The 144,179-nt window shown below is 40.3% G+C and overlaps 1 protein-coding gene across 2 annotated transcripts; it reads right to left on the bottom strand.

The window, feature by feature from the left end:
- Positions 1 to 23,210: 23,210 nt before the first annotated feature.
- Positions 23,211 to 101,676, bottom strand: LOC133424899 (E3 ubiquitin-protein ligase Midline-1-like). Of its 2 annotated transcripts, none has more exons than XM_061715476.1 (10): positions 101,499 to 101,676; positions 56,005 to 56,792; positions 43,417 to 43,512; positions 36,633 to 36,740; positions 34,713 to 34,861; positions 33,595 to 33,722; positions 31,889 to 32,032; positions 26,009 to 26,170; positions 25,714 to 25,921; positions 23,211 to 25,628 (listed from the first exon to the last, which is right to left on the bottom strand). In XM_061715476.1, the coding sequence occupies exons 2-10, from the start codon at positions 56,722 to 56,724 to the stop codon at positions 25,280 to 25,282; spliced, it is 2,064 nt and encodes a 687-aa protein (XP_061571460.1). In that variant the 5' UTR covers positions 56,725 to 56,792; positions 101,499 to 101,676; the 3' UTR covers positions 23,211 to 25,279. The 2 variants fall into 2 exon arrangements, with proteins under 2 accessions (XP_061571460.1, XP_061571459.1); XM_061715475.1 differs by lacking the exon at positions 101,499 to 101,676 and adding an exon at positions 74,242 to 74,501.
- Positions 101,677 to 144,179: the final 42,503 nt, after the last annotated feature.

Below are 144,179 nucleotides of genomic sequence, written 5' to 3'. Positions count from 1 at the left end.
GTGCTGCAGAGAGAGTAGATTTACCCAGAGCTGCAGTCTGGAGAAGCTCCATTACAGGGTGTATATCGCCCTCTGCTGGTAAACTCCGTAAACTGCAGCCATGCAGCTTCATCAATTCAGATTAACTCTATTTTATATTCATGCAGATTTTTTTAAATATATTTTTATTGCCTAACTTTTTTAACTGTTCTTTTTTAACTATTAATAAAAAAAAGAAGCACATTTTTCAGTTCAAACTGTTACAATTAACTTGTTGGTAAGATTAAGAAAAATTTGTGATAAAATAATACATTTTATGTAATCAGCTTTCACAATATAGTCGAAATTTGTGAAATCTTGTCCGTCCATCCACTACTGTTGATAAATGTTCAGGTTGTGAGAGCAGCAGCCCAAACAAAGAGGCCCTGACTACCCACCTCTAGTTTTTTTTCCAGGAGAATACCGAGGTGTCGCCAAACCGGCCCAGGGACATAATCTCTCCAGGATGTCCTGGGTCTTCGCTGGAGGCTCTGCTCAGTTGAAAAATGCCTCACTAGCGACACCTCCAAGGGGCAGCTTATCCTCATCTGGCTCCTCTCATTGTGGATGAGCAATGACCATTCCCCGAGTTCCTCACAAATAGAGGAGCTTCTAACCCAAGGAGAGTCCTTCCACCCTGCAGGGGAAACTCATTTTCAGCCTCTTGTATCAGCAATCTCACTCTTTCAGTCATTACCGGCAGATTGTGACCATAGTTGACAATAGGAGCCAAGAGTCATGCCTTTTAAGCTCAGCTCTCCCTTCTCCAGAACAGACCAGTACGGAGTCCACATTACTAAAGCTCCATGGTTCCTTCACTTGTGAACAAGAACCTCTAAATACGTGACCAACACCACATCCCTCATTTGTTTTGGCAAAAACTTGTGGAAAAATAGGTACATGCATATCTCCGACCCTCAGAGGTGTCAAGTAACGAAGTACAACGAAGTAATTTTTTTTCAGACGACTTTTTACTTTTACTCCTTACATTTTCACGCAATTATCTGTACTTTTTACTCCTTACATTTTAAAAACAGCCCCGTTACTCTATTTCATTTCGGCCTTTAAAAAAAAACAACTATCCAGTTAAATTGTGAATTTGGTTGTGGTTGTGGCACAATGAAGGATGTTCTTGTCCAGTTTTGTTCTTACATCCGTTCCCTCAGATTCCTGCAACTAAACTTGGATGTACATTCCAATAAAGGTTAGGATAAATGATAACATGCCTCTGAAGTTTGACTTTTTGCACCATTACAATACTTATAGGCAACTAGTCATCATATCTCCTGCTCTCTGAAACACATGTTAATGCTCAATAGTACACATATATGCTTCTTTAATATATTTGCATTCATTTTCAATGGCTTTTGTCCTTAATGGCATTTTTCCCCCTTACATTACTTTTACTTTTATACTTTAAGTAGTTTTGAAACCAGTACTTTTATACTTTTAGTTGAGTAAAAAACTTGAGTTGATACTTCAACTTCTACAGGAGTATTTTTAAACTCTAGTATCTATACTTCTACCTGAGTAATGAATGTGAATACTTTTGACACCTCTGCCGATCCTTTATCACACCCTTAGAAAAGCTATTCACTCTGTTGAAGCTCTGAAGTTACCATAGTAGATTACTTTAGGCATTTTAAGTCTTAAACTTGTTGTGAATCAACACAGTGAGGACCAATCAACATATTTTAGAAGTACTGGTTTATCAAGAATGTATATTCAAAGAAAACCTCTCTATATTTATATTGGTGCACCAATGAATTAGAACATTTAACGGATGCAACACCACAGCACAGCTGTCAGGGAAAGTCAGACCCCCAAAACTCACTGACCAGCCTACAACGGCATTTATCAGAGAGGTGCAGAAAGAACTGTAAAACCCCACAGCAGAAATTGGAGTGTCAGTCTATACAACCACTTTGAGTTAGAAAGAAAAAAGTAAGAAGAAAAAGAACCGAAGACTCACAGAAACACTCATGGCATACAGGAGAAGATAGGCTCTTGTCAAATCAGAGTTTGTCTTTTTTAACTGCAATTTTTGAGATGTTTAATCTAGATTTTATGAAAAGGCTTCGTCCATGATCAGACTTCAGATTGAAAAATGTGTAATATGACTTAGAAGACTACAGTTCACCAGCTGAACTCATGCAGCTCATAAACCTCTTGAGATATAACCCTAAAGACTTGCAGCTGAACTTCATGGGGTAAATACGGATTTCTTTGTTCTGTTAAAGTTTGAGTGGTATTTCAGGTCGGACCCAGGAACTAGCAGAAGGCAAGTGGTGTATTTACCAAGTATTTTTTTTTTTACAAAAAAGAAAGGAATTGATGTCCTCAGCATGACTCGGAGTGGACTTCTCTGAAGAATTAGCTTAAGTCTTCTGAGAACTGGACAAAACATAAAGCATTTAATGAAACTGGTAACCTGGCTGGAGTTGCACTGCAATAAACAGCAATTTGGTGAGAGTAGAATCAGCAATCAGCACCCTGGACAGCGCAAACACACAAAACCTCCGACCCTGACAGTATATTTCTTTTTTCAAAGATTGAAAATATTTATACCATCAAAGTCATAGGCATGTTGCATTACTAAAATCATAAACTCCCAAAATCAGTTGTATTCCAAGTTTAACTTCTTCAGAGTAGGAAAAACCCTGAAGGTGGTGAATACATTTGGCAAGTGCTTTACACTGGAGGAGCAGCTGCTTTTCTTTAGGAGGTGAAAACAGTAATCAATCAGTCAGTCAGGTGTTAGGTGGTTCCATGTCCTATTGTCCTCAGGGGAAAAATAAACTGTACACTTTCAGTCTTTCTATAAGAGGTTTCAGGAACTTCAGTAACTGAAAATGATGCTCTGTTGGGTTCCATATCAAATGTCTGACTTTTTCAATGAGGAATATTTTATTAATTTGCCTTCAAATGTCCTTAGTTGCTTCGCAGGACATTTGGTCATTTTCCATCCTCCCTGTTTTGTAGCATTTGTCTGATTTGAGAGCAGCGTTGAGCCTTTTACACCTCTGAATTCATGTTACTTCTGTCAGCAGTCACATCATCGATAAACACTAGTTAGCCCATTGTATTGGCAGCCATAGCTGCCCATCCCATAATACTGCCTCCACCATGTTCATCATATCATGTGCTATGCTTTCGGATGATGAGCTGCTTAATTCTTTCCTCATGCTTTTCTTTCCCCATCAGTCTGGAACAACTTCAGTTTAACGATGGCCTCCTTCTGCAGAGCACTTGACACCATGATAACTTTTTCCATCGTTTTATGTAGTTTATGACCTTAACAGATAGTTGTAGAGAGCCATTTCTCCTCAGGGAGAACAATGAGTTCTGGAACAGATGATTCACAATTTTGCGACTACATTCTTTAAACCTGATGTCAAACCTGAGAGAAACGATGTATTCATATAACCTTGACGTTAGAAAAGACTTCCAGTTTGAAGAACAGCAAAGTCAGTTGATAGTTGTTATTTTATAACACTCCAAAATGGCCATCTGGAAGTAAAAAGAAAATTTAAAATCAGTGAACATGAAACTCTTGCTTTTAAATCACTCATTCAGGTATGTTTGTAGAGCTTTAATCTCACATCAATTTACTCGTTGCCCTCGATAAATCATGGATTTTTCAATGGGTCTGTCAAGCCGTTCCTGCGGTTCTTGTAAAATACGTCTGTGTGTAGCATTCATAAACCTGAGCTTCACATTAGTATTCTCAGAATTAAAAAACACTTTTCAGATATTCAAGGCTTTATTTAACACTCCATTAGGCAGTGGGAAAGAAAAAAGGTTTATAGAGACGGCAGAGACCTTTGCATCAACAAATATAAAAACAAGGGCCACTGAGTCTTCGGCTTATCCATGTCACCCCTCATTTACTCCAGACCTATCAATACATGCTGTGTCTGTAGAGGCATGTAACTAAATGTTCCCCTTGACCTTCATCCATTCTCAGATTGTCAGGTAAAGTGCACCTCTATCAAATCCATTTCTGTTTACTTAATAATGAGGTGTTAATAAGATGCGTGCAACACAACAACACACCAAGCAGTTTGGTCAAACACAGTTGTACAATCAAGAAGGAGCATTTGGTTTTCTTGTTTCCATTACGCTTTTTGGCAAAATAAAAACGAAAGTCTGAATTTGCAATAAAGGTATTATTACTGCAGGAGGTCGGTGTTTCCATTGAACGGTGTTTTTGGAATAAGCGTAATTCTCGTAACTGTCCTGCGTAGGGGTGGGTATTGGGAAGGACGATACGCATCACGATACTTGAGCCACGATACGATACACATTGCGATATCCCGATTATTATATTCTACATAGTTCACCGAAAAATTTAAAAATGCATTACACATCTTAAAATCCAAGTTGTATATATGTACATCAGATGATAGTGATGGATCTTAAAATCCGAGTTGCACATTCATCAGATTATAGTGACAATTCATGGGACAAACTGAGTCAAAACAATGTTTTATTATAACTATACAAGCTAAAGTTACAACTTATTTGTATATGTTTTTCATATTATTTACATCATATGAAATTAACATTAAATTTAGTATGAGGTTGCTTTAATTATGTGGCAAATGATAATAAACACAAGAAAGATGGGTACTAAAACCAAGGACAGGCACAGTGATCAGTCAGTATAGATATAAATCCATAAATAAATAAACCTCTGTCCATTATTTTTCATTTTTTAAGGACAGGCAATTGTGTTATATAAAAAATTAATTATAAAATGAAATAAAACGTGAAATAAAACCTGAGCTCAGTGCAGGGCCCTCCCAGGGTTGGTAGAGAGTGGCAATGCCCAGGACTGTCACTTAGGTAGGAGCACTGGGTGATAGAATGGGGAAAAAAATCGGGGATAAAAAAAAAATTTAAATAAAAAAAAAAAAATCGATATTCAAATTTTGAATATCGATATTGAATCGGCTGGAAAAGTATCGCAATATATTGCCATATCGATATTTTTGCCCACCCTGACTCCTGCGAGACTTCTCTTAAAAAAAAAAAAAAAAATGAAAAAGACGATCCCAACTTTTGAAGAAGATAGACAAAGAATATTTTGTCTTCCTTAACCGCAGTTGGGGAAATAGTCAGATGATGAAGGCAGCGGAAGATCACTCAAATGATTATTCAGAGGAAAGCCCTTATGTAATGAATAATGATTAAGCAGTGTTACAGCACAACTGCATCGTTTTAATGAGGCCAAAAACAGCTGGGAACTACATTTTGATGACTTTAGGTCTGCTATGACACACCCAGGGATGCTGGTGACGTGCAAATGTACAAAAAGTATTTCCATTACACTTTTGCGATAAACTAGATTATCGACACACTGAAATACCACCCTGTGAAAGTGTAAAAAAGTTCTTGTGATATTTGGGAGTTTGCATGAATCAAAGGCGTTTCCGTTACAGGTTTTCTTTTTTCGACATTCGGGTTTTGCGGAACTCTGGTAATGGAAACGCAACTTTTGAGGTGAACCAAGAAGTGCAGTTGCTTGAACGGCCACTAGAGGGCGTCTCAAAAAGTCTTTTGGACTGTATTGACCCCCATTTTAACACAGAATAAACATATTTACAGCCTGGTATAATTATTGGAATGGTATTTTAAGTGACAGTCTATAGTGTTCAATGTCTAGTTGTCACTACTCAGCACCTTTGGTGAACTTGACTTCTGTGCTATCATTAAAGATTCTAAAGAAGACTTGCCTGATCCTGCCTGACCGCCGTAGAGTGACGCAGCGCTGATTTGACACTCACTTTCCGAATTGCAACCACAAAAAGAGAAAGTACAACTGAGCAAAAGATGACTGCAGGCTTGGTTGGAGATTATGATTTCTTGGTTACAGATTCAAGGATTTGGTTCTCAGATTTTAGGTTTTGATTTACTATACATTTGGCATTGATTTGATGCCGTATGCCTTCGTTGACTTTTTCCTGGCACTTCTGAGGCAGGCACTTGAAAGATGACATATTCCAGTATCAAATTAATAAATGTTACCACAAAAGGGCCTCCAGTCTCCATTTTTATTTTTCATTAGTGCAAAAAATGTTTTATTTGAATCAATAGAATGACTTTTAATCTTAGTACTCCATGCATTTTAACATTGAAAAACCCTCACAGGGAGCAATTGTTGATAGCGGTAACTGTCGCCGTTTGATATAGTAATTTACTATAAATAAGAAAACAAGCTTATCGTGGAGAGAGAAAATTGCTATAACCTTTATTTTCACCCTGTTTTACTTATCTTCCTCTGGAATGAAATGACAGCTGTGCCAAGAGAGAAAGTACAACATTGTGGTATGTTAATACCTTTACCTAGAGTGAAGTGTTCTCCCTTAGGACATGATTAGTGGTTGTTCTTATTATTGTACATTTTTGGAGTCTGCTTGAAGGGCTGTGTACATATTTCTGCAGATCTGCATGCACCTACACAATGTGCACCCGACACATAAACATGGAGAATTTTGGGGCTTTTCATTCTCTGCACATATCTATTCCGGTTCCCAGGGGTTCTCCCAAAGCCTGATTAACACCCCGATGCTGATAACGCTTAGTTTGCATGAATCCATGAACGTTGCTGCGTTGTGTCGTGCGGCTGCATTAGTAAATGTATTTTGTCCATCTCGAATTTAATACAGGGGGCAACACACGTCTGGGGATAAAAGATTACTTTGGAGAACATCGATGAAAGAAAGCCCAGAACTATGCTCTGGTGAAAGATTGTTAAAAGAAAATGCAGTATAGAAAAGAAAGCAGCCATTTATCCACAACCCAGTCAAAACCACCGTTGAGCACCTTGAACAATAAAAACAGATCTGCTAAGTAGTGTTGTTTTTGGCCTGTTTCAATTTTAGTTTTAGTTTAGTCTTTGGGTCAAGCTATCAGTTTTTAGTAGTTTTAGTCACGGTCATACTCCTTTTAGTCGTGTCAAGTTTCAGTCGACTAAAAGTCTGAGCATTTTAGTCTTATTTTAGTCAGAATTGTCCCGGACCATTTTAGTCTAGTTTTAGTCAAAGATTGTATTTAGCCAAACCCATTTTAGAATTCAAACAAGGTTATCTTATTATTATATTATTGTTACCTTATAGACTCAAAAATACGTTCATTCCAGATACGAATATGTCATCTTTTTCGATTACGCATTCGGTTTTCTTTTCCACGTCTATGTAGCGAAAGTGTATTCAGAGATCGTCTAACCCTAACCCAGAGCAGATCCCCGCGTGGCCGGCCATCGGTCCCTTCCTCTATGTAACTTTGTTTTTAATGTACGTGAACCTAGAGCTCTGCGTTAACGGCATCAGCCTCTAACCTGCAGCTGCATCTTCTGGATCTGATTCCTGCTGCAGCGACTGGGATTGAGGACTAACGTCACCCAGCAGCAGAACGAAACCAGAGGAAACTACTGAACACATGGACATTAACGATCTTTGGTAGAACATTTCGTCTTGTCTCATTTTGGTCAACGAAAATGAAGACACATTTTAGCAGAGTTTTCATTTTGTAATCTACATTTTAGTCTCGTTTTTATTCCTCTAAGATATTGCATTATATGTAATTATCGTTATCGTCTAGGGGTGTAACGATACACTAATCTCACGATACGGTACGATACACGATATTGAGGTCACGATAACGATACGATACGATATTATAGCAGTATTTTTTTAACAACCTTGCATGAGGAACATACACTGTATGACTGGAAAAAAATGTCTTATTTGAAAGACACAAAATACAAAACAATGCTGTGCATTTGCCCTATTGTTACAGTTTGTAATGCTTTATAACTGTTTAAGTTTTAAAGAGAAAGCCAGGCCAACCATTTTCCACAAACTGAACTAAAAGTAAATGTCAGGTTTGCATTATGCATCTTCAGTTTCATACAAGTAAAAATATTTTGCCACAAACTGAATAGTTTTCTCATGTATGATCTGACTTTTTTCTTTTCCAGAAATTTAACAACTAAAATTAAATAAATAAATAAAAGTAAATAAATACATTTTTACATCATAAAACAGATTGATTCATGCTCACCTTATAAGGGTAAGAGGAGATTTATTTTTGTTAAGGTTATTTTGGTAATTCAGGGTTTATTATTTTATAAATATATTCTTTATATTCTGATGTAAATCAGGGACTATAATGACACTAGTCAGTTTATCTGTAGTGATTAGTCTGTTTCAGATTGGGCGGAGTGATACGCCACAGTACGGCACTAGGTGCTGTGTTGATGTTCTAAAATCCTACACTGTTGAGCGGACAGTAAAGTACACTGGAACTCAGCAGAAGTTGTCCCCGTGTTTGTCCTACTCACGACCTGAAAAAGGTTTAATTTAATAAGGTAAGGTTTAACTCTACACCAGACTTAAAAGTTCAGAGCTCAAAACCCCCCCAAGAGTCCTGTGATCGGGACCGCAAAACAGTACTACTTTCTCTTAGCGGAGTAAGATTTTGGTCCGCGGGTCGAGGCGCGGTCGGCACGCGCGGTCGGATGCGCGTTACTAGTCAACACAATAGATTAATATTAATAATCCAATATCGTGATACAGTTTGTCACCTCCACGACACATTTCGTGACGTTTTTGTATCACGAAATTTCGTGGCACGATATATTGTTACACCCCTATTATCGTCACATGACCAGCATTTTCGTTGCGTCTCCTTTTCCTCAGGTGATAAATGTTCGTGGACGACGATATTTAGTCACAATTTTCGTCGACGAAAGCAACTTTACTAACGATGGAAGGCTGCAGTCGCTTTGGCGGAACTCGGCCAGCGGTTCTATCAGTATAATTTCATACGTCATTTCAGGAGCAACACCTGGAACAAGGACAGATTCAACCAGAATGAATGTAAGCTAATATTAGATTGTCTTGCAGGTTGATATGATCAAAGTTGAGCTAAGATAGTTGAGCATTTCCTATTTGACTACCAGGCTTGAAGGGTTCTGCCCATCTCTGGGTTAACCAAGTCTGAGTGGAGTCAGTTCCTGTCAACATGAGATCCTCCAAAGGCAATAACAAACCAACTCTTTATATAGTATAGTCTCTTTTTTTTTCCCTAGATCATAAAAGTGTTATTGATTGCAGTTGTCAAGTGGCAAATCGCCCTATCTGCCTTTCAAAATCATTTAAGGTTCCCCTTTCTGACACTCGGCGCCTTGATGTTTATTAGTCTTGAATCTAAATAAAGGTTGGCTTTGTGTGAAAGGCTTCCAGAGCACGGCAGAGTCTGTCAATGCAGTGACACTAAAAGGATTTTAGGTTTGTCTCGAGAGCACAAACAGTCAGGATAAACTGGATGTCATTGAAACCTGCACCAAAATGTTCCAGTTATTAGCTTGTCAGCTGTTACCAGATGGAACTAAGCTGAGTCAGAGATGATGGATTCAAAGGGTGTATGTGTTTGCTGGCGTGTGTGTGAGTGTTTGTGTAATAAACAGCTCTGACGTGGTGCAGTTACTTCTGTGTGAGTCGGTAAGATGAGAGAGACAACATATCCCCTTGGATCTGCTAACACTCACACACAAAGATACAGAGTCGCACACATCAGGCGACGCAAAATCAAACTCTCGCTCAGACCGGATATGAACAAGATTCAAGGAGTCACCTGGGAGTGTCATTTCTAAGTGTCTCCAGTGGGACTCGCCTCAGGTAATCCATAAGCAATTACTCTGGGGAGACAACAGGCAGGCCTGTCATATCCGCTTTTCTATCTGCGAATGCACTCAGGCAAGAACAAGCCGCGAGCGCGCACGCACCCACCCACACACTCGCGAGCTCGCGCCTCCGTATACGAGGGTGCATCATCCTCTCACCTTTTCTCCTTCCACCTCTCTCCTTCATAGCAAACACATCTAATGCCACATATTCTCTCCCTGCACACACACAAACCTTTTCACTCGTCTTTCATTATCTCTGCTTCTTTTCGCCGAGACTTTGTCTCCCGGGCGCATCCGTACAAAGGCCTTTCAGTCCTAATGAGATCTTCACTCGGGTTTAGTCATTCCTTCTTCTAAAACATGAACTTGACCCTCAGAAGAGCATTTGTAGCTCTTAAACTATACCATTTCACTTAATCAATAAATAGTTGAAATACACCGAGAGAAACAAAAATAGCTCTGTAAGAGAGCAGAACTGATTTTGCTTAATGCATAAAAGTGTCTGCGTCTCTTTTATGTGAAATCCTGTATTTCCATGTGATTTGAAGTTTCATGCATCGACTCATATCGACCTGGTTCTACTTCTGTTATATTAAGACAATAATAGTCACGTTTTTCAAATTAATTTGACCATAAATTTAGTGAGAATATTAAACTAGAGAAATCTAAACTGTTACAATTTTGTTCTTCTTACAAAATATTCCAAAATACAATGGCTGAATATTCAATAGAATACAATTATTAAGTAATTCTGTTGAGTAAATGTTCCTGCGTAGTGCTGATAACCTCCATCAGTCACTTTTTTTTTAAACTGAATGCTGAGAAATTTCTGTTCAGCATTGATAGCTTTACAAAAAGAAAAATGTTTTGAGCTCTTCAACCACTGTCAATGCCAGGACTCTGCAATGAAGAGGCTGAAAATAAAGCAGCCGGGCTGAATTCCTCGCACTGCCAAGGCAACAGTACCAACTACTAAGAGAGGACATGTTCCAGTCTTACAATGGGTGGCAGATGTTCCTTACTCACTTGAAGCAAAACGCATATTAAGATGGAGATGAATAACATTCAAGTACACCAACACTGCATACAAAGTTGTTGGGGTTTTTTTATTAAAAAAAAAGTGAATACAATTTTGCAACACCAGGGACCACATCTCTTCTTAAAAGTCTGATATTATGCAATAATTATTATGCACCAAATCATGAAAAATACAATTCAACTTGTCCCAAATTAGTCCAGTTAATACAAAGCCAATGAAATAACTAACAGTTATTGCAACCGATTAGTTCAAAACTTTCTTCGATACAATCCCCCGTCTTGAGCAAGCACCAGGCGACTGTGGAAAGGAAAAACTCCCCTTTTTAATGGGAAGAAGCCTCTGGCGGACCCAGACTCAGGAAGGGCACCCATCTGCCATGCAAGAGGGGAGAACAGCAACAACAACCAATCTGACCAAGACCACTTTTGATCCAGATCAAACGCCACAATACGAATTTTACTATAACCGCCACTCAGAATTGATCAGACCTTGCAGCCTAAAGCTTGTATTGTCTGTGTGCTGTGGTGAGGAGTTTTGGCCACCCCCTCTCCTGCACAACCTTCCTGGACCAATCGGACACATTATTACTTGTCACATGCCATGGCAACTGAGACGATTGGAGGATGTGTAGTTATGAACCGAATCCCATCTGAGTAGTTAATACTCATACTCTTGTATGAGCAGAAAGGTGTTTTTTGAAAGAAACACAAAACATTGAAGCTCCACTACTTTCTCTTTCACACTTTTTTTATTCATTGCTTCATCAGTTTTTCAGCTCTTCATATGACAGCTGGACAGCATGACATCTGGGCACATTACAGTCTGAGTACAGTTAAAGCATAACATGGGACTTTTAACATTTCATATGACTGCTATGTTCAGGAGGGATGATCTTTACTTGTATTTCAATAAAATGGAGCAGCTGTGATGCCATGATTATGTGAAAAGATTTGAGATTCATTGTCATTTCACGAGTAACCTTGGGTTTTCCCAACCTTTTTACGCAACTTTTGCCATGGCTTTTAGTAACATAATACTTCCCTCTGTATGTCCTGCTTCTACATCTAATTTTTAAGCTGGGTAGAAAGATGGATTGCTGCAAAATCAGTCAAAAACTGACATAAGATATGCTTCATTTTCTCCCTGAGCTACACAAAGGAAATCAACAAAAAAAAAGAGGTTGTCATCGCCAGCTACCTTGCTGCAGAAAAGGTCCCACACTGCCACCTGGCATTTGATGGTGTAAACACAACACTACACGAACAGTTAAGGACTATAAAGTAAAATGTATGCATCTCAGTCAAATCCGCGGCGTTGTAAAGCAGAGCCTCTCCATCCAAACAACCACCACCCTGCAGACGTCTGCATCACCTGACCAAAATGTTCCATCTAGATCCGGAGGTTTGTTGTTTTTCATTTTTTTCGTACTTTCCACTCGTGTGTCTTCTTGTCGAGTCGAACTATAGTTTGCTGCAATGTCCTTTTAAAACGACTGATGGTCAACATTTATCACCTCCAACTCGAGTAAAATATACCACATTGGTTCTGTTGCTAAGTCTGAGCTACATAAAGAGAATAAACAAATGAAACTTGGCACCACAAGCTACAATGCTGCAGAAAACAAACAGCTCCACCTGGTGGTTGGTGGTGGAATTACAGAGCAACGCAAACAATAACGCCAAATGATAAACCCCAGCAGCGAGGGAGGGGCTCTGTGTACGCTACGTGCTTCTCTGCTATGCAGAAGCATAAATCAGGCTTAAATTAATCTATATTTCATTAACTACATAGGTCTTATATGTAAGACAAATGCATAGTTGATATATAGAACCATAAATTACACTTAAGACACTTAATATTCATAAGTGCTTCACATAACCGTCTCTAAAAAGAAATTTAAGATGCACAAATTGTAACTCACGTTTTCCACTTTAAATGTTGACGCAACTTCTGAAAGTAGTCTACTAGGTTTCACCCCGGACATCCGCTAACGGAAACAGAGGTCTACATTTTACACGGGCCTCACACATATACTTGATAGTAATCCTTTCCATGAGATATTTGTGAGTACTCTCAGGACCTTTTATGAATCTGTGCTAGCTTTTGCTAGCTTCTACACTGTGCTCTGCAGGGGAGGAGGCAGCGCGGACAAGGATTGTTTTATTGCTAAAATGTTTTTTATAGTAATTTTTTTTTACCTTTACACTGCTGTAGTAAATTTCCACATAGCGGGATTAATAAGGTATACCGGACTACAAGGCGCTACGTTTTTCACACGCTTTAGAATCCTGCCGCTTTAACAATGACACGGCTAATTTTTACGGGCTAACGAGTAGGGGTGTAACGATTCACTAATCTCACGATATGGTATGATACACGATATTGAGGTCAGGATACCGATACGATATTATAGCAGTATTGTTTTAACAACCTTGAATGAGGAACATACTGTATGACTGGAAAAAAATGTATTTTTTTGAAAGACACAAAATACAAAACAAGGCTGTGTGTTTGCCCTATTGTTACAGTTTGTAATGCTTTATAACTGTTTAAGTTTTAAAGAGAAAGCCAGGCCAACCATTTTCCACAAACTGAACTAAAAGTAAATGTCAGGTATGCATTATGCATCATACAAGTAAAAATATTTTGCCACAAACTGAATAGTTTTTCTCACGTACAGTATGACTTAACTTTTTTCTTTTCCAGAAATGTTATAAAATTAAATAAATAAAGAAAAGTAAATAAATAAACTGAAAAGTCCCAAACTCAAAATGCAACGTGACTGTTATTTATCTTGTGCCAGAGCTCAGAGCTTCAGCCACAAGCTCCCAGCCTGAGGCCGTAAGGTGAACCCCGTTATCGTTTCATCCCACTACACAATCTTTACATCATAAAAAAGATTGATTCATGCTCACCTTATAAGTAAAATTTCGGAGCTCAAAACCCTGCAAGAGTCCCGTAATCGGGACCGCAAAACGGTACCAGTTTCTTCTGAGCGTAGTAAGATTTTGTCCGCGGGTCGAGGTGCGGTCGTCATATGATCCCGCTGCACCAATAGGACGTTACTAGTAAACACAATATATTAATATTAATAACTCAATATCGCGCTACAGTTTTCACCTCCACGACACGTATCGTGACGTTTTTGTATCGCAAAATTTCGTGGCACGATATATTGTTACACCCCTACTAACGACCTCCATGCTCAAACATTTAGCCTTGTCACATCCGACCAATGAAATTAATACGGCTTATATCTGTACAAAATGTGTTTTCTTTTCAAATTTAGTTGGTGCGACTTATATTCAGGTGTGCTCAATAGTCTGGAAATGACAGTAATCATTATAGTTATAGTAATTAATAATCATCATCACTGAGGTCCAACAAACTCTTACTGTGGTATTGAGGTACCACAGGTATTGGTGGTATAGTCGTAGTATGAGGTATTGTCGGTGTAAAGGTTTAAAATTCTTATTTTTGATAGTACAGAGTAGTTTGTTATTCTTCCTTACTAGTTTAGATAACCCTGACCAGAGTACATTCTTTGTAAAAATAAAAGGTCTGCTTTTCTGATAAAAGTAAAGCTCAACTGACTTTTAAAAACAGATTAATCACAGTCACCTCCCCAATAAACCTGCATTGCATTCTGTACCAGAAAAAAAGGTCTGACTTGTTTAGTCAAAATGAGAGGAAATGGTTCACTCAGCTGACACTCCCCCAGTATCCTTCATATTTCATGCTTTCGTCCTTTTTTGTTGCTTGGTTGCTCTGCTCTTTTGTCTCCCTTTTCACATATACATATATAATATAATTTTCCAATTACTTGAGATCACAAAAGCCCTTCCTCATTTGGAGTGCAATTAATTATCATCTCTTAATTAACCAGTAAGGCAGTAAAAACAAGTCTGTTTAAATTTATTTCAGCTTGACAGACGATTTTATGATTGAGAAGTGCAAATTAATTGGATTCTTGACTGGCTGTCTCGATGAAATTGCCACTCTATCGAAGGGAGAGAATTTTAAAGAAGGTAATCTGAAAATGGGAGAAGAGCTCAGAACGTCTGTTTGTTTGTTGCAGTAGAGGAGAACTTGGAGCAAGAAAGAATAGGATGAAAGCATAAGCATTTCTACTGCAACTGAAGGTTTGACTTTTAGCTGACGTTTACAATGAATGCTTTCACCTGTAAATCGATCATTCCTTCAGACTAAATTGTTGTCACAGACCCATTGGCACAGCGACCGGTATAGATTAGAATGCAAAGCTGGAGTTTGCATAGCAAGTTTCTTATTAAGATCAAATGCATTCAAATAGAAATTGGGGAACCGGCTCTAAAACTCGGAAGAGTCAACACAGGCCTTGGCAAGCAGATTTGAAATTCATTTGGAAGGTAACAGCTGTCAAGAGGAGACCAGATAAGCTGCCGCGCTGGACCAGAATCTCATTAATGACCAGGTGTTTGCAAGATTTTGAGAGGAGACCAAAGCTTATGGGAAAAAAGGCTATAGAGCTGTTTTCACAAGCCTCCTGTTGCCAAAGTCAGGAACATCATGCTGTACCAAAAAATGGAAAGAAACATAACTGAAAAATATATTAATCATTAGCAGCAATAAGTGGTGGAATAAGGAGGTGACGCAACTTCTTTCAAAGGTCAAAAAATCAACGCTCGACAACAAAGTCAAGGGACAAAGCGATGTCGAAATTTTTCCTGAGGTTATTCTCAGAAATGCTTTGCCAAGCAAGATCTTGCCAAGTGTGACCTTAACAACTCCACCCCCCCAAGGGTGAAGCAGCCAAAGCCTTGCAGCATTTTCCTAAGAAAGAAATGACCGTTTGAGACCAAGACCAAGCCATGTCACCGCAGCCAAGAATCTGGGACTCTCGGATGTCGCCCAAGTTCCTGGATGCTTGCTGGCAACTGCACACCTCTGCAAGGCATGAAAGGGACTACAAACTCATAAAAACTTCAGTACAATACAACCCTGCCACCTTGTTTAGAATCGTTCAGTAAAATATATCATTCAGTAATTGTTCAGATTTTCAGGGTACTGTGACATCACAGAAACCAGGGGCGCATCCAGAAATGTTTCCTAGGGGGGGCCAGATTCAATTAAATTCTTGGGGTGGACACCAAAACTAAAAGCCATCATTACAGGACTTTATTATACTGTTGTAGTATACAGGCTCAGAAATACTTTTTTTTTTTTTTTTACTTTCCACCTTGTCTGCATAATGGTTAATACCATGTTGGTAAAAACCTATGGTATATATATATATATATATATATATATATATATATATATATATATATATATATATATATATATATATATATATATATATATATATATATATATATCATATATTTATTATATATATATATATATATATATATATATATATATATATATATATATATATATATATATATATATATAAATTATATAAAAAACATGTTTTTGTGTATGTATGTATATATATATATATATATATATATATATATATATATATATATATATATATATATATATATATATATATATTTTTTTTATTATTAGGCTCAGAAATACTTAAAGAAACGCCATATGATATGCATTTTGCCCAAATCATTTGGGATGAAATGCATAACTGACGATAGAATCTATGTGACCGGCAAGTGTTTTTTTTATTGAGGCCAGTGGGGTGGCCAGCAAATTTGTAGGGGGGGCCATGGCCACCCCTGGCCACCCCCTGGTGGCGCCACTGACAGAAACTGATTAGATGGAACTATACAGCGTTCATATCTTTCCTACCCCATAAAACCACATACTTTAAACTGAGTGGCAATGTTGAAAAGGGGGCATTTGTACAGTTTTGATGTGGCTTTGCCAGCCATCCCACTTTATTTCCTCCTCAATACAAAGAATTAGTCTGGTTCCTTCGGACTACCCCTTTGAATTCTGGGGACAGAACTAAGGGACACAGAAAAATATGACCTGGACAGGTCTACAGTCAATCAGAGAACCAAACTAGTGTCAACAAAAGACATCCAAAATAGCTTACAGTGAAGTTGGAATGCCATTATGATCCAAGGTGCGATTGGTGCAGTATCCCCTGTACTGGTGGAAACGGCTGTGAAAGGGTTGGGTACCAGACCCATTTCACGAGAGAGAATTTTGATGAAGTGAATGGATATGGATAGCCAGGCTGGTTTTTCTCATTCAAAATCTTGATCCGAGGGTAAAACAGACAGGCACAAGCATATCTAAAGAAAACTGCCCTAAGGGGTTGATGTCAGCTGTCCAGGTGAAGCAGAATCCTTTGGCCCTCATTTTAACTGTCAGAGCCTATAAGAACCGACCTGGAGAACAACTCCACAAATGATGGATCTGAAATATAACATAAATTGGTTTTAATGCTCTTATTTTATTCTGAAATGTCATCTTAATCTTGGTTAATCTTAATCTTGACATCAAATTCTGCTTCATTAACGGGCTTGGCTAGAAAAATGAGGAATAGCAGTAGCATACGTTTCTGAATATCGATGTAATTCTTTCCATTTTTTATTTATTTGCCTCAAACAGTTAGTCATCTCCCATATTAATCATTTGTGATACTTTTTATTACTTTATTAGTTTCTCAGCAAGGAATTCTGGGCTTTTGGTGTTTAATAGATTTGTTATAATGAAGTAGTCGCCTTCATGAATGCATCAGACACGATTTTTCTGATTGAAGGACATCTTTGGTGTCAAAACATTGCTGCTTTACTGCAAAAACCTGCTTTCATACGTTTATTGTCGAATCCAAAGTGCTCTGTGACGGTATGGGGTTCTATCAGTGTCCCTGACAAAGGTAATTTACACTTCTGCAATGGAAGCATTGATGTGGACAAGTACAAGGACATTTTTACATTAACTGCATTTCAATTATCGTTTCCACAGATGGTCATTCGTGTATTTTTCATCATGTCAATGTAAAACCACAAAGGCATGCCTGTGGAGGAACGGGGCTCAGGTCAAGACTGGCCTAGACTGGCCTTCCTGCTGTCATGACCTGTCCCCTAAAAGAGAATGTTTGCAGAATTTTGGAACAAAAAATTGGATAACAATACCTAAGAAAGAATTGCACTAAATGAGTGAAACATTTTATCTGATGGCATCCTCAATGCCAGAATTTGTATTTCAGCAAACGAAAAATGAAAGACAAAAAGACAAAGCAGCAAAAGCTTTATTATGACAACATTTTTGGAATGTGTTGCAAATTTAAAATGCAGGATGGATACTGAGAACTGAGAGGATGTAGACAGGAAATAACATGAAATATCTTGGTCTGCAAAGAAACAAATGATTGAATACAATATTTTTTTTAAATATGCATTTTCCATATTGTCCCAACTCTTTCTGTTATGGAACGGTATACTTTTGTCCCAAGAGCCAGTTTTGGCAGCTAAGGACAACAACACCAGGATCAATATTCCCACGAAGACCCTACCAAATGCAGTTTTTCCTGACAATATAGTTCTAGAGACCATTTGGCTACACAAAGTCCTCCACATAAAAAGGTGGATATAGGAGTTTCTTCCTTGGAGTTTAGGTGAGACGTTGCTTCTTTGTGCAATGAGAGGAGCCAGGTTGAGCATCAATTTAGCGTGTACCTGGTCGGCTCCCTGGGGAGGTGTTTTGGGCACCTTTAACCAGGAGAAGGCTGCAGGACTGACCATGACATTGAGAGATTTTGTTTCTCTTGGCTGGTTTGAGAACATTTCTCCGGAAAGGCCTGAAGAGGTGGCAGGGGAGAGGGAGGTCTGGCCTTCCTGCTTAGGCTGCTGGTGCCATGACTCAAACTTGGACAAACAGTAGTTAACGGATCGATAGGATGATGTATTGTTTGCCATTTCAAAATTCAACACAGATGGTGAATGCAGTCAAACCTTATATCTTACAATGCAGAGACCAGGCTGGGTTAGAATAATCCCAGAACGACTGATGTTGATCAGTACAAGATGAGTTTCTCATTGAACTGCAATAGAGTTAAAATCAGTAGGTATGAGATGTTAAAAAAGTCTCAAAAAAAGAAAAATTTTGCTCTGCAGAGCTCAACCGCAGTAGAAACATATGCTTTATTTGACATGTGCATTGCAGTAACATGAGAGGACCTTGGGTTTATGTGTATTTGTTTGTGGAGTCTTCCTCAAACAGTAACCACTGCCTGATGGTGTGAAGCTAAGTTGTCATTCCGATGCCATTTAAGATCAATAATTCAGCAACATTTCTGTGTGTGCTGGTGTGCACAATTTCCTGAATCTTAACAGTGACATCTGCTGGACATTTAGAGGACTGATTTCCCTGCATTTAAAAATTGCCTACATGGAGAAATGCAAAGCCACAAAGAGCAGTAAAGTCTTCTGAAAGCAAAATTGATACAGTCAGTAATGGAATAATTAGACCCATGTTCATTACATTTTTTTGTTATTGCTGGATGTTTTACAAAATACGCACCCATTTTCTAGCTCTGTTTTGGAAAGGTTTCCTCATGCCCTTCATCTGTTCCTTGAAAATGAAGCGGTAGCCTGTTTGCTTTAAATGTAAAACTGCCAGCAGGAAGGATCCACTCTTAGACGCCCACTTAATCACCACAAACACACAAATCCATATATTTGGCAAGTACCTATAGAAAATATACACAGCTTTGCCAGGGGCTTCGGGCCTGTGTCTTTGGAGCCCGTCTCTGTGATGTGGTTGTAAGCAGGGGGAGGACGAAAAAAAAAAGATCTCTGCAAACCCTCAAGACTGCCCATACAAGCTCAGTTGCAGCGGTGGAAGAGCAGACGACAACAACACACTGAACCAGCTTGTCTGGCCAGACGCCATGTACAAAACTGGGACAGTGTTTGCCTAAAGGAGAGTGAAGTGGTCTTGTGAAGGACAGTCATTGGTTCAAATTCCCATGAGGAAAAATTGACTCACAGTCTCTCCATCTTTTTAAACTGTTTTGAAGGTGGCCTTCAGGCTGATAAAAAAGAGAGAGGAAAATAAAAGGCCTTGGCTGTTTAGGTTGCTGGACATTGACATTAGTTGCCGTGTGTGAATATAGCAGTACCTCACAGCACACAAGCCAAGGTTGTGTACAAGAATAACACAAGCTCAGCAAAGCCTTCCCTTGATAAAGGTTAATAAAATGTTTGGTGCTCAACCTTTTGCGGGAGACTTTAGCCGAGCAGCAAAATGCGAAGACACATTAAGTTACTCTATTGATTGTTTGAGATGTCAAACAGCTGGGTCTTGTATGAGGCCACAATAGGATCAGCAAACAGTTAATTGTATTAAACCCAAAGGAAAGTGAATATATACAGTATGTATGTAATATATATGAAAGGTGAACTAGTTCTAAACACTGCAGCAGCAGCCTTGAAAGCTAGCATGACTAGCACTAATGTTTCATCAATCCTCTGTATTACAGCTTAAATTAATAAATGTAGTGAAGAAAAGATGTATAGGCCTATGGATGTTTAAAACAGTATTAGCCCATGATTGTTATGTTTCATGAAGCAGGAGCCATGAAAAGTAGCAATGGCTAGCATTAATGAGGTGTTCACGCTAACTTTAACACACCTTTCCCCTGCTTAAAGGGGCTTTCACATAGAACGCGGTTTGCGCCGCGCACACCGCCGGGGTGGGCACAGACTCGGCGCAGAGCAGCGCGCATCGCGTACATATTTGCTGCAAGTTAAAGAAAAAACGTTTTTCCGGTCTGGCGCCGTTTTCCCACTCGTTTGGACGTATAGTACAGCTTGGTTTGCAAAATGTGAAAAATTGTCAAAATTGCAAATCTGTCCCTGCTTCAAAGAAAATACCTGACTTTAGTTCTTCTGAGGAGGAGGTGGAGGAGACGAGCACAGCAGCAAGGAGGGGACGGCTCTATGAAATCCTCATGAGAAGACAGGATTTGGGGGAATACAGGCTTGTTGGGGAGCTACAGCTCCATGATGAGCTTCTACTTCAGGCTGAACAGGGAGCAGTTACAGCCTGTTGGGGAGAGTTGGAGCCTCAGCAGGATCACAACCAACTTCAGGCTTCATCACTGCAACTGAACGCCTGGCCTCCCTTCCTCTCCTATATTTATCTGTCCCTCAAGTCATCCACTGTAAATAGTTAAAAACATATTTTATTAAAAAACCTTTCTGAACTATGTTGTTGTTTTTTTAGCTCATGTCAGTCATCTAGATTTTTAGATATACTGAGTGTACATGTAGAAGTATGTGGTTCAGTTTACAAAAGTATTGACACGTGGTCTTTTCATAACCATATATTGATAAATGATTCAATTGATCCTGATATGAGGCATGGAAATGTTATATTTTATTTTAAACTAACATTTTATTGTTAAAAGAACAAAAGAATATCACATTTCTACCACTTTTAAACACACCTGGTATGTCCAAATTCTGGGAGATTTCTCTCCACTTTTGTCCCTTTTTAATGATGTCCCGATAGGTCTGCAGTCTCATCCCACAGCTCCTCACACAGACTCACAGCCAAGATCATTCTTTCCTCCATGTTGATCGTCTCTGATCTACAACCTGCAAGTTTTTTTTCACCCTCCACCACCTTGTCTCCTATTGGACGCGCCGAGATGTCGTCACAGGGCGCACGGTGAAATTAAAAAAAATTTCAATTCGCAGTGGCAGCCTGCGCCCTTGTCGCCGCGGTAACCCGTCGGCATGCACCCTCTTGCGTCGTTTACCGCCGCGCAAACTCGGCGGAATGCGCCCTCTTGCACGCCGCCGGCGGCAGACCCCTGCGCCCTTGCGCGGCGGCAGCACATACACAATGAATGGGAAAGCCGTCGGCGACCGCCGCTGTGCGCCCTCTATCAGAGCCGACTGGGAGATTTGCGAGGCCCTGTGCGAAATGGCCGGGGGGGGGGCCCTCACGCGCTCGCTACGCTCACGCGCGCAAAATTTTTGGGTTTTTCGGGTCAGATTGGGTGTTTATATGCGCAATTTTAACTCTCCAATTAGCAAAATACTGGATACCTTCCCCTGCCTCATCATCATCTCGACTGCCTCGACGCAGGGCCCCACGGCTGCTTGAGACCTGGTCGGATCGGTGATTCTTGTAACAAATTTATCTAACGAGGCTTTCAGAGAGGCATTAAACTCTTCCATTTTCTTTAGTTTTTTTCTTTTTTCATCCCCTGATGGAAATTTCCTGAATTTATGTCGTTCTCTCGACATTGTGTGACAGTTCCAACTCCACCCGTCTTGATCAGTGCAGCTTGTGTCTGCGCTTGGTCTGACGCAGTTGTATTGAACAACAGACACGCGCATCATTGCACATATATTTATTGATATGCACAGACTAGTAGACATTTAGGTCTGTAATGGAACGGGACTGTTGATATTCATAAGGGAAAAAACGAAGAAAAAAAAATGAAAAAAAGAAAACATTTGAAAAAAAAAAAAAAAAAAAAGAAACGGCCCATAGCGCGAGGCCCCTTGGGGCCCGAGGCCCCGTGCGGTCGCACGGTTCGCACACCCCTTGCGGCGGCCCTGCCCTCTATGTGAAAGCCCCTTAACAAATGCTATGTAATATAAGCTTAAATGAATAAGTGTGGTAAAGGAGAATTATTTTTTTGTATAAAACTAAATTTATAGGTTGTATACTTTATGAAAGTGTAGCTGTGAAAGGCAGTGCTAATGACTAGCATTATTGTTTCTTAGTGAATGCTAATGCTAACGAATCCTATGTGTTGAAGCTTAAATTAATCAATGTTTATGAAATAGTTATTTATAAAGGTAGTAACTTATTTAAATAATGTTTACTTTCATGAAGAAACAGCCAGAAATAGCAGGAATGACTAGCATTGTTTCTAATAGCAAATTGCTAACTTCAATGACCTCAGTTATTTAAGGATGGTGACTGTAAATTAGCTGTCACACTTCCTTTTTTTTCTCACACCGTTCTGTGTTGAGTGAACTTACTTGGCTCGCTCACACCACTCCACCGTGTGAACAACACACACACCGTCAGCTAATCAAGTTAGCAGTCTAGCGATGAACCTCTGGCTTCTCAGAACAATTGCTCCTAAACAAATCAGGAAAAGCCCCTCATGTCCGGAGGAAGTTCACCTCATAAACTCGACAACTTCCTTTTCCACAGGAAATTCATAAACTCGGATGAACCTGTTGTGATGAACTCTTACTGAAAAGTTTTGACAGTGCCTGGATGATTCATCACGTGGAGGGGGTATAAACAGTGCTTTGAACAGCAGCCACTCTGCTATGAAATTGTAGTGAATTCTTTATTAAAACTTCTTTTAATTACTTATATGGTACATGTCAAAGTCTTGATTTAAATTAAGTCTGCTTGTAAAACTTTAAAGTGGCATCTTCATTCACCCACAAGAAGATAGACATCTGTCGTTTTGCTTCATCCTTTTTTGTGAGATTGACATTCCCATATACACATCAAGAGACAAACTTTAACGTGAAAAGGAACTCTTTATTTTCCACTTTTTCATAGACTTATATTAGACAACAGTGAGGCGAGCTCTCATATCTTGTTTTCCATAAAAATGTCCACAGAGACATAACAAATAACACCATGGTCATTAAAGTTCAAATGGAAACATTAAATTAAGCACTACAAACTTGCATCAGATACAATGAAATGATTCAATGTACTGCCTAGACAATAAAGAATTAAAGATCATCTCATTTGTCCTTCTTTACCAATAAATGTATTGAGTAACAAACCTGATCTTGTGAAATACAACCAAATGTTTTTATTTACACAGAGGAGTGCCATTTTTGTCATTGTTGAACAGTATTATGACTAGAACTGCTATAATCAATGACTTAACTGTCCCTTCGGGAGGTTTTTGTTATGTCAATGGTTGAATCTCAAGCTGTTCCATCCCTTTATGCAAAAATCCAAATCAAGACTCAGCCATTGATTAAAGTGAAGAATGAAGTGCTCATCAGTGTGCAACAAGTCTGAGGATGGCACCATGTGCATGGATTTCTTAATGAAGTGAAGCCTGTTTTTATAAAGAAACTGAAATTGTCATATTCTCAGATTGTACTCTGAAGGCAGATTTAAATAAACAGGACTGAAATATAAAGATCGGTCAATTGAAATGACTGTTTTGCAGAAATATATCCCACCCTAATGTGCATTTTGCCCCTTTTTAGTAATAATATGGGGCTAAAACTGTCACCCACATGTCGTATATTACATAAACCTAAAATGAGAAAACAAAATAAACACAAAAAGTCAAACAGAACACAGGACTGTGCCAGTATGTATGAATGTAAATTGCACAAAAATTAGAGTTTTACACTACAAAGCTTCAATAAAGTGTAAACAATGTGCAAAAACAAGGTCTACATTTAAGGGAATCTTGCTTTTAATATTAGCATAATGCTATTTCTCTGTCACTTTTTAAAAAATAATTCAATATTTATTATTAACAGACTAAAGTTTATCTGAACAGACAGCCATGGCTACTTTGGTTCCTTTTTAAAGACCAGGGTAAAGGTAAAGGCGAACAGGATTTGATGCAACAAATTTACAAAATATATAGTCTGCAGTTCTGCTCTTTCCAGCAACCATGATTGTTTTTATGTGTATGCACTGTGAATGGTTTGAGGGGTTTTCAAAGTGCCATATCTGATGAGGTGGTGTAAAAAGAAAGAGAAAATTAAAAACTGATTTGTGGCTATTTTCCAAGATGCTGTTGTACAAGTATGTCCACCAAAGTACCTTAAACGAGGAATATCTAGCCCAGAACTGTCCGTTAGCCCTGACATAACTCCAGCTTGTGGTCATCCATTGAGAGTTGGTTGTTACTGAGACTTTAAGTTTAATACAACATTAAACACCATGATTTAAGAGACCATATTAAACTGATATTTGCCATTGCTAATCTTGAAACTAACACCCCAAGCATTTGTTCTTGAAAGCTGCACTGGGTTAGCCTGGCCTGCCATCCTAATTCTTTCCCTCTGCAATACCAAGAATTATCCCGGTTCTGTGGTTTTGACTTTGATTTGCAGGGGACATCACCAATGGACATTCAAGTAAATATCTCTTGGACACCGCTGGATTGGTATACAACCAATCAGAGACCAATCATTGTTGTTTTAAATAGTGGTTCTTGGACTTTCCTGTATGAGTCACTTTTTAAAGCCCTCCTCCACCACATTGGGATTGGTTCACTATGTTCTCTACCAATGAGAATTTTCAAAGTGAATGGGTAGGGCTGGTCAGGCTAGCACGAGAAAACGTTTTCAGAAACACAAAAGATTTGTACAGGGCAATTCAGCTGCTTATTTCTAGCGAATGGTCTTTGCTTTTTACAGAGGTGCTCAACAGCGGTTTTATCACTGTCCCTTAATGCAAATGTGCACAAGCACAGAATTTAGAATAATGGCTTATCAAAGGACGACTTTCTCCTCTGTTTCTTGATCCGAGCATAAGCTTTTTCGTATCTCCTGCCTAGTGCAGCTTTAAGATAATGAGCTGATGCTGATTCATCCTTGTGGCTATCAGTTGTTGGGTTCCAGCCCCTCTAGGTGGTCAGGGATGGGAAGACCAGTGAGGATGGTCAGACACTTATTCCACACATTGAATACAGGACACACAGGCTGGACAAAAGAGACGTGAAACGTGTGTAGGTGCTGGGAGCCCACGGCATCGTAGAAGGTCACGTATCCCGCATCGTAATCCAGCAGGACCCCGACGCGACGCAGGTGGGGCGAAGGCTCGATAGCCAGCTCCTTGCTGTTGTGGCGAACCACCCAGGAATTGTTGCAACGGCAGAGTACCCAGGATGCTGAGTTCTTGCCGATCCACTCGTGCTTTGGGGCTGATTTGTAGGCTATGCCAATAGCATACCTGTGGAGAGGGAAACTCATTAATCATAGGATAATTTGCTTGAAAAAGACTTTGTCAATTACCAAAAGAAACCGATGGTTCGTACCATGTGCTCCCTCCAATCAGAGCTTCCCAGTAGTGACGTCCGCTGTCTATGTAGACATTTCCCACAACGCCATAGCTGCTCTGGCTGGAGAAACGGTCCTGGTTGTGGCCTTTTTTGGAAGTGGTCTCATCTCGCTCCACGGTGAGGTTGTCGTGGGACACCTTTAGCTTCTTGTGTGCAGATTTGGGGTCCAGTTTGAATGGCTGGCCTGGTTAAAAGCAGATTTTATTTCCCTCATTACATTTCATTTTTACAGATTAATGAACAGTTAATTATCAGTTTTTGTTTCTCTTACTGTTGGTCTTCAGAGTCCCTGGTTCACTGCTCCTGCTTCCCGCTTGGTTAATGGCCTTGACAACGAAGATATACTTTGTGCCACTTTGCAGACCGTGTACCGTGTAGTGGTTTTGTTTAATGTTGGGAACAATCATCCAACTGTCCAATGAGTTACATAGACCTGGAAGTGGAGGAGAAGTTGTTAAACAGTTATCTATGCAAGCTTACATATTGTAAAGGGCCGTATCTAAAAAAAAAACCTGCAAACCTATGCTAATAAAGAAGATAAGCGTAACTTACAGTAGGGCTAACACAAAGAGGGTTTGCTTTAATATAACCTGAGAGGAGTGAAGTAAAGCAGTGTGACATAGTGCTCTATTCTTAAAAGGTTATGTGTGAGTGTGTAGCAGATGGAAAAGGTGAGAAAAGGGATCAGAAGAGCTTTTCACACCTTGGTGACTTCATACCAGCACAACCCTGTCTGCTGCGTGTGTTGTGATTTGTTTGAGGGCACCTAGGGTCTTCACTGCCTCTAAAGGTGAGCATGTGGGTAAACATTAAGATCAAATATTGTGTTCTGTGCTTTGAGGATCTCCCGCCTTCCTGTCTTAACCCATTATGTCCAAATGTGACTTTTGCATGTTTCTACCTTCCAGACTTGGACCAACATGCACACATGACCTACAGTAAACTCAAAAATATATATATTAATAAGCGTGAGTCAAGTCAGTATTTTACAATAGAAGCATATTTAATCTCATTAATATGTTTCTGGTTATATTGGAATGGGATTCTTGCTTCCATAGATTCAGTTGTGGGACAGCAGTGTTGCAAGAGAGATGGTCATATTCTAAAACGCGGAACTCCATTACCAATCAGGACATGCTGACCAAGTCTGAAAGTTGAATAGGGTTAATTTAATGGTATTTAAAGATCTGTCTGAATGGTCACATTGTCTCTCTCTTGCTGTGTCCCCAATGTGTTAACAGTACAAGTTATGGCGTACCTCAAGAGTCCATATTGGGTCCCATTTTCTTTATTTCACATGCTTCCCCAGGGTTCAATTTTTAAAAAGCATTTTTTTTGTTTGTTTTGATGATGAGCTACTGAACTGTATGCCCATACATACAAACAACCAGACCTGAATTTTAGCTCTGCAGAACTGTTTTGCACATTTGCCCTCAGACGGAGAGAAACGTGTGAACAAAAACAACCCAACTATATGCTTAGAATGGTGCAGTCTACCGATTACATTCTTACTCCCACCTGGATGCAAACCTTGAAACCTTGACTTGACTTTTGGGTGAATTCAGATATGACAAATGCATTAGCTATATTATTGTGACTTTTGATCAGGAACAAGCCCACATGCTTCAACAAGACTTTGAGTAATTAACACCTTCACCAGTTCTCATTTAGAATGTTGTAGTCCTGTGGTATCTTGGTTTTCAATTATCACTTAATTACCTCGAGGCTTTACAAAATGCATCAGACCATCTTCTGAAACAACACAAATGTGTGTCTGCACCGGTCCCCCAAGAATGCTTCCCAGTCCATTTTTAAATCGAGTTAAAAGTTTATAACTAGTTTTTATGAGTTTTAAAAGCCTGGCAACACCATATTTGTGTGTGTGTGTTTGTTTCTCTAGGATTTTATTGTGCAGACACAACCCTTTCATTTAGTTAATTCTATTCTTTTTCTTTTTGATGATTTTCTATTGATTTTTTTAAGTTATATTCATTACAAATGTTATTGGTTGTTAAGTATATACACTCACTTACCTACACCTGGTATACCTAATAAAGTGGTGAGTGTATCTGGGTCAAGCAAAGTTGTTTAAAATGTGCCATAGACATACATTTTTACTTTCCTAAATAAAGACTGATGTCATGCCAGGGTTTGTTTATATAACTTATTGTATTTCCACTTGCTGTGAGGCGCTCTTTTGAATACCAGGCCATTACATTCTACTTCAGGGCCATGCTTTAATGAACTCACTACAGGATAAGCCTCTACAGTTATATTCTACTGTACTAAACCAGATGCAGAAACATTTTCTTTTTTCAGTTCAAAGAGTTCCAAATAATTTTTTATCATCATAGTGACTCATGAAACCAACTGCATTTCAATTAATAAAATAAACGCACCACTAAATGTGTTTTGTAGCAGCTTTTGACACAAGACGTTTTTGTTAATACGTTGCTCTGTTCAAATATCCAGCATAGGTTCAGCTTCTAACTCCTTAACTTCTTTCATAGTGTTGTTTTTCCACCATTATTTTATTCTGATGAAACAAAAGCTAACTATTGTACAATTCCAGCAGTGGCTGGTAATGATCCTAGCATGAAAGATCTGTGAGCCAATACGTTCTTCTGATATCTGGGCTTTGGGTATCGGCTCATACTGAATGTTGATCCAATATCAATGTTATTAAAAAAAAAAAAAAAAGTATTGGTCTTTTTAGATAATATATGACACTAATCTTGTATGAGTCTCAGTGTTAATACTGCCATTGTTGTATAGCTTAGATAAGAGAAACACTCTTACTAAAGCATGAATAAGCAAATGCTAACAGTGACTATCGCAGAACACCTCCACCCAGACTTAACGAAGACATGAGCGACATGTTGGAGGTATAAATGTCCATTGTTAAGCACAACTTTGAGCTTACATGCACATGTTCAGTCACAGTCACATCAAATTTGGGGAGATGTTTCAGAGATGTGGGTGGAAAACCCAAATTTTGCAACGACCAACAGTGTCAATAATGAATTATTATACAATATTCTTGATTGTAACTTTTGCTTTCTGGCTTCCTTTGAGGAATTGTGAAAAGCACGAGGGCCAGGGTTGGGTGAACAAGGGTTACAGCGTCTATTTGAACAGAAAGAGATGGAAGGTTGGTAGAAGAGGTGAATAAAGTGTCACACAACGGTGATGAATGCTGCTTCTTAACATGCTTTTAAACAGAGATGCCATGAAAAGAGAATGACAAAAGGTGTAACCTTGTGAAAGTTGAAAGAAAGAACATGTCCTTTTATTACAGAGTTCAAAGAGAAACAGGAACAGAGAAAGAGAAGAATTAAAGGAGAGGAGAGGATTTTTTTTTTCTTTTGCTGAGAAGTATTTGAGTTGGAAAAAAAACTTCAACAAAGAATACATGAAAGACAGAGAGGAGGCAGCTTGATTGAAAGGGAGCAGAAGAGCTCGTCTTCATGTGCTTTGACCCCATTTTCTTCCTTGTAGCTGCTGTTCACTGGAGTGTGCTTGAGATTTTCTGTGTCTTGTGTGTAGTTCAGAAAAACGTGCATACTGTGCCGCTGTCGTTTTTACAAGGCAGAGTGTCACTACCTGCATGTCTGGGATGCTGACCTGTCTTCTAGCTGTCGCCTAATACCTCTCAATCCGTCATCCCTGCTTAAACCTGTTTGCTCGCAAGTGTAGATGAAAGAATTAAGATATCCATTAAAGTATAATCTGTTACACGTTCCTTTGATCTACAGAAGCCGGGAATATGACAAGGAATTTTTAAGCTTTTTGAATTTCAGAAATGTGGACCAGAAAACCTTTTTTTCTTCAATTATTAGTCACTTTCACTAAATATTTTTCACAGTTGGAGCCACTTTCATCTTTATAAAATATGTACATTTTGCCTTAAAGGTCAGGTAAGTGAATGTGACACTTTTTGTCACATTTGGTGAGCATCTCCCCACCATTCACTAGCTGCCCATCTCTTGAGTGCACTGTGCAAGCCACAAATAATGTGTGAAGACACATTGCTTCTCCATTTCGTTGAGTTTTACATATTATGCCTTTGATAGCATCGTGGGTATGTATCAATTTGTTTTGTCGTTATCTACAATTGCAGATCATTATTTTTGACATGCTTTGATGTTTGATTCTAAAATTTACTAAATAATTACAACTCTGTCACTGGCCACTGCAAGTCCAAGTGAGCGTCATAACAAGTAGGAAGTCGATTACATGTAAGGGTATGATTTCATATATGACATTTGAAGTTAAAAAAGGATAATAAATACATACATCCTGTCACAGTTAAAAAACAGGTATTCATATTGAAGATTAAGTTGGTACATATTGTGGATTTTTTGTATGTTAAAAGCAAGTCGAGGTATCAATATTTTTGCATGTCTGTCCTAGTTTTACCTTTCCTCGCAATGTCAATAAACCTGTGGACAAAGAGACAAATGTCTTCAGAGTGTTGATGTCAGGAAGGAGTTTATCTGACTAGCGTAGTTATGGGTACACAGGGTTTATTATAGATTTGCTGTGTTGCATGAATGTAAACAGCAAATTCAACAGCTTTTTCAAAGAAAAGACCCATTGCCACCTCTCATGAAACCTCATTCCTCCACCTGCTGTCCTGACAGATAGGCAGGGAGGGATCATAAAGAAGCTTTTCTGCCATGGTTTTAGTGCTGAACGAAATGATCAAATACTCCATTCTTATAATAGAGTAATGGATTTAAGGAGAAACTTCCTAAAGGCAGTGATGTAGAGCATCAATCAGTGCAGTTACAGGCACATCTGAATCAAGCTATTGGCAACAATCTAGCTAAGGATTGAACTGGAGGTTCAGAGAAATCCAAGTATACATGCACGAGAAGACAATCGATTATTGAGCGAGGTGCATTTGACTCCCCGACACTAGGTGGCGCCAATCACACTTTTGAGTTGGCGTTCTTCCGGTTCTTTCTATGTTGTTTGTCTTCTTCTTCTACTACTACTGTGTTGATATTCTGGCTTTCGCGGTGTCGTCACTTCCAAAAGGGGGAGTCCCGGGGCAGTCGGTGCTCGGCTAAGCGTGGGTTGCATATACATGCCGGTATAATTCGGATTATTAGGACACATTATCTCGCACTTAAAGCTCGATCTCAAGAGCTTCAGTTTGGTTCGACTGCAGCCCGTCTAAGGTGTAAACATGGCTTTTAAAAATGTGATATCGGTCGGATTAAGGCAACAATTCGAATTTCTGTGTATAGTATGATTGGATAATACATGTTCATTGGATCTTTTCGTTTGGATTATGTTGGGCAAGACTTTCTATGTTGGGTCAATTGCCTTTCGGAGATGCTTTGCATAGGCGTTAAACCTCGCCTTTTTGCTTTCCATAGAAGATGAATGGCATCTTTGAGAAGCCAGGGATTCTAGGGGACACCAGCTGTATCTGTGTCAGGGCAACTTGCCCCCCAAAACCATAACAAACATTCCAGAGAACCAATTCTGAGGTCCACAAAATGACTCCCTCTGCTCCATGGAAGTAACGAAGAGAATTGGTCGGATTTGCTGATGTTTAAGTGCAAATATGAACAGACATAACAACTATCTTGTCCTTTATAAGTTATTTATCCTTTTTTTTTTAACAAAATCGATTGATTTTGGCAGATTTAAAAGAGTTCTAAAATTGTAATCTACAAAATGTTCTGTCTGTCGGTATTTACATTTTTGGAAACCTTAGTAAAACACCTATTTTTAGTTAATTCCATTTTTCTATGATGGCTAGAAGGACTTAGAAGTGTGTGAGTCTATGTCTCTGTGTTCAACTATAACTATGCAAGGACTCCAAAGTTTCCCCCACAATGGCTCTAAAGGCATGATAAGGGTCTGAAGTACCTTAAACACTTACGAGAGTTCTTTGCACAGCCACAACTAGAGCTGCAACTCCTGAGTGTGCTGGTGAAGAGGCCTCTTTAATGTACCTGCTCCCTCCAGGGGAACATTTCTCATTTTTAGAACCTCTTGTTGACAAGGTCTCTTCCATCATTCCTCATACATTCTTTTACGTTTTGCAAATACCCTTGAATAGTATACACCTTCTTTCTGATGTGGAATAGACTGAATAGAGTGTTTTTTTTTTTTTTTTTTTAAATCTACTTACTGGCAATGTTGGACTGGCCGGTGAAGATGGCGTACTGGAGCTCATAGGACACCACGGTGAATTCATCATCAGATGTCCAGTGGACACTGATGGTATCGTAAGAAGCCGTGCACAGCTCTTCCCTTATGCACGGAGCACTTGGAGCTAATAATAAAAAATGAAGACAGAAAACATTATCTGCTGGCTTGATGCCAAAGTTGCAATTTAAATTCAAAATATCCAAAACTACAAATAACAAATAAATATCCGCCCCCCTTAGATGGAAGATATTTGAAGCCCTTTCCAGAAGAGTGGTTGGCTGAGCAATAAAAGCAATTTAAGAGGAAAATAAAAAAGCAGATTATTTAAACATTCCAGGAAAAGCATGAAAAAAAATCCTTTTAGTGGAAATAGATTGGTTGTTAATTAACCAAGGACACTAGATTAATTCAGGGCTGTTGTGGCTGTTTTCACTCGACAGGGAATTAAATAAAATACATCCTTTTTTGTATTCAGTCCATGAACCGTCTTGTAGGGGGGGAAAATGAACCGAGCAAAGAAACAAAGACTCAAAGGCCCTGGGTAACCGATTGTAAAGCCACTTCCTATCTATTTCTTTGGCTGTGACTTGCTCCCACTCCTGAGCCCTCTGTCATGAGTGGCTGCACAGAGTGCAGTGATTCAGACTGATTCACTGGCTGAAAAGGCCCTCCAGCGAAGCCCTCATGCATCACAGAGAATAAGCATGAGACAGCCATATTCCCCAAACCTTCAAAACCACAACATGATGCCTTCTTTCCCTCCTTCCCCTGGTGTTCCCATAATTCACAAGTGACATTTTGGATGGGTCCTTGCAAATGAGACATAGAAATTCTAGATTGAACAGGTTCTGGCTTGAGAGTTGTGAGAAAAGGAAAAATGCAAGTTTTTAAAGCTGCAGTAGCGAGCAAGGAACAAAAAGAAAGGACTATAGATATTGTAAAACTACTATTTGATCTGTTACTTTAATCTTACATAAAATAAGCACCAATAGATAACGATGCTTATGAACTGAATAGGGCTGGGCGATATGGACCAAAAGTCATATCTCGATATTTTCTAGCTAAATGGCGATACTCGATATATATCTCGATATTTTTTCTGTGCCTTAATTGGGGTTTCCTCCAAAGCATTATAGCATAGCATCTCTGTTAGCTTCATTTATTTCTGAGGCAAACCCTTAAAAAAACAGTCAGTTTTAATACAATGCCTCGTGCCAAATGTCACACAGGTTCCTTTATTAACAGAGGTCTGCACAATATCAACATGTATAAAACAAATGAAATAAAAATAAACTGCCTGCATATATAAAATGAAAATGCTTCTTGAATAAAATAAAACAAATATCCCTTTCCTGCATAACAATTAATACAATGTAGACAGTAACAGGCAGACTTTTCCACTGAGGTTGACAGTTGTGCAAATAACAAAACATTTGTGCAAATTTCAAATAAAACATTCAAGTCAATTTGTCACAAAATAAGCTATATAAAAATCATAAAAAAATAAAAATAAAAAAATACATTTTTTTTAAAATCGATATAAACGATATTGTCTCGTACTATATCGCGTTTGAAAGTATATCGATATATATTAAAATCTCGATATATCTCCCAGCCCTAGAACTGAAATAGCTATTCAGTAAAGGGTTCTATTTTAAACAGAGATGTAAAAAAATGACGATTTACCAGTGAGATAATCCAGACTTTCCAACAACTTCTTTTCTCTGGTGAAGTCCAGGGCAACGGTGTCGAAGGTGTCTGTCAGGTGTATCTCAGGGATCAGTACCTGGGTTGACGCAGTTGCCATGGAAACCCTAGATGATTAAGAGCAAATGTCTTTCAGGATTCAGAAATGCACTTAAATCAGACCAATCTGTCTCATGACTTTGACGGACAGAACTTCTATGCAGTTCAGTATGTGCTATCATCTTTTTTATTTTTACTGCTGATGTGAACTTGTTGGCCTCATTGAGCAGTGCAAACCAGCTTTTACTGGGGGGGGGGGGGGGGGGTCGTAGCCAAGCATGAAGAATCGGGATTGGGTCTTGGAACCGCCAGAGTCATGAAAAATAAATGGAATGGGGATGAGTTGTTGCCTCAAGTGGAGAGTTTTGTGACCAAAGGATGGAGATCGGTGCACTGATGTGGACGCTTTGCTGATGATGTTGATATGAGTCATTGGGCTGGCTGATCAAGCTCTGCTCTTCCTTTCACCCTCGAACCATGAGCTGTGGGTAACAACCAAAACAATTTGACGGCAAATAATTGCAGACAGAAGCCGAGGATATCCACTTCCTCAAAATGGTGTCTGGGCTTAGCTGTGGAGGGGGAGAGCGTGGGAAGCCCCGTCTTTCTGAAAGTGCATCCTCCAAATCAAAATGATGTGGTTTTGACATCTGGATAAGAGACCTCGATGACTTCGAACATGTCCAATGGGGAAAAGAACCTGGGCCAGAACTAAGACTCGGCTCTGAAACCATGCAGATTAAATCCTTGTTAAATCACAACTGCTGTTTAAAGGACGAAGGAATTATTTATTTTTTATTATCCCTTTCTTTGTTCCTTCTGGGAAAACACATTGGGCACCAGATTGCGCTCTCAATTACCAAATGAATTACTTAGAAAAGCTGATACAGGTTGAGGGATAAGATTCGTCTAAATAGATTAAATCCACCTCTACATGTCTACGTGTCTCAAATCTGTTTTCAAACTGATTATCGTCATATGTTTCTGCATGCTCTCCCTTGAGCTAGGCAACACTGTGCTGTATTGAATATTTCTGACATATGTAGGCTGTGTCTGACCTCTCGTTGATGCACTTGGCCGTCTGCAGGAATCGAGCGTGATCCGTTTCCTTCAGCGTCTGGTCAGCCTGTGTGATGAGGGCGGAGGATCTCTCGATGCACTGCTTGCAGTTGGTGATCTGTTGGGCGAGCTTTCGAAGCCTTTGAGCCTGGAAACATTTGGCAAAGAGAAACCTCTGAAAACAGTCAAAGTCAAGAATCTATGAAAGTTAGTGTCGCCGATCATTGGAAAGGAGACATGATCGGAGCTGAGGACAGGAAATGACCGAGATAAATGGGTTTTATGGGTGTTAATTCGAAGTGCAAATATGAAAATAAAGGTCAAATATGGGGTTGACTGATGCAGGAAGTCATCTATTTTATCACATTTTCTTAATTTGTGTCAGAAAGTAAATTATTGCAAAGGTCATGAGCCCATCCATCTTCCTTAGCAATATTTACAAGAACCGGGAGCTGATATGTTCTGACTTTCCTTTATGCTTCTTGTTTTACAAGGGCTTGTTTGAAGCCCGGCTCTTATAAAGCGGTGCAGATAAATGATTCAGGCAGTTCAAGGTTACATGTTCTCTTTGCTATACACAAATCAAACAAGCTGTGCATAAAAGTGTGCAGCAAAACCTCATACAGCAGTTGATGTCTACTGAAAAATAGAGTGAGGAGAAAACATTTTGGCAGGGATGTTGTATCTACACGAGCTCAGCCTCACAGGCCGCAGATAAAACTACATTTTTCAGGCATGCAAGTGACTCCGGTGCACGCAAATCTGGGATTTTTAGCTCCACTTGTTTGCCGCCTAGTTTCATTCCCTCGTCTGATGAGCAAAGATCTTAAGAGGCAGATTTAGGTCAGTGTCCGGATTGAGGTCAAATGACATTTTGTTTCATCAGTTTCACTTGGAAAGAATCTGAAGTAACAATCATTTTGTCCATCTCTGGAAATATCCGTGGACCTTTGCCAGAAAATGCTTGGTGTAAAAGCAAATATTTTTGATAGATCCCATGCTAAAAGATGAAAACCTTGATGACATGAAAAAAGACATCTAAAAAGCCTTCCAAGTCTCATTAGGCACAGCTTTAAAATCGTCTGGGTTTAGAGTACGAGCAAACAACCCTGCCGTATGGTCTGGGATCTGACGTTGGCCAGTCGAACTGTTTCCTCCCGTCTGTTCTGAAACATGTTCAAGGGTGTGAATCTAAGACTCTGAACAGTTTGCCATCTGTTGGCAGTTAAATGATCAGGTCAATGAGATATTCCAATAAATACAAAATGGTGTTAGTATCTTAAATTGTTGCCGGTGTCTTTTTAAATAGTGATTGATGATGGCATAACCAATCAATCAGTTTTTGTGGAATATAATATTTGGAGACAGTCTCAAGCTCCAGAAAGTAGGACCATGGACAGCGTTAATTAAGGCAAAACCAACATTTATTTATGGTAAAAAAAATACATTTTGGTTTAGCCTTTTTTAAGGCCTCTCTTAAAAAAATCTCAAAAAAAGAAGAAGAAATCTTTAAAGGAGCTTGAGGCCGGATTGAGGCAGAATTTATGAAAAAAATTTGTATACGTTTTAAGTTTTCTAGTAATAATGTCAGATGAAGCGTTCCAAACCCAAAAGAATGAGCCCTCTAGTGTATCTCTCCTTTGCCTTGAACAGGCTGTTGCTGCAAAATGTGCTGCAATTCGGTCCCGAATTTCCCGCGCTGGGCGGCGGATGTGACGTCACATGACGCTGCATGCACGTTCTCCCCGTTCTCCCGTGCCGGCTTCACTGTTGGCTGCAGTACCCCCAACGGCCGTCGTGGTGAAGGGTGGCGCTAGAGAGTCTCATTTCTTAAAAGGAGCCTCAAGCTCCTTTAAGTAAAAGCGATAAAGCTTGTCAGAAAGAAGTGAAATGGTTCCTGGTGTGTTTGTTTACCTCACCTTCCCCTCTTTGATCTTGCTGCCAATGATCTGCCTCCGTTGCTGAATGATGTCAATCAGAACGTCACACTCCTCCAGGAGCTTGCCCTCTTGGCGGGATGCGTTCACCTGAAAACCAGTTCACACACGGCAGACGGTGAGGGTGGGTATGAACAGGGATGTGTGATGAGACGCTCAGCAATGTCACAAACGAGAGACAGGGTGTTATTTTCATCCATCATCCAGCCTGAAAGCAAACATTTGAGGAGGATGAGACGTATTCAACTGTTTAACCTGCTGCTGACCGGAATAAGACAAGACACTCAGCAACAAGATGAGGATCCAGACAGAAGGGGCATGGAGCCATCTTTAGTTACTATAGTGCATGATATTTATCTTTTCAGTAAAATTATATTACTTAAAAAATCTTTTCTTGAGAATATTTCTGTAATGATTGAACAACGCAATTGATATTGGTTTAAAATTCAGCAATGCAGGACTTTTAGAGTCAAGGGTTCCTTGCAGGAGGTAGTATAGCTCAGTTATAATCACTGAAGAAGAAAAAGAACATGTTTACAGGGATGGGGGGTAAGAGGAGGGAGGACAGGTGCCTTGCAGAAGCCCATGTGATATTGGTGATGCTATGAAGGCCTTGCGGTACCCAGCTACATCAGTCATCTTCTATATGTATCTTTGACGTTAGTGTTGAGCTGTAAGTGTGGGCTGTGATTAACAGCTGTCATTATGATGAGGAACGTGGAAGGCACGACAGAAATTAACCGCCTTGTCAAAACAATGATCATGAACATATTATCTGACTACTAAAATAATATTTAGTCAAAGCTGTACCTGAGAGCACATGTACGTAGGAGGTTGTAACCACTCCAAGTCCGATTTTTGTTACTTTTTTTGGATCCAGCTAGGTTTGAAACTAAGTCATTCAGTTACATTTCAGCTCATTAAATGGTGTTGCTTCAATCTTTGACAGCTAGTGCTTCTGACACCACAAACAAGTTTCATACTTTAAAACTGTCGCAGCCCCATGTACAAATTCAATAGTTGGCACTAGCTGCGTAGCCCCAACTTGATTGGCCGACACTCGCGTCAAAGTTTGAAGTTGGAAACTGTCCAGGTTTAGATGGAAGCAATGTTCCCGCTGTGATGCACTAGCAACACGCAATCAGAATGCTTTCATCGCATGTGTGAGGTTACGGTTAATGGTTACGATTCTCAGTGGACTGATACATTACTGGCTCAGATCCCAGTTGAATTATCTGGTTTCTCTGTCTTGATCACTATTCCGTTCACTTTACATCCATTTCACAAGATTGTGAAATTGTTCAGTCACTCTACCATTTGCAGCCATTTCCACCGGTACAGAACGTACCGAACCAATTGCAACAGGGCACGGCTGTTCTTAATGCAATGTCTATTGTTGCTTTGCCTTTGTCATATGCTTTGTTTCTCTAGTTGTATTCCTATCCAGTGGATTTCAGAAGAAGTTTCTTCTCCATCTGTTTGTACAACCCCCTGGATATCAAAGATAGATCCAGAGGAACCAGAGTAAGTGTTTGTACTAAAGAGAAATATAATTAGAATCTTTAAATCTGCCCAACTTCTACTTCAAATCATGATGCATTTGTTATCCTTAGGAAGTGGGAAGTCAAAACTCGTTTCCAGAAAACTCTCTCCTTTCATGAAAACTAGATCTTTGCAGTTCTTTAACTGTTTCCCAGTCGGAAATTGGAAATTCTGATTTCTCATATGATGAACCATTTAGCTACCAGCGGTTTCACCTTTGAAAATGAAACTAAATGACAGATAAAAAGTGGAACATATATGCAACAACATTATTCTTAAAAGAGTTTTGCGAGATTTGCGTCAACAATATTGCGACCATACTGCACTCCAAGGGGTAAAAAAAAGAGATTTTTGATTGGGAAATTGTCAGTTTGGTGTGTTTTGCCAGTTTTGCAAAACATCAAGCTCTGGTAGGGATCTTGCAGACCTCAAATACAAGACAGAATGCTGTATTTTCTCATTTCTTCGTCATATATAGATACATTTGTGATTAAATTCAATTGTGACTGTAGTAATGCTGTAATACTTTTAAGTGTGTCGTTTCAATAAGCACACAACACAATTTATTCCTATATTTTCACCAATATTGTCTATGGGATAATGTTAAAACATGAGAGAGAAATTTAGTTTCAGTCCTATTGACTGAACTGTTGGTTTCTCTGAGTGTAGATTTAAACAATTACTCGCTTTAAAAGTGTCTGATTGCAATTAAGATGAATGGAAAAGACCCGGTTTTGTTGGGGAAAAGTACGTCTGATTACATGCAAGCTTGTTCTGCTGAGGGTCCTTAGGAAAAAAGAAAAGCCATCAAGCTCCATTCTCTCAAGGATTTGATTGATTCTCCTGTGGGAGGTTTTACAGGCAGAGCAGACTATAAAACCTGCTAAATTGCAACTATAAGACTGCAGGTCCAAATCCTCATTGTGGTCACTTCCTAGTGCTCCTTTCAGCACCTTGTAAAGTGTTTTCTTGCTGCAGCGCGGCGGTGGCTCTGGGAGCCATGAAAAGGATCTCTGCTGCGAGTGTTGCCAAGCCAACGAGCACGTGCAGTTATTCAGACAAACTTCCACTCCTTTTGGACAACACATCGATGTTGACAGGTGTTTTAATAATGACATCATGGGGAGTCATTTGCTTTCCCTCTATACTTGAAAAGGCCTGTAAAGGACTTTAACTATATTCTCAGCTCTACCCCTGAAACAGCATTCACTGCGTTTTTTATGGAATCACGTTGCCAAAAGAAACAATTTGCCACCTGGATTACATTTCAGTGCTTTTGGGAGCCATGCTGAGCTAAATGCATCGCTCGCCTCTGCACCCGTCTCTTCAACTCCGCTAATTACTTTCCTTGACACCACTGTGAAGTAGTTAACGTTGTGTATATTGTACATTTTCGCTGCTGTGGTACATAAATTAGATTTAAAACGAAAAAAAAAAAAGCCATGAGAATGTTTCTTCTTCTCCTCTGTTAGAGTCCTTGCTTAATATAAACCAAGAAGCAGATCCTGGTGCTTATTTATCTGTTTGAGATCTCACGGGTGGCGGGGTTGCTCCCCCCCCTCCCCCACTATAGATACACTTCAGGTGGAGCTTTGTTTGGTTTATTACACACACACACACACACACACACACACACACACACACACACACACACACACACACACACACACATATAGTCATTTAGTCACATGCATACACACACACACACACACACACACACACACACACACACACACACACACACACACACACACACATGCATGATCATATACATACACACACACACACATAGACATACACACTGGCTTGTTCACCTGCATGCTGGCTCTCTAGTTTTTGGGTTTAGGTAGCGGTAGCGATAGCTTAGCTCAGACTGCGATCAGATCTCAAGATTTAGGTCGATTGCTGTTCGTGTTTTGGATGGCTCCGTGCCGGTTTCGTGCTTTGTTTGTGGTTTTTTTGTTGCAGATTTCCAGTGCTTGACGTGTGTCTCCGTGTGTTCCTGCTTCCTGGATTGGCAGTGGATGTCGTCACCACCCCCCCCCCACCCCCTCCCCCCCCCCAAAAAAAAAAAAAAAAAAAAAAAGAAAAAAAAACACTGGGTTTGTATGTGTATGTTTATGTATGTGTACGCATATGTGTGCGTATATATATGTATATATCACATATAGTAATAATGCACATATATACACTTTTGGTTTCTACCGTCATGGTATCAATCAATAATATGTGTGCAGACAAGGTTAAAAAAAAAAAAAAAAAAAAAAAAAAAAAAAAAATTATCTGTTTGAGAGTCTGATGTATTGGTGTCCAGCAGTGTTTATTGAGGTTTTGCTACAGTCATGCCCCACTGGCTTAGAAATATTTTCCAACCGCTGATAAACAACAAAACCGAGGGGAGATTACGATGAATAATGTTTTTTTTTCTCTCTTTTGCCCTAGGATTGGTTATTTTTGACTTTCCATGACTCCGCCCTCACAGGAGTATGATTTAGTCAGAGTTCACAAACTTGTGGAAGTTGAGTTTTAGGTTTGCTGGTCCTGAACTTAAACCTAAAAAGTGTTGTTACTGTATTTTTCAGAGGCAATGGGCTCTCCCCGAGCAGCGCCTCTAAACAGGCTTTATGTATCCTGCCATGACCTTTAACAGAGTTGCTTTTGGGTTTTCTGCACTCTCTCCCGGACTAACCTTGGAGTAAATTTGCTATGGCATCCGCTGCCAATTAGACGGACTGGCCAATTGAGTGTTTTCTGCTTTCCAATTTCTCTCATTGTTAAATGATTGACGCCAAACTGTCTGGACATAGCCGTATAACTTGCTTCTCTAAGATAATTGCCGATGTCTTGCCTCCTTTGCATTGTGTTAACACACACCCAAATGCTGCACTACATTCCTAAAATATCTGCTTTTAAAGCTCCTGCTGGCCAGTTAATCAGGTTCATTTGATTAGCAGCACCTAATTACCTCTTAATTCCCACAAAAGCGGTAACACTGTAACGTTTACCTTTAGTTTTCTTTTCCACACAGAATTCAAAGGAGGGCATTTTACAGCCCAGAATATTTCAGTCCTCAAGGTATGACCAGAATAATCATGTGCCATGTGCAGATGTGCAGCGTCTAAGGGCCGCGGGCGCTGGGGTCCACTGGAGCATGTGATCGGCGTGACAGATTGTAGCCTGACAGGAGAATTAAATGACTCATTTAACTGCGGACGTTCTCAAATGATCCAAGCCCGGAGGATTTTTCTAAATTTTGGCACCCGTGAACAAAAGTGTATGCAAGAGAGGGGGAATTTAAGTTGAAGGGTTTGCAGCAAAGTATTAGCTGCAAGAATGGGTTCCATTTTTGTTTATCGGCGAGTTTAATTAACATGGGCTCCATATTTTTGGCCAACGTAAGGTTCCTTTTGGAGCCCAAAGTAATATACTAAGACAATTTAGCCATTTCAAGCCCAACCCCACTTTTACTCATGTGGACATGCTAGTCAGGGATTAGTGCATCTCTTTACATTTCTCCATATGAGCTGACATGGTGGGTCAAAATCAATGACCAGAATTAATCCAGCCCTCATCCAGAGTTTTGCTAATCCCACATGGAAACTGAATGTTGATTAATATGAAAATAAAATGAAAATTACTGCAAAGCATATGGGTGGTGTTGCGTTTCCAGGCCGAGGCCTGCAAGCGTGGTTGGGTATTGGTTGGACACTTCACTAATACGATTCCAGCTGAGGAGCCATGCACATTTATTATGCTGCAGGGGCACACATTCATTGTTTCCAACTAAGATGGTGAGTCAGGGGATGTGAGTTGCAATCTTTGTTTAAAAACATGACTGCACAGTCATCTCTTTAAAAGTTTAGTAGTTAAGGGATCATTTAATCTACTATGAAATATTCAGAAAGCTTCACTGCTGCTGCTGCACGCAGCCACACTGGCTCGCATGCTACTTCTTCAGACGTCATCTCCCTCTTTTTTTAGCCTTGCCACATTGATCCAGTGTATTTACTTCTCTGTATATGTGATATGCCTTTTTGCATCTAGAGGCAAGGTGCTATATCACTGGATGCTATTCTTGGACTTTTAAAGTGTAAAGCTCTATCTGTGATGGTGGCTCGATGGTTGAAAATAGCATTTGCTTTCCCTTTTTACACTTTTTATATTTATCATTTATGTATTTGTTCTGATTTTTATTAGTGGCATTTCCATTTTAGGATCATTTTGTGATGATAAAGAGAGATTTAATCCCAGAAAACATGCACACGAGACAAGTGCACCTAATATACACCTAAAATGAAATAGATCAAGTCTTCACCACTTCACAATCCTCTTTTCCTCACTTTGTGACGGCTTCGCCAGGCAAAGACGCTGTTCTACATCATTTTGAAACTAAGATGTCCCTGCTTTTCAAACCCTGTGGCACTGCTTTATTTAAAGCGTCTTAGTAGGGCAGCGCAGCACCAACAGGCAGAAGATCTAAATACGTGCAAACATACAAAAAGATTTATACTAAACTAGACATAACTGGGTTCAAATGGAGCAGATGCAGCTGCAGCTCAAAGGTCACATGTTCATCCACTTGAAATCCAAAATAAGGCCAGTAGAGAATTAGCAACTAGAAAATATCAGTTTCCATAGCATCCCAGTTAACCATAACATCCCAGATGAAGGTCACCTCTTCAACCTCTAAAGCCACTTCATCCCCCTCGGGGTCATGGAGGCGGTCTATGCTCGCGGTTGTTGAGGCTAACCCTGTAACGTCACTAGTTCATCAACAACAACAAACTCTCTCACTTACTTTCATGCAAAGAAGGAACCTGAAATCTCCCCGGAGCGAGGCCCCGGCAGATATTCAAAACAGGAACCCTTTTACTGTTAGGATACTTGGCTGACACTGTCTGGAAGCTACAAATTCCAGATCCCAGGTAACGTCCTTGAATAAACCCTGATGCAAAAACCCCATCACAAATAGACTATTTTTGTCATTTTCCCTTCTACATGCCATGCTACGAGTCAAAAAGAAGATGTGGCACTTTCACAAAGGGGATGAAAAATGAATGAATCAAGTAATAAAATGCTTTTTTTAAACATATTTGGGAAAAACAATACAGAATATGGGTTCAGTTCTTTTTTATAACAGATAAAAGTGTTTAAAAGCAGCCAAAATGATCTAACAAAACTCTTGAAAGTTGTCGTGGACCCCACGGGGCCCACTGGGACTCACCTCAACGTGCTGACAAGTCTGGATCAGTTTCCCCATCAGAGACTCCAGCTCGTTGTTCCTCTTGATCAGATTGCTCAGGTTGGAATCCAGGGCTTGCTGAGGCAAAACACAAACACGAGACGGAAAGTAAGAACCTGAGAGATTCCCGAAGACGGCGGCAGTTACAGAGTCGTGAATAAAAAATACACAAACCGAAGCAAAAGCATCACGTCAGAAAAACGACAATACAGAAAAGCGACATTCAAGAAAAGGAAAAGAGGAGGGGGAAAAAAAGCAAGACTTTGATTCTTCGGTGCAGAAATGAAAACTGCACAAAAGCTTTCCGAGGATGTGCAAAGTTTTGGAGGTGAGCACATACCGTAGAGTGAGGGTGGTAGCCCTCGTCCCCGCACTGCCTCCTCATCCTGCCCTGTCCGAGCCTCGCTCCTACTCTGGGAGAGGATGAGACTGGGACAGCCACTCCACTGAGCACCAAGCCATGCGCAAAGCCAGCCAAGCGGCAAATCAGGCATCAAAAGCTTTTCCTATGAGAGGGCACAGCAGCGCTCCCGGCAAACGAACCGGCAAACAGGTGACGGCTCGTCACTGACGTCCCCTCTCTCGCTCCTCCCTTGTTTTCCTTTTCCCCCTCCTTTTTCTTTATTTTTTTTGTATAAACTATGTCAGGTCAGGGGCTGCCCCCCCCCCCTTTTTTTACTTCCATGGTCCACATTATCATCAGAGCTGAGCGTGCTTAAGCTGCTCTGATGCCTCATTTCCACTTTCCCTTTCCAAACAGTTTTCCCAGTTAATTTACACTCATGCCGGACGACAGCTGAGAGTTCCTGCGTGCCTCCCAAATCATTTTGCAAAGCAGCAGGGTGGAATCACGGTTTTTCTTAGGACATTCCTGCTAAAGTCCCCATTCAAAACCGCTCCACTCTGAAGTAGGGCTGGGCGATATATCGAGATTTTAATATATATCGATATATTTTCAAAGGCGATATGGTACAAGACAATATCGTTTATATCGATTTAAAAAAAAAAGATAATTTTTTTTTCTTTTTTTTTAATGATTTTGATATAGCTTATTTTGTGACAAATTGACTTGAATGTTTTATTTGAGATTTGCACAAATGTTTTGTTATTTGCACAACTGTCTACCTCAGTGGAAAAGTCTGCCTGTTACTGTCTACATTGTATTAATTGCACAGTGTATTTTAATTGAATTGTTATGCAGGAAAGGGATATTTGTTTTATTTTATTCAAGAAGCATTTTTATTCTATATATGCAGGCAGTTTATTTTTATTTCATTTGTTTTATACATTTTGATATTGTGCAGACCTCTGTTAATAAAGGAACCTGTGCGACATTTGGCACGAGGCTTTGTGTTAAAACTGACTGTTTTTTTAAGGGTTTGCCTCAGAAAAAAATGAAGCTAACAGAGATGCTATGCTATAATGCTTTGGGGGAAACCCCAATTATGGCACAGAAAAAATATCGAGATATATATCGAGTATCGCCATTCAGCTAGAAAATATCCAGATATGACTTTTGGTCCATATCGCCCAGCCCTACTTGTCAAATATGTATCCCAGTTGCCAGATGTGTATCATTTACTGTTCACCTTCATCCATGTTTGTCAGCAAGATAAACGGGAGCAGGGATTGGAGAGTCTCTACCTCGAGGCGAGGTCGAAAGAACAAACAGTACAGTAAACAGAGCTGGTGCGTTTTTCTGTGTGTGCGGTGGTGGCATTAGAGGCTTAATGGTTGACCTTAATATGCCGATGACACACAAAGCCAACATCGATGTCCGCTGAACAGGAATATGACGCTGTTATTATCCTCAAAAGAGGTTTAAAAAATACAAAAAGCTCTTAAAGTTGGATGAACACAAGCGATATAAAACATACAAACACAAGCCGGAAGTTCTGCCACTGATGTTTATATGATATTCAGTCTGAGCTTGAATGTAAACGACAAAAAAGTGATATAAATTTAAAAAGAGACCCTGTATGACGGTATCGTTCAGACGCAAGGGGGTTAACACACATCTGTCTGTGTGCCCATGTTGCCAGCTAGTATTTATCTCAAAGCTGAACTGCCCCCTCCCCGGGCCGGCTGACCACTTGTCAATCATCCCGCTGGTTTATCTGGTCCTCACATCCTCGTTTCAAACTGGCAGTCCACTTTTTGGCAAACGAATCAGTTTAGACATTCAGATCATCTCTGCTCAGCTAAACATGCTGATTTAAGGGAGCATTTAGTTTTTCCCTGTTTTGCACTACTGCCGTAATGAGAGGTTAGGAGTAGTTGGCTGTGTACCAAATCACACACTAATGCGCCTCCGCTTGTTATTCGAGATGCGTGAGGGGAGACGCATAAGTGTTAGTGTCTTTATCTGTTCGGTCATTATGTATCAGAACTCAAGACCGTGGTAGAGTCTCAGTAGCTAAAGTGATGACAGCTGTCAGTCAAAAGATAGGCCCCCCTAATGATGCATAAATATATAATCTTTATATAATTTGACCTGATGAGGCACATGAAAAAACAAAAAAATCACCCTTGAGAGTCGTCATGGATGTCTGAACTAGCTACGGAGATCAAAACTGTTTTGAAACAAGGCTGTAAATACAAGCCCCCTAGTGGTCAGTTGAGGAACTGCAGTTTACCTCCCCCTTCATGCTGAATGTAGCCCCTTGGTTTGCAATGACAATTCTGTCCGAGCATTGCAAAAACTCACAATTACAATAAAAAGAAGGGACAGCCATCCAGATTCAGAAATTACACTAAATTCATCTCTCATAATGGGGGGAAGATTACCGTATTTTCCGGACTATAAATCATGTTTTTTTTTTTTCACAGTTTGGCCAGGAATGCGACTTACTCTGGAGCGATTTATGTGTGAAATAAAAATGTGTGAAACACATTATTACCGGTATATCATTTCACATGTTATTTTCACACTAAACTGCAAGAGGGCGCTCTAGGCCTGTCCTGATCATTTCAACATTGGCGATAACTTTTAAAAACACCTGAGAAGGGCTTAACAAAAATGGTACCGAAAAGAAAATCATATTCTGCAAATTACAAGCTGCAAGTAGTAAAATATACAGCCGAAAAATATAGTAATAGTAATCGAGCAGCAGAAAGAAAGTTTGGAGTTAGCCACACACTTGTAAAGGAGTGCGAAAAGCGGAGGTTACTCTTACTGAAATGAAGAAAACAAAAAGAGCCAATCGCGGGCTAAAAGCTATTTTTATTTTAAATTGCCTTTCAAGATGACATATCTGTTCTTGTTGTTGGATTTTATAAAATAAATTTCCCCTAAAAATGCGACTTATACTCCGGTGCGACTTATATTTGTTTTTTCCTTCTTTATTATGCATTTTATGGCTGGTGCGACTTGTAGTCCGGAAAATACGGTAGACACAGAGTTCGGGTTCACTTTGTTTGGAAATGTACAACTGATGAGAAGTCATATACCTGGGTGGTAACATGGTGCTAATTCAGCCCGAGCAGATAAAGAAGTAACCAGGATGTTGTCACTACTTGTGTGTTTTACCCCAGAACATTGACGTTTACCCACAGTCCAAACTGTCCAGATTTTTAACGACAGAATAGGAGTTCAACGTGTTTACAAGTTTCCCCAAAGCCGCTGGAAAGACTTCAGAGTAACCGTAGTCAGAGATATGAAAACAGAGGCTCCAGAGTGAACAATGGTGGACAGTCAAAGAATAAGACTTTAAAGGCCTGAGAAAAACCAATTTGTTTACTCTACCTGTCTTCGCACAGATCTACGTGGAATTTATCTTCCACCATCACTCCAGTGGGAGTTCTGTTTGATAGAGGGCATTGATTCGTTTCCTTGACACCCAGTTTTCTATGACTGGTTTTTCTGTAAATTCAAAACAATATGTTTTTGATTTTGTGTGAGAGAAACGGCGATAACAGCCCAAGAAAAGAGAGCTGTGATGTAAAAAGCATGGAGGAAACATTGTTCTAGGATGAGTGAAAAAAGAATGACGGTTATGTTCGGCCGTATAGTGAAGAGACCAAAGCACACAGACTGTGTGGATATTAGACGCCAACAACTGCTGCAAACATTTTGGTCTGCTCTGCTAGGTAATAACGCAGCTGGTGAACAACAACTGCAGTCAGAACATAACAACATGACACTTAGGTTCAAAACTAGTGCAACAACAGTTTATTTTCAGAGTTATTTTTCACTTCCTTTCTTGGTTTTGATTCAAAAAGCTGTTTTATTAAGTTTTGGCCTCACAATTGCTTATTTAGGTTTAGGCAGTGCATTTTTCTGGTTAGAGTTAGGCAGTAAAACAACTATTTGGTTTAGGAACAAATTTTGCTATGAAATAATTGGCATTGCTGAAAGAAAGCACCTTTGCATAAGGCCAATGTGAGACATGTTGATGAATAGGGTATTTTATTATAGCACTGGTGTAAACACAAATATTAAACTTGGCCAGGGACCAAAAATGTACAAAATGATGTGGTTTCAGATTGAACCATCCGGAAAATCCCATTCCATCCTTCCGGTGAAGAAGCATGCAGAACCAAAGCCTCGGATGACATGATTTGGGGGCAGCGAATTATGTGTGGACTTTAGTTTCTGCAGGATTAACGTTGAGCTAAATCACGTCGTTCACAGTTACATATGACTGACAACCTCCCATTGTGTTATTATGTGCCTTTGAGGGCTTCAGTCCATCAGAACATTCATCTCTAATGGTAGCTGTGCTTCATTTACAAGCTCAAGGATTCAGTGAAAGAAATGAATACAAAAAATAAGAATTACAGACCCGGCAGAAAATGTATGTTTGTCATGTTGTGAAATGAGCAGTGAACCAGTGTATTGATTACAAAGGCTTCCCATATGTACACCTTGGGTTCTCATAGCGGGAATGTTTGATCGATAAGGAATGAAGATGGTCTCGCATGGTTTAATGTTACACATTTAGTATGTTTTGGTTTTTATCTCTGGGAAAAGAAACCAAACCAAGAGGAAAATACTAAAAGTTTAAACTAATAAAGCCACTCAAACCAGCACAAAGGACCCATAGATTCATCAAGGAAACACATCTGTGCAGGCTTGGTGTTAAATTAGCAAAAGTTGCTTACACAAGAGTGAATGGGATCCTAAGGGACTGTTTCCTATAACAATAACTTTAGCAAGCAGAACTCAGACTCATTTTCTTAAAAAGGAAGACTGGCTAAGCTTTTACAGAGCACCATAACACCCTCTGAAAATTTATTGTTTCAACATAAAATGTCAGTATTAAAGGAAAAAAAAGAAAAAAAAAGACACTACAGGCCGAGCAAGCCTATGATTTAGACCGAGGGTTGACATATACAAACAGAAGCTCTATACTTCATTCTCATGGTTCTTTTTTCTCAGACCCCAAGTCAAGGACTTTAAAAACCATTTCCAATCAACTCCTCCGTCAATTTCCTGTGACAGGGGTAATTTTATCTCTGAAAAAGGATGGGTGTTCCCACAATAACCTCCACGGTTCTTATCAGACATGCACCGCCACTGCCACTGAAAAAAGGAAACCAATCCAATCATCTGATATTTTTCTTTTTTTTTTCCCCTGTGAATAGAGGAGTATCTCAAATTCAGCAGATCAGAGCAAAAAGTGATATGCATGCAATGTTCCCGAAAATAACAGAAAAAAAGGGCTTTTACTTGTCAGACTCCAAAATGAAAGGAAAAGACTGCTTGTGACATCGTAAATATTTCAACTTTTAACCATCTGAACAACATCACAGAACTTTCTTTTAAGGAAAGTTCTCCCAGAGTTTTCTGTTTTCATGAATTTATAAGCAAGCACGTCCTGCAACATGAATATTGTAACACAGTCGCTAAGCTAGTTAATGTCATTGACAGAGTAAATTAAACCCACATTTGTATATAAGTTTTCCCATTTTCCCATTTTGGATTAACTGTGGTTGGGTGGAGTCAGCTCCATTTTATCTACAGTAACGTCAAATATTGTTTCTCTTTTAGCTTTTGTTTTGGTAAATAATGAGTTTCCATTCTTTTTGTATTACTGTTCATTTTGAACACCTGGAATAAGACCATTTTTTATTATGTTATGGTTTTGCACCTATACTAAAATAAGAGTTGACGGCCGGTATTCTGTTTTCATTAAAGTTTGTATGTGTTTGTACGTGTGCACTTGTGTGCTACTGTTTCAGAATGACAAATAGAGCATGCTCAAAAGGTCAATGAAGCAATCATACATGCTTTAGTTTACCATCTGCCTGCAGTGCCTCATGGGGTACGGTGACCCATGTCAAACAGCAAGAACAACACAGAGAAGTATAAAATCAATAATTTCATTAAAAGAAAACTCAAAAACTTCTTTGACGAAATGAATACGCCTTTAGGTTACTTTGTCGTCTCATTCCTAACCTTTTAACATAACGTAGGGTCAGCTTCAACAGACAGGGTCACCTCTGACCGCCACTTTTCAATGCAAAGGAAGCTGCTCTGCAGCTGCCTGTCGCCACTTTTAGCTCAAAAGTAAGGGAAATCTTAAACTTTTGCATTGTTGGTTTCTTGTACCCTTCATAACTAAATATTTAAAGTTAAATATATCATATATTGATAAATGAATAGCACAAATAAATAGAAACTGAAGGCTATCCCAGTAGGTAAACCGTGAACAAGTCACCAATTCATCACAAGGCCAAAACAAAAATAACCAAGATTAAAACAAAGTCACAATGCACACTTGCACTCATAGACAATTTAGAATTCCCACTTGGCCCACAATGGATGGTTTTAGACTGCGAGAGGAAGTGGGAATAACTGGAGAAAAAGTGTAAGAGAACACACAAGCACAATCAGAACACAGAAACTCTGGAGAGAAAAGTCATGATTTGAACCAGGAAACTTTCATGCTGTGAGCCAAAAGTGCCCCCTGCCACATAACTGTGCCCCTCGTGTCCTGTACTGTTAATCCCAGTCTTTACATCCTCTTTTTCTGTAGATATGAAGTCAACCAAGCAATTTCCTGAAGCCTGTCTAAACACAGATTGGCCGACGTGTAAAAGCATATCAGTGGTGACGTGAACCAAACAGGTTGAGGAGAATATATCAGTCATTTTATTATATCTTAAGAGATGCTTTTACCCATAGTGACAGAATACTTATATGAACACGGATATCTTATATATAAACATATAACTACAAAACGTTTAATATAGAAGCACTTTCAAAATTTCCAACTTGTCCAAAAACTACCTTAGGTGCAGGCCTATCAGCAAAATCCGCAGTTAAAAACATGATGGGGGGGCTTTCAATCGTAGTTGTGCAGTTCTCTGGATTAAGCTGCCCGCTCAGCTGAGGGTGATTATTATCTATATTTACACAAACTCAAAACAAAACCTTAGTTAATAATTGTGTCTGAATGCATATCTACCTGTACAGTTTGTTGTGATAGCTGTAAGGCATCTTAAGTGTGCCTATAAAGGCTTTTTTATGTATAATGATCCATACATTATATTGCTTGCTTGTTTCTATGTTAGGTTATTGACATTTATTGAGTAAACTGAGTAACAAATTCCCATAGTCATTAAATCATTAACAGTAACTTTAGAAGACAGTACCATCAGTGGCACTGGGTTATAAAAATGTCATGAATTTCAGAAGTTCAGTGGTTTGTAGCTAACTGCAAAAAATGCATAACCTCAGTGTACCAGCTGATGAGTCATTCAGACATGGCAACACTGGGGATCAAACCAGAGAGCGCTAGACCTGTGTTGGGCTGTTAAATGCTGCACAGCCTGAGCCAAGGCAGTTGTAGTAGCATTTTTATTATTTATTTTAAATATAATATCATTTTTTCAATTTCAAAATAAAGGCAGTCTTTGCCCTCCGTACATTCTTACTGCAATTCCAGGACAAAAGTACAAATTTTACTTATACATACAGTACTTGGTAATCTACTTCTGGTTAGTAATAGTTAGCAATCACGTCTCCACAGGAGTGCCCCAAGGCTCGGTACTTGGGCCCCCTCTCTTTGCCATATGCGTCACCTCCCAAAACCAGATTATCTGCTCAGATAGTTTACCATATTACTGTTATGCAGATGATATGCAACTATACCAGTCAGTCCTGCTAGATGACCACACAATCCCACAAAAACCTCAGTGTGCCTCTGCAACCTACTGTATCTGCATGGATGAACCAACATGACCTTAAGCTTAACTTGGTGAAGTCTTAGTTATGCCTGCCCATCATTCAATCAGCCAAAACATCTACATAAACTGGGTTTACTACTGTTGCTCCTGTCCAGGTTACAAAAAGTGACTTCCAGGTTGCAGGTATTGGCCTATTCCTATTCCTGTGCTGCAATTATTAGAAGAACATCCACTGGCCTCCCCTGTCTTAACACAATGTCAACTGTTCTTCTATGTGGTTCCTTAATAGCAGAACTAACTACCAGTTGTCACAAGAGCAGGGCTATTTCTCTTTATGTTCAGGAAGCTCTTTAAAACTCTTCTCTTACAAGATTACCTCCCGTTGTAATTTTAGTCATCTTTCCAGCTTCTTAGCGTGCACCAGAATGCGGTCTTAACTGCACCTACTTTGTTTAGCAAGTTCACTGCGGCTTGATTTTTCCTCTGCTGTAAGTCACTTTGGATAAAAGGGCATGTTTGATGTGATATAATCAAAGAAAAGTCAGAGCACGGACAATTCTACCACCACTTTGTTTTGTTTTTTTGTAGCATTACATGCTATAATTAAGTCCCTATAGCCTCTTTGGAGGCAGAGCACTTTCAATAATAAAAGCCTGAAAACCAATGTTGTAGAGCCCTTAATAATACATGGAGCAGGGGACAAGTTACACGTTTTTATGAGCTGTCACTGTAAATAATCCATTAAAATGACTAATTTTGGTGAGGGTTCAGTTTATTGCATTAGATCAGCCAGTCTCCAAAGACATATTGGAAACAACTTCACATTTTAACATGTGTTTCTTAAACCTTGTAAAAGGTTCAACTTGGTTCTCGTGGGAGTTTCACCATGGCATTTCATTTCAGGCCTCTAAGAAAGGCTGAATAATCACTTTCTGAGTGAGTGTGTCGTTGTTTATAGCTGAGAAAGTTCCCATAGCTAAGGATGCTTTGGGAAGAAAAGGTAACTTTTAATTTCTTGTTTGTAGTTTGAAGTTCTTTTTGAACTTTTTACTTTGTTTTAGCTCAAATAATAAGGTTTGACACAATTGAAAAAGCAGCAGCTTGAGAATTTACACAACTGGTACCAAGGTATATTAAAAGAGCCTCGTGTCCTATTCGCACTGGACTAAAATTAGCCCTGGACCTGCAGTAATTCTGAAATTACACCATGACATCTGAATCTGGTTCTGTTCATTCACAGTGGACAAGTCTGTATTTTACTGTAGTTTACAGACATTGATCCCAGAAGTGACGTCGAAGGATTACATTTTATTAAATGATTACTTTTTATTTAACATTCAATTTGAACATTGAGCTAAAAGTATCTGATCAGACACTCAAAGGTTAGATTTCTGTGACGACACGTTGTCGTTCTTGTGCTCATCTGGACTTCTTGTAAGTCTCTGTGTGAAGCTAAATGTTGATTAATTTCTTCATGTTCACCATTAAACAATATGGGGTGGATGGAGACTGACGTTGTAACATAATATCTCACTTTGGACCGCAGTTGCCAAAATTAGGCCGGGAGAGAGGCAGAAAAGACGAGAGGATTTTTTTAATTTTTTTAAGATTCCAGCCATATCATTGAATTACTGTAATGTGCATTCGGACGGGATTAAAGTTATCTCCTGACCTGTGTTTGCTGAAGTAGGCTGGGTAATTTGCGGTGGAATTTTTACTTTACAAATCACAGACATGATGCATTTGGATGACATTATTGTACCTTTTCTAAAAAGTAAGTAAAAAAGTCTGTTTGGAACAGCTGGTTTGGTAATTAGTTGTTTCACTCCACTCTTCCCTTTCACAAGCTGTGCTTCTCCAGAAATCCACGTTACAACTTTAAACTACTCACTTCAGCCCAAGAAAGAACTCAATCGTTGATGTTTTACTGTGTGTGATAATACACAGCATGCTGACATTGCACGTTGCTCTTACACACAGAACTCATCTCCACCAAAAGAGGTGAAATAATCTCTCAATGAGGAATGTGAAGCCGTCAGGGTTTGGATTCAGTTTTGGTGTTTCTGTTAGGATCTGAGTTTGGTTTAACGTTGGTGTTCTTGGGTCTTGCCTCTGTATTCTTTTGCTTCTGCTAACGTCACTTCCTCTTTTACTTTGAAGGGCTGTCTTTGTCTCTTTGCCTTCTGTTTTACTTTCCTTGGCCTCATCTGCCTGATTGTTTGCACCTGTTTCTCATCAGCCCGGTGAGTATATCTTGTCTTGTCTTCCCCTCCTAGGGTTGCCACCCGTCCCGTAAAATACGGAATTGTCCTTTATTTGAGAAAAAAATATTGCGTCCCGTATTGAACTAATACGGGACACGATTTGTACCGTATTTTCATTAACTTTTACACCATATTCTAGTTGAATTATTGAAATAAATTAACCTTTACACCATATTCTAGTTGAATTATTGAAATAAGTTAACTTTTACACCATATTCTAGTTGAATTATTGAAATAAATTAACCTTTACACCATATTCTAGTTGAATTATTGAAATAAATTAACTTTTACACCATATTCTAGTTGAATTATTGAAATAAGTTAACTTTTACACCATATTCTAGTTGAATTATTGAAATAAATTAACCTTTACACCATATTCTAGTTGAATTATTGAAATAAATTAACTTTTACACCATATTCTAGTTGAATTATTGAAATAAATTAACTTTTACACTATATTCTGGTTGAATTATTGAAATAAATTAACTTTTACACCATATTCTAGTTGAATTATTGAAATAAATTAACTTTTACACCATATTCTAGTTGAATTATTGAAATAAGTTAATTTTTACACCATATTCTATTTGAATTATTGAAATAAATTAACTTTTACACCATATTCTTCACCTGTAGGCTATATTACATCTGGGCTGATGTGGACATACAGAGCATAGGAGGATATTTCAGTTGCTAGTATGGTTGGCTGTCTGTACAGTCATGCAAGTTCAAAGCTATTAAAGCACTTTAAACTTTAAATCAAAGCATTTTGTTTTTTCATATAAAATAAACACATTTTTATTCAGTTTAGAAGTTTTGGGGCTTTTTTTTGGCTCCTGCGCTGCTGAAATCAGGGCGTCCCTTATTTCTATTTCTGAAAGGTGGCAACCCTATCCCCTCCTCCCTGCTGCTCTGTCTGTTTGCCTAGCCTTTTTTTTTTTTTTTTTTTAAATGTCGTTGAATCTCTTTGCTTTTTGTGTAACTTGTTTGTGTTGATTTTTCTTTTCTTTTTTGGGGGCGGGGTTGCTTGCTTGCTTGGCTTGGCTTTGCTTTGCTTTGCTTTGCTTTGCTTTGCCTTGCTTTGCCTTGTAGGGCTTTATGTTTAAAGGAATTTTCCTTTAAATGACTACTCCTGCCTCCTCCTCACCACAGCTTAGGAACACAGGAACAACAAAATCATACGCCATTCCAACTCTTTGGCTTTCACACAGTTCACTGAGGCCAAATAAAGTTGTTACAGGGGCAATTGGCTGTGTGTGGGATAAGAAGAATAAAACATCCCCTTCTGTGTCTCTGGGTAACTTTGAGCTGATACATGCAGACGTGATTCTGTGGAGGCTGGTTCAGGAAGTCATCTCTTGTAATGATCACCTTTTCTTTAATGCTCTCCTAATGATAGACGAGTATCCTTAGCTCCTTAAATAGATGGACGGATAAAGTAATTGGAACAAACCATGCCAAGGGGTGAAAGTGAGATGACTGCCAAGAGCAAACTTCAACATTGTTGAAGTATATCCTAGTAAAGAATACCTTCTTCTGAGTATACAACCATTGGAAATCAAAAAAAAGCAAGGCCGGGCTAGTGTAAATGCTGAAGTGAAGTGCTTAAAATAGTGTTTCTCGAAGGTAAATGCACAAGTCATATTTACGTCTCTACAATTTCCACTCAGAGCAGATCCAAACAAACACAATCTGGCTCCGTGGCCGCCTCAATCAGTCTGTAATAATCATAATCATGCGTAATTAAGCACACGTGCACCCAGCAGGCGAGTGGCACTCGTTAACCTACAACCTCATTGAAGACTCCATGCCTCATCAGAGAAGACACTCCCCATATTCACGGCGTTCATGCCTCTGAATACCCTCGTGGCTCACCGGCACGGTGCAGTGATTATGCTAATTACTTTATTATTCCGGGGAGATAATAAGTCAGCGTGAAACAATTTAAATCTCAATAGATAATCAAATTAGATACCTGGGTAAGGATAATAGGAAATTTCAGACTGGGGAGCAGAACGAAATTAAAGTTTGGAAATTCATTATATATGTAAGATAACGAACGTTGGGGGTCTGTATCCTTATCTGTAATTAGACTGAGATAAATCTCGTCCAGAACAAAAGCGAGCTTGAATAAGAGCAGTGGAGGAAAAACAGCAACTTCCGCGCTCACCTTGAGTTTTTCGTAGCGGTCGCTCAGTGCTGCCACCTGGTGGTCCCGGTGCCGTCCAACCAGCTTGCACAGGGAGCAGATGAGCTGGTCGTCGCTGACACAGTACATGTTGACCTTCTCCTCCTCGTGCTCCAGGCACTGCAGCCCCCGCAGGTGGGAGTCCGGCATGGGCTCGATGAGCCGGTGGCCCGTGAAGGGCTTCTTGTTGGGGTGGGTGGCCCTCAGGCACTCCTCGCAGTACGACACCTCGCACGTCACGCACGTCTTCACGGCGTCCTGCGGCGGGTCCTGCTCGCAGAACTGGCACTGGACCGGCTCCGGGGGAGTTCCCGGGCTGGACATGGCGGCGCTGACGGGAACCAGCGCCAGGCGGTTGCCGCCTTCCTCGCTGGGGGAGTTGGGCCCGCTGTGGGGGGCGGGTAGCGGTAGCGGGAGCCCGGCGGAAGATGAGGCCCGCTGAACTCTGTCAATGATGTTCTGTAAGGTCACGTTTCTCTTCAGCCCGTCTAGTCCTCGCTCCGGACTCAGGGAGATGACATATCTACAGGTGGGGCACTGGAAGGCGCCGATGCTCTGAACGGACTCGTTGGTGGCGCAGTGGGAGACCAGGATGCGGTGGGCGCAGCCGAAGCACAGGCTGTGGGCGCAGGGGAGCAGCAGCGGGTCTTCAAAGAGCTCCAGGCAGATTGGGCAGGTCAGCTCTGATTCCAGAGTGTCCATCCTGCTTAGAAGAGGCCAGGCGGGACCAGGCGCAGCGTCAGCGAAATCCAGGAGAGCCGCTCAGCTGTCTGGAGCCCGGAGACAGGGAGGTGGATGGAGGGAGGAAAGATGGAAGACAAAGCACAAGGAGTTTGTGATTAAATGGTGGGAAACTGCTTATTTCCCCATACTTTCTTGGTCGGCCTTGTATCGCAATTGAGCAGCCAAATGAATGCAACTAAAGAAAAGCAGAACGGTACGGGCTGGTTTTAGAGAGTTGTGTTAAAACCTTAACTAAAGTCACCTTCAATCCTACCAATGATAAAAAATACGTTTCATTACAAGAAAATGGATTACATGAGACATATTACTGTTGAAAAATGTTTTCAACCATGTCTTCAGGGCTCAGTTTAAGCCCCCCCCCCCCTTTTTTCTGCAGGAATACCTCCTTTTTTAGAAATTGTTGTTAAATCTTCATGCTGTCCACTTCAGAGGCATAGCAAATCCACCAGACATTAAATAATAAGTTATGGGTCTGTGATGTCACAATTCCCTGCAGATCTAAACGGCTCAATGAGACATTTTCCAAACTAGACCACACCAAAGTTTCTGACGAGGTTGCATTAAATCAGTTTTTGAGATGATAATGACTTCAAACAACAATATAAATTGTATTAATCAGGAGAGGAAATGCTTTTTTTTTCATAATGTTCCCTTTAAGTTAATCATATTCAATGTGACTACTTGATGTTGGATTTATTTCAGTTGGTTTGCTTTTGCAAGTGGAAAATTTAATCTAAGTTGGTTTGTAATCTTTTTTAGTGTGGAAAGATTGAAAATGTAAGGAAATGCAATTATGAGACTAGGCAGGATGACCACGGTCCAGGACTCCAACCTGAGACCTGTTGCTGCCTCTGTAAACCAGGTCCCCGCTCGTCCATTTAAGCCTTTTGAAATGTGAAAAGTATTTTATAGTTTACCCTAAAGGGTTAATGACATTATCAGTTGTGCAGCTGCAAGTAGTTGTGTTCTTGAATTAATGAATACTTGATCTTGAAGACCGCCATCTTGCAGCAGACGCCAGAATTTCAAGCGATGTAATCACATTCAAGCTTAAATAAAAAAAAGAGTGCTATCGGACTATATTGGCATAAATCTGTAAAGTAGCAGCTTACTCTCTTTCTGTAGTGGATTTGCAACAGTAGCTTTGAGAGAGAGAGATACTGTGACTGTATTTCCGTGCAGTAGCTCGTATAACACATGTTTAATATTATATATATATATATATATATATATATATATATATATATATATATATATATATATATATATATATATATATATATATAATGTACATAATTGACTGGACAGTTTTACTTTTTAATGAGTACTTGAGGCATATTGTTAAAATGAGGGTATACTAAAGTTTATTTTTGCAAAACAAACTTTAAATGTTTTTCAAACGTTACCATTTGAGTGGAAATGAGTGGAAATAGTTTTGATACCTGCTGCATTAGTGGCAGTCACATCTGTAGTAAGTCAATAATTAGTCCACTTTTTAAGAGTCCTGCAGAGAAACTGACTCGTTCTCCCCATCTCAGCATTCCAGGTATCAGGTTTCCTGACCTGTGTTTTTCACTGATCACTGATTGCTCTTGAGATTGCAACTAGCACAGTAAAATGGCAATATCTTCCATTTAAGTGCAAATTGTGCCTGGTGGGTCTAATAGAGAGCGAAAAGCATTAGCGAGATGGCAGCATACGTCTTAAATGACGGACTGCGTTGAAGCATCTGGCTGAGGAAATACCAGGTAGTGACCAATAATAGCACTTTATAGCACCATGAGCCAACAGGGTGATAAAACACATACTTAAACTGTCTTTTTAAAGACACCCATGTACAGGATGATGCATGGAAGTTACTTTTCTTAAACATTAAAGCTCACAGCCAAGACGATACAAACAGGCTCCTTTTTTCTTTACCCATGAGCCTAATTGGAGCTCTATAGATCTCACGCTGCAGCGCCCACACTGACACCAGATCCGTGGTGACAGGGCCGGGGATAACAATCGGCGCCGTGCGACAGGCGGAGCACCACGGAGGACAAGGTGGAGAACAGCAGTTCATGAACAGACGCTGAAATAAACCGCCTGCTGGGTCTTTGTTGAACATTTCTGTACACGAAGAGACATCTGTCGAGCAGCAACTCCAAGAAACAACGCTGCTCTTAGGGAAGAACTATATAGAACATAACAGCAGTGGTGTCAAAGGAAAAAGCTGTTGTCTGAATCAGATTCCCTCATTTTAGAGGGGGGGAGAAATCCAGCCTTATCTCCAGCGAGTGGCATTTTCAGCAGATGTCACTGTTGACTGAGATTACGGTCTGGGTGCGTGAGAGCAGCCTGCTCAGAGTATTCATTCCCTATCCTGTCTATGCATGGCTTCCTCTCATCTTCAGCGAAAGAACAAGCACCGCAGATAAACCATTCTCACTCGAGCTCTCTGCAGTGCAAGCAACTTCGCTGTGATATATCAGGCTAGATAGTCATTTACGCTGATGAACTGCAGCGGCAGAAATGGATTAAAGCAGGACGCTTGAGCGCAAAGACGCTTTTTTAGATGTATTACAGAAAAGTAAACGAAGCCAAGCAATCTTTATCTGATATTTCCAAAAACAGATAAAAAGCTGAGTGTTAAAATGAAGCAGACGTCGGAGGATAAAGCACAGAAATGGCGTGGCGGAAAGATAGAAGTGATTCAGTGCCGACACACTTGGAATGAAATGTGTATGTGTTTGGAGACTAACATGTCCTCGGGCGAGCAATCACTCTCACAAGTACCTCCCTCTAAGGTTCACACACATCGCTTTACTCAAAGTCCCACAAAAGCTCACAGCAATCCCTCTCTGTTTTTTTTTATGACGCCACAGAACTTTTGTCAGTGAAGCTGAATCTTTTTGATAGACATAAAAAAGTTGGCAGGAGTATATCAAAGCCTGCGGTATTTTAGCCTGCTGGTCTCTTTTGGACAGCATTGATATCACTGGAGCTCTGTGGAAAGAGGAAAAAGTCAAAGCTGCTCAAAAGATGAATTACAAGGTTTAGTTTGGGATTACTTTTTTGCTGGAATTTAATCTACTAACAAATTTGACTTGTACTGCGATAAGAAAAGGCTGTTCAAAAGTTTTTGAGGCAGTTAAAGATGAATTCTTTGCATTTGAAGTAGATATATGGTATTATTTGATTAATCTGCAAAATATTTTGGTCAAAATGCTGCAAAAATACAGAAAAACATTTTTTTTTCCGCCTCAATTTTGCAGCTTTATTCATAGCAGCTCGTTTTTAGGGGGCAGAGTTATTATTCCACTTGACTCCACCTTCTCAGCAGAGCCTTTCTCATTTGAAATCAGTGATATAACTTTGTGCAACCCAATTCAGAGATAAAGTAAAGCATCATCATTTGACATCTGGAGTTAAAGATGACGAGGTGTAATAATTCTACTCTGATCTGGATCTGTGATGTCAGTTTCCTGCCAAGTGAATGGGTCGCAGACACATTCAGAGTCGGTCTGTGTCGCACAGCCAAGGTACAGAACATGCACTATAATTATAACCTGCTAGTCGGCGCAGCAGGTTCATTGATGTTGTTTACATGTGATTTATGCTACATATTTCTGAGTACTTCATCATTTTCAAGCCAGATAAAGAGACTGTCAGTAAAAGTTAAAGTTGGTCAACATTTATCAGCTTCAATTGAAATAAGAGATGCCTAAATTGAGCCATTGCCATATGAAATGTACAAAGAAAGAGTAAACACAAATAAAATCTCCATACTTCAAACCACAGCACAAACAAACCCATAACTCCATCAATCATTTGGTGCTGTTAATACAACGCAACATAAACAATGAGCACGTATAAATATTAATACATTAACATGGTAGTCAATGCAGACTGACTTGCTTATGGATCCAGCCTCTAGTGGCCAGTCAAGGAACTGCAACTGATCTTAGTTCCACATGAGTTAAACGGTTGGCGCTTAATTCCAATGTAGAAACATCTGATGATGCATGTATGTTTCTATAGAGGCCACGTAATCGCTTCAGTGTAGGGTCTGTAGCTAAAGTGGATATTGAAGCATACAACACTGGTCGCAAAGAAATTGCCAAGGTTGTTTTATCTTAGTTTTTAATTTTTATAACTTATCACTTCAAACACACAATTCTGTGCTTTCAACCACATAAATGTGACCTCGTGAATGATTTTGTTACAAGATGGGCCCACAACGACCAAAAAGCAGGAAATAATTTTTAATTTAACAGAACTGTGTAAATATGCAATTCATTCAAATGTTCAATTAACTAGGAAACACAACTGATAATCTGTTAAGCTTGGTCAATTTATAGATGGTTCCCTGAGGCCGTATTCTTTCACTTTAATCATGCTTCCGTGCAGTCCATTAAATACGGAGTGTTTAGAAACCAGTTTAGTCTGAATAAATGAAGCCTCCCTCCAAATAAGGGTTTATTCTGCAAAGTGAGAGGCGGTTACATTTCCTGCTGCCTCGGCCTTCCGAGAAGAAAGGATTTTTTTTTTCTCTATTTGTTTTCCTTTCATGGTATTTTAACATTTTATTCAGGTTTCCAGACAAAAACACAGAACAGGTGGCTTTGACCCACAGTGGTTGAAGAGCTGACTCATACACGATGAGGGTGGGATTTGTAACACGTGCCGATGCCTCATTTCTGGCCAGGAAAAAAAAAAAAAATCTTATTTAAAATGTTGTCTTTTTGAAATCAATATCCTTAACTTCATCAAACAGGGGCTCGTAGAGTAATCCAGATGAGAGCGCCTGTAAGAGCATCAATAACACCAAGGACACCTACCGCCGGTGGGGTTGTGTGCTGTTGAACACGGTCCAAAGTAAATGGCGGTGCATTAATGAAGTAAGTTTTGGCTGGGAAGCTCCGGGGACATTTGTTATGCAGTCAGTTCCTGCACTCCCCCGTCAGCCAAGCAACACACAGCATTACAGAAGCAGAAAGTACCAGGAGGAAGAGAAAAAAAAGAACAAGAACAACTTCCTGACAAAACCGGGAAAGTTAGACGGTGATGGATCTGTGAATGTTCAATGGTTGACAGCTATAGAACCTGAAGGTGCTTTAAACTATTGGAAATAAATCATAGGCTACAGAAATGTACACTTAAAAAATAAAAATACAAGCTAAAGTATGAGCCTGTATAGACTCCCACGGAGACACACCGGCAGATAAGATGAGGTGAAATGCCTCTAAGCACACCGTAGGTGACACTGTTGAACCATGCATTGAAGTGATGGAGCACAAAGCTGAATAAAGGAAGGGAGGGGGGGGCAGAAATGCATTAGGAAGGCAAGAATGTGAATGAAGGGGAGGGAAAACAGCCATTTACAATGGAGGTGGAATTAGATAAAATCCAAGTTGTTTGTTTTTCCCACCCCGACTTTGTGCTCTGACTGTCAAAGCTGCCAACGGCCCGTCTGCTGAGCTGGCTCTGAAACGTCAGTACCGGCACTCTTCAGTGGGGGGCAATACTAGGCTGAAATCATGGAGTTCATTGTGATTCATCCTCATTCACTCCGTCTCATCAAACAGAAACAGTAAATTCTTGCGGTAACAGTGAAACAAAGCATACCTTCTTTGACAAATGTCACATGAACAGTATATGATGTATGTTGTTCTCAACATATGCAAATTTGCAAAAGTACCATACTATTTATAGATGGAGAAATCTACTTGCTGCCACTGCAGCTGTTATTCATTATATGTCAGTATTTTTCTCCCCCTTTTCTTTTTTTCCCCTCCAAATTCCAGTCTGTGGGTTCTAACTGGGGATAAAGTGTTATTTCTAAAGTCATTACATGTAATCTGAGTTTTGAGCTTGAAGTTGCCTTCTGGCTCGATGTGGGGTCATTTCCTTCAGCTCGTTGAGCGTGAATGTCAAAGCTAGCAGCTAACAAGCAACGAACCTAACTGGTAGACAGACAAACCATTTCCTAAGATTCAGACCTTTTTAATCATAAAAAGTAAAATAAAATAACAGGTTTTTTCAAATGAACTAGATTACAGGGTCAGGCTGAGTTTACTTGGTAACGTAGCAGCATGAGTAGACTAGCATTAGTTAGCAGGTTTTTAATCACACAGATTTACACATACAAAGTTACTTTGAAACGATTTGCACACTTAGTCACAACATTTAAATGGATTTATGTGGGCTTGGAATTGTAAAAATATCCAAAACCTTGTTTTTTAACCTTGCTCGCTTTAGCTCTGATTGAGCTAAAGCTAGCTCCACTGTCGTTTCTTTGAATTGCAACAAATAAAAACTCAAAAATTCCAGTCTGAACAGTAGCTAAATCCATATTTTTCCTCCACTAGATAGTTTAATCTTTCAAAACAGAAATTACTGAAAACGGTGCTTCAATTTCTTGTTATCACCAAACTAAGCTGCACCAAATCAAGCTTATCAAGCTAATAGCTGTCCCCTGTTATGTTTTATTATTATTCAGAAAACTTGAAAGCAGAAATATTTGTGCCGTAATGCTTCTTGGTAAGAAACCTGATAGCAGCTGCTAAGGTTCTGTGAACATCTGGACCTGATGGTGACCTTTCTCAAAGAGTAGCCTAAGATGACGCAGGAGGATGTTTTTTTATTTCAGAAAGATGAATAAAATGTGATATTTTCTTCTATATTTTTTGGTGTATGTATGAGTTTATGTCTCCACCCTTTTTTAAGTATTAAGTATTAAAAAAGAAATGCACTTTTAGGGGTACAAATGTCATTCCCCTGCTGTCTCTCTGAAATGTCTGCTGCTTTTATTTTGGAACAAAACTGCAGTCTTTGATCCATAAATGTCAGCACCTAACCTTTGCAGTTTTGCTTTTTTTCCTCTTTTTTTGAACTCTTCAGCTATTTGAGCAGTGTAAAATCAACCCACACTTTCATTATTATTGCAGTTTATCCGCTAGCTCCCTGAAAAACAAGCATCCTCGAGACCACAAAATACTTCAATGCAGAAATGAAGCCGGTTTCGACTTTTGATCTCCCTGTTCTTGTGTTTTTTGGGGCCTTCCCGCCCCCCTGTCTGAGCCCTACTTCTGAATCTTTCATTAACTCTGGATTCATGAAGGTAGCAGCTTCCCCCTCCACTCGCAGTTTAAGCTGCTAAAATTTTCATAAGTGCTCTTTCTGTCCATTTTCTAAAAACTGATTCGACAAGAGCACCAAAACAGAAGCACGATCAGTCTGTTCTTTAAATGGAAAAATAAACGTGGTTGACATAGTTTTACAGTGTAAATAATACACGAAGCTCCTAATAATGCTGATATACCATTAAGATGACTAATTGTGGGTTGTGGGCCTGACCACCCTTTTTTTTCTTTTCTTATTTTCCAGTACCACAGAAAATTGCTGAATTAATGATACTCCTCTTTAGATTCTCTATCAAGGGGACTTTTTTATTTAAAGTTTTTTAGGAAAATTAATATTTCAGTTACGCCCGAGCCTGGGAAATTTAGTGGAAAAAAGATGCACTTCTCTACGCCAGTGCAGAGAGAGTCCGTGGACGGAGCCGTTTAAGTAAATTACGTAAAATAACCCAGAAGGCATTACATTAAAGACCCAAAAGCTACGTAACCACGAGGAAAAAAAAAGCACATTTGAGTTCAGAGGTCCATTTGGAGATTTGACGAGAGCGACCGTGGCAGTCTGCAGTGTAGCACCAAGAAGTAGGTCATCCCCATTGACCTGGCTCACATAATCAGCATACTCTGAGTGTATGCGTGTGTGTCGCTTCATGATCTCGCTGTTCCAATTCTCTCTTAACTCGCAGGAGGCGGAAAAAGGCAAACTCACGGCGAAACGTTAGGTCGGGACCGAGCGAACGAACGAAGGGCAAAACGTCTGAGGCCGGAAGCAAAGATGATATCTGCCTGTCTTCGCTGATGATGTCACTTTCAAGGCTCGTCTGGTCAAAATTCAAAGTTGAAATCTGATCTGAAATATGTTTACATGGACATAATGGCAAGAAAAGCAGATTCTAGCTTCTTTTTTGAGGTGGTTTTTTCAACAAAATACATCTTTTGAGTCTAATCTTAACCTACTTCCGGAACTGGAGCATCAAAAGAGATGGTGCTTAATTATTCAAATTTTTGTGGAAAAAATGTTTCATTATTTACATGTGGATGTGGCTCGATAGATAATAAACCTATACGAATCGCCTTACCTACAACCTCCGAACCATTTGACACCTTTTTTGTTCTGTTTTTTTATTTTTTATTTTAATCTCTAAGAATTTGAAGGTTGCCACAACTGCTTACTGGATTTACGCAGGAAATTGGACGGGGGTGGGGGGGTAATCTGCTTTCATTGCTGCAGTGGATAACTGATGCCAGATTAACCTTTGACATAATGCCACAGTTTAGAACGCGTGTGCTTTACAAGGGTCGTGTAATCCTTGCCCAAGTTGATGAAAATGTACCCTACAAACTGAGTTCTGCTGAAAAGGATCCCATCAAAGAGGGTTGTCCCGCTGTCACGGCAACCATATTTTCCGCTGGGTTTCCAAAGCCGTTATTGGTTCCGGGCACTGCTTGTGGGAAGCCTGTGATAAATCATGAAGTGCAGGTTTTAGGGAAATGTATTTAATATAGTTTGCAGCCTTGCTTGCAGGTGTACTGAAGCCTTAAATCCAATTAGGACAGAAGAGGAGAAAGCGTATTTGCCCAAAGCTAAAACCATCAAGGTCCAAACTCCACGTTTCGAAAAATGATAGAAAAAACTTCTAGCTTTTGGTGAGGATTAGATCCCTATGTCTTCTTCTATCCTCTGTCTCACTACTGCAGCTGTACACCGAGGGGCGGCGGAGTTGGGGGCCTTCAGCACATTAACAACACTAACATTTGCCACACATGCACACGTTTTATTGTCTGATTCCAGAAAGCCAGCCATGTTTCATCCCTAATCCGCTTCCTACCACGCTGACTGTGACCAATTGCAGCCTTTCATGGGTTGAACTGGTCAGTCACACATAAAAGGATTGGCTGGTCAGAGTCTGGGATGCAGAGACTATTGGTGATTATGACTGTGATTTAAGTGTGTGTGTGTGCGTGTGTGTGTGTGTGTGTGTGTGTGTGTGTGTGTGTGTGTGTGAGTGAGTGTGTGTGTGTGGCGGGGTCTGTCTGGGATCCTGCTTGCGTGACCCAGATTGGATACAGTGGTGCATGAGAAATTAGGTGCGTTTTGGCTGGAGATTATGAAAGAGAGGAAAAACATGTCTGGTGTGGTCAAGGACATATTTCTCCCTAAGACTTATGAGAACGAAGTAAACATCTTACTTTTAAAGGATTTATTTAAATTATCCTCTTACATTTTAGAGGGATTTACCAAACTGGAAACCCTTTCAAAATAAAAGCTTTCAATTAGCAAAGCCTTCCTGTTTTTTTGCAAGCTAACAAAGTACAAGAAAATGAAAACTGTATGTTGTTCTGTATTTTGATCCCATCTTATCATCACCATATGTCCCAGTCGGGCTGTTGTTGGCTGAATGAGGCTTTGACACGCAAATCCAGTACTTCCACAGTTGGATCAAGTGGGATTTATTGAGCCCGGCAATGAACTGGTGACCAACCCAGAGTCTGCCACACCTTTAAGACCACCCGTGAACTTCAATAGGATTGAAGTGGATATGGGAAATAGATGGGATTTGAGTGCTTTGAACTTTTGGCTTTGCTTCAGTTTTGCTTCCTTGGTTTCTAACTGGAATGCCAAGCCGAGATGACATGCAAGCTAAAGGCACTGCAGGAAAACACCCAAGGGAGAGATCAGCTGGATCGGCCATAACACAAACGTTGTCACTTGAAATGCAACAGTAACTGCTATTAGCATGTTTTGCAACCTTGAGAAGTCAACTCAACATCTCCCTCCTGCATAAGTGGGGAGACAAACACCAGCAGCAAGATTGAGGCTTTAGCACTGGTGTGCATGTCCAATTGAAACAAACAGGTAGAAACTATTAGTCCTTTTCTATCTGTGTTTATTCAGAGCCAACTGCTTAAAACCATCAGTGAGAGACATTAGGTGCTTGTCTCTGGCCGTGGCCTGGAAACAGGAGCAAAACCCACAAACTGGGTAATCTAGATTGCCCCTTTTGTGGGATCAGAGAGTGGAGGCCGACTAAAAAGAGCATCTCCTGTGCATGTTTATACCATAATCTCTCTGTGAAAGTGGTTTTGAATTCTGTAGATTTGTCCAAAAGTGCCACATCATCTGGGTATGTTTGCACGATAGACTACTATACTGGATCAGAATTCAATTGATTTCTATTTATATAGCCTCTATTACAACACAAGTTGTCTCTAGGCGCTTTCCAGAGACCCAGAACATGACCTCCGAGCAATTATTACATAAACAATGAGTGAATAGCAGTGTAGTATTCAGTTTCAAAAATTACCAGTGTCTTGTGCATGTCCTACTACTTCATCTGTTGTGCCACACTGTAATTGTATGCCGACTTATTCTTCAGAGTTGTTGGTTCTTCTGCTTGAATGTCCTGTGGTGGATAGGCTTCTTGTTTAAAAAAAATAGAGGACATTGGTTACTATTCTTAGATGTTTTTCTATTAGCGGAGGTTCCAGGTAGATCTTTCGGAGCTAGATCGTTGGCACATGTCAACATCACCAGGAATGGCCGAGCAATGGACCTCAGGAACCTCTACGTGGTAAAAAAAAAAGTTCCTTAATACGCGATTTTCCACAAGCAGGAGTTCACGGTGAACCTGCCAGACAGGAACTTTTGACAGGACGAACCGTCTCCTCAGCCGGCGTGTCTCCATGACACTGTAGCGCCACACAAGAACCTTTTGAGTGAAGGTACTGCCGACCACCAGGTGGCGGTAATGCGCATTTTCTACTGTTTGCAAATGGCCAGCACCATAAAAGCAAAAGGAAAAAGAAGAATGCAGCAAACGCACGAACAAACACCACGGCTGTAGCCATTTGAGATTAACAGACCTCTACGTTGGCGTAATATACCAACAAGTCCTGAACTGAATGCTGGTCCATCTATCGTTTTTTGGTCGTAATCTCCAACTGTATCAAATTGGTCCAAATGGTTCAAATGAGTTGTGGTCACATGATTTAGTTTAAGTTGATGAAAAATGAGGTATTGGACACGTGCCAGCTGAAGGGGCTGAAGAGGGATCAACCCTGTTGAAGGTTCCTGTCTGGTGGGTTTACCCTAAATTCCCGCTAATGGAAACACATTTTTGCCTCCCCATCTGCTGCTTTGAGTCTTTGAACTCAGCATCCCTGACAACCTCAGGACTGTTTTACTTTCATGTGTCGGGTCCCTCGCTTGCCTACACTGGGCTTTATTAACAGCTGGTTGGGCTGCGGTTTTATAAGAATTAGAAAATTAACCCCCTCCCCAAACACACACGAACTGTCAGTTCTCCCTAATAATGCTTTAATGGCGTCTTCAAAGTGGGTGCTTCCAAATGGCCAAGTGGAGATGAAAGTGATCAATTTGTGCTCATCTCCTGAAATGCTAAGCAACTTTGACTAGATAATGAAATGTTTTCGGCATGAAAGCGGTCCCAGAGAGCTGGCAAACGTAAAGCGGCATGCATGAACAGAGCACTCGAGGGAAAAAGCCAGAGAATGCAGCATCTGCATGGCTAATGCAGCGTTGCACGCAAGGTTTTTCTCATTTGATGTGATTTTTAGGACACTCCGGAATAAATCTGCAATAATCGCTTACTTATCAGGTTTTATTTGTGAGGTATTAAGTCCGCTGCTGCAGAAATGGCTCAGATTAAAGCTGTTTTTTTTTATCTTTCTAAATTGTTCATTTTGTTTTCTTTTCCTCTGACCCTTTTACCTGAGCATTCCCAGACACTCACACACACCTCACGTGTAATTACATCAAACTTTCTATTATTAAAATTTATTCAACAATTTAAAAGTAGAATATTATGGAAAATCGTTAATGATCTGACTCTTAAAGCCACTCTATGTAGTAATATCTCTTCTGACCACACAGGGACATAATGATCTGCTGTGCTGACAAAAGGTCTGGCGTATCTTTTAATACCCATTGCAGCGTCAGGGCCTCAATAAAATGAGCATTCTTGAGAAGTGCCCCCGTGTGGTCAGAGGTGGTATTGCCCCACAGAGTTGCTTGTTGATCTGCTGCAGCTTGACGAACACCCTCTGCTCTTAAAATGACCACAAGGTATCATCCAATTCATGCATGTAGGAACGAAAATGCAAAAACCTTTCCAAAGTTAACTAGGTACTTCCCAAAGGTACGATTTCAAAAGATGGTATCATGAGACTTCTGCATCATCATCATCATTATTTCTTTGAATGTGGATCTGATTCATTAAAAATTTGGTCACTTGATTTTAGTCTAAAAAGTTTTTGTCTTTTGGGAAAAAAGTAGTCGCTTTCAAACTTAATCAAAAGAAAAGAAGCCGTTATTATCTGCTTATCCTACTTCAGACGCTACATTCGCACCTGCACGATTAAATCCAGTTCATTATCACAAGTCTACAAGAACATACTGTAGGAATATAGTTTTGCAGCAAGCGGCTCCAGGAGGCTTTTGATGATTAGGCGCTGATGTCAAAGTGCCCGTATGGGCCTGATTGACTCCACTAGATGTCACTTTAGAGTACCAGCAATCAACCAGCACCAGCCAGACCAGACCTTATTTACAGCTTGCAAAACTCTCCATCTCAACACTCAAGCATTCCAAAAGCATTTCCATTCAAGCCCATCAGAGTTTTTTTGTCTAAATGTTGTTACAAGCAACACTTTGGCTTTCAAACGCCTTAGAGAAGGTTGAAAACGTATTTTTTTCATAAACATGGAACTTCAACACCTTCAGGAAAGGAGTTGCTATAAATGCATAAGTGTTTTTTCTATAAACAAACAATGAAGAAGCTTGGATTGCGACAGACAGACTCAGGGTTTCTTCTTGCAAGGGACACTATAAAAGTGTTTTATACTCTTGTAAAACATGCTAGTACTCATCATTTCCATATACAATAATGGATACATGCTATTTTGAATATCCTGTACGTCAGTAACAACAGACGTATCATCTTCTTTGTAAAAAATGATCACTAGCAAATCCATAGCATCCATAGCAAAATGTGATTTGTTTTTTTCACTTTTCCTCATAGTTGGACATTTTTGTATTTATATATCAAGTTCTTTTTTTGATATCTTAAATTAAAGGTGACACATGATGTGGAGGGTGCTTCTAAATATACAGTATATTTGGGTATCTGAACTGACAAGTAAATCAACATCTTTGAGTAACAGCAATCAACCAGCACAGATGAAGAAGCTTGTAAAGTTTGATGTCTACAAGTACATCATTCACTGAGTGGCTGAGATTTGCAGAGTACTGTGACATCACAGACCCACAACAGAAGTAGCAGAAGTATCCAGCCTGCTCCTCATTATCTCCACCCAACTTCCCATTGCACTGCATTAGTTGTTCCTCTGAAGTGGGTCATGCTAAGCTGGAACCCCGATTTTAAAAAGAAGCCCACCCTGCAGAAAAGGGGCGTGGAGTTCAGTAGTTAGCTCCGCCCCCATTAAACTGCCTGCTTTGAACAGGGCTGTAAAGATGTAGTTTAAAAAGAAGCTTTTCTCCAGCATCTCCTTGGTATTTTGACCAAAATACATCAGAAACATGTCATTATGACCTCAGGAATTTGCGTCTGCTTTTTACACTCAGAGTATCACAACTCTACTTTGAAAGTAAATACCAAAGAAAAAAAACAATCTAACATTTTGGATGCTACAGCTAAATAAAGTCATATTACATAGTGGTTTTGGGCTATGCTATGAGTCAAGGCAGAGAAATTCCAACACTATAAGAAATGTGAACACGTAAAGCCAGCTTGTTTATGAACATGGAAACAACAAAGCTCATCTCGTGGCTTTTGCAAAGTAGCCAAGTAAAAGACTAAAGTGGCTTGAACTTTCGTATGTATAAACAAAGTGGTTCTGGGTTAGTTAGTAGCGTTAGCTTAGCTCAGACTGTGATCAGATCTCGAGATTTGGGTCGATTGCTGCTCGTGTTTTGGTCGGCTCCGTGTCGGTTTTGTGTTTTGTTTGTGGTTTTTGTTGCAGATTTCCAGTGCTCGACCTGTGCTTTCACTGGGTTTGTATGTGTATATATATGTATATATATTAGATATAGTAATAATGCACATATATATGCCTTAGGTTTGTACCGGCATGGTATCAACCATTTATATGTGTGCAGACAAGGTAAAAAAAAACAAAGTGGTTCTGAAGTTCAAATGCGTACGGATCGTTGGTGTTTCCAACAGGTTGTGGGAGCAGCCATCTATGATGCTGTTTTGTACAAAAATATCTCATCCATAGCAACAAACAGGAGGCCCAATAACACAGGAGTTTTGTTATGAGTAATCACCAACTGTCTGAATTTATATAAAGCATTACATTTATCTCTAATATGATTAGTTAATTGACAGTCGGCTCAGCCAGTGGCTAGACACTATCACTTCATCATCTGTAATCATCCCGCTACTGTGTTTATCGAAGTAATCAGCAGTTTGTGTTGACCCAGCATCGGCTAAACGTAGCAGTAATTGTTGATTTTGCCATCAAGTCAACATGTTGAACGGTATATTCTGCTGTAAAGGTCTGCCAGCTGCTGTCTGGACCGTGTCCGAAGAAAACCCAGGTACGGCCTTGACTATGAGCCTGAATCTGTGCCATCGTCAGGCATCTTCTTGCTAATATTGATTTTTGAAAAAGGACTACACTGAAGTGATACTATTATCCAGATGTTCTATTGCTAAATAGTACAAATACTGGACTTACAAAGGAAATTAACTTGAAATGGAGCCCGTTCAGTAGGGGAGTGACTGTAGTCTGGGTGGTTTTTACCGATCATGGAGACGGGAGACCCTGGGACCAAGATTAAACTTCTAAAAGTACAGTAGCAGTAAGTTGCGGTCAGCAACTTTGGATTTAAGTCCTGGTCATCACATGTGACAACTGTTATCGCTTCAGAACACTCAGAAACCTCGGACAGTGTCACAAGAGCGACTTAACCTCCGGGCTTCTCTGAGTTAAAAGTTCCAAAAGCTCTTTAAAGCCTATTTAATTGAATTAAGCTGAATTCAATTGAATATACTTTATTTATCCCTTGCGGGAAATTCTTTCACCACAGCGCTCCAGTGCACAAATTACAAAGATTAAAGATTAAATATAACAAGAGTAAGAGATGGCTATTCCTGTTCAAAGCTTTAGGAATGAAATTAACTATAGTATATCCTTGCAACATGGCTGCACAAAATGTTTTACTACACCTAACATTGTTTATATTGCAGATACTACAAGAGGAATGTCTTCTGCATATATTTATTTAAACAATCTGGTGATTAGTACTTTTATTTCTTTCTTTAAATACTGCTGTTTTGCAAAGGAATGTACTGCTTTCCAGTTGAGAAGTGGTCATTTTGGGTTAATATTACCCAACCAAACGCTGTAAAGGAGCCTCTCATGCTCTCCGCAGGGCAGCACAATCTGCCAAGCTTCGCCAATGCAAACTGCACTCGTTGTCACACTTTGTGAAGTTTCCATAACAACGTGACACTCATCTGTCTCGATTGCCGATTAAAGAATGCACTGTGGTGGATAACATGAACTGATCTGGAGCTGAAACAGAGGGATGATGGGAGGGAGGGAGGGGGAATAGTATCCCACTATGTATTTTTCTCTCTTGAAGGATTTTAAGTTTGCAATTAACAGCTTCCTCCTCAAGCGCCTGAAGTATGCGTCTGCGAACACTTTGAAGATCAAATTAAGCAATTATGGTAAGATAAGCATTTCATGAGTCATGCTTTCGTATCTTATCATGTCGGCTACACATCAGGAAGATAACAGGATATTTTCATGGCTGATCAATGCTATCAGCAGTAGGCGATGTTCCCCTGAAAGCAGCTACTTTTAACTTCATAATTAAAGCGGCAGAGATCAAAGTAACTGCATGGATTTCATAATAAGATCAAGAACGCACCTTAGCCTTCCATTAAGTTTATACAAATCGTATAGACGACTCCTACGTGGCAAGGGAACTGGGGAACGTGCTGCCTGGGCTATATTTGTCAGCCCGGCCCCAACAGCAAGCAAGCAGCACGACAAAAGTCACATCTGAGAGATGAGATGCTTTTCTGAAGCCCGCCCAGGCTGACAATGTCTCACTGAGACTTGTCAGGGGAAACAGGAAAAGAAACGGCAACAATGCAATTGTTGCTATATTGGTCGACATCATCGCGACAACTTCAAACCACTACAAGGCCTTTTTTGCATTTCCTTTTCTGCGTTTGTCAGAGAAAACGGGGGGAAATGTAGAGTTTCTGCACCATTGAGACATTCTTAGGCATGGTTTAACACCTGCCCTGCTGGGATGACCTCAAGTTAAGAGCACAAGCGCGTCCTTTCTTCTCAGGGCTGGCCATGGTCTCCCAGATCAAACACTGGACCTAGATTTCCTTGATCCCTTTGACCCGTAGCAGGTGAGGCGGATCAGCGGCACCCCTGAGCCTGGCCTGGCCAGCTGCCGCGCAGACGCCTCGGCACATGTAACATGCTTGTTCACACATGCGTGCACACATACATTCCAGACTGCCCAAACAGTTGATCCTCAGGGAGGCTAATAAAACACACAATCAGTGGTTTGTACCGCGACCCGCAATGTGGACACGGAAGCACACAGATGGGTCACTACATTTGTCCAGATCCAGATAAAGGACACTTAAATAGGCTCAACATTTGTCAGAGACGCACATCATGAGCCCACCCTTAAGGCAACGTTTCATGTCTTTATTTGTTCTGGGCTTCACCAAAACACATGGTGGCTCTTTGAAAGTGGGTCACAACAAAGCAGGCCGAATGAACTCCACCCCGTCACGCTCAAACATGACTCAATATCCATGGTGTCACAGTCGATATTCGTGAGCCTCTGGACTGAAATTCTCAGAGGTTTAGGCGTCCCCTTGAACTCACATGGGTCTGGTGTTCGAACACACTTCTGCGATGAATAAAACCATGTCTGTCCGTCTGTCTGGGAGGGACAGACGCGTCTACAGCGGGTAAGATTAAATATGCTACATGATAAGAAGCAATTAAACATCTGGGTTCAACTATAGAAGTTTCTCCTCTGTCATACATCACCACAGATGTCTCCACAAAACTCTCTGGCAACTCATCCGAATCCGCCACTCTGTCATTATCATTCCAGTAATACTGGCATGACTTCTCCTTTCCACTGAGAATCCAGCCTGAGCTGAGATGGATGGTGAATGCACGCGGGAATCCCCCAGGGACTCTCACACTTAAGTAAACTAAGAAGAGCACAAACTCCCAAAGAGACACAACCCCCCACAACTCTCTCCAGGCACTACACATATCAGGAAACAAAACATTCCCCATCCTTTTCCCGTCTTACCTTCCACATGATTAAAATCCCATCATCCACACACAAAGTGAAAAAGAGAGGAAGAGAGAGAGAGGTGGGGAGGGAGATGGACAGCTATCTTTGGCTCTCTCTCTCTCTCTGTGGGATACAGAAAGTGCAGCGTTGGAGGCTAAAACGGCAGCAGGCAGGGATCTTGGGACTCGGTGAGGATGTAGATACACCTCCGCAGCTGTGTCATCACCTCTCATGACATGTTTCCTCCTCTGACTGTGTTAAGCCTTTCCATCCTGACCCGGCAGAGAGAGAGAGAGAGAAAGAGAGGGGCAAACAAGTGCACCGCCCACTCTCCATTTTCTCCTCCTCCCCCATGTCCATTCCTCCCACTGTTTCGCTGTATTTAAATCTAGCAGGGAGCTGCCCTGCCCTTGAGTAGGCCAATCACGGGGCTCCTGGGAGGTGGAGTCTGAGCTGTGTTGATGTGTGTTTTCCAGCGTGATGTGCCACACAAAATGATACTGTTAGTAAATGTCTGTTTGGCCTTCCTGTTTTGTCTGCTTGGATGCAAATTAATGTAGACGGGTGGGGGGCAAAGCGTGCAAACAGTCCAATGTTATTTGGCCTTGAGTTAAAACCAAGCGACCGTGTTGCCCCTAGTTGCTATCAAGGAAGTAGGTTTGGTTGGAGGTCCTCAACTGGAGGCTGCATGCCTCCAAAAGTGAGTCAACCGCCCTCCAGGTTAAAATTAATGCTGTCAAGCGATTAAAAAAATGTAGCAATTCATGAATTAAGATCTGTAAGTAATTAATCTAATTAATCACTTTTTTAATCTAACCTAAAAATTGCTGAGAAAAGCCCTCAACTTGAGGTGTTTTCCTTTAAATTCGTTACATTATTGCGGCAGATCAAAAGACTGATGTATAAACAAAAAAAAGTGGCTTTATAAAGTAATTTATTTATTTTTTAACAGACTTGAGCAGATGCAGTCCTAGCCACTTACATCCACTTACCCCCCCACCTGTTCAGCTAACCACGCCCACACACAGGGACAGCCAATCAACGTCCACTTCAAGCTGTGACGTCCCATTGTTTTCCACCCACAACTCAAGCACAAGAACCCACCGCACAGACACAGATTTCAAAATAAAGGCAACTCGCAAACAGAAAAAGTAAAGTTAGAGATTAAAAAATAGATTAAACGATTAAAAACATAAATGCGCTAAATATGCCTGTAATTCATCGCAATTAACACACTTATTCGACACCCCTAGTTAAAATATCCAACTGGCTCTAGTTACTTAGGTCGGTTAACACCTAGTTGTCCAGCAAACTCGGGATAAATGGGTTTCCGTTTAATTGAGGTTGCAACATTCAGATGGTCCAAGTTTGGTTTCACACTGTTAATTGAACCAAACCTTTTTAATAATGTATTCCCCCTTCTTACCTGTTGTGGCACTAAATCAAGAATTACAGGAGAAGACAAGACTAACAATGACCAAGAAACCAGGCTAACTATTGGTTCATGCAGGCCACGTTCTGATCCTGTAGTTTGCTTCTTGTATATGGTTCACTTGAAGTGGACTGAGACCTACGTTTTAAGGAGGACCAAAGTTCAGGTTTTTGATACTTTAGTGAGACAAACTTTTGATGGGCCTGCAAGAGATCGGACCCAGAGCTTCGTAGCCAGAAGCAGCTACGTTCAGTCCCCTTTGAAGGGGTTCTGGTCCTGGCTAACCAGAGGACACCAGCTGGACGAGCTCTGGGTTCTGCTTCCTCCAGTCTAGCGACTTTTACCTCAGATCATTTCAGGACCCTAACAAGTTGACTAACCGCACCAGTAACCAAAGACAAACTAAAAAGGAGGACTGACAAAAGTCCGCTGGGACTGGCGGTCACTTGGCTCGGGACTTGTGAACATACGCTGCCGATTGCCACACAAGAGGTTGAATAGGCTGAATGATGACTCGCCCCCGCAGCACTCATTTTTGGATGTTGTTTTGGTAAAGACATTTGTAAAAGAGAATGTTTGGACAGATTTGATGTGAATTAATCTAAAGTTATATCATATTGCGTAACAGATTAGCATAAGCAAACAAAACAACTTTTTTCTCTGAAAAGATCCAAAGAGATTGTCCAATTCTATGGTCCACAAGGACACATTTGACAAAGCATCGCTGAACACGCACCCTTTGAAAGATTCTGCCCTTGAGGAAAACTTTTTTCATTTTATAACCAATTCAAACCAATTCTACACTGATTCTTTTGCTCTTTTCTTTCAGACTGCAGGAAGGCTCTCGATGTGAAGCCTCTTTACTTTGAAACATCTTTTCAACCGACAAATCACATGTTCTCGTAACATAGAAGTTTTAGCCTTGAAAATTGTGCCCAACTCAACATTCAAGTTAAAATGACAACTTTGTGGTGTCTCAGCACCGAAGAGCACAAGCTATGGTGTTTTTATCAAGACGGTATTTGATTAATCAGTAAAGCAGCAAGGGAACAACACAATCATATTGAGGCAGAGGAAAGGCAAGAGTTTCTATCTTCATCGTCGCTGTTGTGGGAATATTAATTATCCAGAGCAAATGGACATGGAGAAAGATTTGAGTTTCCATTCACAGCACTTCAAAGTGACGGCGAATCAAGAAGTAAAAGGGGACACACTTCAAACGTAATCAAATTTGTCTATTATAAACATATAAAAAAAAGGCTTTTCCCCATTTTAGATAAACGAATGCCACTGGGGAAGTCAGTTTGTATTAACTTACACATCAACACATTCTCAGCATAAATCCCCCCCTCGGTAGTTTTTATTGTGCCTGTGACGTTTCTCCTCCCCCCCTCCACCTTCAAACCTGAGCTGTTTTGGCCGCCGCTCATAAAATTCCCCCCCTTTTCATGTGGCCCGAGAGGAAAGCAGCTTAAATTAATCTTCAAGATGCAAGACAGTCCCACACAAGGCAAACAGGGCTGCCTAAACCGCCGTCTTTGGTCCGAAATCCTCCGCATTCACCAGCTATCTGATTGGAAACTATGCCTTTTGGACACAATGTGAACAAGTTCTTTTTTAATCTTGGCCATTGCGCCATAACAGAAAGCAAAACAGATGAAAAAATAAACATCAGCCTGAAGTATTATTAAAAAGTTTACAGGTCACATGATAAGAAAACTTCATAGCCCGCAGCTCATTGGTCGCTAGATGATGGATAATCCCTGACATTTTGCGCCCCGGGGAAACTGAGTCCTCCAGTTGCAGAACGTCTTTCAAGTTATCAATGGGTTCTGGCTTTAATTCCACCCCGGACTCAAAACTGCAAAGCCCGAAACGCTATTTTGGGCCAAAATCATGTTGAGCGCTTCGACTAAACCTGTTTGTTTGGGTCTGATAAGTTCCAGAAAGCATGTCCAAAACTGAAGGCTCCATTGAAGATGCCAAGCTCATACAGAGATTTCAATTAGATTATGTGTTTTGGAATTCCTGGAAGGTCAGCTAAAACGTGTTTTCATCACGTAGGTTCAGAGCTCTTAAAAGGGGGACTGATAAGTGAGTTTAGTCCAACAAAAAGTTCCCTCAGGTTTGGATAATTTACGGATTTCGATGACTCTGAAACGGCACGTCTGTGTGAGCTGCACAGCTCCTAACTGCGTGCCTCTCCGGCGGTTGGAGAGGGATCAGTTGAGGTGAGGCTGTTGCTAAAGAATGCTCTTTTGGAAAAGGACAAGGAAACAGTTTCCATCTCGGGTCAGTTCCCAGCGAGAGCAAGATCAGTCACTTTCCGAAGCCGTTTTTTCCCCTAACTCACCAGGACACGACACGTCCTTCACTATCGCAGGAGGAAAAACCCAGAGACACACTTTTAGCTTCAAGTATTTTAATAGATTTGTCTTTTTTACAGGCTATTCCACTTTTCTCCGATGTCGAGACTTGGAGGTGAAGCCACATTCATACACACTATGTCCCCGAGGGAGGACAAAACATTTAATTGCTTTTATAATCAGGAGAATCCTGCAACAAGTCTCATAATATGAAACAGCTGGAGGAAATACAGTTTCAATAAAATATTTAAGACTAGTGATGTTATTCTTATTACTCTGGGGTTACGGGCTCTTCTGTTTAAAATGTCAACAATTTATAAAAGAACGCTTTAGAGATTTAAAAGAGTACATTTTCCTCCGTGCTTCTCCAGATTATAGTTCCTTCTATCAGGCTCTCATGTTTTGAAGTTTGCTTGGGTTGTGTGTGTGTGTGTGTGTGTGTGGGGGGGGGGGGGGTCTCTCCCATCAACCCGGCTTCTTTACAGTAGATAAGAAAGGTCAAATTTGACTATCTCAAATACACTTTTATTTATTCTATCACAAAGGAAAACACTGCAGTGGCCATTGTCTCTTCACAATATTCATGTTATATTATCTAATGTGGCATTCTATTCTTACTGTTCTGTTTTTTTTATTATTTTTTATATAATTTTTTTTTTTTAAGTTTTTATTTTATTTATTTATGTTATCCTCACATGTTAAGTGAATGAAGTACTTGCGAGCAAAGATTAACCCGTGTCAAATTCCTTGTTTGTCTACGCAAACCTGGACAAAAAAGCTGATTCTGAATCTGATAATAAGAATAATAATAATTAATTGATAATAATAAAATTGATGATGATGATGCTGATGATGAAACCAAACGGGCTACTTGAACAGAGGGCTGTTTCACAAACAAGGGATACTGTGTTATGTCAGGCCTGGATTTATCTCTTATCCTGAGTTTCTGAATCCTACTTTTGTGAAACAGCTGTCAGCAGTGGTCACAGTCTCATTCTGCTCTAAACAAACAAACAAAAACATTCAATAAAGAAAAACGCATTTAGCGCCAGTGACTCCCTTGAATGGTAGTGGTGTGTGTGTTTGTGCGTGCTGTAACTTAGGTTCCTGCATTGAAGCTGAAACCAAATCATCTGAAAAGTCCTATTCTCTGATTGGCTGATAGGTTGGTAACTCCAGCCAGCTGCTCTGAGCTTGTAAAATGGACTGTTGGGATTTCTGTCCGGTGAGGTTAATAATTTCTCAGTTTGATAAATATCGTGTGTGTCTTGCGTGTCTTACGCGCTCAATGCGTGATACTTTTCTAAGAACATTTACCTGTTCAAGGTCAGAACATGTACATAAGAAAATTTTTGAGTTATTAATAAGTTTTTATTTGTTCCCTTGGTTAAGTAATCCACTTCCAGCTCCTACGCTGAGCTAGTCTAGCTGGAGTTTTGTCAGAGGCGGTGATTAGCTGCACAAAGAAGAGAACGGTACCATCTTATCAAACTCCAGAGTTGATAGAAAATGAATTCCCTATATGTTTGCAGATGCCATTAGCATTAGAAGCTTAAAAATAGTTTTAGGACTAAAGATGGTTTGGATTTTACCCACATACCATGCTGTCAGTGGTTGCGATGGTCGTTTGTTAAGATATACAACTATTTTTGGTTATTTTGGCAACGGCCCTGGTTAATTTGGATGACAGAAAGGACTGTTTGTGCAGATGATTCATGCAGCCACAAAAGTAAAAATGTTCTTTAACTGTTGACATTTTGTAAGCACATGCGTCATCTGCAATATAAAAGTTTTCTCTCTTTTGTGTAGAAAGTCTTGTGAAGGACAGAAACTCAGGTACGGTATAATTTTGCTTTTAGACGTGTAATCTTTCTCTTGAAGGGCTTTCAAAAAGCAGAATTAACACAGAGACACGTGGACTCTTGTTAGTGTCTGAAGAGATGCAACAAGCTGAGCAGATGTCCTCTCCCTACCAGTGTTCGTCCTCTGAACGTCTTCATGTTGGGGTTTTAAGTCGAGGGAAATTGTCCAGTGGGAGAGAAAGTGGTTTGAGTTGCATTTTCAGAACCACGTGTGGTCGTACATCATAAATTGTGGAAATGTGAGTCCCCCCAGCAGAGTTTCAGTGAGGACCAATTTACCTGGAGAGGTGAAGGTTAAGCATGAACGAGAAAACCTTTTGTATTAATCAAAGGTTTGTACTTTTAACAGTGACAGGGACGCTTTAAGTCAGGTCACATAACAATGTCTATCCCTTTAATGCAAACATGCTGTGAGGTCTCGTTTATGGTAGCACTCTCCTGAAAATTGCCTTGAGCCCGAACAATTCAAAAGATTAAGACTTAATTCTTTATTTAACCTACAATCAAAGGTTTTTGTTCTCCAACGAGGCGGCTAGCGGATCAATCCCAAGCCCCGTCATGTGCCAAGTGTCCCTGGAGAAGAGCGTGAACCCCAGGTAACCCCCACCGCTCCAGCCCCTCACAGTGCTGGTCCCCACCCCAGACACCCGGCACCAGGACCAGGGGCAGATGGAAAACCTGGACTAAATCTATACCTAGCCTTTTCTCTTAATGGCAAAATAGAACTGAGGGTAAAGAAGAAATGAAGAACAGAGGGACTGTGGGGGGTCAATCAGTCAGTGAGTCTGAACAACAACAAACTGGACAGTGCAATAACTGTGCAATATAACATAACACTTATTTCTTTTATATCCATTTTTTTTTTTATTTAATTTTTATTATAATTTATTTATTTTATTTTTTTTATTTTTTTTTAAATTTTTTAACTTTCTATTTATTTGTTTTATTTTATTAATTTTTCTTTGTGATATTTTTATTTTTATATTTATTTTTATCTTTTTATCTTTATATGGGTGTTTGGTTTTTGGGGTGTTTGATTTGTATATGACAGTGCTGAGTGAATGAGATGGAGATGTCAATTTCCCCGAGGGAACCTGCCAAAGGGATTAATAAAGTTGTCTGAATCTGAATCTGAAAATATAGATAGATAGTATCTCCATCTCAGTAAGTGAACGATTAAGGAAGCCTCGAAAGCTTTAAATCAAGAATAGAAAGAATAAAAGTGTCCAACTTTTTTCTTAATTCTTTGGTTTTTTTGATAACCCTTCTGACAAAAACTAGGAAAAGTCTGTTTTTACTGCCGCTCTCGCCTTTCATGTTGATCCTTCCCAGGACGGCCCTCCGAGTTCAGGAAAGCCGATCAGCTCGGTTTAAAGTGGTTTTATTTTTAACGACCAGGAATGACGGGAATGCGGCAGAAAGCGTGTCCTCTCTGCGAGTGAGGCCGTCGCGAGGATAAGGGACGACGGGGTCACGACCGAGACCTTTCCAGAGGGTACCGACACCGTGGGTAGTCTGGGACTGGTAGGATTTGCATCCTGCAGAAATGCACAGAAGACTTAAATGTATTAACTGGCTCTTAGCCAACGTCCTGGGGGGGAATAATGCAAATGGGCAGGGACCCTAGGCTACCTAACAATGCTCGTCACGTGCATACAAAACACTTTGCATATTACCTTCCAGACACGTCAAATAAGATCAGAGCTTCTTCACACCACATGGTCATTATCTTGAGCAGCATGCAGTCGTTCATACTACAAGACTACATTTGCTTGTAAATGGACATTTCCAGCCTCGCAAGATAGTGTGTGACCTTTTTCGAGCATCATGAAGTCACCGTTAAAGGCCGTCTGGAAAATGCCAAACACGGTTCCCTTCAAGCTGACCTGTGGCCTTTTTTTAAGCCACGGTTCACATGTGGTCAGGAAGGGGTTCTGGTTTGAATCAGCGACGGGAAGAAGACCCGCAGCTGAACGGAGACGCCGCCGTCTTTGAAGCGCAGTTGGGAGATAAAGAGAGTGGGGAGGGAGCTGTCGTCTGTCCATGTTTCCCAGCATCTTTTTTGAATTCTTGCAGAGGCTGTGAGTTATCGGTTGTTGTCACTGGGTAAACTGATTCAATCAGAAGGAATGAAATTATGGGATAAGTCCTAAAAGGAGATTAAAAGATGGGCACATGCGGGGAGATGGGGACAAACAGATTAAGAGATATGGAGGGAGAGGGGTGGAGGCAAGAGATAAATACGTCTGGGTAATAAACGCTACCTGTAGCTGCACTATTAAAACAATAAGACATGACATAATGACATGGATGGAGGAATCACATCGGCACTATGAAACTATATACAGCTGAGAATCTTTGATTTCAGATTTTTGTAAAATCCTGATGTACAGCTTCTTGCATTTAGACACAGCACCTTTATTTGGTCACAATTTCCACATTTGTAGATCATATGGCATCACAAGAGGCAACGAGGTGTCAAGAATGCTCTGAAAAGATAAAATTACATTTTGTGTCATAATGTATAAATGTACTTATTTTCATAAGTTAGTCTACTCAGAAATGATCTACTTTGGACTTGTTCGTCATCGGATCAAAATCAATCAATCAATCAATGTTTAATTATAAAGCCCTTTACAACACACAGGCTGACCAAAGTGCTTTCCATTAAAATCCACATTAAAACAAAACAATTTAAAAACAACATAATAAAACCATTAAAATCAAATTAAGAATATTTCACATCAATACTGTGTATTAAAAGACAGTCTAAATAAATAGGTTTTAAGTCTGGATTTAAAAACCCCAAAGTCAGTGATGGTGCGTGTGTTGCCCTGTAATTGTGTTGCCCTGTGTGTTCTTGTATTATATTAACTTTTCAATTATTTTAATATGTTAAATGACATTTTGTATAGATATATATGGTAAACGGGTAAATAATAAGTTAAGAAACAAAGTATGTACAGTATAATTAAATATTTAGTTGTTTTGGGATGATTTAAGAACTGCGATGTTACTTCCGGTTTCCGCGCGATCTCACTTCCGGTTTGGTTCCGGTCAGACCAGCCGTTATTTTCCTGCTCCATCTTCTTCTCACCATTTCAGTTGTGTACAAGCAATGCTGTAAGTTAAGTTTGATATATTAGATAATTATTTTTGTATTGTTTTGATGGGAACTTTATTAGCATAAAAACGATCTGTTAGCTAGCCATTAGCATTGGTTCATCTTCTAATTTGATTATGTATGTTTCTGTTGCAGTTTTCACCACTTATTTACACGTTCAATCTTCAATATAATTGATGAAACGCCACTCCACGCCTCTGTCATCATTTCTTATTGAAATTGGACAACGGTTTAGCTGAACGTTTAGCTTTGGGTCATCTACACCCGAGTGAGAACGTTACAGTGCGCATTTCTGGGTCCAGCAACCGAGAAGGCCCAATCACCCCAGAGTCTTCAATCTGAAGACGGCTAAGAGTGATGAATTCAAGTCCCACTCTCAACTTTTCTGTCCGCTTTGATCCATAAAAATATGAGTTTAGCTCAAAGTTTTAAGATAATGTTAAAATCCGTAAATAATCTGCTTGTTAAATGATATAGCTCATCAAAATTGTTTAATTATAACCAACAGTATCTCTGCCAATAGGGTAAGAAACATTTTTCTTGACTACAATTTTTAAAAGTAGTAAAATAGTAATTTTCTCAGCTATTTTTCTTTTAGAAATTTCTTTTTGCAGTTTATACACTATAAAAACATTCCTGTTGAAAATAAGCCTCATAGTCCATAAATCTAGTCAAAATTGTCTGTCAGCAAACATGTCTTTTCCAATAGGATAGGATATTTTTGTTTGGCTGTAATGCTCTATAATAGTCTTCAGCTTTCTTAAAACAAGCCTTTTTTTGTATTCAAATATTAGTTTTTGCAGTGTTTTTTTGCGTTTTCAATTAGAAAAGACATCATTTTTTATCACAATTATTATTATGAGTGAATGGTGTCAAATAAATTATTTTTTTTTATCTCAGCCATATTAACAACTGAAAACAGTCTCAGACTGAGTATTTTTATTGCAGATGTCACTTATGACACAATCTATTTTGTTTTTTTGCTTGATTTGCATAAAACAAGTTAATTAGGGGACGTATTTTTCAAGTTAATGACCACATCACTCATGAACAGTCACAATCAACAGTTTGACAACATGTAGAAAGGTTGTCCAGTATTTTCAGGTATTTTCCTCTACTGATGGTATATCTTATGACAGGATGACATGATGTTGTTAAAAAACTGACTCTATGGGGATTTTAGTGATTTAATCTCCGATGGCCCGTGAATAACAAATATCCCAAGGATCTGCCCGTCACCTTTTCTTACTATGTCTAAATGAAGCCGTTCATTCATGTTATGCATCTTATTTCTGCAAAGGGCTGAAGAGTCACTCCGTGATTCATCCGAGGTGGAATAGTTTGTGTCGACAGTCGTGTCTTTGAAGTAACTGAACCTGACAAAGAACAGAGAGAAGAGGAGAAAGAGCTTGTGATTCAAACGTAGGATGCTGCTCCAAAGATTACCGTGACTCACTGAATCAAACCGAGGTCAGACAACCAATGAAAATATTTAGATCCGCAGATGTTTTTGTGACCCTAATAAGGAGCGCAGGACCACTGAGGTCAAGAGAAGTCGTAGCAAACTCTGAATCACCACGAGTTGGGATCGTCTTCACTCAGCCAAGCTCCTTTTTTGAACATGACTTCAAACATGATGCAATTAAAGAGGACATCCGTAAAAAAAGAAGGAAGTGAAGTTGCCAGTAGCTCCGGATCCACTCGCTGAACCTGACACATTCTCAAGCAGCAATAGCTCACGGTCTTTCTGTCACTCCAAAGTAGTTTCCCGTGACAATATCCAGGCTGATCAAAATGTAACCAGAAACACAAAGAGGCTGGGTTTTCAACCCCCGAGGGAGATGAATTCAAGCGTACGTATACACTGTGTACGGTACTAATGTTAGGCACCATCATCATTAGGTGTCAGCAGCGCTAACGTACCCACTAACCGCCATAAGGGATGGGTTTTCACCTCTTGTCATCTATCAAAGCAATTCATCTGGTCCACTTCTTCAATTACACAATCCCTCTGGGATCTTTATCACCTGAAAAGCTGGAGTCAAATGGTGTATTATGGTGTTAAGATATAACAGAAAAAAATACTTTTTTTTTAATAAGGTATGTTCACTTTTCTAAAATAAAAATGTTTTTTACGCTTATAAAAAAAATAGAACAATCACTTGGTTTTAAGTCACATTTACAGCCCATTGGGAAGCAGTCTCGCTTCATTGACCTTGATGATGTGATTCCAATTGTCAAAGTGACCTCCGGTTTCCACCTCTGGTGTAAATAAGAGAGTGCTGCTTCACATGCTCACTATAATATTTGTTACAGCTGGTTGTGCTGCCCCGGGGCTGAGAGGAATCACATAAATTATCTCTCCCCATCAGCAACTTGAACTGGTCAAGGTGTCATTTATGGACTTAAAGGGTATAATATTGCCCTTTTTTCAAAGGTTGACATAATTTCTGGAGGTTTTAAATAAATGTCAATAGAATGCCTTTATCAAAATACCACAGGATTAAAGTATCACACTTCACAGCTCTTACAACATTGTTCACAGTCGCCGCCAAGGCACGTTATTACTGCATGAGATGGTGCACAGTCAACTACACTCCAAAACAGCCCCTCTAGGAATAACACAAGCTTTTGTTAATCTAGTCAAAATTGTCTTATTTTAAGCAAAAAAATCTGCCAACGGGCGAGAAAAAAAATCTTGACTAGAGTTATTAAAATTACCAAAAATAGTCTTCTTTTGTCATGAATCAAGGCGTTTTTACTTTTTTACAAATGAGTTTTTGCAGTGTAGCCCAAGAGCTTACACTAGCATATACAAAACTGATTGTTTTTAACAAGTTTAAACAATCGTTGCTTCGTAATAAAAAAGCTAACAATGCGTTTTCACTTTTTAACGTATGAAACATATCTAAGATAAACAAAAAAATAAATACATCTTGAAAATCAAATCTGACCATCAATTAATTCTCTTTACTATAAAAACTGATTTCATTGCTTGAGGATTGTACTTTTGCTGTTATCAATCAGGCACTTTTTGTAAATAATGGCAGGCATGAAGATGGGAAGTCATATAAATTGTATGCTGCATTAAAATCACAAATCCAAGCAATCTGAAGATAAAAAGTATAGGAAAAAAAAAAGGAGGGAAGGGGTCAAATAAAATGTTCTTCCATTGACTAGCATGGACAGAAGTCTCTCTGCCAGGAAGAAGATTGCTGTAAGGTGGGAATGCAGCTTTTGAATGTCCCAGACTTGTGGTCCGTGTTCCTGCTCAGCTTGGTGAATTTCTAGTCCACTCCTGCACTGCTGACAATTTGTCTTTCCTCTATCCTTTGAACTTTTGAACTCTTTCTCATGAATCTGTTGTTTTTCTGAAACTAATGACCTTTGCTTCCAAGTGCCTCAACCTGTTTTGACCAGAATCTAGCATTTGAGTTCACCTTTTTGCCAGAGTTTTGCCATCAGCTACAGCCTAACGTAGCCTTTGGATTGTTTGGTGTTTTTGAAGTGGACTTTGACCTCTTCAAAGTAATTGAGAAGTGTTTTACTTGCTTAGAGAGATAACAAAATACAAATGAAGATGTAATACAACTTAACAATGAGGATGATTCCTATATTGTCCTCAATTCTCATGGAAGACACATTGAACACAGTGTAACCCAACATCTATAGTACTTAGTTTAAAACACAGACCAATAAAAGACCTGCACAAAGTGCCTTGAGCGTCACTTGCGCGATTTCCAAAGCGTGCTGTTGAAGCCTTGTTTTTGTCTCTCTCCACAATGCCATGTTTGCAGGAAGTGACACTGCCAAACCCATCCTGGTTCATCCCCCCAAAAAATGGCAAATGGGTGGAAGGATGGGGCATGTCACCTGATCGTAGCACGGCTACCTAGCAAGTTAGCTATTTTAATGTTAATATGTGATGCCTACAATGTAACCTCGCATTAATACATATTACAAACATCCAACATTTCAGAAGTCGGTACTGAAACAAGAACTGCAGGTGAACCGTGGACTAGTGGAGCTCCACCGCTACTACTACTTTGTCATTTAGCAGACGCTTTTATCGAAAGCGACTTACATGTGAGAGAACAAACATACAGGGAACAATCAGGGTTAAGGGTTTTATTTGCTTAAAGGTTTTAAATGACACATTTAGACACAACGAAGGGGAGAATTACGGTGGCCGACAAGGGCCAAACGCACTGCAACGGCCTAATGCGTCTAAGTTAAGGAAAACGGCTTCAACAGGCGCACAATACCATCGTGTCGCCGCCGGTGTATCCGAAGTCAAAAACAGTTTTCTAAGCTGACCTAATAAACTTGTTGTGATTCTGATTCAAGTACAGAAACGATTCAAATTCACAAACTCAAAACGAGGTACAAAAAGAGGAACGTGGTGCAAATGAAAAAACGAGAAACCATCTGACTATATTTATATACGATGTTTATATCACTGTACAACGCTGTACATTACGAGACATTTCTTTATTAATAATCACATTACTGTTCCCGCTGTATGTTTAAACCATGGATGTAAACACTGTGGTTCAGTCAGCTGTTCCGTCTCTCTCTACATCCCGTGTGTCTGTCCATTGAGCTGTTACGGCGAGAGCGCCCCCTACAGGTTTGGAGCACTTCCGGTTGTAGTGACCGGTTATGAAGCGTTTTTCTTTTGAAGATGGTTTCTTGTTTTATATCGTTTTGTGCTTTGCATCGTTTCTGTATTTGCAGCGCGTTTGATGATGCTGCATTTGTCTTTGTTTTTTGCAGCACGTTTTTTCATTTACACCACGTTCCTCTTTTTTACCTCGTTTTGAGTTTGTGAATTTGAATAGTTTCTGGACTTTAAGCCGTTTTCCTTAACTGAGACGCATTAGGCCGTTGCAGTGCGTTTGGCCCTTGTCAGCCACCGTAGAGAATACTGCAAGTTTACCAACTCATCAAGTGATTGGCACCAGAGCACAAAGAGAAGCAACGTCCTCAGTATAACTCAAATACTTTCAGAAAGTCAAAGAAAACTTAATGTAGAGATTTCGAGAGCAAAGTGTTATTCTCATCGTCGGCGGATGCATAACACGAGCCCTCCGCTGTGAATAAAATTGACTTTTTCCCAGGTGTGCCCGATGAAGGCGTGAAGCATGAATAAGTTATGAGGGAAAGTCAGGCTCCCTGGATCTAGTCCCTGCAGTGTCGTGCAGCAGTGTCTATGTGTGTGTGTGTGCGTGTGTGTGTTGTGGTTCATTTAATTTTATGGTTATCATACTATGGTCGCCCTGTCTGAGAGAACATATTGTGATTTATGGGCTGCCACCGCCTGCGACTGTGGCAGTGCACACACCCCCCCGGGGCATACACACTTATAATGCTAACATCTCTCTTGGGTCATAGTAGAGGAAAATCTATTATATTCTGTTGTCATAAGGAGAAATAATTTAATTAAGAATACAGATGACTAGGAAAGTATTGAATGGTGGAACATTAATCAAAAAACATGCATTTTGCATTAAGGTTGGGAGGGGGCTTTATACAGGGTAAGACAGCCATTAATTATTAATACAAGTAGTGATGGACTCTGTTGGATCATTAATGGCATGAATTATTTATAAAGTTTGCCAGGTTCAGGTGGTTGTGTGTGTGTTTTGTTTTCAATGAATACAAAACCAGATTTTTTTTCAACTGGAACGTGTACATTTTGTCAAACAGACAAAGTTCACACAATGAGAACAAAAAACAACATCCTGGTAACTGGGCATGGTTTTGCATGTTGCTGCCAAGTCAATTTGCTGTTCCAGACACATGTGGAGCCACATGTTAATGCCAAGTGTGAACAGACTCGTTGAGAGATGTGCACTTTTTGGTCGGGTCGCTCAGGTCCAACAGGTCCAAAATGACTTGTAGACGTCACCTTAACAACGCCAACGAAGTCAGTTTGCCAGTTTTTCAATGTCCACGCACATTTGCTCGGGTTTAGGAAGATAAAAGACCCGATTTGATGTGGAGAAAATGGAAAGGTTTTACATGAAGTGAAGAGCTCTCAGCTGGTTTCTGTTGTGGTTTTAGGGTTTTTTTATTTCTGAACTTAGTTCTCCGGTTTTAGTCTTGTTTTTTACCCCCTGTTTTATCAGATTTTCTTATGTTTTTAAGTTCTAGTTTAACTTCCTTTTTATCCCTATTTCTCCTGATTGTTCACTGTGTCTCCTCAGTAACTGAAAGTAATTATGAGCTTGTCTTTTATCTGTCTTCCTACATTGTCAAGTTTTCTGGTTTGTCCTTTTTATCTTGGTTAGTGTTTTAACTTTTGATATGTTGTTTTCTTATGCTTTCAGGCCGTAATTTATGGATGTTTTGGCCAAAAACTACTTCCCACAGGAACTTCCTTTGCTACCTGAGAGTTAGAAAAAGACTATTTGTTCAAAGTTCTAACAGAAGATGGTTTAATCTCTAATTAGAAATACAAAAGGCGTGTAATGATTCAAAACCTTGAGCAAGAACTCACAGTAAAGAACAAAAACAAAAAGGTTACATCCTTTTAAATCTGTTGACATGTATTCAGAATCCAAATTAGATGTTTGTTCATAAATGATTGTATTAAACACACGTACTGACAGGAATATAAAAAACAAACGTGAATGGAAATGAATTTCATCTAAAATCTTCAGATGAAGAAAATCCCCCCATCACAACTTTGAATTTTAGATTTTTTAAAGGCAGATCTGGATCAAGGCAGGTGCAAATTTCATGCTCTTTGTAGACAGACCGACAGGCGGTTTTGTTGTCGCACAGAGGCGAGTCCCGGGAGACGGGGCTTCTCTCAACTGACATTTGCTTCTAACATGGTTGCCTTCCCATCTCTACGCATCCTGCTTCTCTAACAAGCTTGAGCTGTCTCCTCAGGCCAAGACAACACCTTGTCTTTATTCTTCTAACATCAGCAAAGATAAATGCTGCCAGCCACGGACAGACGGGGTCCGTCTACCACCCTCACGCAAACAAAGATGAGATTGAATCAATACGCAGACCATAGTACCCTGCTTGGAGTTCTGGAAATCCACGTGCAAAGCCATGCATCACCTGGAAAGTCCAGGTGTTTACAACTTAAGCCATGTTATCGAAAAGGGATGGATTCTTAACAGTGGACCAAGAGTTTTCTTCAGTCATCAAGAACCGTCCCTTTTAACACAAGTGTAGTCATGGCTTTATTATTCTAAGGTGAACCATTCACAACTCCTCAGCTTCTTGATGCATGAACAGTACAAGGAGGGGTAGAAAACATGTACGTACCTGCACGCATTTGTTTAGTGCATCAGTCATGCACGTCCAAAAGACACGCAACATGCATCAAATGCACACATATGAACGGTTTCTCCACGCTGTAGGTGTGTCCCACACCTTACTGTGTGGAGTTTGAGTGTTCTCCCGGACTAAATGTTTTATCTCAGAGAAAATGTTGAACAACTGCAAAGGTGGAGCAAAAATTGATACTAAGGTTGCTTTCGTCAACGAAAATTATGACTACGGTAAATATCGTCGTCAACGAACCTTTATCACCTGAGGAAAATGAGACGCAACTAAAATAATGGTCAATATATATATATAATTCACATCTTTTTATTGGGAACCGATGACATACAGAAGTCAAACACTAGCTACATGGTCCACCATATTTTTTCCCCCATTTTCCGAGAAAGGCGTGCTAAAACCTGAACAGAGCAGCACTTTCCAACAACCCCCCCACCCCCCTCAACTTTAGAAAAATAATGTAAAAAGAAAATAAATTAATTAATTAGTAAATAAACAGAATAAAACAAACAAAACAAAACATGTACGTGATAACAAGAGTACATAAAAAGGATGAAAAAGAGACTATATAATATATAATATATATATATATATATATAATTAAATATATAATGCAATATCATAGACGAATAAAAACGAGACCAAAATGTAGATTACAAAATAAAAAGCTTTCTGTTTCTGGAATGAATGTATTCTTGAGTCTATAAGGTAAAAATTATATAATAATAAGATAACCTTGTTTGAATTCTAAAATTGATTTGGCTAAATACAATCTTTGACTAAAACGAGACTAAAATGGTCAGACTTTTAGTCGACTGAAACTTGATGAACGTGACTAAAACTAATAAAAACTAAAATGATAGCTTGACCCAAAGACTAGACTAAAACTAAAATTGAAACAGGCTGACAGAAACAACACTAATTGCAACAAAAGAAGCCCTGATACTGCCCCACCTACAACCACATATGGCAGAGATTGTGTTTCACATCAAATAGACTGATTTTAAAAACTGCTCGTTTGTAAGCACATTTTGAATAGCTGAACCACGCTCTTGCATCACGGTTTTCCCTGCACTGCACTCCTGGTTTCTGAGTTTCCCAGGAGGACACAAAGATCCACCTGTGCGTGGAGACCAGACAACGAATCTGAGCCTGGGATCATCAAAGAGCCAGCGAATGCCGGCGGCAGCATGTGCAGCAAACTCCCGCATTAATAACTGGGACCTCCAGCTGCACGGGCACCAACAACATGTACGCCAGATTTTATTGACAGACTTGTGTTGTTTGAATAACCTTCTGTTAGTATTTAAAAGGCAATCTATATTTTCAGAGCAATATAGATTCAGTCTGCCATATTTTCCAGAAGAGTGCACCAAATGGCCTTCATTAGTCCCCAGATTCTTCTGCGGCTCGGCGTGGGGGAGATCTCCTTATGTTGGCGTTTAAATCTCACAAATCCTCCAGGATCTATAGGCTTTAAACTTATTGCTGCATCTATAACGTCTGATCAAAGTCCTAGTTTTAGGATTAATGTTCTGGTTCCAGGGGTTTAGGGAAATGCGGTTTTAGTCCATCCCTGGTTGACTTGATAAACATTTGTTGTTGTTTTTTTGGCAGTAAATGTCATCTGTTTTTTTGAGTTGCATATTACATTTGAAGACCTTTTGCAGACAACTATCCACAGCGAATTATAGCCTTTCAACATGTTTGATTTCAGATACAGAATGGCTACAGTAATTTCATGAAAATACACATATATTTATCAATAAAATATAATTTGAGGAAGAAGTCAGTTAAATCTGGTTTATGTGTTTATATGTGTTTATAATCACCGTTGTGGTTTTTCTTGACACTCCACATGCAAGGCTGTGTGAGTATCTAAAGGGTGTACTCTTAACGTTTAGTGATGTAAACTTCTGCAACAGTTGCCATCCTGGCTGTGGAGTGAAAGAGAGTGAAGTAGCAACCTACAGTAGATGATGGATTAATCCTGTCAAAAAAGATGGCGTCGGCTGTTCGGGCGCTGAAAGTGGTGTTTGAAAGCCAGGGGGTTGATCCAGCATGCAGGTTGTGCTTGTAAAGAGCAGATGCTGGAGGAGGCAGTAGAGAATGAAACGTTTGAGAGATCTGCTGCTGCTATCTTGAAAGGATTCAGTTGGTGTTGCTGTTCTACGAGTCGGTTTTATTGATCTCAGAATACGGCTGCCTGAAAATAGCATTTAGCTTGTCCCGGGAGATTACATTTCCTTTCCTTTTCTCCTCCATTTCAAGAAAAATGCTCTGTGTTGCAAAAATCCACCACATAATAATGTCTTTCTATTATTGCAACCACGGCAGTGTACAGTATATGGTATCATTTTAACAACTTCGGGTGAAAAAATCATGATGTAACTTTTCAATCTTAACACTTCAGAATCTGATTTACACATTACACCATCGTCGTGTTTTTCAAAATTCAAGGTGAAGAAAATAAATATTTTCAAAGAGCTATGCAGGTTTGCGCTTCTTCTGCTGGTGAAATAATTTGCAACCTTTGCACATAGTATGGCTAATTACTATCAGCTAGTTACTCTCCTAAAGGTCAACAGATTGGAGAAAAATGCAGGGTACAGATTTTCTACAAAACTACAACTTTTACTTTAGTTCTGGAATTAAATTTAACTCGTATCACCATAATAATGTCAGGAGTATTCAGTATCAGGAGCTATGTTATTTATTTATTTTTTTATTATTGAAACCATTTTAAGCAAACATAACTAGCTTAAACTAGCTTAAAGTTTAAAGTTGTTTTTTCTTGACATTGTGCCTCGTCTGATCTGGGATCCAAATTTTTTTCTGCTAAGATACAAAAAAACCGTCTCTTGCACACTTCTGTTCAAGTAACTGGATAGACTCCGTCCATACCCTGTCGCATTCCTTTGGTACGTTTTGTACCGGTGCACATGGCTGTAAAAGGGAGGAGTACTAGTCCTTTTTCACAAGAGGGAATGGCTGTACAGCCAATCAGGAATAACAAGTCCACTAACTGATAATGTGAGTAAATATGTGTGTTGTTACAGTGCAATGTTCTGCTGGGGAAAACCACGCCCCTCAACATCGTAACATCAGTTCCCTACAGCAGCTGCTGCTCAGTTTTCAAGGACCGCAAAAAGACATCTGGGCTGTTCATTTGTTTTCGGAACTCCTCATAGGCCAAGTGGATTGAACCTGAAGACATCTGTGGGAAGCACTTCCAGTCCATAAACACCCCACGCCACAACCCACAGCCCCAGAGGCTGGACTGCTAACAGCGCAGCAGCAGACACTCCAGGACACCCACATGTTCTTTGTCCTGGAGTGTCCTGGAGTGTCCTGGAGTGTCCTGGAGTGTCCTGGAGTGTCCTGGAGTGTCCTGGAGTGTCTGGTGCTGCAGGCCACCCTCACATGTTCTTTGTCCAAATCCTGAGCTCTTTTGTGGGCACAAGGTGGACCTTCTCAGTACCAAGCAGGTGGTGATGTGATGTTTTATGATGTTGTACTGCTATTACAGCTTTTACAAGTTTTAACTTCATCATGATACATTTACAGCAAACGGGACTAGCATAGCTGATACAAGCCACTGTGGACCATCCAAACGAACCAAATTGTTTCAGTATTGGTGTTTTCATTGTCTATTGTGAGTAGTGTTGTCCCGATCACGTCATTTTCAAAACATCGGTATTGGACAAAAAAGTATTGGGACATACTGTTAGGGCTCGGCCAGCTGGTCTTTCCTCCGCAACCCGGTCGCGCTGGGAGCGCCGAGTCAGCGCGGCGAGGACGAGCCGGGCGGCTCGCGCTCTGAGCCACAGCTGCAGCTCAGAGCGGGGCTACCTGTAGGTCGAGACGAGTTCTTGTTTGTTTGCTTTTTGCTCTGTGCCTTATGATTTTGGAGTTCCCTGTGAGTAGGCTAAAGCTTGGATTATGGTTCTGCGTTACACCAACGCAGAGCACACGCCGCTGCCGTGACGCCGTCATTACGCCGTTGTGACGCCGTCGTGAACCCTTCAGACTTCTCTGTCACTCCATTTTGCCGCGGTTCAATACCCCCCGAGAGCGCTAGGGGGTTGCATTCTTTTCCTGAATGGTTTATCCAACTTTTCCGGTCAAAGTGAATCAAAGAGATAAGGACAACTATTGTGCAAAAAACAAACAACCGGAACCGGAAATGCGTTGCTACCAAGCAAACCAATCACAGCCCTCTCGGTCTGCGTTGGGTCTGCGTTGCCTCGGCGCATAATTACAATTTTTGGGAGGTGCACGTCAGGCACGGCGTGGCGTGTGCCATGGGGAGCTCATTGTGGCGCAACCTGCGATGTGCGCTTGGCGTCGATTTAACGCAGAACCATAATCCAGGCTTAAGGAGTTTTTTTGTACATCTCTCTGTGGATTCCCTGTGGAAGTTTTTTTGTGTTTTACAAATTAAACTACGTCGTGTTTTTGGCCAAAGTTTAACCCTGTCTGGTGTCGTGCGCTTGGGTTCAGAAAAGAGATCCATAACGCATACCTAGTTATTAATGTTTTTAATATATATTAATTATTAAATCATTTTATAATTGTATTTAACAACTGTATTTAACAATACAGTCAGTTGATGTGTGTTTATTATAAGATATTGCTTTTGGGCGGCTGAAGAGACGTTTGTGCTGGAGGGGAGAGAAGCGCGGCTAACAGAAAGCTAACAACAGCTAGCCTATGCTCAGATAAACGGAGACAATGTCTGAAAGTTTTAAAAAGAAAGAAAAGCTGTCGTAGAAAAGTGACTGTAGTGTTATGTAAATGATTATCCGTTACTCGTTAATCATCTTTTGGTCCACTTTATTGACTTGGTGACAACACAACACAGGGATGACGGACTGCTATTTCGTGGGCTGGTGTTACGGTCTAAAGGGTCCGTCTCTGAACAACCACACTTGGTTCCTACGCTCTGCTGAAAAATCCTGAACGGGACAACCCTAATTGCGAGTAACTAATTGTGCAAAAGGTTGCAGCAGAATATCGAACAAGCGACCAGTGCTGAACCACAAAGCCTTTGGAGAAAGATGGAGAAGACCACTATTTGTAGAAATGTCTAAGGTGTAAAGTTACTAGATTATAGTTATGGCAACGTACAGTACAATCCAAAAGTTTGGACATACTTCCCCATTTGTTTGAATGAGAAGGTGTGTCCAAACTTTTGGTCTGTACTGTACATAGCACACTTAGGTTTTTAAAGTAATATAGCAGGTGGAGATCAATCAGAGTATCCATATTCTGTGACTCCATCAATACTGCACTCCACCGCCACCGTAAGTGCTCAGTGGAGGCGAAGCTGTTCACACAAGGCTTCCAGCAGATTGTACAATAGTTAGAAAGTACTATTGTTCTGTAGTGGCTGGCACAAACGCACAATATGTTGGGAGAAGCTGAATCACCACACAGTCAAAGCACCGCCTCTCAAAAGCTGTGAGGTTGGCAGGGATGGAACAAAACAGAGCACTTGACTAGTCCGCAGCCCTTTCTCATCACGGAGTGTCTCCGGCTCTCTCAGGCTCTATCATCATGCAGATTAACATTCAAGTGTCATGTTTGGTCACCCGTAAAACAAACCAGCCCATTCATGTTGCCCAGTACCCACTGGGTGGATGAAAGGGGGACCACTGCAAATAAAATACCTCTGGATCCATTCACATTCCCTCCCACATCTTTCCAAACTTAACCTCTTTTGTCTTTTCTCTGTATTCAAACAAATTTTATTGAGCTTTTGGAATAAGGCGAGGAAGTGGCCCCGGGCCAGTGGGGAGCTGACACATGAATGCCAAGATGGATGGGATTTTATAACCGGAATGTGTGTGCGCGTTGGGGGAGTGTGTTGGCTGGGCATGAAAAAGATTGGACACACTGGCAGTCGGTGGTGCCAGGGCCTCCTAGCTTGAAACCCTGCTGGGCTCCAAATATGGCAAAGAGGGTGCTGTAACTGGAATTATTTGAGCATACTACAAAGAGCAAAGACTTCAAAAGGAGAATAATTTTAGTGCATCTTAAAATACATTTAAATATCCCTTTTGAATATTTCAGTTGACATATGAAAAAGCTATTTTTTAATAGTAAAAACATTCAGAGTTACTGGCAGTTGCACAGAACTGAGCAGAACTTCCATACAACTGCTTCAAATTGAATCTTTCACCATCCCGGCTATTCTCCGGCACATTCAGGAGCTCACATGCACGCTCCAGGTTATAGTGATGCATCCAACTCTTCCTCCGCACACTGTTTCACTTCATTTTAGCTCAAGACTCGTAGCTCCAGGTACGTAACTGTCAGCTTCTGCCTCATTCGCCCAACACCTCCCTCCTCCACCAAAACGCCTGGGAATAGAATGGAAAGAACCCACGCTGGGAAAGGGGATGGATTGGCAACCGTTGGTGATCCAGTATTTCATCCATCTCGAAGCCAATGTCGACAAAACATAAGCAGCTTGTGATGTTCTTGAGCATGTTAAGAAATAAAGGATTCCTAAAATAGGCCAACAACATCTTACAACTCATTTACACGACACGTACATCAACTGCCAAGTCAAACACTTTGGAGAGAAAAATGCCAGTTTTATCCACAGCAAAGATTCATTTATCTCACAGTACAGTAAATTGTAGATTAATGCTGTTCAGTCAGTCACAGGATAGAAAAATCCTTCTTGCTGCACCACCAGCTAAATGCATTCCAGATCATTACGCAATAGATAGAGCCGTGTGTTGATGGGCCGTGCGCGCTAATCTTTGACAAACTGAACACACGGAGCCTCGCCGGAGTGTTGGGAACAAATCCACGTCGATATTTGAAACAGCCGCTCATAAATATGCTCTTCAGAACATTTAAAAACAACTTTACTTTAGTTATCAGTGCTGAGACTCAGATTAGCAGGTTTTTTTCCATAATTCATAGCAGTGTGTATATATACCATATTTGTATTATTCATTGGGCATGTCGGCTGCTTTTTACTTCAGATGCATTACCTTGCAGTCAAGCATCGGTGAGTGTTTGAATTCCAACAGAAATTCATGCAAGCCTGAAGGGACTATTTATCATTTTGAGCAGAACTTGAGTTTTTAACCTCTGCACATGGTTGAGTGTATATTTACAAGCAGCAGTGCGTACATCCATTCATTCATTCATTCATTAGCAGGTCCAACTTTCTTCTTTGGAGGGTCGATGTTTCGCCATCTATCACTAATTTGTCCTTTCATGTCAACTGTAAATAACTTTTTCAATCAACGCTTGAAAATTATGAATTCATTTAAATTATGTTTCACTTAGTACTTTTCCCCAAACATGGGCAGTTTGCTTTAACTTGGGTTTGATTGATGGCGTTGACTTAAGGTGAGTGCGGCTGCCTAATATCAGCCACGTTTCCCCAAATCATTTTTGTTGCCAGGCCAGACCAACACTTACCATATCCCATGTTTAAACCAGCTTATGAAATTTGGGCCACATCTGTCTAAAAACCCAACCTTGGCCCAGATTGTGAAGTTCGGTCCACATCTGGCCCACCTAGCACCTGCCAGTGCCAATGCTAAGTACTAAAAGTCGCCCCTAAATGCATCTGCTGCCTGGTTGAGTCACAACGTACCCAACGAATGTGGCAAACTGGTTTAACTGCTTGTTTAACCGGACATCTACCTTCACTTATAGCTCTAGAGGTAAATAGTTTGGTGTCAATTCTTAGGAAGTGAAACCGTGCCTTAAGTAGTTTTGGTGTATTAACATTATGGGGAAATTGCATAGCCTAAACTTTCCCAAACAGCAAGTAAAACAGGAGAACCAGAAGTAAATAGAGAATGAAGGTGGTCTCAGACCTTCTAGCGATAGCTAAATGTCCATCCTTGGATTTTACAAGGTGTGTGAGTGCCAAGACAAATAAATCAATAGGTCGAGGTATTCGTGATCTGCTCAAAATCATCAATTAATTAACTCTTCTCTTTGGATTGAAAAAGGAAACTAATGCAAGAATTTACAAAAACTCAAAATGTAACGTACCGTTGTTGCTGTCCGTCAGTTATAGGTTACCATCAGCATCAGAACGTTTATCACTGCTACACCACTCTAAGGTGGTGGCAATTTCCCCCCCGTTTTTATTACCAGTGATGTCCAAAGCCCCTTTTACATTAGCAGATACCCGCGTTTAATGCACAGATCTGGCGTGTCATGTGTCCTTTTTATACTGAGCGACCGGGGTGGCGTGTTCAGCTGCCCTGCGAATGACTCGCCTCAGAGCGCAGTGTGAACTGCGGGTCAGATCTAATGTACACACAACTAACACAGGATGGCAGGGGGTGGGAGGGGTTTGTTGGTCATGTAGCCTCCCCTGGTGTACAACCCACCAGGGGAGGTTGTTTTTACTTATTTACTATTATTATCTAATAAAATAAGGAAACAGTTGATGAGAGTAACAGCAGCAGGAGGTCACAGGTAGGATCTATATTTGCAAGATTAGTAACTGGGGAGACGAGATCCACAAGTTACTCAGCCTCGGCGTATGTCCAGAATCACCAAGGATGGTCCGTTGTTTGAACAACTGGACACAAAAATGACAAAGCGGGGCTTTGCAAGAAGCAAAAACTCGGCCAAAACACGCTCATACCGATGCTCATCCATCCTCGTTTGCAAAACTACACCTGTCTGACGGTGTATGAATCCTGCTGATGTAGGGACCATTCTACACGCTCACATAGGTTATGCTATGTTTTATGCATAACGCCTCCCGACTCGCCTTCAGGCCCGAGGTGACAAATAACACGCCTTACGTCTATATTACCCAACGTGCATTAACCACGCCTTCATCATCCAGCGATATTAGCGGGATCCGATCTGAAAACGCCTAAAGGCTGCAGTCTGTTAGCATGTCTCCGAGACACATGCAAAGTGGCATTTTATGTTAAAATGGCTGCAGCGTTATGAAGTCCACATTAAAAGTAGAATACACAACTGGGCTAATAAAACGTGCGTTACTCGTGAGACTTTTTCGACCTTTTTTGACCTTGGAAAGAGCGTTTCCCATCCCCTGAGATTCCAGATGTGTGTTTTTTGTTTGTTTGTTTTAGTTTTTCTCTCATGTACTGCCCTTTTGCACGGGTTTAATTTACATGTCAAAAGGTGGTACCTGCGACATGAAAGAGTTAGGTTGAGGAACGAATCCTGTTTTGGTTGTGATGTAGCCTTTCAGAACAGCTCCTCTAAATACTGAAAAATGAAGTGGATAATATGAACCATGTAATCCCGACTTAATATTAACAAGTTCAAGATGGAGAAAGTGAATATTCACTCTAACTGGTAACACGTGACCTCCACCTTTGAGTTGTCTAGGTTTAGGACAGGTCATGTTAGGTCAAGGCCCGCTATAAAGTGGAGGTCACATGTTTGTAGTCGAGAGCAGAGCTCCACTTTTGCGGTCTGAAACCAGATCTTTCTTGACAATTTGGGGATAGAAATGGGCTTTGTTGCTAAAGTGGTAGTGACTCTAGACTGGTCCGGACTAAAATACCATTCTTCTCTTCCACGAGCAGAACTGCTGGTAGTAATGACGGTGAAACTGTTGGGCTCAGTAGATTACTTTTGACTTACAAATGTGTTTACATCCCACTCTTCAGCTAAATTGAAATCTGAAGTGTGGGCTGCATGCAGGAAAATGCAGAAAAGGTCATTGTGTGCCAAAAATGAAGGTGACAAAATGTCGTAGTGCTTACAGATACAACACTATACCACTTTGGAGACTTTTATTTTGGAAACTGGCACTCAGACTGTTGAGATTTACAAAATAAACATACTAGCATTCAAACCTCATCATATTACTGAATAACCTGTTAACAATCTAAAATGAGGGCATTTTGATTTTGAGTCTGTAACTACTAAAGCCTTTGCTGAAGAAACTAATCACTATCCATCCCAACACAACAAAAACAATCACATTTTTGAGGAATGTTCATCCCTAAACTTCAGCAGAGTTGAGCAGGTTAATGTTGTAGCCAATTGTTCATAGTTGGTCATAAATTAATAATGTCTATGCTCTTAGCTCATGTTTGAATGTAGTGCGATTGGTTGCCCTGACAACCACAGAGACGTGATCATTAATACATAATTAGTATTTTCAACAGTAATACAGCATTGCACTTTAAGGTTCAGCACACATAATATCAGATAACCGGAACAGACATGTGCAAAGTAAAAAGAGAGTAGTATTGATCAGAGTATCGATAAATACCATTACGCAGTACGTGTATTTATAAAGTTCCTAAAATACCCACTCTGGGTAGAGAGACTGAACAGATGAAACAATGCTTAATAGTGTTAATCTTTTAGTTTACCTTAATGACTTATTACTTCATGTTTTATTTTTGACTTCAACATAAAAAACATTTTTAAATGATGAAAAACCGACAGAAAATGTACCATAATGATACACACAGTGTTTTCTATTCTAAATGTGGGGCTTTAACTTCCATGATGCTGCAGTCCAAACAAGCAATTTGTGCATTTTCATGCACATAAGGCAAAGAAGAATAAATTGGATGACGGACTGACATAAACAAAGCCTTCTGGGTACTTGCATGGTTCAGCTAACGAGCTAGTGGTAAAACGTAAATATTCCACTCTGCTGAACTGACATTCATTACAGAACAGAAAACAAAAAAATACATCCAATTATGACATATTTCATCATCATGTCTATATATGTGAGCTAAAATCACGTGTGACCACATGAAAGGAGTCAGTTGAATGAATCCATAAATTAAAGTGAAGTTGAATTAACAATCTTTTTTTTCTTCTTTTGTTTCACATCCAAAATCTGAATTTCAGAAGTTAATTTTTGCTTTCGAGAAACTCAAAAGTTAATCACATTTCAGTTACGTGAAAGAATCTCATTTCAAAACGGAAAGACAAAAGCTGCCACCGAAACAATGACAGCAGCGTGCGAGCGCTTTCAGCTGCCACGCTTTGACCACATGGAGCAATGAAGTCGTTAAACCCCCCCCTCCCCGCCCCGTTCCGACCCACTCCACCCCTCCGATGGATGACATCCCATTGTGGCTGCGCTACGATGGAGAAAAAGGAAGAAAAAAAAAGAGACCCTAAACCTTCCATAGAGGACTGGTCCTGGTGAAAGTGAATTAAGCAACAAAGGAGGCACTTACATTCAAGAGCCTCACATGGTCCTCCGACAGAAAAGAAGAAGAAGCAGGCAGTGATTCCACTCTGAGGAAACAATAGTAACCTTGAAGAAAGAATGGGAGAAGCAGGGAAAGTGAGACAGGGAGTTGGAGAGATGGAACAGAAATGTGAGATGGAGAGGACGCAGATCCATGCATCCACGGAGCCAGCATGCGCACAGCAAATCAAAACACTTTGGATCTTTTCTTGCATCTCCCCTCCTCCTCCGCCTCCTCCTCCTCCTCCTCCTCCTCCTGTGCAGCCCCCCCACCACCACCAACCCATGCCTTCGGGTTGTACTTGTCATGTGTTCAGGCTCAAGCAAGCGTGAAGCGGTCAGGGGAAACCGCCGCGCCAAGTGCTTTGTCCAGCGGTTGGGAAGTCATGCCACCGTTTGGTGGAACGTTGATCTTTTGGGTTTCCTGATCCCTGGCAGGTGGAGAGAGAGGCGGAATAATGTCCAGTTTCTTCGCTCCTCCATCACACCTTTCTGGAAGGAAAATAAAAAAAAGATAATCCATGTGTCTGTGGATTCTTTTTTTTAAATCTCCCTGGGTGGGTTCCAGTCCCAAAATAATTTTTTTAAGGACTCCAACCATTCGCTTATTGCACACATACATCAAACTACGTATATTCTTGCTTTTCTTCTTTAGAACTAATAATAAACACTACCTCAGCGATGTTTTCCGTCTATCAGTCTATCTTTGTTTTTCCTTTCAGCAGTTGCTACCCAAGGGACCACGTACACAGAGCAGCGGGGTCCACATAGTTTCTAGACATTTAAAGTCCAGAGATTCACTTTGAGCGCTTTGGGATGAAACTGGACTCTTAAAAGGGAACGAACGGTTTGATTTACTGGGCGGTTTCAGAAAATATGGTCCAGGAACATCATAGAACATGTGCTTTTCTTTCATTTTGTTGCATCAGTTGTTGAAAGCTCAGCTCGTTTACCTCACGTCGTCCTTCATGCGTTCTCAGCAGAGGCAGATGGTTTGATTCGTAGAACTGAGCAAACCCCATGTGATGTCAGCCACATTTCTACTGAAAAGCGCTTCTGAAGTCTCTCTTTCGTCGCTCATGTTAAACTATGAGCGATGAAAACCAACTAACGTCATCTGACCTTCATTCTGTCCTCGTGTCAGATGTGGGTTTGGTCTTCTGAGGCGAGGACATGTACTCTGGACATCTCCACCACAGCTACCGTGGCATTACTGCCGGTACTAGCTGAGCTATGGTTGGGCTGAGATCCATGTTGGTGGTGAAGGCTGTGGGGGGGAAGGTGACTCAACTAAACCAGGAAGCTGAAGGGCCAATCAGCTCAGCCTGGGTTCCCCACAGCCTCAGGCCAACAGTCAGTGGTAGCTGCTCCCAGCAGGAGGCTGAGTCAGCTGACCAGAGGTCGACAGCTGGTCACAATTAACAACACAACCAAACATCATCTTTAAAATAACAGTCATTATTCTATCTAAGATGTAAAATTCAATAAAAATGCCAAACACAGAGGAGGTAAAGTGATTACAGTTAGCTTTGAGGAGTCATAAAAAAAAAAAACATGTTCCTAAGAATGCATAAATCTGACTTTTCATAATTTTTACCCGATAAAATACATAAACGTTCAACCAAAGATCCTCTATACACAAGATAGCGCATTGCCGTTACTGGCAATGGTTTGAAATTGTATACACTTCCGGTCTCCTAAGTGGGCGTGGCCGCCCCTCTCCCCACATCGTTTTGGAACATACAACACTAGATACAGTACAACTTTCTTCCAAAAAAGGCTTAAATAATAAAAATAACAGTATTATTAACCAAAGAAGCAAGTTTTATATTAGTTTTAAACTTCATTTTATCCGTTGGGAAAACGATGAGAGCCAAATCTCGCGAGAGTGTGTTGCTCAGACAGAAACAGGTCTCAAACAAAGTTCACTTTCTCCTAATCTGTCAGTCTGAAAATTTCCATTTTGGTGTCAGAATGTTCAGAAGGTTTGTGGCTTTTGAGAAATTGGTCCCATATTTACTTAGGTTACTATGGGGCGAAGGAATTGGTAATAATCTGTGCTCACGTTCACTTTTCCCATAGGACTCAATAGACTCAGGACCTACTTCCGGTCTCCTAAGGAGGCGTGGCAGTCACGTGACACAGATACAGAAAACACAACCGTAGTGGGCTGTCTCGGTTATAGAACGTCTCTGGTTCAACCCTCATGCAGTTATCAGTGTTGTAAAATGTATCCATGGAGACCTATAGCATTTTTCAACATTAGGGCCAATGGGGATTGAATCTCTTTTGGAGCCAGCCCCTTGTGGTCATTGACTAAACTGTAGATTTCTTACTTCTGCATTCGTAACGGCTCAAAGAAACAGATGTTACCCCATGGTTTGAATGTAATGATGACGCACTGGAACGAGTTTCTCGTTGAACAAATCTAATTGAATCATTCCTATGTATTAATTCAATTAATTCACGTTAGCAGGTTTTCTAAGCCACTGTGTTAAACGTGTGTTTCAAATGGTGGCGACTCAAAAGGACGACATTAGTTGTAAGTTTACTTTTATGATCATGTATGACGTTAGGGTTGCCACCTGTCCCGTAAAATACGGAATTGTCCTTTATTTGAGAAAAAAATGTTGCGTCCCGTATTGAACTAATACGGGACACGATTTGTACCGTATTTTCATTCATTTTTACACCATATTCTAGTTGAATTATTGAAATAAGTTAACTTTTACACCATATTCTAGTTGAATTATTGAAAAAAGTTAACTTTTACACCATATTCTAGTTGAATTATTGAAATAAATTAACTTTTACACCATATTCTAGTTGAATTATTGAAATAAATTAACTTTTACACCATATTCTAGTTGAATTATTGAAATAAATTAACTTTTACACCATATTCTTCACCTGTAGCTATATTACATCTGGGCTGATGTGGACATACGTAGCATAGGAGGCTATTTCAGTTGCTATATGGTTGTCTGTCTCTACAGTCATGAAAGTTCAATGCTATTAAAGCATTTTAAACTTTAAATCAAAGCATTTTGTTTTTCATATAAAATAAACACATTTTTATTCAGTTTAGAAGTTTTGGGGCTTTTTTTTTGGCTCCTGCGCTGCTGAAATCAGGGCGTCCCTTATTTCTATTTCTGAAAGGTGGCAACCCTATATGACGTACAAGTTAGAGTTAATAAATTCTTAGCAAACTGTGCAGAAAAGAGGAAAGAGACAGTGTAAAACCATTTAATAGGTGAGGTAATTGTTTGTAAAGATTAAATTTAACTTGTAAAATGGTGCATCTTCACACTTAGATGCACTATGAAGAAAAAAAAAAGTCAATTTCAGCTCTTAATTCCCATCCCCAGATTGCCCTGTGCAGGCTCTTGGGATGTACTCGAGGAGATTTACGACTGGATGTGCCACAACAAAAACAAAACAGAAGTATTTGTCTCTGGAGCCAAAGAGAAAATGATTACAGGTCAGCACAGAGCTTCAATCTATACGCCAAAAAAACCACCAACCACTAAGACCAGAAGAGGGGACCACATCAGTCCAGCTCTGAGGTCTTTGCACTGTCAGAGGATGGACTTTAAAGTTCTGATGCTGGTCTCTAAAGCTCTGAATGGTCCAGGACTAAAATACATCAGGGACATCCTGACCCAGTATGAACCTTATCTGGATCCGATTCAACACTGGTGTTTCCATTGTTTCTATTCTAGTCAGTTTGGATATTTTTTTTTTTTTTTTTTTTTACAACTGCAACATAGTTGGATGTTAAACCACTGAACGTTTATTGAGTAAACCAGATTTATTTGAGTTTTCAGCTCTAAAATATGACTTTTTGGAACATAGATGTCGATGTTGATTAATGAAATAGTAATGTTTGAAGTAAAAAGAGTAATAGAAATGTGTGGGCCTTGTTTCTCGACTGACAGATGTCTCAAACTATCACAGTCAACTGTTTTATTTATACTATGCTAAGCATTTGAATTATTTTAGTCAGCCCAGCAAAGATGGTGTGAACTGATGAGTCCAAGTACAAACTTCACAACGGTTAAAGCTCAAAGCTGTCAAAGCCTAAAAACATTTCCCCACACACTTTGGCAGAAACCTCTCTGGCACTCTGTCCTCCCTCTAACGTCTGCAATGGCGAGAAACCTTCCAGTGAAAGTTGGTCTGGGCTTCAGCGGCCAGATGTATTCACTGGAACTCAACATAAACACATAAAAGAAGACCATTGCCTCCATTCTGGCTCGTTCTTTAAATCATTATAGTTGTGTGACTAAATTACAGGGATGAAACTGGTTTGCTCATACTCTGCATCAGGACTACAAATTGGCCCTCCTCAGCAGCAGATAGGATTTTAATGACCTACGATGGTCTTCCAGCCTTTGACAGCATGATCAGAAAGGAAGTGGAGCCCCACCAGGGAGAAAAAGTCTTCCTGATGAGGGCACACATGTACCCATCATCATCCGCTTCAGCGCTACAAAAGGAAACATATTAAACTGAATATTAAATGTGCTATACTCCGCAGTGATGAGTTTTCAAAACTTCCTAATGATTAAATAGGATATGTCATGGCTGCATCTTCTTGGCGAAGCCTGTGGACAAAGATTATCGTGAGAAGTTCAGCAGGAAAGTGTTTTAATCCCCTTTTACCAACCTCAGGCATGTGCATCCTTCAAAAAAGTGTTGCTTTGCTTTGATGGTTTTTGTGCACTGTAAAATATTAAGAGTGCATCATGAGACCTTTTCCAAGCTGTTTCGCTTTCATGTATGTGTCTTAATAGCTCAACTGAGTTCAGTGTTCACTGATCATATATTCCAACTTCTGGTACATTTCAGTGTTTTCATCTTTTCTTTGCTGCAGAGGAGCAAATTACAGTATGAATGACCTGTTCATTACTTCAACGTCTAACAGAGCGTCATTTGATTTGTTTGCATTAACCCCCTATCAAAAACATGGACTCGCCACTCTTGGAAAATGTTCTCGCAGCTGCTTTATTTTCTGGTAAAACTAGAAAAACAATCACTGATATGATACAAACCTATTTCATATATACAGACCTCAGCCAATTTTAAAAAGAAAACTCCCGCACACCTTCTTCTCACCGTACTCGTGTTTATAAGGCCAACGTTTCGGTCATAGACCTTTTTCAAGACATCAACGTGATGCCTTGAAAAAGGTTGCAGCTTTCCTCCTCCGACGCACCTTTTTGCAAATCCGGTGTGCAGAAAGTTTTCTACTTCGGATATACAGTATACAGACCTAAAAATGTCATTTTTTCCCTTTGTACTTTTGGGAGCACCCTACAGTTCAGGTGTGACGCAGCATTCATTAATAAACTTCTGATACTTATGGATTTGTTTTCCAGCATCCCTGGCGAAGAAAACAAAGCCTGCAGAATCAGAAAAAGAACAGCAGTGGGAAAGGAAAGCCCAACTTTCCAAGGCGCAGCATAGTTGGCTTGAATCTGACCTCACCACCGTACCACTCCAAATAAACATAATCCTTTTAAAAATGTTTTGCTGTGCTGCGGTCAGAGTTAGCAAAAGTGCTTCACACAACTCATAACAGCATCACATCCTAAATCCATGAAAACTGAACCGAAGGTGACGCATGTAGACGCTTCAACAGATGTGATGCTAACGGACGAAAAGTAAATTTACTTTTAGTTTAGCACCATTGTTAAAAAATGAGACTCTACACAGCTTTTCTTAATTAAAACTTCTCTGTGAGGTGTAGGTCTTTCTCCCTTCATAGGACTTTGAGAGGTTACCATGCTTTTATTACACACATTTGCATTATTGTATTTCTTCCCATATTGATCTTGATCGGTCATCGTTGCGGCTTTTGCAGGCAAATGGGGCAGCTCGTTTTCTGACAAGAAGAAAACTATATTATGATATTGCTCCTGTTCTGGTGTCCTTTACTTGTCTGTGTCATTCTCCAGTTCAAACTTTTCTTCTTTGTTTTTAAGTGTCTCTTTACTTGTGTGAATCAGACTATGGGTACATGTTTGGTCCACTTTAAATGGAAAGTCTGGTTGGTTTTGGGAGGTTGTGAATGTGAACTCTGCTTCTGGTAAACACCCACAGGAGAAGTGAAGTTTGCAAGCTCACTGGCGTGGATGATGCGTTGCATCAAGCGATAGATGAATGAGGTTTCTTCTCTGTTGTTTCTGTGTTTTTGGTGCAACACCAGCACAGGTGAGGAGGGGAAAACATCATCAAAAGGAATCGGTTCGTTTCTTAAAGGGCATTGCGAAAGCGGACTAGCTGAATGTTGCACTTCCAATCGAGCCAAGTCAACCGGACTATTAGGTGTGTAAATGACCTAAAATATCCAAGGAGGGAGCGCAATCAAGACTCTGGAACAGTTTACCTTTTAATATTACAATTACAATACTGTTGATCTCTCTATGAATATGAATTGTGGCTTGACGACACATCAAACACTAGTTTCGGTAGAACATGTCGCTCTTGGATGCCCAGTCCTGAAATAGTCCAAGTGATATTAAAAATGTGGCTTTGTGTGAATATAAAAAGCAAACGAGCCCTCATTATGCTCCCGAGTTGAAGCAGCTCCACCAGCAACTGTTCCAGTTGGTCCCAAAGGGCAGCAGAGGAGTTCTGCTTGGAGATCTTGAAGTTGTTTTTGTGTGTATGTTGCTCAAAAAAACAGTTTCAAGGACTTCTCAGATGTGGCCAACCTTCTGTTGAGGAAAATAACATAAAAAAAGCTTGTGAAAGTTTCAAGAGTCTACAAAAATACCATAGTTTTGTGTTTTAGGCCTAAAAGTTTCAGTTTTCAAGTACTTAATATTTACAGTTCACTTCCTGGCTGTCTTGAAATATAATCTTGCTTTTTTTTACTGTAGATTAGGACCTCCTTGTACTTCAAAGAGGACAAATAATGGAATCAATATGTTCTGAAGTGAGACACAGAGCACACATGTCCTCGTTGTACTCTTCATGCAGCTGAAACAGAAACAAACAGGTCAGGCCTGCTTGTAAATTGGCGTCAGCAGCTTTTTTCTTGGGCTGGATCTGTGCCTGCAGCTGGTCAGCCTGGTACCAGGAAGGAATCGTTGGCACGTACCCGCCGTCTGTTGACCCATTTAGCCCATCTGCGCTGCAGAAAGAGGGGAGGGGAACTGGATTTGGAAAAGGTAGAGCTAAATCTTACAGATCAGTGATCACACCTGATCAGACTTTCAGCACTAGTGTTGTTTTTGTCAGCCTGTTTCGACTTTAGTTTGAGTCTAGTCGTTGGGTCAAGCTATCATTTTAGTTTTTATTAGTTTTAGTCACGTTCATACTCTTTTTAGTCGTGTCAAGTTTCAGTCGACTAAAAGTCTGAGCATTTTACTCTTATTTTAGTCAGAATTGTCCATTTTAGTCTAGTTTTAGTCAAAGATTGTATTTAGCCAAACCCATTTAACAATTCAAACAAGGTTATCTTATTATTATATTATTGTTACTTTATAGACTCAAGGATAGATTCATTCCAGATACAGAAGACTCTAATTTGAGTTTACAACATATTTATTTTTCCGCATTTCTCCCCATCTTTTTCCTTTTCGATGACACATTGGGTTTTCTTTTCCACGTCTATGTAGGAAAGTGTATCCAAAGATGGTTCTTCCTCTTCTTCTTCTCCCAGTCCCAGAGCAGATCCCCACTTTTCTCTATGTACTGTAACTTTGTTTTTAATAACGTGAACCTAGAGCTCTGCGTTAACGGCATCAGCCTCTAACTCTGCAGCTGCATCTTCTGGATCTGATTCCCCGCTGCAGCGACTGGGATTGAGGACGTGACGTCACCAGCAGAACTAAACCAGAGAAACTACTGAAAACATGGACATTAACGATCTTTGTTGGAACATTTTGTCTCGTTTTGGTCAACGAAAATGAAAACACATTTTAGCAGAGTTTTTATTTTGTAATCTACATTTTAGTCTCGTTTTTATTCGTCTACGATATTGCATTATATATTTAATTATCGTTATCGTCACATGACCAGCATTTTCGTTGCGTCTCGTCTCGTTTTCCTCAGGTGATAAAGGTTCGTTGACAACGATATTCAGTCATAATTTTCGTTGACGAAAGCAACTTTACTCAGCAGGAGTGTAATTTTGTGTCTAAACAAAAAGAAAAATCGTTGCTGATGTGGCAAAAGTACAGCAGGGAATGAGCCCGCATGTGTATGGCCACATTTCAGCAGGGTTACTCTAAACTTGAGCGTTGGAGGGGACATTTTTTTGCAACGAAAATAAAAAAACATTGTATGAATGTACAATTTAAGAAATCTAAAAGCAGTATCTATGTATTCCTTTCCTTTTTTTATGTGCATATTCATATCCTTGAGCCATAATGAGGACAAATTTCAACCTGCAAAAACATATGCTAATCAACCACAGGGACCTGACCTTCTTGGTAGTCTCTGTACCTGCCAACATTAACAGTCTGAGTTTCTGCAGGTAGGTGCCTGCTACGCTCATCAGGCTCATGCTAGACGCATATAAATCCCTCTTCCGTCTCCGAGTGGAAGACTGGTTGAAGTGAACACGTCTTGCTGGATGAGCCCACGGCGAAGCTCAGGCCAATCTGGAGATTGTATCATGTATCAGTGCTCTCCGAACGATGAAGACGTCCTCCGTGGAGCCGGTGCGCTGCAGGTCGCCGGGGTTGGAGAGCTGCCCAAAGGCTATAGAGTCCAACGCTCATAAAGAATAGGAAATGGGTTGCTAGGATTGACTTTATTATAGTGACCGATGAATGGCAGCAAAACTTGGCCTCGGGGTTTCATTGGTATTTTTTTAATTAACTAAGTCGCCAAAGAATCGTATTTTCCCCCAGTCCGGGTCAGCCATCCGAATTCTTTCCCTCTTCCACGTGAAGAATGCGTCTTTGACTCACAGTCTTAGTCTGGTTCCCCTGCATTTTACTGACTTTCCAGGGGGACTCTACCAATTAACTCTGAATAAACTGCGGCTGAATAAGCATCCAGCTGATCAGAGAAATCAGGCACATGACACAGGCGGAGCGACGACTAGACTTCTAGCAACAAAAGACTAATAAACCGACTCATTTCACAAGAGAGGATTTTCACAAAGTGAGTGGGTACAGCTGGGCAGACTAATTTCCCCCTTTTGAATGTACAATAACACAGCGATCGTTAGTATTAGAACAAAATAAAGCCTCCTGTCATCATTTTCTCCAATACAGTGGGGCCTTATGTCCACACCGATTAATTTTGCACGCAAATTAATCGCTTTGTTTATTGAAAACGGTCACATGGGGGGAAATGTCTGCTTTGATTGGCCGTGCCTTTTGTGTTGGATACATTCATTTGCATAACTTTTTGTAGCTTTTGTAGAAACTTAATGGCCTGATATACTCAATTCACAGCATGTAGGGTACACTTGTCGTGATACTAGTCAGTATGCTACTACTTTAAAATTAATTATTTAGTTAACTGACGTGATGAATATTAAAGTCAAGTATTCACTGAGCAGTGTAGCTCGGTATTGTTTAGTATGAAGCCCTGACCGAGCTCTGGATGTGCAAAAATGCCAAAAAAAATCATACTTGACCCACCAAAACCATTGTGTACCACTAAATAAAAATATATATAAAATAAAAAAATAAAAAAAATTTTTATGTGTAGATTTTATTGCACAAAAATGAATAAATCAGCTAATACAGAGGCAATATTGTTCTTTTCCCTGGCTAATGACTCTCTCAGCGTTGCTACTCGAGTGCTCTCTCCAGCAGCGTAAAGGTCACGCTGGAGGATGAACACTTTTACAGAACTGTTGGATCACGAACGAGTGTTTTACACAATATGCTTCAAAAAGCACATGGATCAGGATCAGCAACCACTATCCAGCACCTTTCCGCTCGGGTTGCAGTTACATAACTCGCAGGAATCAGCTGGAGTGAAGAGATCTAATCGTTGAGGGAGGATGCAGAATGCAGAAGTGTCCTCTGGGAGCAATCGCTGTAAATGCTTCTCCTCATCGCAGTGCAAATGAATCACTTTACACGCTATGCAAATGACTGTTTTGCCTTTAACTAATAACAGTGTGTGGATGACTTGTTTTCTTTTCTCCAGAACTGAGCAGTGAATTGAGGTTTATTGAACGGATTCATATGTTTCACCGTCGCAGGAGGCCACTTTATTGTTATGGATCATTTTGTAAGTTTTAACTCATTAGGAGAAAATTATCAAGAACGCATTGGCAATAGAAAATCGGTCCAATAGCTCTTTGTTACTATTGACTGACGGCTTTGGCCTTGTAAATATGGAAACTGTGCCTGTGTAATGTAACTTTTTAACACATTTGATTAACCATTCTAATAATGGCACATGGCACTTCCATTAAAATGGTACTTTATTGGCAGAGTTTGCACAGGGAATATTTGCACAAAAATCTTTATTGAATGAAGATTGAGCAGTTTAAACAATTGTGATGTGTGTCTTCTGCCAGGGGCGGTAATGGATGATCTGCGTGAGTTGACATTACTGTGTTAATTCAAGGGTTAATAATTGTAGTAAAGATAAAACCTTATGTTCATGACATGTGTGTGGAAGTGTCCAATCATAAAAGGCGCCAGTTTCCATCTGTCCTGGTTGCTGGACAGATCTCCCATCTGCTGTCATGTCTGTTGAGCTGTATTTGTTTTGTTATTTTGACTTTTTTTGGTGAATAATTGTCACCATATAGTACACCAGACCATCGCTGTTTGACTCTCCTTTCACTGCACAATCCAGCTGCTCAGGGTCATTCTCAAATATGTTTATAACTCCTACTAGTTTAATTAATCACATCAATTATTTTGGGTCATTTGCAGCTGAAGCCTATCCCCGTTTATATAGAGAGCAAAAACCGCAAATAAAAAGCCCCGAAAAGAGAAAGTATAAGCTTAGTTCTCTTTTTGGTCGCCCCAACTTTCATCAAACTGTCTTGGGACTATCTGAAGGTCTTTCGTCCTCATCCAAGGAAATGTTAGCTTGTGCATATGGACTAGGGCTGCACGATTAATCGTTAAAAAATCGCGATCTCGATTCATGCTTGAACGCGATCTCATTTCCAAATGACGACGATTTAAAAAAAAAAAATAAATAAATAAATAAATAAAATAAAAAATTTATAAAGATGGCTGCATAAAAAAAGGACTAGGCCTATGTTCTAGGTTGTTGTAGTCCTGTCATGGTCAACTATCATGTTGTCATGTTTGTTATATTTTGTTAATGATTGTGGATTACATTTGGAGAAACATCTACCTTTCTCATCACCTGACACATATTGCACATAAATATTGTTAAAATTGTTATTGTTAAAATTATTTAAAGACAAGAGAGATGTTTATTGTTTTTATGTTCAATGTCAGCTGTTACAGCAAAAAGCAGCCATAGGAATAATTTGTTGCCTCAGAACTACAGGATCTGTTACAAGTCCCCTTTCTGAAAGGGTGTTCAACTCAGGGAGGAACAAATATTGTTCAAAATTGTTATTATTGTTTAAATTATTCAAAGGTTTGTGTAAAGAAGACAAGAGATGTTTATTGTTATTATATTTTTGTTCAGCTGTTGCAAAGTTAAAGTAATAAGTGCAATAAATTTTATATTGGAAAAAAATCGTGAGAGAATCGTGATCTCAATTCTAAGCAAAAAAATCGTGATTCTCATTTTGTCCAGAATCGTGCAGCCCTAATATGGACTGCTAGTCCCATCCTTTTGAAGACATCTAATCGGTTATGGTTGCTCACTCTGACTGAACGTAAAAGCAGAGCAATGTCTTTGTTTGGACCATTTATCCGGCTCATTGCACATCAGCGTGACCTGTGTCTAAACAGCTCAGTGACCCCTTCAGATCTACATGTTATATTTGCTGTACCTCAGCTGTTGGGAGCACAGAACTTTAACCCCACTTTCAGAGGAAATGCATCCCGTGGGATAGTGGGCGGAGTGGATATCTGACTCCACCCCCTGAAAACCTGAAAACCAGCTGCAATGAACAGAGCAGTAAAGGCACGACTAACAAAGAATGTTGTTGTGCTGTATCACCTAAACATGTCACAGATATCTCATTACAATCTCAGTATCGTTTTTCTTATGTGGAGATAATTTCTTAACACAACTGTTTTTCTTTTTAACCATTTTGGCAATATGTGACTTTTAGGTTTAACCTGGTTTAAAGAGTTGAGTTCTGCAGTCGGTGCCAAGGGACAGTCAATTGGCACTTTTCCACTAGTATCTACTCCGCTCCACTCAACATGGCCTGGTTTCTTTTCCATAACAATCCAGCTGAAGTAGGAGAGTTGGAGCGAAGCTGCCGTGTATTTGATTGTTTGATCTAAACGAAGAAGACAACACCACTAAAGATGTAGAACCTGGAGGAGATGATAGATGTGCTGCTGGGTCTGTGCCTTGTGTTTGATATCAAGTTATAAAATGACAGTGAGAGAAGCTTCAAGCGGCGACGCTTTTTAATGTTTTTTTGTTTGTCTCTGCACTGCTGAAAAGTCCGTTGGGAGCCGCGTGCAGCTATGAAGGGACAGAGCTCCTGGTAGATCTGGTCGTTCCTCATCGCCCGTCTAGATCCCTTTTTAATTCTCTCCTCAGCACCAGGTTTATGAACATCTGCACCTCAGAGTTGGATCATGAAACAGACTTCTGCTGCCGTTGCTGGTGGAATAAAATGTACAAGAAGCCACCGTCAGAGTCGCTCTTTCCCTGATGTCACATCCTGACTCAGAAGTCTGACTCCAACCCCCCAACCAATCGGTGGCCTGTAGTGTGATGACCTCAGATACAGCCCGACTCAGCCGCTTAGAACCTCGGCAGAATAGTTACAGAAAAGTATCTACTCTGCACGTTAGACCCCTAGTGGGAAAGAACCAAACCGGGTGGAGCTGAGTCAGGCTGAGTAGGTACTAGTGGAAAAGCACCATAAGATAATGCCCTTCAAAGCGCGCCTGCTTCATGCAGTACAACAGATGACCACGCTGATCTTCATGGTTCGGGCCTCGGGTGTACCGAGTCGAGGTCCCTCCTCTTTCTTTGCGTTCCAGCGCATTTTCTTTTCCACCGCTCTAATGTGACCGTACAACACCAACTGGCATTTCCACTCTGTCTCTTTGCCCAGTCTTCTGTGACTTGCGTGCACCATATTATACTTGGTATGCAACTGCATCTTCCCTATGCATTCATACGTCAAGACAAAGCTTCAGGGCTGAGCAGCACACGTAGGGGGAGGGGGCCAGAATGTCATGACCACTTACTCTTCCAGGCCAGCTTCTTTGCTTGACTCCCTCAACCCAGGGATCGCCTTTAATTATCCTATATGTGCTATTGCAATAGTAGTCAGAGAGCCTCAGCTGTGAGAAGCAAATGAGTGAGCTGACCTGGAAAAAGAACGCCTTTATCCCCAAAAGCCCAGAGGGCTGGAGCGAGCGGCTGGCAGGGCTTCAAGTATCGGCAATATCGTTCTCATCAGCCTCGACCGTGTTTGTCATGAGCTGCTGATTCGTAACTCACGGAGAACAGCCAGCGCCACATGCATGACCACAGCTGGGTCGTCGTTTTGTTATCTCTGAAATCCTGTTCTACACTCTTCTAAATCCGGATATATAGTCCTAACATGGGGACGCGGAAGAGTCACGGGGACCTTTGAGGACCCTCGCGGCTCTCATCCTTATTAGATAAGGGACTGCATGCGTGGAAAAGCTCGTATTACAAGGCTCTTTCCTATTCTGAGCGTGAGCAACAATTTTATCAAGTCCAATGACTTTTTCAAAGGGCAACTGCTGGAACCGACACCATTAATAAAATGGGTGACTCCTTTGCTCTTTGTTCCCCTTTTCTCATTTGAGTGGCTCAGCACAATCCCCTCACAGCCTCTGACTCCATTTGCATTTAGAAAGTCAAACCTGGCCTCTCCTCCCTCATTATTCAGAAACTTTAAGTACAAAGTAAATAGCACAGGAGGAATTAAGCCAATGGAGTGCTGACTAAATTTCCCCCTTTTTAGGAATTCATGCACGTGGAAGGATGATTTGCATGCAAGAGGTTGGACGTGGAAGTTAAAACACTTTCAATTAGTGTGATTAAAAAGAAACATGGTGCAATGAGAATTTATTGTTCAAGCAAACACTAAGGTTTTAGTTGTTCCCTAATGCCGCGCACAGGGAGTCCGGGTCTTTGGGATTTCTGCGGAAAGCTGATGGTTATTAGCAGGCAGGCCGCGGCTCAGACAAGGCTGGCGGGTCCCAGAGGACAGTTCAGAGTGTAACAAGGTTAATTAGCAAGAATCATGACCTAGAGACTAAAGAATACATCCCCTTTGCGTGTTGTGAGCTGTGGGGGGTCATTTACTCTATAAGTTGGCTTTTGCAGATTGAAGACAAAGAGCTGTGAGCTTTGAACAATCTTAGAGCCGCTCTTAATCTAAAATGAATGTTTGACAGAGATGGGGTTCCAAGACGTGATATTTTTGGGCCCAATCCGATTTCTACCCTTTAGTATTATACTGGTTAACGAGTCTAGAAAAGGAAACCATTTGATTTTTTTTTTTTTTTTTTTTTTTATATCTTTTTATTGGTATTTTTGGGCAATAACAAAATGGTAAAAACACATATCAAAACCAACCCTATCAAGTATGCCAATTTTTTAAACCCCAACCCACCCACAATTGCATGGCTGTACAAAATAATATATAGATGTGCAGAGAGAGAAAAAAAAAACAACCTACAGTACAATAATACGGTTGCCCTAAACCCAATTCCGATTCTTGCTCATCCCAATTCAATACTTGTAGCCTATCATAACAAACTAAGAAGGGGAGCCATATTGTGCGAAACTTCACCATGGAGCCTCTCAGTGTGAATTTGATCTTTTCTAATTTTATGTATAACAGAACATCCTTAACCATTTGATATTTAATCTGAATTTTTGGTTCTGTCTTTATAACTGCCGATAGAAAAACTCCTTACGTCACACAGCAGCTTATGTTGTTGTGACGAAGTTGGGAGGAAGTCTCGTTTCTAAGTGGCATATTTTTAGCCTGACTCCTTGGCTCAGTGTTTCCAGGAGCATCGGCGGGTAGAGCTGGCCGTGAGCTCAATCTTCAGATATCGGCTGCGTAAATGGTCAAATCAGATCACAAACTGTTTAGAAAACAGTAAAATCAAATGGATCCTCTTTATGGGACTGGTAGATTTATCCAATCCATTAAACGTTCCCTGTAGTGATGCCTGTCCAGGCCGTACTTAGTCTCTTGTCTCATGACAGCTGAGACAGGTTCTCGTTACCATGACTACCTACAGTCTGCTTCTTTAAACCCGAGTTCCCACACGGATAACTTAAGTGGGGCACCGGAAGTTTGTAGTCAGCACCGGACTCCCACGAGAGTTTTTTTGTTATCTGCTAGCAGCCGTCACAGTTGATGCAAACAAGAAGCCGGAGCTGGAAGACCCTCACTTATCTTTAAGGTGTCCTGTTTGAGAACACTTGGGTTTCCTGGTGAACAACAACAACAGACGAAGACAAGTAGATAAGACGAGAAGAGTACGTTGTTCACCAGCACACAGGCTTGTTTCTACAACATGTCAAACCTCATAATGCATTTGAAACAGCGCCACCACGCGACTGTGAATGTAACTGCTGCGAAGAAAGAAACCAGCACCATGTCAACACAGCTACCTTCGGCATTTAAACACACTTTTTCCAGTAATTCAGATCAGGCTAAAGCTATAACTAATGCCAATGGTGTTTTTTTAAGCAACCATACTCAGTTGTTGACACATGTACCCAACCGTGACCTCAAAACCAAGGTACGTACCGAACCAAGACTTTTGTGTACCGTTACACCCCTAGTGGTTTCTGCATATTGTAAAAATAATTGCCGATAGTGACTTACAAATATTTACATACACTATCTTTGTTTCGAACATTTTCATTAATGCCAAAATGCACAAATTTCACTCCGCGACTAAACTCATTCTGTTCAGGTTTCATGAATCAGGCCCCCCTGGAGTTTAGATAATGTGGTGTGGATTAGGACAAATTTCACTTGATAAAAGAAACTGCTAATAAGGATTTGTGAATGGGAACCATATCTTACAACAAGGAGATACAAAATGATCAACTGAGATACAAAGTTATCTCAAACGTTTTAGGACATCCATCAATCCACAGTTGGAGAAACTGTAGATCCTGTAAATGGAGTTCTGTGGCACCTCTTCCAATAAACTGAAATCACTCCGAAGGCACACCTGTGAATCAGTGAGGTACAGAAGAGGACACAAGTCAGTTAATGGCTTGAAGACATCACTGGTAGGGGCAAACATCTCCGGTCATGAGTCTGCCACGCATCGGCCATTGATCGGGGGGGTTTCCATGGCCAGAGTACCACAGATTAAGCTGCTGTTGCTCTCCACGGCTTTGTCAAAACAATGTCACAATCTGTGACATTCCTGGGAAATGGTTTTATAGACAAATGAAAACAAAAATGATTCGTTGGAAAAGAATAATCATCACAATGGTGCAAAAATTAAGTGCCTTACCAATCTCAAAACATCCCAACATTGAGAAATGGTGGCGTGAGCATCATGATGCGGGCTTGCTTTGTTGCCTCAGAGCCTGGATCACCATCCACCATCTAGAAGAGGAATTACTACCCATTTCTACCAAAATATACTCTAGGATTATATCAGGGTAGACTTCTTACAGCTAAAGCGTGATAAAAGTTCAGTAATGGAGCAGGACAGGGTGAATCCACCGCAGGATGGCTTCAGGAAAAGCAAATGCGCCCAGAGCTTTACGCCATAGAAATGCTGTGCAATGACCTGAAGAGAGACATTCACACCTGATATACTACAGAAATGTCTGAGTGCAGTCTGTAAAAGAGAAATGGTCACAAAATGGTCATTGTTTCATAACAAAGGTCTACCAGCCATTAACTCCAGGGGTTCACATACTTTTTCCTCCTGCATGTTGTATGCTTACTGGATGACTTTAAATAGAGACATTTTAATGGTATGTCTCTGTCTATTATTGTGACTTCGATCACGTCATATTTCATCTCAAACTAACACAGAAAACCACTTCATTCCAAGGAGCTCACATTCATATTTCCATACATGAATAAACTGATGTTTAAACAGGATTAGCTGCCCTCCCTGTGTTTTTCCTGCAACAAAATGTATTTCCATGACTCACCTGGGTAAAATTACATTGCTTTACATTAAAAGTGCTTAAAGTACTGATTGCAATTTGTCCAATTTGCTGTTTGACCGAAACCCTTGATTTGCATCACTTAGGCCGAGTGTTTAGCGCTCGTCCCTGAACGAGCCAAATGACAGGAAACGCCAGTCCTGCTTTCTCTGGAAATGTCTCTGCCTGCCAAACTGCACCGCAATCCGTATAACGATCAAAAGGGTTTAAACAAATACTGGCAACAACCACACCAAGTAATCCATGAGGTTTAATAAAATCTGGGCTTCTCATTTTTGCAAAATAATCCAAGATAGATATAAGACACACAACCTTTGATTGGGTCACGTAGCCACCGGTGGACAGCCAGTTCCTAGAATATCTTTCCCTCAAAGATGCTCAAAGCTCCCACCCTCACAAATACTTCTGCTGGGTGTGTATGAGTGTACATATTTGGGTGATAAGGCAGTTCATGTCAGCTATTTCTAAAATGACTTCATTCAGCTCCTCTTGCTTCATCTTCGTCCTGCTTTTTCTGCTTACACAAGTGTAGTCGCAGCGCATGTGCAAGGCATGCTGAGGGGATTATTGCTCTTCAAATCTACAGAATACCAACATCTGTTTTCCACTGAGTGTCTTGAATTATGCATCCCCCCCCACCTGCTTTTCACATACAGTCAGAGACACTGCTTTACAACTGTACAGGACATATCCTGCATGTATGTATTCCTGAATGTCTGGGATTCTCTTTAAATGTCGTGGTTCACGGGTAGGTCTCTCTGGTGGACTTTTAGGGTTATTAATTCATTGTTAAAAATGACTGGGAATTGTTCTGTTTACATGCATCAACAAGACTTTGGATGAATTATTTTAAAAGGGGACATATGGAAAAAAAGTTGAATGAATTGGGGATCTGAAGTGACCCCCTATGTGAAAACGTTGCAGTATTTTGACTGGGAGTGATGGAAATATTAGTCTTAGCCCGAGTACAGCCTGTGCAGACTCATATTTTGTCTTTGAGAGCTTTGGCTCTGCAACGAGACCCTTCGGTGTTTAGTCTTCATCATTCCTGCGGCGTTCAAATTACTATGCCTTCTGATGCTCTGTGTCACTTCTCCATCGGGGCTCCCGGTGTACGTTTTGACCCGCTTGCATGCAAATGATGTATTAAATCCACTGAACTTGGACCCACTTCCACGTCTTTGTTCATGAATAGTTTAAAGCACTTCAGCCCAGATATTCACCCAGGTGGTTTAAACATATAATACACAGGTTTTAACAGCTTTTCCATAACACCAGGCAGTATCAGTTTGGAAATACTTAATTCATTGGATATGACAGATCTGGAGAGTACTGTGACATCACAAGCCACGCCCACTGTAGTGAACAAAAGGGAGCTAAAATCTCTGGCGTATTTTCGCCAAAGCATGTGACAGACTTGTCATTAAGAGCTTAGGAAATGTCTCATCTCATGAGGAAAAAGGGATATGTCCCCTTTAAAGTCTAGAATAAATTAATGTTTACATCAAAAAGCCATAAAGGTGTTGTTATCCTCCATTTTTACCATTTCAAATGGTTCTAAAATCTCAATTGAGTTCATGTTGAGAGCTTCTCATATGAAAAGGAAACCCACTTCTTCCACTTCCCTTTATGTATTTTTAATGCTGTCCGATTCTCGTACTGTATTTCTACATTTGTACGTATTTTTACTTTTACCGAAGCAAGTCTTCTGAACAATGCAGCCTCTGGCTCTTAGGAAGCATTAAGCTCTGTCAGAAACGTTGGATAAACCGGGGTTTGAGAGGGAATGAAAAGCTCTCAAAAAAAGAACATGAAATCTTAAACACGGTTTCAGATCCTCCTCAATTCTTTTCTCCCATCCGTGTTCAGTTCGGTGAGTGTTTGCCAGATTCACTAAATGTGTCGACAACACTTTTGTTGTTTTTGTTGTTCATCGGGTGACAAATTGTGGAAGAAGCTGAAATGTAAAAGTGTGGAAGTAAGTTCTGAATGAAAGATGTGTCAATTTGTGACTAAAAGGCTGTGAAAGCTCTAAACTGCAGGCATCAAATAAACAACATCTAATAAATGGAAGGCAATGCGTTTTCGCGTGTAAGCACGCACTCACCTGGAGATTTAAAAAAAAAATAAATAAAAGTAACTGACATTATTCTCCTACCTATCTACTTTAGAGGGTCATTTTAATTATATGTTTGGTACGTCTAATGTCATAATAGCCCTAGGGCTCACAGTTTGAAATGAACCCCCCAAAAAAAGAAAAAACATTATTGTCTTAGCTCTTTACAAATCCAACCCAAACCAGATAGTGCGCTCAAATTTAATCATCAAACAAGAGAGATTAAATAAATGACGTTTCATTTTGATTATTATGTGTGATCGACAAAGAGTCGACTCTTAGTGGTGGTAAACAGGGGTGCAACAAGTGCAACAGTAGTTTTAGTTGGTACAGCATGCATCTGCACTCTGCACCTGTAAGAGCAGCACTGTACACGGCGTTCATGGGAATCTGACTGGAAGCATTTCAGAAGCAAAGTCCCCCTGATCGCTGCCTGCTTGGCTGAGTTTGTGAAATGACACGAACATGTGCAGTAACTTGCCTGTATGAAGATATACTTCTTGCCATGTCCCATCCATTCTCCAATCATACATATATTACAAAAAATACATGTTAAAGGTATTGTGACATGAAAAACACATTTTTCTTGATTTTTTGTGTTTTGTTGGGTGTCTTGACATCAATTACACCCAAAAAACAACGAACTTTTAACATTCAGTGTATTGTGTGCTTTCTGGGATTTTCCGCATAACTGTGCAAAAACGGCTCATCTGGTTTGGTGGCGGATCGTTACGTATAGACCCGCTAAATCACCGCCCCCTCCACCCAGCTCCCTGCCTCCTCTCCTCTCCAGTGCACCATAAAGGCTGGTTTATGGTTCCGCGTTACACCGACGCAGAACCTACGGCGTAGGGTTACGCGGCGACGCGCTCGGTACGCTGAACCCTACGGCATAGGCTCTGCGTCGATTTAACGCGGAACCATAAATTAGGCTTAACACGGAGCTGTTTAGAGCCTCTTTTGTTCTAATCACCGGAGGAAAACTGCTAAGAAGACCCGCGGCCACTGACTGGACTTAAGACAAGGGGAGAGTGCTGCTTGCATGCCTTTATTTTTATGATTGTTTGCTGTGGTTCTCCCTGCTGCTTTTCCGTGCTTCGCCTGTCGCTCCCGGTTTAACTCTCCGACGCCGCTGTGAGCGTATGGGTTGGTTGGAGGAGGTTTGGAGGAGGAGCGGCGCAATGATTGACAGGAAAGGGGGGAAAGGAAGCGTTTTTCACGGGGCAAAAAAACACTGTAATAAAAAGCCAGGAATGGAGTACTAGAGTGAAGTTTTTCTTGTTACACTCTTTTAGACACATTTGAGGGATGTTGGCCAAGACTTTTAATAGTGTTAAAAGCATGTTAAAAATGATGTCACAATACCTTTAAGTAAAATGCGGATATCAACTTCTAAAATGAAGCTATCCACAGTCTGAAACACACATCTAGGGACGTAGCACCAAATTCTGGGCCCCCTACAAAAGCCTATTGAAGGCTCAATAATGGGTAAACAGACATTTGATGTGCTGGGTGACTTAAGCCATCAACTAGATTTTTAAATCAGTATTATCATCAATATTAAGAATGATAACTGCTAAATAGCCTATTTATTTATTCATTAAAAATGAATAGGTGCTTATAGTACCGGGTCCGTCGGGGGGAAGGAGTTTTAAGCCATCAACTAGATTTTTTAATTATTATGATCATCAATATTAACAATGATAAGTCCTAAATAGCCTATTTATGAATTCATTCAAAATGAATAGGTGCTTATAGTGCTTGGGGCCCTCGTCCACCATTCCCAACCTCCCAACTGGTGGCATAACTCTCACCACTGACTGCTGCTGATACACTTGACTGCTTTTGTTTCCAACGTGCCTTTTGTCATTCCATAAAACATGATCAAATTTCTTCCAGCTCGCTGCATGAGTGAGGCGTGAGTGAGTCCCGCCCCCATTCTACGACTTCATTGGCTAGTGCCAGCTGTGTGTTTTCCATCTGATTGGCTGACAGTGATTTAGATGGGTGAAGAGTTCAAAACACGGATGCACTGAACTCACAACTCAGTTCAGTGACACTCGGCGTCACCCCATTGTAAATCAATGGCGGCCAGCGCTGAGGATGCTACCGGTGCCTGTATGTGGGCCATTGACTAGAATGACCGTGATGCACAGCAGCTAATGGAGCGCAACACGTTAGTGGTGGCTCAATGGGTCGTAGGACCCAGGATTTACTGTGGAGAGTAATGTTGTGTGTGTCAGCCTGCTTCAGTTCTAGTTTTAGTCTAGTCTTTGAGTCAAGATATAATTAGGGCCCGAGCACTGACAGTGCGAAGGCCCTATTGTATCTGTTGTTTTTTTTCTTCTCCTTTTTATTTTTCCGACGAAATGAGGGCCTTTTTGCCCCCCTAAACGTGCCCCAAAAGTCACCAAATTTTGCACACAAGCCAGGCCTGACGAAAAATTTGATATTTAATGGTTTGCATTAATGGGCGTGGCAAAATGGCTCAACAGCGCCCCCTAGAAAACTTTGTGCCTCAAGCCCCACAATACGGTTTGACGTACATGCACGAAAATCGGTACACACCTGTATTGTTGAGGATATTTTTATATAATTATGTGAATATTTTATAATCATTTAACACCTAAGTAAAACATTTAACTAGGACTAATATTGAGAGTGGAGAGAGAGAGAGAGAGAGAGAGAGAGAGAGAGAGAGTGAGTGGAAAAAAAACACTGGCCTGAGACACACGGGTGAGGGAGGGGGAAGTCCGCTACACCTGCAGCCCGTGGCCTTGAGTGACTGTGGCAAAGGTGAGAAGCAAACTGGGAAGCTGTAACATCATGACTTATAAGAAATTTCTGGCGAATGTATCAAATCAGTGCCTAGAAAGTATAAAAAATGTTGTATCTTATCTCAGACTGGGTATATAAGCCGTGGTCCGGAGATAAGTTTTCAGAGTTTTCCTTGAACCATGGAACATGTGATGCTCTCCTGTGAACAATCTTTAAATTGTACTTTTTTTGCAATAAAGGACCTTCACAGTATTTTTTGGACGAATACCAGCCGAAACTTGACTCCTGTGTTTTCTTCAAGTCCACGGATGATGGAAAAACTTAGACGATTTTGGAGTAATGGAAAACTTAGAATTATTGTGGAGATCCCAAAAAGGATTTTCTCTACAGTATCATGTCGCAACTTAAAGAAAATTCTCTTGGCGCCATGGCCGAAACCGAACAGGAAGTCGGCCATTTTGAATTAATCGTGTAATTTTGGCGCAATTTATGCCATTTCTTCGGCTGTTAATGCGGCCCGAACCGTAACATGCACCCAAGTGTGTTATACATCAAAATGTGCGTCTCCATCCTGCAACGACGCGCATTACTTTTCTCAGTCAAAAGCGTTACCGTGGCGACGATAGACGCCAAAAAGTGCACCCCCCCTTCATCTGATTGGTCCATATTTGATAGTTCCTACTTTCTGCCATAACTTTTGAATGGTTTGACATAGAGTGTCATGGGTGGTGTCATCGGACTCGGTTTTGAGTCCTTGACCTTCATTGGCATGAATTATCCCCGCCCCTTCTTCTGATTGGTCGATATTTGACAGTCCCAATTTTCTGGCATAACTTTTGAATGGTTTGACATAAAGAGTCATGGGTGGTGTCATCGGACTCAGTTTTGAGTCCTTGACTTTTATTGGTGAAAATTGCATGCGCGAGGGCCTGTTCATCGCTGCTTGCAGCTTTAATTATATTATTGTTACCTTATAGACTCAAGAATACATTCATTCCAGATACAGAAGACTCTAATTTGAGTTTACAACATATTTATTTTTCCATATTTCTCCCCATCTTTTTCTTTTTCAACGACACATTCGGTTTTCTTTTCCACGTCTATGTAGGAAAGTGTATCCAAAAAAAAATCTCTTCTTCTTCTCCCAGCCCCAGAGCAGATCCCCGCGTGGCCGGCCATCGGCCCCTTTCTCGTCACCCAGTTGCAGCCACTAAACCAGAGGAAACTACTTAAAACATGGAGATTAAGGATCTTTGTTAGAACATTTCGTCTCGTTTTGGTCAACGAAAATGAAGACACATTTTAGCATAGTTTTTATTTTGTAATCTACATTTTTATTCATCTACAGTATCGCATTGTATATTTAATTATCGTTATCGTCACATGACCTGCATTTTCATTGCGTCTCGTCTCGTTTTCCTCAGGTGATAAAGATTTGTTGACGATGATATTTAGTCATAATTTTCGTTGACGAAAGCAACTTTAGTGGAGAGTGTTGCAAAAGTACTCCATCTGGAACAGTCTTTCAACCGCTACACGAGGAAGGAGCCTACTGTGTGTATCCACACATACAGTCATACATAGTCTTTTAAGGTTTTCCTTATTAATGATACAGGTACTTTACAACAGCAATGAAGATAAGAATTTCTCCTCATCATAAGGTTAACTGGAGCGTAGTCCGGCAGGGGACCTTTGGGAGAAGGGTCTAGATAACTGTCACCAATCTGTGCAACTGTAACTGGATGTTTCATGTTAAATGTGGTGACATGTTGAATTGCAGCATTACTTTGCAATCTGAAAGTGTAGCCAGCAGTCCCCCAATCAGAGTGGTCACATGCATGGCTTTGTGAGTGAACGGTTTATATCAATAGCAGGATATGAGTGTGGCATCCACAGACAAACTGCTGTCCTGTAGTGATAGGAAGTTCGGCCCTCGTCAGAGAGCTGGCTCGGCTACCAAAGAAGACCTGGCTCTCTTGGGTCCCAAACGACTCTTCATCTTTTAGTCTTACTTAAAAACGCAAAAATGAATGGTTTGTGTTATTAGGCCCTTTTGCTTTCAATGTTTTTTTTTTTTTTACAAGACCCCACATCAGTTCTGTATTTTACAGAACTGAGTATTAGGGCCAAACTAAGACAACATTTTTTTGGAAATTACGAGAATAAAGTCATAATATAATGAGAATAAAGTCGTAAAATTACGAGAATAAAGTCATAATGTTGTGAGAATAAAGTCGTAATAGAATAAAGTCGTAATATTATGAGAATAAAGTCGTAATGTTACGAGAATAAAGTCGTAAAATTAAGAGAATAAAGTCGTAACATTACGAGAATAAAGTCGTAATGTTGCGAGAATAAAGTCGTAATATTATGAGAATAAAGTCGTAATATTATGAGAATAAAGTCGTAAAATTCCGAGAATAAAGTTGTGACATTACGAGAATAAAGTCGTAATGAATAAAGTGGTAATTTATGAGAATAAAGTCATAATATTATGAAAATAAAGTGGTAATTTATGAGAACTCTAACAGGAAGAGCAGTCTTCTCCCTGTGTTAAAATGAAGAATATTGAGCATCTTGTGAAGTTATATTTATATATTTATAATATATTACAACTTTATTCTCGTAATATTACGACTTTATTCTCGTAATATTATGACTTTATTCTCATAATTTTACGACTTTATTCTCATTACATTATGACTTTATGACATTATGACTATTCTCGTAATTTCCTTTTTTTGTTTTTTTGTTGTTTGTTTGGCCCTAATAGTCGTAGTATTTGATGCATTTGTTCTGTTTAAAAAAAAACATTCTCCCTTCGGGTTAACATCTTAATCAAGCTTTTAATTGCCCTGTTTTGGAGAATGTTCTGTCTGACGGGATCAATGTAGCTACTATGCACAGAACATGGGCAGACGGAACCCTTGGCCTCCCACCAGGTCAGTGGATCTTCAACTCTTGGAATGAGAGTTTTGTCAAGATATGATCTAACCTTCACGACCCCATCAGCTGTAGCATTTCCACTTGCAGCATCTCCTCTAGCTCTTTTGATCAGAAGGTTCCCACACATCAGAAGACCGTGGCTCTTTGTCCTTTTGGCCCTCTGATGGCAGCTGCTGCTGCCGGGGCTGCCGTTACTCTCTGTAGTTCCTCGCCAACAGTTCTGTCACTGGTAGCAAGCTTTTGAAACCTTTTTGTCTATTATAATCTGCTGTAATTGCAATATAACCTCGTCCACAGTTGGTTCCACTACGCTCAGAGTATCTCTAATCATCAAGTTTATTGTAGTGTAAGACATGGGTGGTGGGTCTCCTTCAGAATTTGTTAGATTTTTCAAAGCATTGTATCGGTTTCATGTTTTTGTTTGTTCAGCATTTTAGTTTTTATGTCAAAAAGTTAGATATCAGGTGGAGTAGGTGATGTCTGAAACATTCACAAGAGAAAGATATAGTTTTAAAGTATACAACCAAATTCTCAGCCTCGTACGTGTAAAAAATCCATACCTGTACTTGACTCATTCTTTTACTTTTGTGATTTCAGGGATCTTTTTTCATTTTCTTTTATTTGGAAATGTTCCTGTTTTTCTTCTTCTGTCTTGTTCAGGTGCTTCTCTACCTTTGCCTTCTCTTCCTGCTGTCTTCCCTGATTATTGTCACCTGCGTCTAATTCTCTCGCCTTCTTTTGTGTCTATGTATCGTTCTGCCTTTCTTTCCTTCCGTCCTGGTCCATCACCTCCTGTAGATCGAGTTTCCCCCTTGTTCCTTGTGTTTTCCCATGTGTTACTTTTTTGCAGCTTGCCTTAAGACATTAGTTTTGAGTTTGAATATCCGACACTTGGAGTGCTTTCTGTTGAATTGTTGCGTAACTAAAAGCACTTTAGTTTAATCACAGCTGTCTCCTGGTCTAGGTGGCTCCTGTAACACAATCGAGACACAATCGACTCTTTATTGTAATGCAACTCAGGGAGACGGACTAACTGCAAGCTTGGTATGAATATGTTTTTAGCATGTTCTGTCTGAGTGACAAGGCATCAAACCAGCTGGACCATGTTTTATGTGAAAGGATGTTGTCCGTTCCCTCAACTATCATACCAGTATTAACTCTCAGTTTACTTTCCTGCATACAGTTGTCAATCTATTTTTTTTTCATCAGTAGCTCTACCTGCCTGCCAGAAATACTGGCCCCCGTCTGGTTTCAGTATTATGGTCACTACAGTAAATGGGGAACCCATGCATTCCAAATATATGGGGCCCATAAGAGATAGAGTCTGAGCCTGTGGACAATAGAGACCCATTTTGCATGTGGTTCTCATACGGCTCCCACATATAAATGCTGTCTGTTAGGCCGATCTTTCTCAGAAACTATCAGAAAGTCAACTTAATTGGCAGAAAGGTTGATGAATTGAGTGTTTTTTCTTTTGTTTTTTTCATCAGTCCCACAGCCATCTATGTATGAATGAAAAACTAAACTAAAAGGAGTTGTTAATTTGAATCTCTTCACTAAGCATCAATGAGTTTTGCAAATTAGTTTACAACATAGAAACAGGAAAGAAATGCCTGTTATAAAGTCAAGATTTACATCGTCGGTTTAAAAGACTTTGTTGTCTTGAAATGCCTAAAAAAACCTGTTTAAAAAGTGGCCGGCAGTTCATTAATTTAACAGTTTTTGCTGACTTGTCCAAAACCTGTTCTGCTGCTATGTTGGCTGAAAATCCTCTTACAGGTTTTGATTTAATGAGCTTATACTTTGTGCCATGTCCATGAGTATCAAGATGTCATTGGCAGATGGTCCTGGTCCACTAGACATGTATTTCTCCAGGCATGAAGTTCCCATGCACCATTTACACATGCATAATCAAATTCAAGGTCTGTTTGTGAAATATATATATATATGGTATGATATAATAACTTTGCTTTCTTTAAGCATTTGAATCTGTAGTATAGAGGACATGCAAACCAGAAAACTCGTCTCTGAAGGGAGATGAAAGACCAAATCAAAAGAAAAACTTAAAGCAAAATCTTCCAGTGAAGCCATCAATCAGAAATGAGACCAGACACTAATGCTCAGGAGGACATAATCCTTTTTTGGAACGATTCTAAAATGGGATTCAGAGCTGCAGCTCTTTGGGCGAAACTCAAGCACGTAAACACCTCTTCAGTCACTTTTTCCACCCTACTTCCAGGTCCTCGTGGCTTTCTTATACAGCGTTTCACTCAAGTCGAAAGCCAAACAATCCTCATGTGTGCCAACTTTCCAGGGGTCCTTTTTTGTCTTTACATGCGCATTTTTCAGTATGAGGTGTTACATCACTAAATCTCAAGACGGTTTTTGGCAACACTATGCATTATTACCACATCTCATACTTGTAAAAGTCACGAATCCAGAGCAGATGTTCTGCAGCAGCTGCAACGCAATCTCATGGTGGTGCAACACTGACATTTCATGAAACTTTCTGTCATAATATGTGAGAAAACATATATACAGAGGCAAGAGAGTCATTTAGGAAACATGACTTTATCTGAAGTCAGACCCAATGGGCCGGTTTGCTAGTGTGACTCATCCAGGAAGTAAAAGAAACTGCAGTTTCTTGACTGACCACAAGGGGGCGGCTGCAAAAATGAGGCAAAAATGAGGCAATATCCTATTGAAATGTTAAAATATCCAACTTTTCAGCAAAAATAAACATATTTACAACCTGGTTCAAAAGACACTTTTGGTCTCAATAGCTACATTTCACATCAATTACATCTTTTTCTCTTTTTGTGGGACCTCATTGGGTAAAATTATAATCTGGCATGTAGTTTCTTTTAATGACAACTAGCGTTGGTGAATGGCTTGCTGTCCTTGGCACTGTTTTTATTGGACTTGTGAAGCTTGAATAAACCCGTAACAGACTATAATTTTTATTTCTAAAATAATATGACTGCTGCCACTAGCTGGTCTGGAAAGTAAAGGCTATTTCCTGGCTACTCAGTAAAGTAACACTATTAATCAGCCGGACCACTGTCCAAAGGATACTAAGTGAAGTGGCTCTAGTTCATTGGCTTCTCTTGTAGCAGGTGGGTCATCCAGTCAAGCAACATCAGTCTTGGATCATTTTAGGACCCTTCTAAGTTGACTAAGCGGACCAACAGCAAACAGGTAGGCAGTCCTGCTCTGCTGCAACTATCAGGCGACTGCACCCACATCACCACTCAGCTCATTTCAGTAGTAAGATCTGGAAAAAAAAAGATATTTGGACATAAGGTTATTTACCTTAGATTCATATGTTCGCATAAGCTAAGGCAGCAAAGTTAAAAATGGCGAACTTCTGATAACAGAGCTAAAGTGGGTGTGTCATAGCCAGGCCTTCCTGTTGCATCCATTTGCCCATTTTTGGATCAACCAGAGTTGGTTCCTGCCAACATGGCCGTGCATTAAGACCATGGATCTATTGATAAAAACTGGATGGGATATCGAAAATGGCCGCCCATTCATTTCAATGCATTTTGCTCACTCAGCGCATACGCTGAAAAAGTTCCTGACTTCCGGTTTTACTTCCGCGTTATCGGGCCCATAGAGCATGCGCAGTTGAGTCACCTCCCATGATGCTCTGGGGCCTCCCATCATGCCCCGGGGAATGACGCAAATATTAATATAATATGTATTAATATAATATATTAATTAATGTATATTATTACATGTATAGTATTACATATATTATTAATGTATTAATATAATATAATTACATAATATATATTAATATAATACATCCATGGAATGCACGGACACGGCTGTGACGTCAGCCGTGACGTCACGCCCAGAAAGAGACTTTTCTTTTACTTTTCTGGCCGTTATAAAACATTTTTGACGGATATAAAGTCCATGACTTAAAAATATAGAATACAAAGATTAGTAATTGCCGGTGATTACAGCTGGAGGTGACCTGTGAACAGTTTTAGAGGCTTCTCTTTTACTATTGCGGTCTATGGGAAAAAAGCTTTCTGGGCCGCATGGGATTTTTTGTTGCAGTACCGCGGCTGGCCACTGGAAAAAACCGGCGTGCCTTCTGAGTGCGAGATTCGGGGGCTGAGTAAGACCCTGTATCTATTGCTATTCTTTATTACTCCTCCTTCATGTTTCATTTCACTCAATTGTTGTTTTGTTAGGTTTAGGTAAGGATACATCATGTCTTAGTTTAGTCAATTTCACTTTACTTGTTGTTTACAAAGGCAGCACTAAAACCTTAGAAAATAAAAAACCCATTATATTCAAATTAATTGTATTTCAGATACAATCACATTCATTTCAGTTGAGTCCAGCGTTGAACATTCATATAAAGCTTATTTATAAAAACAGTCTGCCAAAAAGGAAGCCCAACAGACTGCACTGACTCTTTTCGTTGGTGTAATCTCTCCTCTGAACAAGACCGGGGCAACACTAGAGGGGAAGAGAGGGAAAAAAAATACCAACTAATTAACGGGATGAAAAAGTCCTCCAGCAGAGAAGAACTCTGGCCATCTGCCTCAACTGGTGGGGGGTCTGAGATAACAGGAAAGAGATACCGACAAACAAGGTTTGGTACAATTAGTGCTGCATATCTGCCTATTAGTCACAAAAGAGAAGAATATTAATTGCATTTATAACAAAGACATCTGCATTAAAATTGTAGCTCTATTTCATGACCAAATAGGTTCATAGAAATGGCATAAAAACACCAATGAATGGCTAGAAATCTGAAATTACATCAGCTCCTAAATGGCTTTAACTTATATTTTTCACTGTAATTTTACACATGATAGGGGTGGCTTGGGTTTGAATTGATTTCTTTTTCTTCAGAATAAAGTGCATGTTTGTATATTTCATGTCTCTGACCTCAAATGTCAGCTTCAGGAGGAAGGATCTCAGGAACAGAAAAGCATTTTACTGTAACTCTAACTAACATGCTTTTTCTCACTGTGTATTATTTTCTTAAGTGAAAGCCTTGACCCTCACAGAAAAAGTCAGTTTCCATGAAATTGTACACGTCGTAGGAATCCACAAAGACAATTTTCTGAGCCATTGTTTGTACTTTGAGCCGATGGAGAATGACACAGCAAACGGAGGTCCTGGGAAAAGGAATTTGGGCACAAATTGAGAGCAGATGTGGCTTAAAATTATTGGGTTTACTCTTTACAAGTTAGCCAAGTGATCACTTTGAATTTCCATTAACGATTGACAGACTGAATGTTTGACATATTCAAAGCTCGAGCCTTATTTTACCACGGTCCCGGTAAAAACAACGCTGCTCTCCGTCAGAGAAGTGAAAAAGAGTGGCAGTTGATGCAGTCATTTTCAGCTTGCAGAGACCACAAATGTGGACCGACACGCCCTGCTCAAACCGCACACTGGATACTTCTACTCACTGAAGACACGGGTAATTTTAAACTGGATTATTTGAGGCAAAGGAGAATGAGGGGACCATATTTTTTTGACAAGAGACCATACAGCAGTTTATTGATGCTTCAAGGTGTATAAAGGATGAAAACATGTTGGTTTTGCCTCTTTTTTTTATCCTTCAAATTGACTTATCTTTACTAAATGTGCCTTTTGGCAAACTCATAAGTGTTCCAGCATGATGTTTCTTAATCAAATCTGCATTCTTGTAATTTATCATGATGGGGGAAAATCTTGTCCTCATGAACATTTTTACGAGGAAAAAGCAGTTCATCATCCTCTACCAGTCTTGAAAACAGATTTAATTTCTTAAAAACATCAAATTTAGCCAAGACAGCACTACATATATTTAATTTCTGTAGTTGTCAAAGAAAATGGGGAAACTATAGTTTTCTTAAATAAAGACGGTGAAATCAGGGGGAAAATAGTTTCAGTTGCATACTCCTTTTTTTAGGGCTGTCATATTTCTGCAGAGACGTTCGAGTCATATTATCTGACCTTAACCTTTTCTCACAGCTGCCAAAAGCATTTTATTTTCACTCCTTACACGACAAGTGGGATCAAAGTAAAATATCACAAACACTTTATGCAACTGAAGGCTTTTATGGATGACAATCTTATTTACTATATGAGAAAGTTGAAAGAAATTGCTTTTTAAATCTTTTTAAAAAAAACAAGGTGAGACAATCTGATTGGATGGAAAGCATGGAAATACAATCAAACCTGTGTTTTACTCTAGAGGCCACACAATTTTCAGGTTTGAGTTCAATAAGGAAGTAAGAAAAACTGCAGTTCCTTGATCAACCACTAGGGGTTGGTCCCAAAATCTCCACCTGCCAGAATAAATATATTCGCAGGCCGCCCTCCATAGTTCTGTTTCACATACAACTAGACTGGGCGGGCCTTTCTTTTGATACTATATCAGTTGAAATCATATAAAGCCACAAATTTATGCATGATAAAGGGGATAGTCTTTTGATTTTCATGAATAAAGTCACCTCACACTTATGAGCTGGGAATAAAGACTTTAGAGAGCATCGAATTTTGTTTAATCTTGGCTTCTCGTGCTGGGAAATGTATTAACTATTCCATTTGGTTTTGGGTTGACTTGGAAGGATTCAGGGGTGAAGCTTTACAAAGCAGCGGAAAGGAGCTGTGAACACTCCCGTTTTGAAAACTGCTGCCCAGACTAACTAGAAGACTCCAGCTGGACATAAGCCCAATGGTTTCCACCAGCGGCTGCAGAAGTGGGGGGGTCTAGGCTTGCCACCCGTCCCTTAAAATACAGAATTGTTCCGTAATTGGGAATTAAAAGTTGCATTCCGTATTGAACCAATACGGACACATATTATGCTCTTATTTATTGATGTAATAATATACAGGTGAAGGTCGGAAAATGTGAATATATTGCAAAACTTCATTCTTAGTAAATTCAACTAAAGGTGAAACAAATATATTATTTCCCACTACATTCAAAGTGAGATATTTCAAGCTTTTATTTGTTATAATTTTGGTGATTATGGCTCACAGTTTATGAAAACCCCAAATGAAAAAATCTCTATATTATGAAACCAATAAACAATTCAATCATCAAAATTATAACAAATAAAGGTTTAACATATCTTGCTTTGCATGTAATGACACTATGTAATATATTAGTTTCACCTTTTAAGTTGAATTATTGAAATAAATTACTTTTACACCATATTCTAATGTTCCGACCTTCACCTGTAGGTTATATTCTACATCTGGGCTGATGGACGTACAGATCATAGGAGGATATTTCAGTTGCTAGTATGGTTGGATGTCTGTACAGTCATGCAAGTTAAATGATATTAAAGCACTTTAAACTTTAAATCAAAGCATTTAGTTTTTTCATATAAAATAAATACATTTCTATGCAGTTTAGAAGTTTTGGGGATGTCCTTTTTTTGGGGGTCTGCGTTGCTGAAATCGGAGCGTCCCTTATTTCTATTTCTGAAAGGTGGCAACCCTAGGGGGGTCCTCCAATGACCTCAAATCATTTCTGGACTTTACCAAGTTGACTAACCTAACCACAAACCAACAACATTGATACTAGTGTTGCCGGAGTCAAAATGAAAACTAAATGAGTTCTGCTTGGACCTGCAAGGTCAACTCTCCAACCAATCTGCCGTTCTGAGCTATACTTCATCACAGAGGTGTAGTTTTTGAAATATTTACGTTAAATGTAGGATAAAAAGACTTTCTGAAAGTAGGCTACCATCTCCCATAGCTGCACCACTATAGCTAAAAATAGCAGAACAAAGAACCATTTAGAAATCATCATGTCCTGAACCGAGATATGCCAAGACATGTTAGTCATGCCATAACCAGAACGCTGAAAGCTTCTGTTCCTTCCAGTTAAGTAATTCATAAGCAATCCTTCGCGACAATTGAAAAAGGTGGAGGGAGGGAAAAAGACAATTATCAGGAAACACGAAGGTTGGATTAGCTGGAGGAAAGATGATGGGAAAAGCAAGGGGCGCTGTCAACATGCAGCTCAGCAATGAAACATTCATATGCCCACCGTGCACGGCATGGCCAACCCTGCACTGCTCTGTTACACTCATTTTTTCTGGTGAAAAATTAAACCATGGCCATCATACGCTATGCATAAATCAGTTAAATACAACATCATTAAAAAAACAAACTTTCACTGCATGCATGTGCCTTTTGTTGCGATTTCCTCAAAAGTGTCCAGCGTGAGATTTCTTCAAAAACAAAAGCAAAAGGAGATATTTTCTCTTGGAAACAAGCAAGTGAATTTCACAGTCATGAGCAGGAATGTTAAATGCTATGTTCTGCACAGAGAGTGGGTGGAACTGGCAGGCTGGGATGGAGATAACTCTGGGGAGGGAGGAAAGCGTGAGCCATGCAGGTATTTATCAAGCGGAGCTAACTGGGGGTTTTAAATTTTCTCTTCATGGTTGTTGGCATTGTAAAATTAATATTTCTGATCATTTTACAGACTTATAGTTGCAGAATATGCCTTTACTATCTTATATAATGAAAACTGAGGGACCAAGAGAAGCACAGAAGAGTGGTGCTGAATGAAATTTAAGGACTGATCAGGATAATAAAAGTCCTTTTATTAGAGGTGAGGAGGTGTTTGGGGGGGCAGTGCTCTGCTAAAAGTGGAGCAGAAGTGACAGTCGTGGATCTCATATCCTGTAATTGTAGCTCTAGCAAAGCTTTCTCCTCCACTAACCTCCCATCCTGTTTATTCCTTGTTTTAACCTCCCACTTTCACACTTCCTCGCAACACACGTTTTCCTTCCTCGAGCCCCTGTCAACTGTCATTTCCATGGCACTCTTCCTCCTGCCTTTCCCTGGCTCCTCCTGGAGGGATCTGGGCCACTTGACGCTTGTGCTCCCCCTTGGGAAAGGCCCTCCTGCCGGTTTCCCCAGTGGCTGAAGTCTATCTGCAGACTGCAAGGAGACTTGTTTTGTCACTCAACTGCTCACACAAGGTTAATATTGAAATAGATTCAAAGTAAGGGTGCAGCTCCCTGGAACATTCAGATTCCCAGGGGGGAATTTCCCCCTTGAAAACCAATTTATTATTAATTCTGTATTTTAGAATACATATATATACATTTTCTGTGGAGTTTCAGTGCAGTGTTTTTCACACTTTTACACTTTTAACAAAGAATGCATCTTTGTGATGTGAAACAGCAAAATATATCAAAGTGTGCTCCTCTGTGATGTCGCCCACAGATTTTCTACCATAATTGGCTGGGGCTGACTCCACTCAACCCCAGTTAATCCAAAAAATAGTGAAATGGGGAGAACAAGCAGACTGGAAGTCGGCTGGAACAGGCCCATCTTAGTTTGAATTAGCTATTTTAGCTTGGCTTTACTCATCCTGGTCCAAACCCATCCCTCGGGAAGCAGCCAAGGCGGCAGGATTGGTTATCCGTTGGCTTGTGGTCTGGTTTGTCAATCTGGAAGGATCCTGTAATGGTTCTGTAGAGACGATCATCCTACTGGAGGACCCGGCTCCTTCAGCCGCTACAGGAGGTAGCAGCGAGTGCGCTACAGGCTGCTCCCGGTCATGAATCATTCAGTGGCATTCACTCTGGGGTTCTTCAGGCCAACAAGGCAATTAACACCATAGCAACTCTCATATTCAGAATAAGTGAATAAGCTCTCCTGTTTTGTTTTTTTTAAGGGAGAGATGTCACTGAAAGTGCCTGATTTTTCTGATTCTCTGTCAGCTCCACTCCACGTGAACGCCAACACCTCGTCATCATTGTGTACCCTTCAAAGATCTGCATCAAAGTCCAAATATTGCGAAGGTCCGCGAAGCATTTCACCACCATTTTCGGAAAGTTGAGTATTGAGTATTGAAAGTTCTTTCGTGAAACTCCATGAAGATCATTGTTTACCTTATGGTTTCACTTTAGCACTGGAGACCCTGATAGCAAAATATGAGTGAATCAACATTGAAATATGGTTAGACATAAACATCGAATCCATGTTGAAGCCATGTCCGCGACAAACAGAATACGTTGATTCAACATTAATTACACGTTGGCTTTAGAATTGGATGATTGATTGATCTACCATCAATCATCGATCTTAACCAAAAATCAACCTTTTTGACCATAATTCAACATTGATTTCACATCTTTTGCTATGTGGGGAGTATTGCTGATCAATGTGGAACAGCAAATACTTTTATTGCAAATGTTGCATTGGCAGTGAAAGAGAAGTCTCGCGAGGATACGCCATTTGAATGAGTCTAGCAGAACGGACAAAGCTAAATGTTGGAAATGATGCAATACAGTGGACCAATCACTGATATCGCGATGGTGTCACTTCAACGGAGAAGCATGAATCAGGCTTAAGTGGTTAGAACCACCGACTGCTGTCACTCAAATCCATTATGGATACCTTTGTGGATGTATATAACTTTACCTGATAAGGTACAACCTCCCCCCAACAGTTGATGTGTTTGTTTTTGTATAATGAGGCTATTAGTATGGTAATGTTCACAATCCCAAGTGCCAGTAACACCAAGAAGAACCTACATAGGAAGAATGCAGTCCAAGTAACAGGACCTGGACTAAGATTGTTTTTATATATATGATCTAGAATATCTAATGTGTCTTGAATATATAATTTCATTTTGTTTTGAATAAATTGTATCATTGTTACGTTTCCTATCAGCCTTTCCAGATAATAGAATGAAAAAACAATGTCCACAGACATTTCATAAAAGTCAGACAACATCCAAACAACAACTTTTAAGTGGTAAATCAATATTTAACAAAGTCTCCTCAGCTTCGAAGGGCCTTTGCCGAACAACAATGGGAACCTGATCTGCATTATTCATTGTTCACTCGTTCAGTCCTCTCTGTCTCGGACACACGGGGGAATCAACTTTCCCAAACTAAACTTCAGATAAGAAAACCTTTCAAAACGTATGCCTTTTCATCCTTGAACGTCTTTGGTATTTTTGAGTTGCCTCGTACCATCCCCAATTCGATAATGGTAGCTGTGTTGAATAATGCATCGGCGCGTTATCGTGCAAGAATTATAGTGTCAGAAGACCTTTTGGTTTGACAGAATGCCAATGAGTTGGAACATAAACTGATCAGAAATTTTTGCAATCTAATCTCGTTTTCCTTCACAATTTAAAAAGAAAAAGCCCAGCCATATCTAAGCGTCTTTGAAACGCGTACAAAACCGTCATCTAACATCTTAAAGACATCTAAATTTAAGAGTAGTCCAATTACTGTTAAATCTTGCTTTGACAGTCCAATAAGTGTAACTTGGCTTCGGCTAAATGTCTCAAACGCGGGCAGCAGATTTTTAATGAACTTGACATTTAATGCTTCATGGCTTTTAGTAGGTTCCTCCTAATGTCTTTTCATAACGTGTAATTAGGCGTAGACTTTAAATAATGCGTGCGTGCAAAGGTTCCTAAGAGATGAGGACCACTCGGCCTCAGTGAGTGTATTGTCCATGCCTGCAGCCATTACCGACTCAGGCGATTTAATGTCCTCGGAATTGGACGCGGAGCTGATTGCTCATTGATTAGAAGTGAACGAGGGCAGAGGATGTCAATCGCTTCATCCAAAGTGATTTTAAAGGGCACACAGGAATGAACCTAGTGGTGGATTTTACAAATGGAAATATATATTAGTCAGGATTTATTTTTCACGTACAAGAACTAACTTGAAAAAGTTGCCCTACGTGCCTCTGACTGAATTAAAACTTCTCAAACATCTCAACAACATCTCAAAAAGAGACATTTAAAGGGGACCTATTATGAAAAACACGTTTTTTCTTGCTTTAACATATATAAAGTGGTCTCCCCTCAGTCTGCCAACTCAGAGAAGGAGGAAAGCAACTAAATTCTGCAGTGTCTGTACACCCCGCCCGTGGCGCTTTTGCATTAGTACCACCTTAGCTCGGTTCTACCCGTTTTGCGCTTTCGCACTAGGGCTGAGACCAGTAGAGCCGCTCCAAGTCGATACTTTTTTCTGTAACCATTTCAGTGAGGTTCTGAAAGCGGGCTGAGCAGGGACTATTTCTGACGTCACCACCTCCTCGCCACCGATTGGTCGGGGGGCGGGGACGTCACCACCCTCCACGCCTCTGATTGGTCGGGGGCCGGGGCCGTCAGACGTTTGAATCAGGAAGCGGGAGTCAGCGCGAGGGGACTCGCGGCTCGCAGCGATTTTATTATAAAGCGCAAAACGTCTGTTTGGTGATCCAACTCTGAGGTGCAGATGTTCATAAACCTGGTGGCTGTCGAGAAAAAATTAAAAAAGCGATGTAGACGGGCTGTTTTTTTCTCAGCCGCTCCCGGCTCCAGCTGATTTCTCATCAGCGCCGACATGAACAAAGCGGTTGCGCAATCGAGTACGTCACAGCAGCTTCACCACAACCTGCCCGCTTCTCCCCTGGCAGTGCGAAAACACACGTGTGGAACCGTGCCGTACCGCGCCGAGCCGAGCCGGGCTCAGCCGATACTAGTGCAAAAGTGGCTCTGGAGGATCCTTCCAGTGTCATGTGACTTCTACGAGCCGTTCAGAATCTGCTCCCGTCGTTACGTAACGACAGGCGCAGATTTCCATAGGTCGGCCTCCGCTGCTGAAACCACGCCCACAACTAACTCCGCCGGCCGGAGCGTCCGCCATTGTTCAGAAGCGGTGAATCGTGTGGCTGTTTGAACGAGGGACAGTAGAAATGAGGTTTTGCATCGACATTTACCCTCATAAAAGGATCAGTATCAACAGCACGGACCCGGCAACTGCACACGAGTCAGCGGTAAGTGACGTTATTTTTTTATGTTATTTATATTTGTTTACAAGTATGATCTTTGCATGGACTAAGTATTTAGCTTAGCTCCGGAGCACCGGAGCTGCTCACCGGATCGGACCGGTGGCTCCGGTGTTCCCTAACGGAGGCACCCACCCGTTAGGGAACACCGGAGCTCTATTAGTACCGTAATACATTTTTTTCTGTATGGTTTCAGATCTTCCAAGCAATGCACAGTCAGAAGACGCACGGTCCTTCATTGAGCCAGCAATAGTGCATAAATGTTATTTATATACACTTATATACTTATGTTCTTTTATTTTTTTAACAATAAAGTTGTCATTTGTGAACATTCAGTGTTGTGATTTATTTACAGTTAACATGATTCATTTGGCGTGTAACATAAGAAATGAAATGATGAGGAATCTGAGTAAAGAACTGTGGTGTACCTGTTTAGAATTCAATTAAATCTTCCTGTGTGAATTAGTGTGAAGATGAGGTGACCCGGTCACGAAACTAAAGGCTGATTTATGGTTCCGCGTTACACCAACGCAGAGCCTACGGCGTAGGGTACGCATCGATTTAACGCAGAACCGTAAATCAGGCTTTAAGATCCGTTTACACCGTGTAACTGCATGAGAGTGTCCGACTATCGCGTCGAGCTGCGTGACATCGGACACTCTCTGTCCGCACTGAAACCGTTAAACTCGCGGCCAGTTAGGACAGTCCAATAGAAAATAAAACAATGGAATTGATTTTGTCGCTGAAGCTCGCTCGTGTACGCTTTGTGTACGCAGCCGCTGTGTCCTCCCCTGCTACACGTCATTCAGGCGGCCAATCAGCGCAGAGCCTCATTATCATAGCCTCCCCGCCCCTCAGAATCCCTCATAGAGAAGGAGGTTAGAATCGGTAAAAATAGAGACATGACCCAGAGGCTGAATTTCTGATTTATGTAGAAAAAACAAGCTTTGGATTGTTTTTAAGACATTCAAGGCCTGTTTAAAATATACATTAAATGCCGTAATAGGTCCCCTTTAAAGGAAAAGGAGAAGGAGTTTCGCCACTACCATGCAGATGATGGAGCTTCTCATAGGAATGAATCTGCTTTCTGGCCTTCTGCGCAAAGTCAAAAATCCTCTCCAAAAAGCCGCTGGGTGCAGGAGAAGTGGCGTGGTGTCAGAGGAGCTGTGCCTCGAGGGCCACAACAGAGGATGAGACGTAAATCAAAGCCAAATAGTCATGAGAAACTAACTTCTCCATATCCCCGCTCTGCCCACCGCACCGCTCTCAGGAACCAAGAAACAGCTGCCAGCTGCACTGAGAGCCTCATCTAAGAGGCTCATCTGGTTGATGAAAATATCCCTCCGGAAGTCCTCCAAACGTTCAGGCTGACAAACATGTTTGAAGAAGAATGAACGGGAGGGAAAAAATAGCTGTAGGAGGCAAACAAATGCGCATAGAGTAGTGTATTTATTTCCCTGTGCTATAAATAACAACAATGTATGGGGGAGGGGTGATTCATCGACATACAGCAGCAAGACATTGTACATTTACATCAGTACACATTTGCAGTGCCCTGACCTGGTTGATTAATTTAGAAGCCCCTAAAGTGAACTCTTCATCTGCAATTTCGAATCAAATGTTTAATTCAGCTACTATGATTTATTCAAGTCACTCTATAAATGACTAACAGAGGTCCTCCGTGTTGTCTCTCCCCACTATGAAGCACAGATTTAAAGGATACGGAGTGAAATTACAGCCGTCAAGGACAGCAGGGTTTTACGTATGATGTCCTTCACTCCGTGCTCACATATGCATCGCATATGTTCCTGTTTTTGTGCAAAGGTGTAAAGGCTGCTGTCCCATGCAGCAATCGCGTGTCAACATTCTGACTGCAGAAATGATTTCAGCACCAACCTCACGACAACTGATAAAACCCATGTACACAAAACCCAAGAACTGTCCCCCGAAGATAAGCCTGAGGGTTTTGTTAGAGGCTATTTCAGGGTCCAGCATTGTGGGGTCCCCAGCAGGCAGAAGTGAGATAACCGCTCTATTATTGAAGATTTAGCTGATAATATGTTGCTCCAATGTTAATTTGACGAAATAATCTTAACTCGATAGCCTTTACTGGCTTGCTATTGATCTTTTAATCCCACAAGGTCAATTTGGAAAAAAGAAATCCATAAGTCTGATTTAAAAAACAAATATGTTAGAGAAAAAGGCTGAACATAATTAGATCAAACTAACGTTTTGTTAAGGCCCTCTTTGATTTCCCTACGGGAGTAATCACGTGGGAACTAATTATTTGCAACATTTTGTATGGCATGAGTTTTCCAAATGTATCTAGATTAATTTTGAATCACTCACACCCCCAAAAACATAATAAGCAGTAGTGTTTTTGTTGTTTTTTCTATTTATTTTGGTTGTTTGTTATAGCCCTCAGGTAACTCAAAAATCTTCCCTTTGAACAACATGGAAATACACCATGGTATTGAATTTACAATAAAGGTCCAGATTACCTTTTTATTGACTCTGGTAACAGTCTTTTCTCTGTTCTGATCTTCCTAGTTCTCCAATACAGGACTTGACACCACTGATCACAGCATCATATAACAAAGTTTTTAAGTTAAGGGGTCAGTGGTATTGTTTTGGGTAGTTTTAAACCATTCTTATGTGATAAAGTCCTGTTTTGTACATGTACATGTCCTCTTCACATATCAGTTGCGGTGTTCCACAGGGTTCTGGACTTGGACCACTTCTGTTCTTCCAAATGTTTAGTTTGGGTAAGGTCTTCAGGAAATGGTGCTGACACCCAATTTTATTAATTTATGAAGCCTGGGGAAACTAGTCTTGGAAACATATAGGTGGACTTAAATTGTTCACTTAAGGATTCAGACAGAACTAAGTTAATTATTTTCAACACTAAAATTGCACAGCGATAGCACTACTTGCTATCGCTGTCAATATTTTATTGATTTTTGTATAATTTGTTTTTGTGAATGTTGTTGTTAATATAGTCTGTTACATGCTTATGTCTTTTCCAGTATTTTTGCTCTGAACCTCCTTGAATCGCCACCTTATTGTGGTGGAGGGTGTTCATGATCAAATGATCCAAGGAGCTATTTTATTATTTATTTATTTTTATTTTTTTATTTTATTCGTTTGCACACAATAAAAGTAACACTTGCAATCAAAATAGTAAAACAAATGTGACAGTAGAGGTTAAAAAGCCAACAGGCTTATGCAGCGGACCTCCCCTCAATTTAAAAAAAATAAAGAAGGTTATACTACATAGTTACACATCATCAACACACAAAAAATAAACAAAAAAAAAATCAGCAAAGAAAACTTGTGACATTTTTTAAATGTGAATTAAATGAGATGTTAAATTTCTAGAGAAGCAGACCTTTGATAACGTGAGATTTGGAGTTCCATATCTGTACACCACGATATCTGAGGGAAAACTGACCATGTTTAGTTTTATAAAAAGGAAGATGGAGATGATAAACCTGTCTAGTATTATATGAATGTATGTATTATATGAATGTAATGAGAATTATATGTGAAAAAATTACTAAACGATAGTGGTAAAGAAAAAGGCAAAAACACATGTTTGTATAAAAACTCACATATCTGATGAATATTTATGTCATATACTGTAAGAATTTTGAGTTTTCTGAACAAAGTAGTAGAGGGTTCCGTAGAGTTAGAAAAAGTTGCCAGTCTTACAAATAGTTTTTGCATTAAATAAAGTTGATGAAGACTGGAAGGGTATGTATTTGCCCAAACAATATTACCATAAATCAAATAAGGATAAATCATAGAATAATATAGAGTTAATAAGCAAGAAATATTAACGAGATTTCGCAGTTTGCTATTTTGTCAGATGCAGTTGCCCTTGGTGGGGTGTCCTATCCTGGGGGATGGGCCTCCATAAGGGCTGGTCAAGTGGATCTATATGGATGAATTAAACAAAAGAGCACAGGTTCTTCACCTGGACATGGGTCACCAGGGCCCCACGGTGGAGCCAGGCCTGGGGGAGGACCGGGCTTATATTCATGGTGCCCAGTTGGGCTTTGCCTGAACAAATGATGTGGATGTGCCCTCCTGGGAATCCATCACCTGCAGGAGGGGGGCATTTTAGTCAGGTCCCATGTGTGAAGGGTAGCAGAAACCAGATCTAGAGGAACTTGGAGTAGAGATGCTGCTCCTCCACATCATGAGGAGGCAGTTGAGATGGTTTGGGATCTGGTTAGGTTGTTCCCTGGATGTCTCTTAGGGGAGGTGTTTGACATGTCCAAAAGAACCAATGGGACAGATAAGGATCATTTGTTCAGCTGGCTTGCGATTGTCTCAGTATTCTCGAGACTTAACCCTATTCTTGGAGGGCAAGGGTGTCTGGGCCTCTTTGCTCAGACTGCTGCCTTCAATGGAAGTCAGTGGGGATTGATTGATGGATAGACTGGATCATTTTTGCATACCGTATTTTCAAGTTCAAATACAAGTAAGTATTTTTTTTCTTTACGATTGAGAAAAGATGATCATATAAACTTCCTACATTAATCTTAAGCATCCTAATTCTGACCATACGCAGGTCAACTTTAGGAAAAGATGATGAAAAAAACAAACAAGTTTCACGCAGGACTAAAAACCATGGGCCAGATTTTGCAATCAGGAACCTTTTGAGGTCACTAATGATAACTGCAACAAACAAACATTGGTGTATTCACTTGTGGAAGGACACAGTTTGCATGAGACAGCCTAAAGACTTCCAGTACTTCCCTTGTGAATGAACTGTTTACACAAACG

This window comes from Cololabis saira, chromosome 24 (genome assembly GCF_033807715.1).
Source record: "Cololabis saira isolate AMF1-May2022 chromosome 24, fColSai1.1, whole genome shotgun sequence".
Taxonomy (NCBI): Eukaryota; Metazoa; Chordata; class Actinopteri; order Beloniformes; family Belonidae; genus Cololabis; species Cololabis saira.
Note: the sequence above shows the minus strand (reverse complement) of the source record. Positions and strands in the feature narration are given on the sequence as shown.

Coding starts and splice junctions, on each gene's coding strand:
- LOC133424899 (XM_061715476.1), bottom strand. CDS start 56,724: ATGGACACTCTGGAATCAGAGCTGACCTGCCCAATCTGCCTGGAGCTC. Junction 36,741..43,416: donor AGACTTGTCAGCACGTTGAG/GTGAGTCCCAGT, acceptor ACTGGTTTTCAG/GTGAACGCATCCCGCCAAGA. Junction 33,723..34,712: donor GCCAAGTGCATCAACGAGAG/GTCAGACACAGC, acceptor TTAATCATCTAG/GGTTTCCATGGCAACTGCGT.